The 138318-nt window shown below is 40.5% G+C and overlaps 15 protein-coding genes across 32 annotated transcripts; 4 read left to right on the forward strand and 11 right to left on the reverse strand.

Annotated features, from left to right (window-relative positions):
• Nucleotides 1-1638: 1638 nt before the first annotated feature.
• dnm1l (dynamin 1-like) lies at nucleotides 1639-11174 on the forward strand. 4 transcript variants are annotated; one of them, XM_019267757.2, is made up of 20 exons: nucleotides 1640-1936; nucleotides 3524-3668; nucleotides 4302-4331; nucleotides 5009-5055; nucleotides 5438-5509; nucleotides 5655-5741; nucleotides 5835-5997; nucleotides 6127-6247; nucleotides 6742-6873; nucleotides 7000-7206; nucleotides 7335-7455; nucleotides 7535-7690; nucleotides 7779-7868; nucleotides 7957-8049; nucleotides 8173-8226; nucleotides 8439-8510; nucleotides 9297-9473; nucleotides 9979-10088; nucleotides 10200-10359; nucleotides 10760-11174. In XM_019267757.2, exons 1-20 carry the CDS (start codon nucleotides 1835-1837, stop codon nucleotides 10814-10816), a joined length of 2196 nt encoding a protein of 731 aa, XP_019123302.2. In that variant the 5' UTR covers nucleotides 1640-1834; the 3' UTR covers nucleotides 10817-11174. The 4 variants fall into 4 exon arrangements, with proteins under 4 accessions (XP_010755618.3, XP_019123302.2, XP_019123397.2 ...); XM_010757316.3 differs by lacking the exon at nucleotides 4302-4331 and having other exon boundaries at nucleotides 1639-1936; nucleotides 10760-10816; XM_019267852.2 differs by lacking the exon at nucleotides 8439-8510 and having other exon boundaries at nucleotides 10760-10816.
• A 213-nt stretch (nucleotides 11175-11387) lies between these two features.
• tnnt2d (troponin T2d, cardiac) lies at nucleotides 11388-15677 on the reverse strand. The gene is made up of 13 exons (XM_019267984.2): nucleotides 15549-15677; nucleotides 14600-14683; nucleotides 14454-14464; nucleotides 14353-14370; nucleotides 14240-14261; nucleotides 14102-14159; nucleotides 13876-13992; nucleotides 13719-13796; nucleotides 13516-13626; nucleotides 12708-12820; nucleotides 12537-12627; nucleotides 12252-12289; nucleotides 11388-11580 (listed from the first exon to the last, which is right to left on the reverse strand). Exons 2-13 carry the CDS (start codon nucleotides 14635-14637, stop codon nucleotides 11535-11537), a joined length of 741 nt encoding a protein of 246 aa, XP_019123529.1. The 5' UTR covers nucleotides 14638-14683; nucleotides 15549-15677; the 3' UTR covers nucleotides 11388-11534.
• A 204-nt stretch (nucleotides 15678-15881) lies between these two features.
• cald1b (caldesmon 1b) lies at nucleotides 15882-43762 on the reverse strand. 8 transcript variants are annotated; one of them, XR_003461326.1, is made up of 18 exons: nucleotides 33757-33973; nucleotides 33353-33456; nucleotides 29855-29983; nucleotides 28345-28660; nucleotides 28231-28254; nucleotides 27506-28147; nucleotides 27040-27075; nucleotides 26882-26949; nucleotides 25991-26237; nucleotides 25788-25913; nucleotides 24525-24568; nucleotides 24365-24443; nucleotides 23134-23265; nucleotides 22562-22711; nucleotides 20896-20967; nucleotides 20759-20783; nucleotides 19247-19283; nucleotides 15882-17809 (listed from the first exon to the last, which is right to left on the reverse strand). XR_003461326.1 is itself a non-coding variant. In XM_027272632.1 (18 exons), the coding sequence occupies exons 2-16, from the start codon at nucleotides 33424-33426 to the stop codon at nucleotides 20775-20777; spliced, it is 2148 nt and encodes a 715-aa protein (XP_027128433.1). In that variant the 5' UTR covers nucleotides 33427-33456; nucleotides 33757-33973; the 3' UTR covers nucleotides 15882-17809; nucleotides 19247-19283; nucleotides 20768-20774. The 8 variants fall into 8 exon arrangements, 6 of the variants coding, with proteins under 6 accessions (XP_027128433.1, XP_027128432.1, XP_027128430.1 ...); XR_003461325.1 differs by having other exon boundaries at nucleotides 15882-17812; XM_027272632.1 differs by having other exon boundaries at nucleotides 20768-20783.
• Nucleotides 43763-45420: 1658 nt separating this feature from the next.
• Nucleotides 45421-48837, reverse strand: bpgm (2,3-bisphosphoglycerate mutase). Its single transcript, XM_010757315.3, has 3 exons — nucleotides 48709-48837; nucleotides 47661-48283; nucleotides 45421-47205 (listed from the first exon to the last, which is right to left on the reverse strand). The coding sequence occupies exons 2-3, from the start codon at nucleotides 48259-48261 to the stop codon at nucleotides 47027-47029; spliced, it is 780 nt and encodes a 259-aa protein (XP_010755617.2). The 5' UTR covers nucleotides 48262-48283; nucleotides 48709-48837; the 3' UTR covers nucleotides 45421-47026.
• Nucleotides 48838-49736: 899 nt separating this feature from the next.
• On the reverse strand, nucleotides 49737-56224 carry LOC104940661 (troponin I, slow skeletal muscle-like). 2 transcript variants are annotated; one of them, XM_027273032.1, is made up of 8 exons: nucleotides 56214-56224; nucleotides 52356-52399; nucleotides 52222-52228; nucleotides 51822-51866; nucleotides 51556-51687; nucleotides 51000-51089; nucleotides 50720-50893; nucleotides 49737-50304 (listed from the first exon to the last, which is right to left on the reverse strand). In XM_027273032.1, the coding sequence occupies exons 2-8, from the start codon at nucleotides 52364-52366 to the stop codon at nucleotides 50218-50220; spliced, it is 546 nt and encodes a 181-aa protein (XP_027128833.1). In that variant the 5' UTR covers nucleotides 52367-52399; nucleotides 56214-56224; the 3' UTR covers nucleotides 49737-50217. The 2 variants fall into 2 exon arrangements, with proteins under 2 accessions (XP_027128833.1, XP_010755616.1); XM_010757314.3 differs by lacking the exon at nucleotides 56214-56224 and adding an exon at nucleotides 53020-53269.
• On the reverse strand, nucleotides 53376-57043 carry LOC104940660 (troponin I, slow skeletal muscle). Of its 2 annotated transcripts, none has more exons than XM_027273034.1 (8): nucleotides 56949-57043; nucleotides 56126-56162; nucleotides 55992-55995; nucleotides 55546-55587; nucleotides 55198-55329; nucleotides 55013-55102; nucleotides 53977-54150; nucleotides 53376-53887 (listed from the first exon to the last, which is right to left on the reverse strand). In XM_027273034.1, the coding sequence occupies exons 2-8, from the start codon at nucleotides 56134-56136 to the stop codon at nucleotides 53798-53800; spliced, it is 543 nt and encodes a 180-aa protein (XP_027128835.1). In that variant the 5' UTR covers nucleotides 56137-56162; nucleotides 56949-57043; the 3' UTR covers nucleotides 53376-53797. The 2 variants fall into 2 exon arrangements, with proteins under 2 accessions (XP_027128835.1, XP_027128834.1); XM_027273033.1 differs by having other exon boundaries at nucleotides 56927-57033.
• Nucleotides 57044-58917: 1874 nt separating this feature from the next.
• Nucleotides 58918-61584, reverse strand: LOC104940659 (troponin I, slow skeletal muscle). Its single transcript, XM_019270283.2, has 8 exons — nucleotides 61502-61584; nucleotides 60825-60848; nucleotides 60701-60704; nucleotides 60547-60588; nucleotides 60301-60432; nucleotides 59854-59943; nucleotides 59498-59671; nucleotides 58918-59325 (listed from the first exon to the last, which is right to left on the reverse strand). The coding sequence occupies exons 2-8, from the start codon at nucleotides 60833-60835 to the stop codon at nucleotides 59239-59241; spliced, it is 540 nt and encodes a 179-aa protein (XP_019125828.1). The 5' UTR covers nucleotides 60836-60848; nucleotides 61502-61584; the 3' UTR covers nucleotides 58918-59238.
• A 228-nt stretch (nucleotides 61585-61812) lies between these two features.
• Nucleotides 61813-65041, reverse strand: LOC104940691 (troponin I, slow skeletal muscle). Its single transcript, XM_010757343.3, has 9 exons — nucleotides 64880-65041; nucleotides 63693-63721; nucleotides 63582-63585; nucleotides 63413-63454; nucleotides 62858-62989; nucleotides 62688-62777; nucleotides 62437-62607; nucleotides 62257-62347; nucleotides 61813-62161 (listed from the first exon to the last, which is right to left on the reverse strand). The coding sequence occupies exons 2-8, from the start codon at nucleotides 63701-63703 to the stop codon at nucleotides 62261-62263; spliced, it is 537 nt and encodes a 178-aa protein (XP_010755645.1). The 5' UTR covers nucleotides 63704-63721; nucleotides 64880-65041; the 3' UTR covers nucleotides 61813-62161; nucleotides 62257-62260.
• A 989-nt stretch (nucleotides 65042-66030) lies between these two features.
• Nucleotides 66031-71970, forward strand: LOC104940657 (interleukin-17 receptor A). Its single transcript, XM_019267177.2, has 11 exons — nucleotides 66031-67558; nucleotides 67643-67664; nucleotides 67790-67927; nucleotides 68081-68199; nucleotides 68288-68408; nucleotides 68787-68834; nucleotides 68933-69084; nucleotides 69294-69368; nucleotides 69465-69534; nucleotides 69869-69964; nucleotides 70039-71970. Exons 1-11 carry the CDS (start codon nucleotides 67460-67462, stop codon nucleotides 70911-70913), a joined length of 1815 nt encoding a protein of 604 aa, XP_019122722.1. The 5' UTR covers nucleotides 66031-67459; the 3' UTR covers nucleotides 70914-71970.
• On the forward strand, nucleotides 71637-77729 carry zgc:136858 (pseudouridine-metabolizing bifunctional protein C1861.05). Of its 2 annotated transcripts, XM_027273031.1 has the most exons (21): nucleotides 71637-71691; nucleotides 72210-72277; nucleotides 72618-72709; nucleotides 72789-72892; nucleotides 72980-73094; nucleotides 73171-73345; nucleotides 73438-73549; nucleotides 74278-74384; nucleotides 74587-74713; nucleotides 74820-74940; nucleotides 75040-75125; nucleotides 75296-75426; nucleotides 75510-75569; nucleotides 75645-75708; nucleotides 75797-75891; nucleotides 75985-76113; nucleotides 76383-76497; nucleotides 76595-76732; nucleotides 76875-77041; nucleotides 77131-77213; nucleotides 77332-77729. In XM_027273031.1, the coding sequence occupies exons 4-21, from the start codon at nucleotides 72814-72816 to the stop codon at nucleotides 77525-77527; spliced, it is 2100 nt and encodes a 699-aa protein (XP_027128832.1). In that variant the 5' UTR covers nucleotides 71637-71691; nucleotides 72210-72277; nucleotides 72618-72709; nucleotides 72789-72813; the 3' UTR covers nucleotides 77528-77729. The 2 variants fall into 2 exon arrangements, with proteins under 2 accessions (XP_027128832.1, XP_027128831.1); XM_027273030.1 differs by lacking the exon at nucleotides 71637-71691 and having other exon boundaries at nucleotides 72169-72277.
• Nucleotides 77730-78659: 930 nt separating this feature from the next.
• Nucleotides 78660-88141, forward strand: cnot4a (CCR4-NOT transcription complex, subunit 4a). Of its 3 annotated transcripts, none has more exons than XM_027272906.1 (13): nucleotides 78660-78960; nucleotides 80771-80994; nucleotides 81303-81500; nucleotides 81752-81838; nucleotides 82063-82164; nucleotides 82316-82441; nucleotides 82547-82671; nucleotides 82774-82980; nucleotides 83090-83147; nucleotides 83243-83498; nucleotides 84253-84750; nucleotides 84996-85232; nucleotides 86104-88141. In XM_027272906.1, the coding sequence occupies exons 2-13, from the start codon at nucleotides 80821-80823 to the stop codon at nucleotides 86430-86432; spliced, it is 2397 nt and encodes a 798-aa protein (XP_027128707.1). In that variant the 5' UTR covers nucleotides 78660-78960; nucleotides 80771-80820; the 3' UTR covers nucleotides 86433-88141. The 3 variants fall into 3 exon arrangements, with proteins under 3 accessions (XP_027128707.1, XP_027128709.1, XP_027128708.1); XM_027272907.1 differs by having other exon boundaries at nucleotides 78662-78960; nucleotides 84996-85229; XM_027272908.1 differs by lacking the exon at nucleotides 84996-85232.
• A 9917-nt stretch (nucleotides 88142-98058) lies between these two features.
• Nucleotides 98059-106496, reverse strand: kcna1a (potassium voltage-gated channel, shaker-related subfamily, member 1a). The gene is made up of 2 exons (XM_019270921.2): nucleotides 105524-106496; nucleotides 98059-104870 (listed from the first exon to the last, which is right to left on the reverse strand). Exon 2 carries the CDS (start codon nucleotides 104625-104627, stop codon nucleotides 103152-103154), a length of 1476 nt encoding a protein of 491 aa, XP_019126466.1. The 5' UTR covers nucleotides 104628-104870; nucleotides 105524-106496; the 3' UTR covers nucleotides 98059-103151.
• Nucleotides 106497-106776: 280 nt separating this feature from the next.
• Nucleotides 106777-111519, reverse strand: LOC104940655 (shaker-related potassium channel tsha2). Of its 2 annotated transcripts, none has more exons than XR_002042402.2 (2): nucleotides 108883-111519; nucleotides 106777-107763 (listed from the first exon to the last, which is right to left on the reverse strand). XR_002042402.2 is itself a non-coding variant. In XM_010757309.3 (2 exons), the coding sequence occupies exon 1, from the start codon at nucleotides 110469-110471 to the stop codon at nucleotides 109032-109034; it is 1440 nt and encodes a 479-aa protein (XP_010755611.1). In that variant the 5' UTR covers nucleotides 110472-111519; the 3' UTR covers nucleotides 106777-107763; nucleotides 109008-109031. The 2 variants fall into 2 exon arrangements, 1 of the variants encoding a protein (XP_010755611.1); XM_010757309.3 differs by having other exon boundaries at nucleotides 109008-111519.
• Nucleotides 111520-123533: 12014 nt separating this feature from the next.
• LOC104940688 (galanin receptor type 2) lies at nucleotides 123534-124457 on the reverse strand. Its single transcript, XM_010757339.2, has one exon. It carries the CDS (start codon nucleotides 124455-124457, stop codon nucleotides 123534-123536), a length of 924 nt encoding a protein of 307 aa, XP_010755641.1.
• Nucleotides 124458-127078: 2621 nt separating this feature from the next.
• Nucleotides 127079-129634, reverse strand: LOC104940654 (parathyroid hormone-related protein). 2 transcript variants are annotated; one of them, XM_010757308.3, is made up of 3 exons: nucleotides 129112-129634; nucleotides 128776-128894; nucleotides 127079-128274 (listed from the first exon to the last, which is right to left on the reverse strand). In XM_010757308.3, exons 2-3 carry the CDS (start codon nucleotides 128877-128879, stop codon nucleotides 127884-127886), a joined length of 495 nt encoding a protein of 164 aa, XP_010755610.1. In that variant the 5' UTR covers nucleotides 128880-128894; nucleotides 129112-129634; the 3' UTR covers nucleotides 127079-127883. The 2 variants fall into 2 exon arrangements, with proteins under 2 accessions (XP_010755610.1, XP_019122652.1); XM_019267107.2 differs by lacking the exon at nucleotides 129112-129634 and having other exon boundaries at nucleotides 128776-129103.
• Between the last annotated feature and the right edge of the window lie 8684 nt (nucleotides 129635-138318).

Here is a 138318-nt window from a genome sequence, read left to right on the forward strand (position 1 = left end):
AAAACCTTGCATGAATGCACAGTGAAAATGGCATGTGTTCAATATTACGACCCTCTTCCTTCAAGCATCCCAATTCCAAACTTACATTTCCAGAAAAATTGTAATCATGCCAGGTCGGCATCTGCCCTCAAAATTCCCCAGAGCAAACAGGTGCCACACTTCCATAAAGGTAACCTCAGGTAAACTGCCAGTTTTAACTTGTCAGTGACCACTTCACCACTCCCCCTACCTTACCATCCACCAGTCACAGTCCATCTGTGCTGTCTGATTGACTGATGAAGTGTACACATTTTTCTATCAGAAAACTAAAAACTCAGCTAAGCTGATTAAAGGTCCAGTGTGTAGGATTTAACTGCATCTAGTGGTGTAATCACTGAATTGCAAACTCCTCGTATTGTTTCTAGTGTAAAGGAGAAACACTTGAAAGGCCCTGTTTAGAGCAATGACAGTATAAAGAAGGGACAGAGTGACATCACCTGTAGGTTTCCAAAGCCTTAATATACCTTTTGTTTTTGCACATGCAAAGGAATTGATTGTTATGGTTGTTCCAATAGTAGTACCCCAATTATCTACTCCTTGTAGAGTTTTTCTTTGTGTGAATTTACAATATGCTGGGAATGTTTTTATTTATCTCTGTTTAAGTGAACTTCGTGTTGGACTTTCATTTAGTAGAGGGTGACCAATGTTTGTTTTGTTTTGTGGTTTTTCTCTTCTTTTTTTTATTATTTGTTATATCTGACACTGAATCGATACTCAGAATGTTACTTTTGATCCTGGTGCATCACTGAAAAATCAATCTTTGAAACAAATCTTAGAAGAAAAAAAAGGCAAATGTTTAAATAAAAACAAAGAGTTACTATTTTTCAGGTGATTATATATGCATAAAATCATAGTTATGAATATTATATTTTATGTTTTCAAGTCTACAATCTTTAAGTCCCTGCCTATAAATTATATTATTATATATTTAGCCTTTTTTCATCTAATTCAATTGCATTGTCCTATTTTAACCCGTTTTTAATGTTGTATTCTTGTAATTTGATTTGACTTTTATCGTTCTTTTTGTTTGTTTCTATTTTTTGCTGTCTACTCTCATTTCTTGTAAGGTGACAGAAAGGTGCCTATGAAATAAAATGTATTATTATTATTATATGCTGGGAATGTTTTTATTTATCTCTGTTTAAGTGAACTTCGTGTTGTACTTTCATTTAGTAGAGGGTGACCAATTTTTGTTTAGTTTTGTGAGGTTTTTTTAACTGTGTTGATACTCGAAATGTTACTTTTTGATCCTGGTGCATCACTGAAAAATCAATACACAATATTTTTAAATAAAACACAGAGTTTCTATTTTTCAGGTGATTATATATGCATAAATCAAGTTTTTAATATTATATTATATTTCATGTTTCAAGTCCACAATGTTTAATTCCTGTCTATAAAATAACAGGTCTCACTGGTTTTCATAATAAAATTCATACTTAGGCTTCTCGTCAAACAGGTTACCACCTAAATATTTGGGGACTCACCCCTAGTTACGGTTGCGAAGAGGAAAAATAAGTTATCTCTCTTTTCATTGGTGCAGCGTGATTACTGCGTCACTTATAGGGGATGTAGTCCATCTGAACACAAACCTCCGAACACTGAACGGTTAAAGCTTAGCGCAGCGAACTCCAACTCCCATGATTCAACACGGAGCAGTGCGCAGTTGTTGGCAGATCTCAACCGACGCCAGTAGCGTTTAGCCGAGGGACATTGAATGACTTTGTAGCCGTGTGCGGCGGCAGTAAGGAAAGTTCACTACTTGACAGGTCGTGTGGTTTTCGTATCGCAGCTCATGGAGGCCCTCATACCTGTCATAAACAAACTGCAGGATGTGTTCAACACGGTCGGCGCAGACATCATTCAGCTGCCGCAGATAGTTGTGGTGGGGACTCAGGTGAGGGACTTTGCTTTTAAAAAAAAAGGCCAGCGAGTTAGTTAGCCTGCGCCAACTTATTGTTTTGGCTGCTTCAGATAGCTGTCTCACTTTCTCTTTCAGTTTTAGGAATGTGTACGAGACAACACTGTGTGTGGACAAATCTGAGTCCACTACCTCAGCGGCTCAGTTAGCATTGGCTGCATGTGAGACTAAACTTAGCGGCGTTTTAGCTGACAGGGAACAAAACAGTTAGCCATTAGCTCACAGGAGTAACGTGAATTACTTTAATTAGATTAGATTGAATTACTAAACAGAAACATGTGAACACTACCAAGCCTCTGTCTTAGTTAGTTTTCTTAGTTATGTATGCACACGTTGAACACAGGCTAAATATATGACATTTCTTTGTTTATCTCTATAGATATATTATTGTTGTTGTTGTTGTTTTTATTATATACTGTTACCATTACCATCATCTTGCCCATTATCTACCTGTTTATCTTGTATTTTCTTTCTACCTCAGTATTTTATTCTATTGTATTTTTATTGTATTCAGATAAACTGGACTGCTGCTATGACAACCTAATTTCCCTATCATCTATCTATCTATCTGGTTGTAAGCAACACGAGGGTCACAACTGAACATTTCTGCATTAAATATGTCATTGTTCAATTTCTCTTTGAGATTTTTAATATGCTTTTTCTGATATTCAGCCTACTCTTGTATGAAACACAATAAACTACAATACTACAAACACCTCTCAGTGTTTAACACCGCACAATGTGACCACATCATAAATCCTAATGAGTGTTAACGTTGAATCAAAACGTTTCCTCTCTAACCTTGTCCACCCAGCTCTGTGTACATGTTGGAGGCTAATCGGTTTAAAGTGGTAGTTTTGGTCTAATGCGTTTTACTTTCACTTGCTGTCGGCTAATAGAAAGTGACTGTCTCTGTCTTTTGGCAGGCGTCTGAGGGTGTTAAAGGAAGACCAGGATGGTTTAAATGCCTCATTTGCTGTGTTTGTCCTTGCCAGTGCTCCGCAAAAGGCCCTCACTGACAAAGACCTTCAGCTGTAACCGAGACCTGATGCCAAGTATTAGTAACTGGTTATCACGACGAGGTCTATAAATAGGTCTACACATACCAGACAAAACAACATTTGGTTTTCTGCTACAGAGGAATTACTGAACACTTTTAGTCTCCTGCTGAAAAAGTCAGTACGAGTCCATTAAAGAGGAATCTGCTAACCAAGCGAGCTAAATGAGGTATTTCAGTTCACCAGATCTCATTAGGGGTTACTCTGTGTGTGAATTAGTATGTGGTTTGACCAGTGAATTACGTTCAGCACTGCCAAGTTTGTACCAGTAGTTCTTGGTCCATTGAGAAGGGCCCACACTTAGACCCTGTCTCTGTAAAAGTTCCTGCAGTGATAGCCTTGATAACACAGAGAGAAGTAGTGCCAAATCCAGTCAGCCTCAGGTTAGTGTGTGTTGTCTGGATCTGCACGATGAGAGGACTGATCTCTCTGCTCACTGAGTCATGCACGCTTAAATCTTCCCCACACCCAGTTTTGTTTATGATGTTGTTGTTCTTTTCTACAGAGCAGTGGGAAGAGTTCTGTTTTAGAGAGCCTGGTTGGCAGGGACATCCTACCACGTGGCACTGGCATCGTCACACGCCGGCCCCTTATCCTGCAGCTGGTACACATCGACTCAGAGGACCGCAGGAAAACCAGTGAAGAGAATGGTAACAGTCACCTCTGTTACTTCTGTATCTGTGGAGGCGTTGCATATTAACCTTCTCCTACAAACTAAACTCATCTCCCAAGATTTCTATATTTTTACATGTGCACTGGATTTTGGAAGGAGATACTGATTTTGATATCTAAGAGTTTAAAACAGAAGCATAATAATATGTCAGCCACTTTTTTAATATGCAATTGTGAAACCGTAAGAGGAAATGTAGCTTTAAGCAGAATAGTTTGTGTACTTCTCCAATAACGTTTGTGAAGTGAACATATGGGGGTGTCGTAGCTGAAAAGAGTGATTTAAATTCAGCTAATCTAAGACTTAAATCAAAGTAGAACTTTAATAGACACTTTTATGGTCGTGCGACTTCTCTGCTCTGTGTGCTATTTTTTTTTTTAAATTCAACTATTGAACATCTGAATAGCAGTGTAACTCTAACCAGCACTGATACAATCCACTTCTCAGTGAAAAGAACAGGGGTAGAGAAAATGTGCCAAGATCCTGCGTTTATTCACCGCTGGTCCTCTGGCGACGGCCTCAGAGTGACTCTGCATTGCTGCAGAGCGTCGCGCAGGAGCTGCAGATAACCGAGCTAACCCTTTTGTCTCCTGTCATCTCTCCCTAACCGCAGAGTCCAGGAAAAAAGGCAGCACTTACAGAGGTCTCCTTTTTTTTCCCTTGTTCTTTACTTTATTGTGTGTACATTACGTAACATCCCCAGGTTTCTTTCGCACATTCTGCCCCCTCCATGCTGCCTTGTATTTCTGTAGCGTTTCCAAAGCGACCAGATCATGTGGCTTGACTTAACGTGGCTCCAACCCTGCCCTCTATTTACACTTGTCTCTGTCAGATGAAGTTAGACAAAGAAAATTCATCATAATCATTTTGTGATTAGTTTTTTTAAAAGGCATTAGTCCACTGATTCCAACTTCCTCAAAGCTCACCTATAATTTCCTCACACACCAGCTTCCTCTGAGGTGACTAACAGACTCCACCCTTGTATTGTCGTTTTGCTTGCCGTTGTTGCAGTGTTGATTTTTTTGAAGCTGAAATATTTATTTAGTCTTTTTAAAGAAGTCTCACGTGCTTCTTTTGCTTCAGGCTTTTTATTTGCTTCCACAGCTGTTGTTTGACAACAACAGTTGCTCCACAGTGTTTTTTTTATGTTTTTAAACTTCAGCTGTGGATCTTTGCTCTGGGGACTTTTTTTCCATCCCATCCTCGCCAACAGAGAAATCCTCCCATGAGACATAGAGATAGTAATAATAGCAACACTGAAGGCCACATCTGTCACATCGCTAACTGAAACATCTGTCCTCGACTTTGTTATCTGCGCAGGCATCGAAGGAGAGGAATGGGGCAAATTCCTGCACACCAAAAACAAGGTAGAGTTGTCGCCCTCTTGTCTTGATTGATTCACTGACACGTAAGAGTTAGCTACTGGCTTTGTGGCACGTTTTAGAGCATCAACACCTGTAATCTGTAATGAGCTCATACACACACGCCCTCTCAGTAGCTGAAAATATTTATATGGCTGTGGGGTAAATGTCAGTTTAAAGTTTAAATGTGTCCATGTAGTTCCCTCGTGTTGGTACAAAGAATCTCTTGTGTTATGCTGATAACCTCGTGACACTAAACAGGAAGTCTCAGGAGATGTTGTTGTGAAAATGATCTCTGTGCTGTCCTGTTTCTGTCACTATAAATGAAGTCATTGTTGTTACTACTTGTTACCAGTCTTTACCTTTTACGGTTTAATTGTTTTTTCAGATCTACACAGACTTTGAGGAGATCAGACGAGAAATTGAAGCAGAAACGGAAAGAATGTCCGGCAACAACAAGGTATGATTATGATAATTACATTGCCAAACATTAAATGATATCCGCTGACACACTGGATGTTCTTTTAAATGTCAGGATCGAGCTCTCAAGTAACATCAGCCTGCGAGAGTAACTAGAGGAATTGTTTTTTTGTTTTTTTTCCCAGGGTATTTGTGATGAACCCATTCATCTGAAAGTCTTCTCACCACACGTTGTCAACCTGACGTTGGTGGACCTTCCTGGCATTACAAAGGTAAGATGAGTTCCTCTTCTGATTCCCCCGTGTTCACTTTAAAATGATCCTGCAGATAAATTCATGGTTTGAAGTCGATGTTTGTTATGACAGGTACCGGTGGGAGACCAGCCCAAAGACATTGAGATTCTGATCAGAGAACTGATCTTTAAATACATCTCCAACCCCAACTCCATCATCCTGGCTGTGACTGCTGCTAACACAGACATGGCGACCTCAGAGGCCCTTAAAGTGGCACGCGAAGTTGACACTGATGGTAAATAATCGTCGTTTTTTTGTTCCTCAGCTTCAGTTTTCCTCAACATATGTGCCTTCTTATCACTCTTTGCGTGTCCTGCTTCAGTGGTGTTGTTTTATAGCCACATGTGTGTGTCTTTGTCCTCAGGCAGGAGGACACTAGCAGTAGTGACCAAGCTGGATCTGATGGATGCTGGTACAGATGCCATGGATGTATTGATGGGCAGGGTCATTCCTGTCAAACTGGGTATTATTGGAGTAGTTAACAGGTAACACTGCACTTCTACGCCACATTAGCAAGCTGGTTAGTTAGTAAGGAAGTAAGAAATGAAAAAACCAACGGAACAAAGACGTTCAAAATACATAAATACAGTATAAAATAAAATAAGAGCAGGGTTACACCAAAGTTGGCTATGTATTCAGTATCGTAAGGCAAGCATTTGATGGCTCTTACTTGTCTATTGCGTCTCCCTGAAGGTAAAAGCTTGATTATGGCAATGATTATAATCTGGAAGGCTTCACTCTTTATATTTAATCTAAATGTCTTATTTGTCTGCATCTGGGACTACTTTACTGTTTATTTTTGCTGTTCTCTACAAGTTTCTTATGCAACATTTCCCCTAATATCACCTTGATCTGAGAGTTTGTGTAAATAAAACTCTAAATTATGGTTACATGATCGTTGGTGGTCATACAAGGGGACCATAAAAGCCAAGAATAACTAAGACAAGTATGTATTTTTGTTTGTGTATTCTTTTTTTAGGAGTCAGCTGGATATCAATCAAAAGAAGGCAGTGACAGATGCCATCCGTGATGAATATGCCTTCCTACAGAAGAAGTACCCGTCCCTTGCAAACAGAAATGGAACCAAATATCTGGCCAGAACGTTGAACAGGTACAAATTCACACTTTGTAGTTTGTAGTTCGAGGTTTAGTCAGACAAAGTGGAACATACGACTGTGACCTCTAAACTGTCCGATTGTTTTCCAATAAAGGTCTAAACTGGTCTTTAATCTTACAGGTTACTCATGCATCACATCCGAGACTGTCTTCCTGAGCTCAAGACGAGGATCAACGTGCTGGCAGCGCAGTACCAGTCTTTACTCAACAGTTACGGTGAACCCGTCGAGGACAAGAGCTCCACGTTGCTGCAGCTGATCACTAAGTTTGCCGCAGAGTACTGCCACACCATAGAGGGCACGGCCAAGTACATTGAGACAGCTGAACTGTGAGTTACACAACTCTGAAGTGCATGTACCTTCATACACCACTGAGGGGCGCTAGCATCAACCTAAACTAAATTCTGCCTCTATGTTAAATGAGGTTTGCTTTCTTCTTTTCTTCATTTTTTTCTAGATGTGGTGGAGCGAGAATCTGTTATATATTTCATGAAACGTTTGGTCGCACACTGGAGTCGGTCGATCCTCTGGGTGGTCTGACAACCATCGACGTGCTCACAGCAATCAGAAATGCAACGGTGGGTTTCTGCTGCCTCTTCTAGTTGTAATCTCTGTTTTATGACAACACTTTTATGACGTTTCATTTCGTATCAACAGGGCCCGAGGCCTGCTTTATTTGTGCCAGAGGTTTCCTTTGAGTTGCTGGTAAAGCGGCAAGTCAAGCGTCTGGAGGAGCCCAGTCTGCGCTGTGTGGAGCTGGTTCACGAGGAGATGCAGAGGATTATTCAGCACTGCAGCAACTACAGCACACAGGTGAGGAAACCAAAGCACAGAGTCACACTGTGCAGGAAACATACAAAACTGCAGTAAGTCTAATAATAACTATTGTTTGTCACTGTAGGAGCTACTGAGGTTTCCAAAGCTCCACGATGCCATAGTGGAAGTGGTCACTTCGTTACTCCGAAAACGACTCCCTGTCACCAATGAAATGGTCAGGACTGAACACCACCGAGCATTTTTATGTGTTAAGTTTACACACTCACTAGTCTGATGAATCCATTTTCTGAATTTCTCTTCAGGTTCACAACCTGGTTGCCATCGAGCTGGCCTACATCAACACTAAGCACCCTGACTTTGCAGACGCATGCGGACTCATGAACAATAACATAGAAGTAAGAGATGAGCATCTGTTTGTATGAAAGCCGAGAGCACAAAGAGTCAAAACAACTAATGAGACAGACAAACATTTTGTTCATCTCCTCGTCCCTCATTTGTCAAACTTTTTGTTTTTATAGGAGCAGAGACGCAACAGAATGAGAGACCTCCCTGCTGCCGTCCCCAGAGACAAGGTACAGTCAGCACCCCTGAGATTCCCTCACTTTTCTTGTAGCAGTTTAACTGATTCAGTCAGTTGACTATGACTAAAGGACAAACTAACCCTATAGTTCTTTTATATTTAATCTAACAGTTATTATCCACATCATGTTAAAGCTCATGCTCCTGTAGCTCCTCTCAGTTTTTCTGTCCACTTTTTTTCTTCCTCACTTTTGTCTCTCTCTAGTCCCTTAAAGGCCCAGGTGGGCAGTCTCTCTCCCCCTCAGAGCCTCCTGCGCCTGAGGGCGAGTTCGCCAAGGTGTGTCTCGTTCAGTCTGACCTCTGCCATGCCCCAAGCCCTTACTCCAGTACTCTAAAACCCCTGTTGCAGCAGGCGTCTGTGCCTTCGTTGTCCCACAAATGCAGTGGGTTGAAGAGGCAGTGATTGATCACTCTGTATTTACATCTAATCATTTTTTTTTCTGCATGCCGGTTGCTCTGACAGAAGAATGCAACAACTCCAGACTGACAATTGGCATGCACAGTAGAATTTTGTTCACATTGCCTGCCCCTACAAAAGTGTGTGCCTGTTTTAGTCTGTGTGAGTGACATGAACTAAATCTTCCTTCATGGTACATGTGATTTTATAACATGTTTTTGGCTAAAATATCAAAACCACCTATCGCATTTGTGATTCTATCAAATCCTGTGAATCCAAAATAATCAAGTGCACGGTGATTTATTTACTTTTTTTTTTTTTTGACTGTGGCTGAATCTAACTGGAAATATTAAGAGTGGCCATCTTTGTTGAGATTGTAAAGCAAAAATCTCAGTTCATTTAGAAATCCCTCTCATCCCCCCTCACCCACACGGTGATATAACCTCTACATACCGCTCGTCAGTGTTTTCTACCAGATCTTCTCCTTATTCTGGATGAACTTTGGAGTCAAAGAAGGCCTGTGGCATGCTCTACAACGCTTTTGTGACGTTTAAATAACCTTGTTAATAATGCACATTCACAGCCCCTCAGTAGCTGAGCATTAATCTTTAAGCGGGATACCGGACACATCCTCACTCCGTCTCTCTGTCTCTCTCCTCCCTGTAGGCAGCAAACAGTGGCTCTCAGAGCAGCTCTTCCGGCGAGCAGCCAGACGGTGGGACGGGGAACTGGAGGGGCATGTTGAGGAGGGGAGAGGACAGTACAGGTGGAGAACGGGCTATGCCTCAACCGCCCTACTCTTCAAGCCCACACAAGGGCCACGCTGTCAACCTGCTCGATGTGGTGGGTACTAAGAGAGACTTTAATGATCCCACACTGAAATTCACTACATATGATTTATATTTATATTCTGGAGGTTACACTACACGAGGAAGTACTACATACAGAGTACTACATACAGAGTACTGTCTGAAGGACCTGAAGTGTGAGACTCAGCTTCAGTCTGTAGAGTTTCAAACTCGTGGCTGTTTATGAGGCAGGCAGGGACTCTCCAGGTGCATTATGGGACATGTAGGCTGCAGTGTTTTGGTCTTAAGTTTCATTCCTGTCTATCCTCCTGTACTCGGGCTGGACCGGGCCAAACCTTTTACAGTAACTGTGTTACAACAGCACGTTAAATTAAGAAAGTGTAAAAACAGCCTTGTTACCCTCGCTGTAAACACACTGCGTGGGTGTGTCATTACACTGAATAGTTTTCTTGTTTCTTGTAGCGTTGGCATGTTGTGTGCATATTCCAGGCTACATCTTTCTGTTCATAACAAACTCTACAATGTGATACTTGTCACAGCCTGTTCCAGTATCCAGGAAGTTGTCCGCTCGGGAGCAGAGGGACTGCGAGGTCATCGAGAGACTCATCAAGTCGTACTTCCTCATCGTTCGGAAAAACATCCAGGACAGGTACACACACTCACACACACACACACACTCTTTAACCATTGTCATTTTTGAGATGTTGTACTTACTACTCTCCTCTTCCCCCACCTCTGTTGTTGTTGTTGTTTGCCTCAGTGTACCAAAGGCAGTGATGCACTTCCTGGTGAACCACGTGAAGGATTGCCTGCAGAGCGAGCTGGTCGGTCAGTTATACAAGACGGGCTTGCTGAACGACTTGCTGACAGAGTCCGAGGACATGGCTCAGAGACGCAACGAGGCTGCTGACATGCTGAAGGTAATAGATTCATCAGGTGTCACATAGATTGTAAAAAAATATATATATCGAGTCGACCATACACGGCTAAATAAAACATTTACTTTACTCACTTTATTAGAGACTCAGCGTTTTGGTCATGGACCTTCAGCAGGCACGTTTTTTTTAAACATTTCTTTACGTATACAGATAAAGGCCATCTTCCCTTATTGATTTCCCCAGTCTAAGGATTTAAAAAGCTGTAAGACAATTTAGAGGAGCTCAATAACAGGAAGATGTACATTCAGTGTATGAGTACTAGTTGATGTAGTGCCCCAATGTGTACCCAAAAAGAGTGTGTTTAGACACATAAACAGAATTATCAATTTATTTAATGTCTCCTAATTGAAACAAATCCTTATTTTTCATCTCTCGTCTCCAGGCCTTGCAGAAAGCCAGTCAGGTGATCGCAGAGATCAGAGAAACCCACATGTGGTGAGGGCGGCCTCTCTTCAGCGGGCTCTCTTCATCCTACATGTACCACCAACCTCCCTGAAAACCCCTCAAGTTGACTCTGCCAGCACTTCAGACAAACGACTTACAAATGCACTGGTGTTGATATGTTTATATCAAGACATGGTTTTAATGTACAGTAAGGACTTTGATTTAATGAAGGGCAGCGCATGTGGGCTCCTGACTATCGGAAGCACACATGCTTCTGCCCTAGATTATTATATTTTTCTTATGTAATTAAAACAACATATTGATAATGTTATACATCACCACTATGTGGAGCCTTGCTGAGGAACGTCTGTTCTTAATGTAGATTTGAATTAAAGCTATAAATAACAAACTCATGCTGCATGTTTGCTGTCTTTTATTGGATGTTGACAAAATGTTTGTGTTACCTGTAGCAGTGTTACTTTGTGGACATAAACGTCTACATCAGACCCAATATTTGTCTTTTCCTTCACGTTTATTCAACAAGATCTCTCACAATTTCAGGTTTTGGTACATTCAGTGTTACTGAGTCATTTGTATATGTATGTACGTGAAACATAATAGCAGAGTGGATGTAGTGGCATATTTATTGTTTTGATTCTTTTATTATGATAACTAACATGTAACCCAACACAACAGAACAATGAGCACACACATAACAGACTCTGCGGTACGATTGTCGCAGTCTGCCTCGTCCTTGTCCGGCTGTTGTTCCTTTACCTCAGCCGGCCGCCCATCTTGCCCTTGCCACGACCTTTGGCGCTGAAAGGGTGCAGGAAAAGCAGATTGCAACACTCAGCGGTGAACACAGTATATATTTTGGTTGATGGTACAAAACAATTTGAATCTTTCAGGCCAAGATCATGCAAAAATAATAAGATATGCAACCACCTTTTATATTTACTGCAAATATGTGAGGCTCCTTTTATGATTATGATGATACACAACAAAACGTTTGTGGAGATTGCATTATATTTCAGAATTGGAGTCATTTTTCTGACAAAATCCTTAATGACTGCAAATAGGACAGTTTCTTTAAAGCTGAAGCTGAGCTGTTCATGCTCAGTTACTCATCAAAGTATGTCATCATAAATATGCAACTTCTGTGGGGAAGTTTTTGCATTATGCTGTGTCACAATCCGTGCTTCAGTCATGTTACGCCACACAAATACAAATTTGAACAAAGTTTGTTGGAGCTAATCTACAGTTTGGGCATATTGTGTTTTTACTTTAAAGATTACAAAGATACTCTTATATATCCATGAGTAAAACAATGTGTGTAAATGGTATTTTGTATAAAGTGGCACAATGGAAAAATATATCTGTTAAATTCAGTGAATATTTAGACAACATGGTGAAGAATCTAAGAAGGACATTTAATTAAAATACAAGCCCACAATGTATTTTCGCCAACATGGGGTTTGGTTACTTACCTCTGGTGGTCCTGGACTCGGGCAAGAAGCTGGTTAATCTGCAAGGACACATAAATCTTGCTTAGTATTTTAAAAAACACAAGATACCTGACATGTTGTTAACAGGACCCTGAGAAATGTAAAACCCTCCGTGCATCCAACACAACACATCATGACTTTAAATAGTTTGTCTCCGTTTGGGGAACTGGCTTTGCTACACGCTGATGGAATCATTTCATAATCTCCATCTCAGTTGAGGAAGATCTTCTCATTGTAGATCTTCCAGCTATGTGTTGGATAACTTACATCATACTTCTGTCTTTTGAGCTTCTCACTGAGATCAAACTTCTCAGCCTCCAGCCCCATCAGCCATTGCCACAGCTCGCTGGCCTTCTCCCTAAACACCGAACAAGCAGAGGTCAAAACACGGTCATCAAGACAATGCTCAAACGGAAACCATCAACGGTGTTGTCATACTTCAGTTTATCCTCGTTCATGTGGTCCACATTGAGAGGCTTCCTGCGGTCGGCCAGGATCTTCTTCTTCTTCTCCCTCTCAGTTTGTTTTTTAGCTCCTCTTCTGTTGTCACTCTGTGTTGGTCAAATAAACAAAGATACATACGTCAGTGTGGCTGAAATGAGCAGGTGGATTTTTGAAATCACCCTTTTCTTCAACTGATTAATAAACCAAATGAAAGAAATGGGAAATATTACAGACACACTTTTTTTTAGGTTCTAGGGGTTCCAGTGTCAGTCAGACAGTCATTCATAGTACCCAGAGGATGAATCAGTTAGATAGTCAAGATCCTTGAGGATAAATTGTTTGGTGATTCCCTGTTTTTTTGTTCTTAACATTTACTTGATGGTTTGTCACCACATTCTGCACATATATTCATAGTTCCCAGAGGATATAATGGGCTTTACTTACTCTCTTATTTTTCCAGCACATCATATTGAAACTAATGAATTTAACATTGGCTGTAGATCTTTAAGTACATTTTAACAGCAGTACTTATTTTACCTGTGTATGTTTGATGATGATACTTGAATACTTTTGGAAAGGAAAAGTAGCTACAGCAATGCTGACATGGGACATTATGGGAGGATATTACACTGAAGCTTGACCCTGTTTTCCCTTTTTTAAAGGCAATCTGAAAGATAATCAACACTTCTAGAAGCCTCTCTGAGTTAAACAGAGGTCGTTTGGTTTTATTTTACATTTATACTTGAATCGTTAGTGACTGGACTCTTTTTGGACTTTGATCCACCATGAGGAGTTCAATGACCTTTTGTCCGGCACTGTACTGCTGGCTCATGTTTGAGAGGGCCTTCTTCTTCTTGGCGTCCTCATCGTGTTTCTTACGATGCTCCTCCTGCTCCTTCCGCTCTTTTTCCTCCTGTATGAAGCACAGGTCAATTATTTAGAGGAGGAAACTGGTGTTTGTTTATGTGGTGTGAAGATATGACTTAATGAACATTGAGACCATACCGCAAGTCTGGCCTGCCTCTCCTTCTCCCTCTCTGTCCGGACTCTTTGCTGCTCTGCTCTCTCTGCGCGACGTTTCTCCTGTGAAACAGACACACACAGTCATGGTGGTTTAAACCAAACAGAAACAACGCAATTATTCTTTTATTGACACACTTACAATCCTGTTAACAAGGGCGATGAGTTCCTCTTCCTCCTTCTTCCTCTGGATGAAGTGAGCCTCAATCAGAGACTGCAGCTCAGACAGATCCTTCTCCTGACGCTTCCTGTGGATGTCCTGCCGTCAGAAAAACGAAACAGGGTCAGACATGATGAGATTATTAATCTGTTGTTTGCTAAATCTGATCCAGATTATGTTTTGAGGCATTCTTTTTAGGTCGACTCACATCAAAATCCACTTTTTCACCATCGGGAATCTTTGGGGGGGTAATATTTGTCATGAACCTGAATTAAAAAAAACAGTTTATTATTGTAAAATCTGGCATGTTTTTATTGCTTAACCAAAAAAAAACTGAGAAACTTACTTGGGCCTGGGCTTTGACTCATCTGGGATGAAGAAAATAAAATAATTAAATTACAAATAAATTGAAAAGGAAGTAGGACGTATAAATTAAAAAGAAAATAAGAAAACCCTCACCTGTTGCCTCCTCTTGCGCTGATCATCAGGAAAATAAATCATTAGTAAAATTGGGGGAATTTAAATGATATATGAAAACAAAAAAGATGAAACATTCTTACCTTCTTCCTCCCTTCAGAAGAACAGCAGCATTGGCAAAAAGAAGAAGAATTTAAAAATAAATTAGCAATTGGAAAAAGTCCTATATGATATTAATATGTAAAAAATCTAAATATGATAATACAAAAGTATAAAAGCGAATACATACTGAACTTCATCCTCCATGACTTCTTCTGTGTCAGACATTTTGTTACGGATGGAGCTCTGCAAAATGGATCCCCTCCCTATTGATCTATTTTTAGAGCGGCAAATATATCTGATCATTAAAACATCATCACAGCAGAATAACAGTCACACAACTTTACAATGAGGCTCAGTACTGAGCCAAATATCTGTGGTCACTGTGGCAGTGGTGGAAAAAGTTTTCTGATCTTTTAATGGAGCAGCGACTACTCAGCCCTGGAAAGAAATAAAGAAATAGAAGCCCTGCATTCAAAAACGTATGAGCAAAAGTATAAAGTAACACAACATGGAAAGTAATCAAGTTGTAGTCTGTTTATTCCACCTCAGGTTATCACTCTATTTCATTTATTGTGTGTCAGAGACATTTAGTGTTCAGTGCATGGACACTGAGTAATATAAGTAACTAGTTACTACAGCTGCCAGATAATTTTGGTGAAATAAAAACAGAAATTTCCCCCTAAAATGTTGAAAATGGAAATACCCGAATGAAGTACAATGTCAAACTTAACTACAGTGTACAGTAAATGTACAGTAAATTTTCCATTTACGGTTACTACTACTGCAAATATTTGATTTATTTTCTGCCATTTAGGGTACATTTACTAGGTAATATACCACAAATACCAAATCCTTAATTAACATCAGTAACACCAGTGAGAATCAAGTAACTACAGTCTTTGCGTGAGAGGTTATAGATGCAGAACAATGAAGTACTCTGTTCTAGTGGGAAAAAATGACTGAAACAGGGACGTGAAGTCATTTCTGTTACATGATGAATGTGGCTTGAAGGCATAAACAGGCAGCGAACACAATTAAAAACTAGTTTAATGAGGAATCAGGAAATATTTACAAGATTTCTGACAAAAACAAGGCTTTAATTTAAAATAGCAGCACCGACATAAGAGAGTCCTTACCTGTGACCCAGACAGAGGGAGCGACAGACTTCAGCTTCTTGAAGTTCACCAACAGGTTGAGCATCAAGGATACATAGTCCAGCCCTTCTTACTCATGTGACTACAGCACCCTATGGCTGGTCAGTCTATTGTTAGACAGCTGGAGCTCTGACTCACACACACACACACACATGAAAACACACATTATGCAGGTACATTCCTGCCCTGGTAAAATGTCATATATCAATTCAAGCTTTCACCAGCCACTCAGGTTTCTCATAATTTCACAGGTAGTTAGGAAGGACAATGAGGCAACGTCTCCTCCTCACAGCTCAAATCAAAACAACAGAGCGCTTTTTCCTTTTTTTCTTCTTTTTTTTTATTGCTGAAGCAAAAACAAACAATTCACCGCAACAATACTGAAAGACTCACAATACATTTTGGCAGGATTCAACTCATGTGCACTGCTGACGGGAACACCAGGGTACAATTTAAAAGTTAATTACAGGCATCGCTAAAACAGAGTGCATATAAAGCCTTATTGCTGCTGCAATGCAAAGTCAGTGGCATGTAAACTGATGATAGATGAGCAAGACTGTTATCTGCTTATTAAAGGTCCAGTATATAGGATTTAGTTGCATCTCGTGGTGTAATCGCTGCATTGCAATCTCCTCACATCACCTACCCACATAATAATCCTTATTTCCTGGTGATTATACATGCATGAAAACATAGTTGTGAATATTATATTCCGTGTCTGCCTTATTCTGAAAACAGAGCTCCATCTTACACACTGCACCTTTAAGAAGAATTGCTTTTGGTCACTGAATAGTTGTTAGAGTGGATACTCGCTTACACACATAAAGAATAGACTTGGTTGGTGCTTATATAACATAATAATGTGCCACGAGTCAAAAAGGTAACAAACCCAAGTGTTGTTGACAGAAACGCTGAACTGCCTGCATACTGCGTTAGTCTGGCTGCAGTCCTGGGCACTGATATTATGATCTGGTGGACTTATGTGTACCACTTTATTATAAGGCACCTGTTATAAGGGGTTATAAACTCATAAGTTTGCATTTGTTAACAACAGGAGTTGTTGTTTCTGCAGTTGCGAATGTTAATAAGTTGTTGATAAAAGAACTTTGGTCCTGCAAAGCTTTTCCTGGTGTTAAGAGGTGAATCTGTCTTTCTAAATCATTAAAAGTAGAAGCAAGAAGCAAAGTCTACACTAAAGTATTATGCACATTTTTAAGCTGATGGTGACGCTAAATGAAAGGTTAGGGGATCGCCAAAGACATTACAGTTCATGCTGAGGGAGACATGCTTCATAACATTCGATAGTTGTCGAGATATTTCACTCAAATCCAGATGAACATTAGATGAAAAGTGACAGGATCACTAAAGTCATTAAGGCACCAACCTTCAGGGATCTTGGATGTCTGTACAGAGATTTATGCCAGTTTATATAGACAGAGAGATACCTCATTGGATAAGTCAAAAATGTGAGCTGCTGGTGGCACTAGACGAAAAGTCAGGGGAACACTAAAGTCATTAGGCTTCATCCTTTGGGGATCATGTATGCCTGTACCAAATTCCATAGCAATGCATCCAGTCGTTGATGAGATATTTCCCTCTAGACCAACAGGTGTTGCCATTACTAGAGCCTGCACTCATAACTGACTTATTATTTTTTTTAAAGAGAAAGTGGTACCGACTCCTTCATGTACAGGTTAATCACCCAACGTCATGGCAGTATGCTCTAACAACACAAATGCGACCTGTGACAGGGGCATTAAAACAGCCTTGTTTATCACATGGAGTCAAAATAGTGACCATCATCCCAAAAAAAGCAGTGAGTGTGTATGAAAATAAAACACAAAGGCTTATTATTGGGTGTAAGCTACATGGCAATACATCACCAGAAGAGCAGACATGTCAGTGTGGCTTGAAAGCAAAATATAACATTTAAGCGACCGGACAGCCAGATTGGATACTACACAATCCATTATTTATGAAGCATTTAACATGTGGTACTTTGTCCTGTAAACCCTTACTAAGTCTGACATACTCAGGGATTAGGTTACAGTGCAAAAGTTACTTGTAAAGATATCGCTGGAAGACTTCGATGCTGCTCATCGTTTCCTCATTCTGGAGTGAACTTCAACGCGGGAAATGGGAGTTTGTTGAAAGGAAATGGATGCACATACAGTAGCAGAGCCTTGTGATTGGTCAGGTAAGGCTTCATTTAAATAAGGATGTTAACGGTTAGGGTCTTGTGCCTGCTAATGGAGAAAGAGAGAGAGACAGAGAGAGAAGAGATCTATTAGTCAATGCATCCGTCATTTTAAAACAACATTATCAAAGTTTATTACACGTTAAACAAGAGTAATCTCAGGGCTGTTAATCAAAACTTTTATATCCATAATTCTCCATATATATATATACACCGTGTGTGTGTGTGTTGAACATCAGAGTGAGCTTGCTGACATTCACCCTGCAGTAAAAGTCAGGACACCTCCCTGTGTGATTGAAAGCTGTAACTTTGTCATTTGCCCTTTACTTCATTCCTCAGCAGTCTATTTCTGATGAAGAAGTGGGAAGGTTACAAACGAGGGCCGCTATTTAGGGTTGAAGCTGACACTCGACAAACAGTTTTCCATTCCTATTGTTGACGCACAAAGCGGAAAGACAGCTTCACTGCACCAACATCAGCAAAGGTTAAACGTCTTTTTTAAAACTGTCCCTACAGGCTGCAGGGGCATGTTAGGTCTTTATCATCAGCACTGAGTGAATAAGCCCGGCGATCGAGCACGATCTGTTGTTTAAACGGTTAGTAATCCTCCCCAGCAGTCTGTTGTAATGTGAAAATCAAGCAGCTGCACTCTGGTATGCCTAACAGCTCACCGACACCCTGCTTGGCATCGGACAGCCCAGGTGGCACTGGGTGAACACTGCACTGCAAAGATACGACAGCCATCCCAGGAGTCTGGAAGGTTCTTTATACTGGGAAACAAGGTCAGGGTGAGGGCTTTTTTTTTGTTTTTTAAATATAGAGCACAGTGTCACAGAGTTGAGCCTGTGCCCAAAAATCTCCAGCAGCAGATTTGATTTACAGTGAGCAGCTAGTCTGGCACAAAGGAAGGCTGGTGAGTTGTAGTGGTTATGAGTTCACAGACGGATATAAATCAAGATCTGCCAACCCCCCCTCATCCAGAAAATGTTTTGAAGGACAGACACATCTCATCTAAACTCTGCTTCCCACAGGACTGATCAAGATAAACCCTGGCTTAACATGTAGTATGTGCACATTGGTGTAAGTATTTAGGTCCTTAAGTAAAGGTGGGAAACCCCAATGTAATGATACTTTATTACAGGCAAAAGGAATATTGAATTTCTCATCTAGTTTTGGGCAGAAAAAAGCGTTTCCTAAAATGTCCTTCAAAGTATCAAAAGTCGATATCCACACCAGTGGCAGCCATCATTATATATGATTATTATTCTATTTTTATCACAAATGCATTAATATATGCAGGATTTTAATATTTTAGCTGGTCAAGGTTTACATTTTAGTTTAACATAATCTTTAAAAAAGTTCAATATAGAGTAGTTAAAAAATAAATACTCAAATACACAACCTCAGAATTGTTTTTGAGAGATTGAGAGTAAATGTACTTAGTTACACTTAACTGCTATATACAGATACTTAAAAAACTTACCATTAGTAGCAAACTTGCTCTTGGCTCCAAAAGTCACCTGTAAACAATTAGGAATGAAGGAAAACAAAATAAATAAAGGAAAGGGAAAATCATCATCTAATGAAATGTTATAGTGTTTAAACAATTATTCAGCTTATTATGAGATTATGTTTGAGCTTGGGTATGTGGTGAACCACAGGATGAATAACTTTCACTACATTGAAGCCAATGAGGATGCAGGAAATCATCTGAGGAAATCTTAGACCATGAGAGGTTGGTGTAAGAGTGATGGAGTGATGTAAAAAAAATATCATATTAAACACAATCAGAAGTGCTATTTTCCCTGTCATACACAAAAAACAAAAACAAATCAAAGATCATTTTAAAACACCCCTGACTCTTAGAAGATACATTATACACAACACTCAAATGTAACTGCATGCACAATCATCTCTGTAATTCAATGACTATCTTGGCATGAAGAAGCTGTGCACAGTGCAGCCAAACATCCTGTAGCAATAGATCACAATTATGTATGAAAGCAATCCATGTTTCAAATGACTAAAACATAAGAACCAAGTAATATTATTTATGATATAATATTTATATTCAAAGCCAGTGTAGGAACTACCCATAGCATCTTCTTCATCACACTGAAATCAGTCATTTAATTTCAGTTCAGGCAACTCAAAGAGACGTTTAATTTAATTTAAAATACATCCTACTTTTAACAAGAGACAATTATTGTATTTATACTAATGAGTTAGGGACTGTATGGAAATTATTAGGTGGAGAGCCAAAAACACAAATTATTTTTAAAAATAACACAACAGTTGGGATGAAAGTGCATAAAGGCCAACAAGGCAACAAGACAATTTTTAAAATTGGTGTTTTGAAAGAATGGTGTCATCTGCATATAGTCGAATATACCTTTTATGACCTGTTTTATGAGCTAAAGTTTTTTATGTAACTTTAATGAAACTATTATAAGAAATCTAACATGGAAAGAAAAAAATCAAAAAAATCTGGAATGTAAAATAAGAAAATGAAATATAAATAAACGCCTTTCCCTGCTCTTCCAATAAAACAAGACTGCGCTAACTTCGGAAAGAAAATAATACTAAACTCCTCAATAAAACAAGACTGCACTAACTTAAAAATAATACTAAACTCCTCCTTTTTTCCACCCCATCTCATAATTTTTGTACAGTCCATTGTTAAAGAATCACGTGTAAATACAGTAATTAGATTATTTGTTTACCATCTGATTTGACTGAACTGAGAAACAAAAACTCAACAGTGTTGCCAGATTGGATTCTTACATGACATTTATTGAAATATAGCCATTTACCTTTTAAATTAAAGAAAAAGTAGCCGGATTTTGTGTTTAAAAAAAAAGCCAGTCTAGCAACACTGACACCAATCAATCATATGCATGTTGAGACAGCATTAAAACGGTGTACACATCACAAAGATCAATCACTCGCTGGTGGAGCGTGCATTAAATGTCGTTGCCACAGATCTGCAAATTACCTCATTTACCTGTCTATTAGGTAGACTGAATGAAACAAACAAACAGAACCACGTCACTTATAAAGCCTTTAAACATAAAAATCTCCCTTTTTTCCAGTAGAATCGTATGCATGTGTGTGTGTGGGGGGGTGTGTTACCTTGGCAGGCGCAGGGCTCTTCTTGGTTTCCCACATGCCACGTTTGCTACCGATGTCACCTGGTTTCACGTCCTGTCACAAATAAGACCAACCATGATCCTTTTAGTCTTATGCATAAACTCGAAACTCTCTGCTACAAGTAAAAGACATGCATTAAAAGTAGAAAAGTATTACCAGAAATATCATGGTTAGAGTTAGAGTATGCTTAACATGTTTATATTTTTGTGCTTAACGTGTGATTTTTATGTAAAATTATTGTTTAACTAAAGCAACTAAAGCTCACATTACAAAACAACAACTGCTACACTACTACATGCAGTAAAAAGTACAAGATTTCTCTAATACTTGAGTTAAGTACCTAAAAATTGATATTACAATACTGGAGTACAGTATATGTTGGCATACTATCACTGCAATGCAATGCAATTATTTAGTATTTATTATGCTTCTCTTCTGATCATTAGTGGTAATAATGTTGAAATGTGTGCAAAATGGTACCTTTACCAGTTTGAAGAGTGGACAAATAACAGCAGGAAAGGTTTGAGTGAGGAAAGCTGAGAAAAACGAGTGCAAGGGGAAAGAAAGGCAGACAAGAATTAAACATACGGACCAAAGAGAGAGAGAGAGAGGGGGAGAGACAAACATGTATTAAACTGTACTGCCGTACAGCTTCTTCCCATCAGGGGGAGGTATTGCAGCATAAGTAAGGGTAATGTTATACCCACTACTCAGGCCAAGACGTTTGACACTAAAGATATGTCGCTCATAAATTTCACGTTAGAACAATGTTACACATCATTCAGCAATGCTACTGCATGTGGACAGAGTGCAATGTCTCCAGAAGACCTGGTAAGACGAGCAGCTGGTGTCCTACTTTAAGAAAAGGACACAGTGTTTAGCAAGTACTCGGTTACAAGTGAACCCCCCCACCTATCGACACCATATGGTAGTAAATGAACAAAATAAATCACTTAACATCTACTCACTTGTTGGTTGTTGTTGTCAGGGTTGAAATAGGATAATAATGTCTGTGTGTGACAAATCTGAGGGGACGCGACCTTTTACCCTTGCCCGAAGGAGACTTAAAATAAGGAGCCACAGTGATTGAAATATATAGTTCTTTGGCTTAAATACAAACCGGAAAAAAAGAAATCTATAACTGTCTGAAAGTGGCGTATGGTTTATGGGCTGTAATATAATCTTGAAATACCTATAGAGGCCCAAGTGACTGATGTAAAGAAGGGTGAGGAGGCGGCTGTGGAAGGAGGCACGTTGGCATTAAGCCAGCTGACACATAACTGCTGCTCGGTGCTTTGTGGTTTGACTGTTGTTAGCAACAATGGGAATAATATTCTTCCTGCGTCTAATTTCTCACAGGTTTCGGTTTTAAATGTTGCAAAACTGTCACATCGTGTAAAGAATAATACACAGCGGGGGTTTGGGGGAGCTTTGGTTGCAGATGTTGTTAAGTAAACCATCCATGTGGTGTCACTAGACTCCAGCTTAGATATAACGGCTGCAGCCAACAAAAGTCTGGCATGTTGATGTGCTAATGATCACATCACACATCATTAGCATGTACAGAATATCATGGGGATTACGCAGGTGCCTAATTTACAACGGTGTGCATTGTGTGTAAACGAGACTGGGATTTATCAGGCTTTACCGCTGGCTTTGCTGGTGCTGGTGCTGGTGCTGGTGCTGGTGCTGGTGATGCTGCTGCTGGTGCAGGTTCTGCTGCCTTCTCTGCCTCTGCGGGCTTTGCCATCCAACTGTTGACACGTCCCGCCACGCCTCCTTTGATACCAGCCAAGTCCTGGAAAAAAGAGACATCTCAAACACTCAGTCACACATCAGTAAATCTCTGCATCCTCCCCTGGGTGTTCAGACTTTGCTGTGCTGGCCTGGCTCTGTTTTCTTTCAGGCCTTTCCTACCTTGGTGATCGATCAATATCACCTGCTTGCTTGCCTTTATATAACAGATTATCTTCCTTGCTTATTCTCTTGGTGCCTCCTGGAAAGTTGGTTGGCTGTTGATTGTGTTTAGTGTAGCCTGATGTCATCTTACACAAGTTTAAGTTACTACTGACTACACAGTACGGTTTGCTTGAATTGAGTTGTGTTCAATAAATAATTCTGGTTCACTAAAACATTTGCCGTGTGGTCCTTCCTCTTTGTTACGCTCGTCAACTAGCCACACATAACACACTCTCACACTCCCTTCTCTCTTTCTCTCACCTTGTTGGCAGGGGCTGGGCGTTCAGAGGGGCTGCCGACGTTGCCTTTCTCCCACATGCTCTTGATGCTGCGCGTGCCTCCCGTGGGAATATCCGCCACTGTAGACTTGGGGGATTTGACTTCTTTGTTTCCCTGTGGAAAATTCAGGATGGATTTCACTACGTTTACATGGGAAAAAAAAAAAGCTCTGCATCGAGGATCAGTGGTGGAAAGTAACATAGTACTTTTAATGAGGATTTCCATTTTATGCCACTTCTATTTCACTGTTTCTGAGGCAAATATTAAATAATTTCTCCACAATATCCTTTTGACAGCTCAACATTAAAACATATTATACTGTTATAAAACAGAAATGAATTGTAAATGTTTCAACTTGTGATTTCTGGCTTGCAGCCCCTTACACAAACTCATTGTCTTGTCATGTTTCACAGTCATGTGTCAGAGGTGTCAAGACAGATTTAAACTCTAAACTTCTCAGACGATGCAATTTAAACAGGTGTGTGAGGCACAAAGAGGTAAAATGATTTAATACCAGACAAAAAAAAGAAGATTCAGTTCTTAATGTACTAAAAATATATATAATCTCAAAACTAGTAGTTAAATCTAACTCTACCTCGACCATCTACAAATGCCCTTTACACACTGAGGCATCAACAGTACTCTTACTAAAGTTAATGTGTTGTATTGGTACTTTTACTAAAGTTAAAGTGATGTATTGGTACTTTTACTTTAGTTAATGTGATGTATTGGTACTTTTACTTTAGTTAATGTGTTGTATTGGTACTTTTACATAAGTAAAGGTGTTGTATTGGTACTTTTACATAAGTAAAGGTGTTGTATTGGTACTTTTACTAAAGTTAAGATGTTGTATTGGTACTTTTACTTAAGTTAATGTGTTGTATTGGTACTTTTACTAAAGTTAGGGTGTTGTATTGGTACTTTTACTTTAGTTAAGGTGTTGTATTGGTACTTTTACATAAGTTAAGGTGTTGTATTGGTATTTTTACTTAAGTTAATGTGTTGTATTGGTACTTTTACTTAAGTTAAGGTGTTGTATTGGTACTTTTTCTTTTGTTAATGTGTTGTATTGGTACTTTTACTTTAGTGAAGGTGTTGTATTGGTACTTTTTCTTTAGTTAATGTGTTGTATTGGTACTTTTACTTTAGTTAATGTGTTGTATTGGTACTTTCACCACTGACGAGGATAGTGTATAACATTGTGGAGTCTCACCTGGATGGCAGAGGTGTACTGGTCCATTCTATTGCCTATCTTGGTGACAATTGGAGTGTGAGACACTCTGGCTCCGGTGCTATATGGGTGAACAACATATGGGACATTAGTGCAGCTCACCAATACAGGAATGTTTATTTTCATGTTACTATGAACTCACTTTTTCTGGGCTGATTTGCTCAAGAATTCTGCCTTCTCCCCGATCTGTACAAAACAGCATAGTTAAAGGTTATAAACCAGTCAAACTGTCCTGGCTTCCTTCATGTCTCCAAGGCGACCTCGCTCAGAGGCCGGACAGTCGGTCCCCAGGGAGGTCTCTCTGTACTCGGACACTGTGTTGGTTGCTGCCTGAGTGATTGAGCTGGAGAGTATGGTTGTCAGCGTGCCAGGATACACACACACACACACACACACACACGCACGCACACACACACACACACGCACACACACACACTGTGTACTGCTGTTCCAGATGAATTATACCTCCCATGTACAAGCCGAGCACACACAATTCTCAACATTCCTCCAAAAATACTCCTCCAACAAAATTACCCAGTCATGGTCTTGTTTGACGAGGGCCATATTTGAGGACAGCACAGATGCCAGCTTGAATCCTTTTTCTTGTTTTTTCTCGTCAACTAATAATATATGGGTAATATCAGAGGAATTATAAACAGAATCTAGCAAAACAAGCAACCACATTAGGCCACATGTTTGACTATAGAGGGAAACGGAGAATAATAAATGTAACGTCTCACAGCTCAAGATAACAAATACAAACAGGTCTGCAGTTGCATGGGGGTAAATGACAACATTTAACGCTTGTAGCAATGCTTAAAGAAATAGTTTGAGATTTGAGAAATATATTTTCTATCTGATATGAAGCTACAGACAGGAGCCAGTCTTCCACCTCCCAATGCCCATGATGAATATCACTAACAACAAATAAAGGGTAAAAACTACAATATGTTGAACTACTTATTGGTGCAGCGACTGTCTTGACTGACGGTGATAACAATGCTCAAATAGCTTCAGGGGGGCTGTTAGGTGGATTTTGTTATCTTTGGACAAAACCGCAGTCGTAGTTTTTTAGGCTTCAACTCTCAGCATGAACACGAATAAGTATGTTTCCCAAAATGTCAAACTAGACTTTACAAACGTGTGTCTCATATAAGTAAACTGTGTGGCTCTCTGTGTTTTGCCCTACATGAAAAACTTTCCACTACATGAACTTAAGAACTTAAAACCTTTGGTTTGTTTCATTAAACAACATGGCACTAACAGGTCTGAGGTGTTCAAAGTTGGAATAAATGAGCACCACCAAATATCTAATCTCTGTATAGCCAAATTCCTCTAGCGGTGAGTGAGAAACCCCTCTGGAAGAAGATTTCTAAGATGTCTGAACCTCTGCTCCAAAACTCACCTTTGAGGAGCCTTTGGGACTGATGGCAAAGGCAGGTTTTGTAGACTCTTCCTCCATCTGCTTCTTCTTCTCTGCAGCCTCCGCCCTCCTTTTCTCTATCTCCTCCCTCATCCTCTTCCTCTCCTCCTGTTACAAACACCACAATTGTCACACATTCAGATACAGATTCCATTCAAAAATATAGTCCTCCAGTCCATTCTCACCTGTTCCTTGGCTTTCTTGTCCTCCAGCTCCTGTTTCTTCTGCTTCTCCTCCTCCTCCATGATCTTCCTCCTCTCCTCTCTCTTCCTCTTCAGCTCCTCCAGCTCGGCCTCTGCGTCCTGCTGCTTCTGCTTCATCTTCTCAAACTCCTCGCTTTCTGCATTGTTTCGTCGACGCTTCAGCTCCTGCAGCTTGCGCTCGGCCTCCAGTCGCTCCTTGTCGTCGGCCGCAGTGGAGGGAGCATTGTCCCTGCTCACAAACACATGATTATGCGAACATGCTCATAGTGTTTTCCAGGTTTGTTACTTAGATACCAGCATTTGGTAAACACAAAGTAAAGCTGAGGCTGGTGGGAATGTCACTAGTTTTATAGATTTTTGGTCATAAATAAGTACACAGAAATGTGTATAAATGATATATTTCACTGTAAATTTTAAGGATTTTAATTCAGTTTTTAATTTAACTCAAAACTTTTACACTAGTTTTTCCAATTTAAAAAAAACAAACAGTAAAATTACGGACATTATCTGTAACTTAAGAACCCACCTGTTATTTTAAGTATGCCAATAATGACTAACTACAGTTATTTCCCATTTTTTTACAAAAAAACTCTGTATTAATTATACAATATCATATCTTTTCTGGTTTGCTATATAAAGGCTTATGTCGACACTGACAACTTAAGATTGTATTTCTGTAATTATAAGGTAAGTCTCATTCGTTTTATGTGCTTTTATATTCAAACTATGTAATTATTATTACTATAGATCATATTGATCCTACAGTACCTGCCTGACATCATTCACATTCTTTACACTGGACTCTGTATATTGATCTTCAGAGCATGTCTGAACCAAAAGTCATATAGAGATGGGAGGTCCGGTCAGTTTTACCTTGACGTCTTCTCTGTTTTCTTGAGTTTATTCTCAATGAAAGCTCCGTTCTGTTTGGTTGGTTCGTTCTTGCAAACAGAGGAAAACAAAAGTTAGACATCAAGACACTTTTCTGACGATATCGTCCATATTAGAAAATAATGCATCAGGTGTATTACCTTTTCCTTAAAGCCAAATCTCTTCGGCTTCTCCTCCTTTTACACAGAAATGGAAAATAATTATTAAAATCAAAAACAGGCGGCTCGGAAAACATAATATTGAAAGAAACCATCAAACACTGGTGCAATTCAAGGCCTGGCAGTGAATGCAACACAGATGTAAACTGAAGACACATGACACTGTGACATCCTCGACACCAGCACCAGCTCTTTTATCCATGTGACAAACAAAACACTGTGACCGCACCGCAGAACCCATATCATACATCCAATAACGACACAGTGAGAACAAAGCCTGGATAAATCAAATGTGGTCCTCACACTGCCCCTTAATCTTCAGGACTACAGACTTGTGTTACATGAATGTGTCTGTGTTCTGTTACTTTACAGATGGGGGACGTTAATTGAGTTTTCCAGGTTTTTGAAGTGGCTTTTGGTGAAAAGACGAATAAGTCACAATCAGTACCTCCTCTTTCTTCTTCTTCTCCTCCATCTCTCTCTTTTTGCGCTTGTCCTCCTCCTCTTTCTTCTTCTTCTCCTCAGCCTCCTTTTTCCGCTTCTCCTCCTCCTCTTTCTTCTTCTTCTCCTCCAGCTCTTTCTTCTTCTGCTTCTCCTCCTCCTCCTTCTTCTTCTTCTCTTCCATTTCTTTCCTCCGTTTGTCCTCCTCTTCTCTCTTCTTCTTCTCCTCCATCTCCTTCTTCTTTTTTTGCTCAGCCTCCTTCTTCTGTTTTTCCTCTTCCTCTTTTCTCAGCCTCAGCTCCTCCATTTCCTTTTGTTGTCTCTCCTCCTCTTCCCTCTTCTTTCGTTCCTCTTCCTCCTTTCTCAGCCTCTCTTCCATTTCCTTTTGTTGTTTTTCCTCCTCTTCCCTCTTCTTTCTTTCCTCCTCCTCCTTTAGCTGCCTTGCCTCTTCCTCTTTCTTGAGCTTCTCTTCCTCTTCTATCCTCAGCTTTTCTTCCATTTCCTTTTTCTGTCTTTCCTCTTCTTCTTCCTCTTTCCTCTTCCTTTCTTCTTCCTCTTTGTCAGCATCAGGGGCAGCTTCCTCTTCAGCATCTTTCTTTCCTGAATCCACCTCTACTTCTGTTTCTGCAGCCTTCTCCTCAATCTCCTCCTGTAAATGTAGGCACATGTTTTGTGTCAATATCTTGGACGTTAAGTTGGCAAAAAGGAAAAATAAGAGTTTGTGTTGCTCACCGTTCTTGATTCCTCGACAGCTTCCTATCATAAGAAAAAAAACCAACATAAGATCTAAGAATAATATCACTTCCGACTTAATTATTCTACACACAAAACCGTCTTTCACGTTACCTTCTCCTCTTCCTTCTTGTCCTCTTCCTCTTTCCCCCAGGAGTTCATGTCAGTGTCTGCCACCTCCTCCTGAGCTGGCTTCTCCTCCTCTTCGTCTGTCTGCCTCTGTCTGCTGCTGCTGATGGAGGACTGCTCTTCCAGTGTGCTGTCTGTACCATTGGTGGTGTTCACGGTGGGGTCAAACTCCTTCTGTCTCTCCATGGCCTCCTTCATTCTCCTCTGCCTGCGCTCCTCCCTCTTGGCCAGGCGGTCCAGCAAAGCCTGGTCGTCATCTACACCTTCGGTTCTGGTTTCGCTGGTGGAGGTCTCCGTCACACTGTAATCACATGAAATACACCTGATATTTAAGGCGGATCTCCAAATGAAACAGTTTTTTCAAAAAAATGTCTGAATGAACTTTTCAACCTTAATAACATAACAGCCTTTTGGTTTTGGTGAAACTGGATCATGTTTTATAGAGGAAATGTTTTCTGGATTTTCACTCTGATGTTCTCCAGCTGCTCTGCCACAACTCAACAGACTTTTTCTGATGGAGTAAGGCAAACTGCTTCAAACTACAGCTGCTGTTAGCTCAGTTTGTTAGCCGACAAGCCTCCACTGTAAGCTCAGTCTTAATGTTTGTACCACAGGTGTTTTGGACCACTGGTAAGGGGATGTTTTTAGCCCGAGGGGGGGGCACAGAGGAATGCTGATGGGGACTGGAGCTGATGTCATGCCAGAACTAGAGCTGGGAAAGAATGCAATGTAACTGGGATAGGCAGCCTCTATGGACACGAAAACAGAGACTGGAGTGGATGTTGATGGAAGAAGCTAAGTAGAGAAAATGAGAGCGTGACCAAGTGTAAGCTGCCGGACAAGAAGAAATCTGGGACGTACTTTTAGTCATTGGTGAGAGCTTGGTGAAATAAAAGGCTAAAAGACAGATGATGGGCTTTTTGCTGTTGGACTTGTAAGTAATATTAACTGGCTGGTTTGTCTTGTATTGTTGCACTTCATCATAAGTACTAAATTCATAACAAATACACGTGTACAGCTGTCTGGAGTTATAACAGTGGTGTTGCACTCTGAAACTGGGAACATTAAATCTCAAAAATATCAACTTCTATGCAACATTAAGTGTTATTTATAATCAAATAAGAACAAAGTATCAATGGTATTATACAGTCATTAAATGGCATGGCTTACTCAACCAACTCAACCAGCCAACAGTCAACAGCAATGGAAAACTTTCTGTATCTTTTTTTGTCCGGTACATCCTGAACATACCTGAGGATAATCAAGTACTGAGAGCAGCATACTGTAAATCCACTCAGCTCGCTGGTGAAATCCACCATGCAACACCTCTCTGCTGTCCAACAGCAGCTTAACTCTTAACTCTTCTTCTGCTTTGGTGTACAGCTGTCAGTGGCGAAGCTTTGCCATAGTTGGGAGGTTTTTGTTTCCTCTTCTCTTTTTGTCCCATTACACAACGTTAACACTACCTCGTATGTAGATCTCATCTACATTGTACCTGTTGGTGTCGATCACATCAGCGGATCCAGACTCCCCTGAGTCCGCCATCATCTTCTTCCTCTCCTCCCTCGCACGTCTCCTTCGCTCCCGAGCTTCCTCCTCCTCATCATCGTTGGTGTAACCCAAACTAAAATATAATATAGTACACATACAGATGCACACTATGTGTGTTTGTTTTTATACTCCAAAATGAGCAGTTAGTTATAGTTCTGTTAAAGTTTTGAGGGCATTATAATTAGTAGCTGTAGCTGAGATATATTGAGAATGTCAATTGTAAATAAAAATAAATAAGATCTGCTTGTGACCGGGTTCAGGTTATATAATCAGTTGTGATAGGTTCATAAATCTGAAGGATGTTTAGAGGCCTGAAGAGCTCAAAGTATCCAGTATGTCACAGGGAAAAAAGCACAAATATATCCATTATTTTATTTGACATTGATGTTGTGAACCCCTGATATAAGCCACACTCTCTGGAGCTAACCTCATAAGATATGATGGAGACGGGATATGCCACAACAGATGGAAAACAGACAAAGGAATAATAGGAAACACATCCAACATGTGTCTGAGATCTAAATGTCACAAGAAGAAATTGAGGTATAAGAAACCCAAAGGAATGACCCCCATGGCAACACATTTAATCAGAGACAGAGACGGTGTTGGCAAGACAAAGCGGAAGATAAAGTGATAAAGATGACTAGACAAAAACAACTTTTCCATCCTCTCCTGCCCATCTCGCTGACATCTTGCCATTGACCTTCATCAAACTGCGAGTACATCCACAGAGGGACTTTTTGAGCATGCCAAGCTCTATCTTTCCAAGCATTAGTCAGCTTTATGAGGCACAGAGAGAGAACTTGAAATGGCTCATTAATAGAGCATGGGTATTATTTCCCTCTGCTCTTCCTGAATCCGCAACACAATGATTCGCAGATGTTGTGAGAGGAAGATGTGATGGGAATCACAAGAATCTTTTCTGTCTTTGAAACACAAACAAAGACTCAAACATCGTGGAAATCCAACAAATCCTCAAGGCAAGGGTTGCTCTAAATGGCACGGGTCGCCCCGGGAAATCACTGAGGAAGTAATTCAATTCAATATTACTCCACCCAAACGTGGAGGCCTGCTGTGAGAGTGCTGTCAAAATGTCACAGTTACATTTCCAGACGAATAACCCAGAGGGACGTGAAACATATTAAATGGAGGGAAACATGATGAGAGTTTCTTGGCTAACGGAACAACCTGAGAGAGATGGAGGAAACGAGACTAGCTGAAACTGTCAGAAGCATTCAGAGAAAGCTATCTTGTGTTGAAATAAAAATGGCAGTCGGGACATTCCAGCGTCTGCAGCTTTTCCTCGGGCTGCAGAGAGAGGAGCTCGGGAGCTAAAGGGGGCAGTTAGGGGCAGAAAAGGAAAGGCAGGCTGGGCTGGCACCGCTGGCAAAGCTCTGTCTGCAAGACTGTGAGAAAATTGTTAGGAACGCCTTCGGCTCTGATACGACATCTGATATGATAGCAACTGACTTCTGAACTGCAAGAAAATAATGTGTTGAGCTGTGACTGTGTGGACATCTTGACTACTTTCTCATGGCCACCATTACTTTAAAAGATAAAACAGATGATATTCCAGTAAAAAGACAAAAATCTACATCAAATTAGTTACTAAAACAAGAGTAAAAAGAAAGTGTTGGGGACATTTTTCAAGCCTTAAAGGTGCAGTGTGTAGAATTTAGTTGTACATAGTGGTGTAATGGCTGCATTGCAATCTCCTCACATCTTCCTAGTGTGAAGGAGAAACAACACTTGAAAGTCTCTTAACAGAAATATAAATATTCTTATTTTCAGGTGATTATACATGCATGAAAACATAGTTATTGATATTTTATTCCATGTCTGCCTTATTCTGAAAATAAAGACCCCAAATCTTACACACTGCACCTTTAATATAATTTGAACTGTTGACTTATATCGAAATTTAGCCTCAGTTGGGACCCTACAGTTGTCACAAATGTGGAAATTAGCTATAGAGATTAAAACCATTATTTGAACCAGGCTGTAAACATGTTTATTTTTGCTGTGAAGTTGTGCGGTTTAAAATGGGGGCTTGTGGGGACTGACTGGTTCTGGAGCCAACCTCGAGTGGACGTTCAAGAAACTGCAGTTTCCGGCACTTCTGCACCATAGGCTTCGCCTCACAGACGACATTTTTATATAGCTCAAAAGTCGTCATTGGGATATGCTAAATGGGAAACGAACACAGCGAGTTCTCAGCTGTTTAATGTTCTCAGAGCACAAAGCGGTTGAGAAACTGCAGATTTTATGGCACTTCCACACTGGCTTCATTTTCACAGACAAGGAGTTTGCCACTTGTGTGGGACTGAATAAAAACAGTGGCCGTGTTCACTGTAATGAAGGAACATGCCCAGTGTAACAATGTGGTTTTAATATATTTTTGGAGAACAATGGACGTCTATGGAACCAAGGGAAAAAGTATAAAAACAGACAAATTTGTAGGTAATTTTCTGACCTCAAATCCAATTTATGTTTTTCTTTGGTTGATCTTGAGAGTTTGCTGTCTGTAGGCTCTGATAGGAGAAAAACCGTCCAATGTCTGATGTTTATTTTAAAGCAGCTTAGTAATTAAGTTATTATCTGCAATTGTGCTAATTACTCAATTTGAGGTCCATATGAGGAGCTTGTTTGGTTTTACTATGAAACTCCCGTGGCTCTTTTAGACAGTCGGCCTCTGAAGATCGTCTTCCTTTGGATACAGTCTAAAGAGTCAAACGTGCAAGTTGAATGAACATTTTAAGAACGTCAGCAAAACCTCTTTAACAGCATTGTAACATTTATCTGAGCACAAAGAGCAAGGGAGGGAGGGAGGGAGGGAGACGACAGAGAGCGAGAGACAAATCCAAACAGCAGCACAGTCGACTGACTCCCTAATGAGCGAAAAAGGCAGTGGAGATCATTAAGCCGTCATCGCCTGAGCACCATCCAAGTGCTGTCTTCTCTACTCTGCACACCACTCTCTCATGCAAACAACACACAAACCCCAAGACAGACACAAATACACACAGTAAGCCTTCATCACTGAGCATCTGTCTCCAAGACTAATGCGTCATTAAAAGACAATGAAAAAAGATTAAAGATCTCTGCAGTGGCGGTAACGTTTGTCCTGGCTGCATGGGGTTAAAAACAGAAAACCGGGACCTACGTGTGAGCAGCTAATGTCTAAGAAATCTGGCAACAACTGTTCATAACAGTTTATGAAAGCGATCAAATATGGTTTAGTGAAACTGAAAACGTATCAGGTTTGTTTTGTGAGTCAGAGAGCCAAGCACTGATAACAAATGAGGCTTTAATGGTGTGGTGTAGGATGACCTTTTATAGCATTTCACTGTTTCCCTACTAAATTTAGTGTGCATGTCTGCAAAAGTGTGCCTGTGTGTGTGTGTGGTTTTTTTTGCACATATTCTTGCATATTCTTACTCACTTGTCAGCATCCAGGCGCATCTGCTCTCTCCTCTGCCTCCTCAGCTCCATGCGACGGTCAAACTCATCATCCATGATGCCCCAAAGTTTCTCCTCACTTTCTCACTGGAAGACACACAGTTGTGATGTCAGATTGTGTGTGTGTTGAAATCAGTCCAATTAGTCAGCAGCTTGATCAACAATGTTTTAAACAGAGAAACAAATGCTTGGAAAATCCATCAATATGCTGCAGTGCATGGAACATTTTTTATAGTACAGTGGGATCCTAAAACAATCATCAGGTTTTAACAGACCCTCACAACAAACATTTTATAAAAGAATCAGTAATTTTATAAATGAGCTATAGTGGACCACCCAAAACAGCTTCATGTCATGGATAGAAACAGAAAGATCCTGTTGGTTTACCTTAGCAGTAGCTGAAGTTTAGTCCATGAACAGCAGTCTCTGCCCTCTCTTCATACATCAACTTCTACAGTCTGGTTTATATCTCAGCCCTTCTTGCAGCACAAAGAATTCCTGCTTGTTCTTACAGAGACTTTAACTACCAGAAAAGGCAAAGCCTGCCTCTCTGCTCCTCTCTCTTTCTCTCTCAGCCTCCCTCCTCCTCCTCAACCTGACTCCTGCTCTCTCCCTGTTTCTCGCTTTCCCCTCCCTGATCTCTGAGTTCAAACTCTCAAACGCTTTCCCTTGGTTTGCCTTGGTTATCCTGTTTTCTGTGCTGTAGCTCTTTCTTTTCTTTTTTTTTTTTTAAATGTGTCTGTTTTTAATTTATTCAGCATACCTTTCTGAATGAATGGACTCCTCTGAAGGTGCAACATCCTGCTCTGTTTAACTGTTCCCTCATAGGCCACCCTGAAGTTTGTCCTAATCGATCTTAAATCAGCTGATAAACCATTTAAGTAACCCATCATCTATCTTTTTCTGATAAGACATATATTCCTGTTGTCTCAAATTTTGTGTGTCTTTGAGGGTGCATCTCTACCACTGAAGAATTTTAAGTCATATCTGTCAAGATTTTAGTAAGCAGGGTTCATATTGATCTAGAGCAGACTGATGCTCTGAACTCTACTGTAACACTGATGATGAACACTGAAGTTTGTTCTGTGTTTTACACTCAAAACTCTAAAGAGATGCAGCCTGAAAGACACGGAAAATAATAATCTACAAAGAGTCTGGTTGAACTTGAGACTATATTTATTGGTCCCTTAAATTCTTTTTCACTCATAGATGATGGGCAGTCATGTAGCGGTGTCCTGGGGGCAGTTAGGGATTCGATATATTGCTCAACACCTCGGCAGTGTCCAGGAGGTAAACCGGCACCTCTCCAGCTACCATTCCACACTCCAAACTACTCTTCCCAAGCCAAGTCCCTATGAACTGAGCTTCTGCTTTGCCATAAACTACAGTCTGATAAATAAAATACTTAATCAAACTATACTAGTACGAGAACAAAACACTCCTGAGACACTGCACATCCTCTGGCTTTTAGGAAAATTATGTCAAAGCTACATCTCCATTGAAAAATCTGCCACAAGAAGAAAGTAGAAAGTATTTTTTGCCTCTGGTTTATTATTTTGAGTCTTAAGTGTATGTTCAAATTGTGTCTACTTTTGTTCATTGCAGATCTACTGAAACATCCCTCTGACATCAGACATGATGAGGTGTGAAGGTAATGTTCATTGCAGAAATTACCTAATTTGTGTATGGCCTTTAAAACAATTTGAGTTGCACCGTGTTAACACCTTCAACCTGGAGAGACAATTTCAAACCACTGCCAATAAAAACACTTTATCAAATGTTATTTCTTCTTACATTAAACACTTAACCAGCTGCACAATACACCATCAAACATCTCATGACCACCTTGTTTAAGTCTTTAAGAAAAATTTTGCCAGTACCTCCAGCCAACAGATACTTTTGACAGTGTGAAACTGCAGCGTGTCAGCAAGTCGGTCGCATTCAGAGGAGGAAGGAAAAATAAAGCAACGAACCAGCAGTTCCAGACACATTGGCTCAGTACATAAAGTACTTCTTTTTTTTAAATAAAATATTTTCCTGTGAAATCATCCAACGTGATGACAGTTTATGACGAGATATCTGTTTTAGACTGTGTGAAAATGTAGGATGTCCGTCAAACACAAACTCTTGTAACATCAGCGAGTACAAAACTTTTCTTTTTAGTTGGTGCTCAGTGAGACAAATGACAGAAAGTTGTTTTTCCACGTTTCTAAAGAAATAAAATATCCAGCGAACTCCCTCTTACTTTGTATGTACTCTCCCGAATTATTACAAATAGAAAGCTTCTTCAAGAACGGTTACATCTGGGGGAACTAGACTTGGTTATAGTGGAAACAATCCTACCTAGGCTATATACCACCAGCAAAGGAACTTGTAGAGGCTTCTTGGATGAGCAGTGAAATGTCTTCATCGATTTACAAACAAGTCCAGTTGTTCCAGATTGGAATCAACTGGATGACTGAGAAGCTTGTCTGTCGATGTGTTAAAGTTGAAATTTAAAGTCAAATTTTAATTGTAGGACAAAGATTTTGTATTTTTTGCAGCAAGATTTAAATAATAACTTATTATTTTAGATCAGATATTGATCACAGAATGTTTTATGTAAAGCTGCGCCAAACAAATTAGCCTCAGTGGGATTAATAAAGCTGTTTTGAATTTGAATTTGATGAGTATGGGGTTTGTTATAACTGTGACAAATGGAAAAACCAGCTTAGAGCAGAACTGCTACATCTATGCACTGAATGAAGATTGGCTGACTAAGCTCACATTTTCACATGAGACATAACAAGGCATCCAACAGACTGGAAAATAGTTTTTTAGGACCCCCTGTGGCAATTACAGCAGAAGGACAACACTAAATAAATGTTTGGTCAGCCTGAGTCAGCAAATGTTAGCTCAGCTTTTAGTCCAACTTTGATATTTCCTCTTCATGGCTCACTTAAGAAAGTGAAAATGAATCTTAAGACAGTGGTGAAAGAAACCAATTACATCCATCTAAGTACTAGGACAGAAACATCTGTTACAATATCTGGCATGCCCTGACATCTCCAACACAAACACACACACACACTTACACACACATTAATTTGTTTGACATTTGAGGACATGCTGAAAGAAAATGATATGTGGGAAATTTTTCTGGCCTGAAACCGTGCATCAATCGTCTTCTGTAACAACATACCAAAAGAATAGTGGGAACTGAGATAAAGTGAGCTCATAGTGTCAAATCAACAACACTTTATTCTCTCTCTCTCTCTTATCATGCATCTTCTCTTATCGTAGCACACTTAAATATATTTGAGGTCATGTAACATTGTGATAAAGAGGGCCACTTCAGTATCATCCCTTTATTTAGGACTCTATATCTTCAGATCTGAAGAGGAGCCCACCAACAGTCACCATATACAGTCACAAAGGCTTACAAACAGAGTGGGTCAAAAAAAAGGCCTTTTTCTAAAACATCCACTTCACCAATAACAAGACAGTCGAGAGCTTTCCTGGAAAAGAACGACAATCCTTCACACATCACTTCCCTGGAACATGAATTATCAAAACCTGTATTTTGGACAGAACATTTGTGGAGGTTTGGAGAGCTGGTTGTTGCTAATGTATAAAACATTATGATCTGTAGAGATCAGGGAGGAAGAGCTTGAAAAATAAAAAACAAGAGCATGGACTAAGTGAATTTTTTCGCCTCTCTGGTGGCGTAGCTCTGAACAGTTGATCCATCCAGAGTGATTTATCCCAACAACTATTGGATTAATTGTTGGGAAATTTGTTACAGATATTCATGTTGCCCAGATGATAAATAATAATGTTGGTGATCCACCTGGCTTTTTAAGTTTTCACTGTGAAATTCTCAATCTTCAATCAATGGTTCCAGACAATAAACATATTTGATGATCCCTTGACTTTTTCCTCTAGAGCAGTTGTTCCCAAACTTTTCCTGGCATGCCCCCACTTCAGAAAATCCCCATCACCCCACAATTTTTGTTAATCATTTTCAAAGTGAAGCAGGAAGCAGCTGATAAAAATCCAGGTCCAGGTTTAGTGAAATAAAAGAGGTCAACAGGATAGCATTAAAAAGAAGCTCCTGTCTGGATACTGCTATGAACTATTGGATGTACTGGTGTGAACTTTCAGGAACCACCTCGCCCTGAAGTTGAAGTGAAAAAATTCATCTAGCACCATCAAATCAAATATTAATTGTCCAGTAAACTGTCAAATAGCTGCAAACAAATTACATTTACATCAAGCCTCAGCTGTACTTTGTTAGCATTGTCATTGTAAGCATCCCCCACATAGCTACAAGAATAATTGTGGACTTCTTTGGAATTAATTAAGATTTGCTAAACACTGATGGGTTTGGCTCAGGACGTAGAGCGTGTCGTCCTCTAATCAGATGATTGGTGGTTCCCAAAGGCTGCACCATTGGCGTGTGAATGATTAGCTCCCAAACGGATGAGTAAGGCATCTTGCATGGTAGCTGTCAGTGTATTAATGAATGAATGAATGAATTTGAAGTATTAAGACATAAAAATAGGCAGTGTATGTTATTTTGTACAACCTGTACAGTATGTTACAACTTCTGTCAAGAACCGACAACTTTGTTGTCTACTGTAGAGACTGAAACTCATCATTGCAGCTTTGGAAACAGTTTTCACTACAGAAGTCTAGAAGTACATTTTCAATATTAGGTATTCTACAGGTGCAAGTCATGTGTTCATTCAACTTCAGCTCATATTTGCAGGATTACCACCAGATGCAGGTGTCCAAAACTGCCCTCAACCCTCCTCCCAACATCCTTCACATCGCTCATCATTACACAAAGTGTCCCTCACAGCGATGGTATAGGAGGTATTTCAGCTATGTGGTCTCTGGTCTCCTGTACAGTATGTGAGCCAACATCAATCAACTATCATGTCAAGGGCACCTTGTGTCCAGAAGACATCATGATCAACACAGCAGTTAATTTAGTGACGCCATTACGTCATTGAGATGTGAGATACACATCAATACATCTCAAATTAAAGGTTCTACTTTCCAGCTCCAGAGATAATTTTTCTCACTGTCAAACACGAGACAAACTGTTATCCATCACTCCCTCACAAGTGTTCTTATATGGGACCAATTATGGTCGGGAGGATGACAAAGGCTGGTCTGTTTCTAAGCCAGGAGCTGGAGCATTATGGACTCTATGGAGCTGACTGACCTGCAGACTAGCAGCTCACTGACATGTCAAGAGTTGTGATCCAGATCCTGTTTGGATTGGCCCAGATCCAGCACCAAACTCACCACTCTGGCAGCTTGAGGTGGATGCATGTCCACCCCCCCTACTTTGTTCACGAATGTGGATGCACACAGTGAGAGCACAGATGCTTACTTAAGTTGAGAGTTCCTCAGAACAGCTGTCCCATCAGTCACCTGACAGGTGATTTGTATGGATTAGAGGTGTGTTGTTGGCCTGCTATAATGCTGAAATAATCCAAGACTCTTAGTTTAGAAGGAAGACATTGTTGTGATCTCCTCATGTGGACTTGTTACAGGGCTGTTAGTCTTTCTGTCATGAGGCGGAATCAGGTTCACAAATTGTTCCCACATGACGGATACCCAGGACAAACTCATACATCTGTAACTGGTTTGTCTCATCTGGGCAAGCTCTCCCTTTTGTGGCCTGCTGATAGGATCAAAAGCTGGTGCGGCACCTCGTTCTCTTTACCTTCGCACGGATGGAAACTCATCATTGGCTTACCAGTGGCCATAGCACTCACCTTACCTGCTCATTCATATAGATGCTGCAATAAATCAGTTCTCACAAGGAAGCAAATCTGGCTTTCTGATAGCTGCATCTTTGCCTGGCAGCTATTCAGTTAAAGACAGTTTCCACTTCCAATGTTTGAGCTAATGATAGCTCTAGCTCCAAAGGTAGCACAGACCTGATCCTTATTTATGTTCCATAATGTTGAATTATTCCTTCAATGGACATGGATGACTCTAAAACAGCTGTTATGTTACAGAACTCTCTATTTCACCTCTACCAGGACATGTTGCTATCCTTAGTTAAAATGTATACATGCAGAAGAAGATAAAAACACATATAAACCTACTTATGAGAGATTTAACTACAATATGAGCTACAAAATGTAGACAGAGTATTCGGAGCCAGTGGAAATACCCTTTTTTTTACATATTCAAACATCAGCTGCAGCTGGTAGAACATATTTTTGAAACCTGACATTCAACTTGCTCTGTGTGTATTTTATCTACAAACCTTTCAGAGTCAAGTCTGCAGTTGTTTTACGTCTAGATTAGACTGGGATAACATTCAGGAGAAATACTGACCCCAGCTGCAAAGTAGAAGGTAAAAAAAAAGGCTTCCAACAGGTTTAAGGGAGTCTACTGAAAGCACGCAGATTTCTGGCATATTTAGGTGAAAAACTACATGATGTGAGTGAGTGATGAGTGATGTGAAAGAATAAATAGTTCAGTTCATACCTCAGTGACAAATATTGGAGCAGTGGACTCATAAAATATACTGACTGAAGTTATTAAATGTGATTCATGGATACAGTTATAAAACGTTGCAGTTGGAAGTCCAATGCCGGCATTGCCCATCAAAAGAAGTTGAAACCCACATTTGAGTCCTTTGAGGATTTATAAGCCTTATAAGACATTAGCGCTTAGTATCTAAAACAAAAGTTAAAGGCCATCCACTAAAAGCTCCATAATTGCATCAGTTGCATGGTCCTACTTATTCATCCCAGCCTTATGTACACACCATGTGCTATTTGTATATTGTCTGGCTGGATGACCAGTGTCTTTACAGAATGTTTGCCAATGTGTTAATCAGACATCAAAAGGGGGCAGAGGAAAGCATTATGTTCTATTAAAGGCTGTTTTTTAATGCATGATTTACATTTGGTTTGGCAAGTTGAAGTAGACCTCACATAGCACTTCAACCAGGAGAGACATGCAGGCAGCTGGATGTTAGAAACTGTACAGCTGTTTTCCCCTTGTAATCAGGTCTAACTACAAAAAGGGACACCGGGAAATAAACTGTGATAAGCTGGCACTGACGTTTTTTAGGTAGTCAGTTTACTGCTTACCAAGCTATCCTATCCAGCTACTAGATGCCTGAGGCTACCTGCCTGTGTTGTGCTAATATTATAGGTATAAATATATAACCTATATATAACTGTATTTTTCCCTTTTTTACTTTTATTCTTATGGAGTTGTAGGAAATTTAATCATTTCCATTTACTGGATGTCTTAAGCTGGTTTACCTGCACAGCTGTGCATGTTATAAACTGTGAGAGTATCATGAGTATTTATTTCATCATCATTGTAAGTTACACTGAAATAACAGCATCAGCTAAATATATATACATAATATATATACGTGTGTAACTCCACCGCCTAAAATCAGACGAGGTTCTTGTTAAACGATAAGGAAAGTGCTTCAACGCGCTTATAGAATAAACAGTTGCCTGAGAGGCGTTTGCAATCAATCAAAGACGCCGCAGCTGCTTACTCCACTTGACCAAACATGGTCACGTATGACCAGGATACAAATTCCACTCAAGTTTACAAGTCACAACATACTGTAGTGGTGACCTTTTCCGCTGCCTGTTAAAATGTTTGTGTACAGTTTGCTTGAAAAAGGGAGTGTGTTGTCTTGTGGACGATAACCATTGAGTGGTAAAGTGGAGATCTGTAAGCATCTTCAGCTGAGTGCTCTCTAGCTCAGCTTTAAAAGGACACGAGGAGTCCATCATCGACTGACAGGTGAGCCTTAAAGAAGTAAAAGTTGTACTTGCTTGTGCATGACAGCAACTTAGAATGATCGTTGAACGTGTAATGAAATATCTGGCCAACCCAAGAATTCAAAGCTGAGTTAAAGTTTCCTCCTCGGCTGGGCATTCATTGGAAATAGATGCAGCTACGTGCACTCCCTGCTCTGCATCCCATCAGCCGAGATGGTGTACTTGGCCTCCTTTTAAGGAAGCACACAGGCAGTGTTAGTTGTAGTGTCCCAGCTTGGCAAGGTGCAAGGGCCATGGACAGTGAGCATAGTTTATTGTAGGAAATACCTGCTGCTATCCAAGAATAACTTATTTCCATTGTGATTGGAAGAATACGCCTTCTGGGAGGTAGGAAGTATGTCTAGAAAGCTTATTGTCATTGTTTCTGTCAATAAAAGTAAACTAACTATGGCTGATAGAAGTGGATTTTACATTATTCAGGGACAATTGTACTTGAAAATAACTCTAGTATTTATGTTATTTATCCTTAAATCTAAGTAGGCCTGATGGCACACTGATTGCTCATGAATGACTCCGTTAATGTCAGAGCCACTAGCGCTCACCTCTGGCCCTCCTGTAATTTGCTCATGTGGAAAACCATTTCCTCTATTTAGAGTGTCCCACCTGCACAACCAGAGAGCCTCCTCCTGTGTGTAATCACAATGTTTTTAAGCTACAAAGACCCGTTTGTGCTCGGAGAACATTAGCAGCTGAGTCCTCGCTGTATTCGTTTTCTCATCTGGCAAATCTGAACCATTTAAAAATGTCGACCGTGCTCGTGTTCACAAGATGGCTCGTATCCAAGCGGGCAAACTCCTTGGCTCTGAAGTAAAGCCAATGCGGAAGTGCCCAAAACTGCAGTTCCTCCAACGGCCACATGGGGCTGGCTACAGAAGTGAGTCAGTCTCCATAAGCGTCCATGTTAAAATGTTCAACTTCACAGCAGAAATAAACATGTTTACAGCTTGGTACAAAAAACTGTTTTGGTCTCTGTAGCTAATTTACCAATTCAGCAGTGAGGTGGAGGCAATGACAGTATAAAAAATGGACAGAGCATGAGTGACATCACCCGTAGGTTTCTAAAGCGCTGTTTTGAAGTCAAAAATATGTGGTATAATGTCAGTGCCTAAAGCCTATGAAGACCACAGCAACCAAGTCATGATGGTACTGTTTAATACCAGACTGGCTAATTAGTCAAATTTCTGCTGACATGCAATAACAGCGCTTCAGAAACCAGACGCCTACACCGTCCATTCTTATATACACAGTTGGTGTTTGGGTCATAGGGAACATCCATCTACAGCTAAATATGTGATTAAATACAACTCTGTGAACTCTTTTTTTGTATTGAGGTAAAGCTGTGTGTTCAGCATCTATGGTGGAAGGTGTGCACAAACATGTGACCGTACATATGCAGCTGTTTCACTCTCATGACGTGAAATTATTTCAGTAAACAAACAGCGGAGGGGATGCTCGTGAAACCCAAACACACATATCCAACTCTCCAAAGCGAGATGAGTCCATGCTCATAAACTCACACACTCCAATCCATGCGCTTTATCTTCAATACCATCTAAGGAATAGGAGTCCGACTTGGCATGTCAACAACGGCAAACAGCTTTTCCACAGCTAGGCGTCTGCTCAGCGTACGAGCAACTGAAAGTCAAATTATGCATTCACTGCTGTGCTGGACACAGAACACATGCAAGTTGCTAAGCTGCAAGAGAAACCTGGGAGCTTGAAGACACTGATTTGTGGAAGTGTACAACGACAAAATGCATGTGCAGCTCACAATTACTTCAAGAAAGATGAATAAGAGATTTGCCACTTCATGTCCTGTCTTCTTAATACTATTTATTGTATGCAACTTGGACGCAGCACCTTTCAATTCAGATCCCCCCTGCAGAAATATACTCAATTATACAAGCGTTATATTTTCAGCTTTACAAGAATCTCTTGAGGAGTTAACTACTGAAATGAATTGTTGCTTATTGACTTTTTATTGCATTAAATCTAAACATTGCAATCAAAGTACAATCAAATTTGCCCTATGGGGGAGTATTCTGGATAAAATATACAACTATGATAAGAAAAGTATTGCTTCTGTCAGTATTTGCAGATTTCTTTCATCTTGTCCTGCTGTAACTTTGCCTGAGGATATCTGCCCTTAAAGGAGATTCATGATAGGTACTGTACGTAAATATATAAACATTTCAAAGGCATAGATCTACTCTGAGACACATATTTTCCGAGGAGGAGCAGATAAATGCAGTATCTGTAATATGTAACATAATTTAACAAGCAAGTTTTTGAATTTAGAGCATCTCTTCTTAATCTGAAGCAGCTGGTTAAGTTTTGTTGAGGAGCCACACACCTACTTTGTCCTGACATCAAATGATGACACAGCAGTCATTAGTGCTGCTAATTATCTGCTCGAGATTGTTACAAATGTCTAATTCAGTCGAGTAAAACAGATTTCATTATAAGACAGCATCACACATCATCATCATCAGACTTACCAGGCAGACAGACCAAAGTGACCGTTCCTGCTGGAAATCAGCAGAGCGAGAGCGACCAGAGGTTTATAAGCCCAGCATGCAGTGTACAGCCCCGCCTGCTCAGGCTGCAACTCACTGGTGTTCACACAGGACTGATGTTTGTGATTCATCTAGTTTATACACAGTTCAATAGTTCTGAGATTAATTAACACTAATTAATTTGATCATCTCATCTGATGCATGTACAGAAAATTGTGAGCCTCAAATCACTGTATGAATAAATAGATTTATTCATTTCTCTTGTGTGGGATCATTAAAGTCTATTTGATCTTTTTACACTCATTCCCTTGCTGGTGAGTCACTGACAGTATAAAGAATGGACCTTGTATGTGTAATGTCATGTATAAGTTTCTAAAAAGATGTTTTGAAGCTCTTGCATGCCACCATGTTGGCAGTCCTGCCTCTTCCACGTCCTGTCTGATCTAAAAAATCAGCAGGAACGCGGCTCATCAGCAGAACTGAGGCGGGTCGAACGACGCCTAGGTGATCTAACAAGGCATTTAAACACAAGGTCACGTGTGGGCCTTGTGGTCCTCGGCAGTATTAGTTGTTTGGCTTTGGTTGAGAACAGTAGGTGCTAATCTCAACATTGTGGTGGCCAGGGTCGAAGAGACCTATTGCTGCCTTCCTAGACATAATAGATAGCTTGCCGTTGACGGTCCAATCTGCGTAAACAGACATCTGTGTCTCCAGACTAGAATATGCTGACAATAACACAAACATTCTCTTTGACTAACTCTGGGCCTATAGTATTTGTGGTGTTATCTTTGGGTTTAAAGTCGATCCACCAGGATCAGTTGGGCAGAATGTGAGACCGACTCATGCACCCAAGATGAACTTTGAGAGTGTCTTTAATTCTCCTTGGCCAAGCGTCAATAAAAAATACAGCATAAGACATCAGAGGCTTCTGAACACTTTCTTCCTTCCTGACCTCAACATTGACCATCGACTTTGAGCAATTTCTCCACAACAACAAGGAAATTAGCTGCAGAGACCAAAACAGTTTTTTGTACCAGGCTGTAAACATGTTTATTTCTTCTGTGAAATTAGACATTTTAACATGGGGGCTTATGGAGATTGACTTGCTCTGTATCCAGCCTCAAGTGGCCGATTGAGGAGCTGCAGTTTTTGGCACTCCCACATTGGCTTCACTTCACAGCATCGAAGGTTGCCGCTTGGTGTGAACACAGGTTTGGTATCACAGGTGTAGTTCTGACACACCTGGATGATGCAGTTCCGCAATACAAAATGTGTTGTCTCTCATGCGAACTGTGTGGTCCCTATGTTATAATGTCTGTATCACCGCTGCCACATCGCTGGGAAAAAAGAATCACGTTAATCATTGTGTCCAGTTAAGAGCGTTTCCATCCAATTAGAGGGTTTCTCCCTGGTTCAGCCCCACTGGTTTGGCCTAATTACAGAAATAGTTGAGAAATGAAGAGCCACTCCTCTGGAACCATCTGTGGTAGCCAAACTGACTCAGTTGTTTATTGTTCCCAGCGGGCTAAAGGCAACCAAGAATCCAAATTACAGACATATCTGTACTTCCCCAAACTGTACTGTTGTTTGTTTTCTAATTTGTTTCTATTGCTTCATTGCAAAATTTACGACTAACTCTATGTAAGTGCGACATCTGACATGCCTTTGTGTTGTGAAATGAGGAACTATCTCATAAAAAAGAAGCTTAAAAGTGACAAAGAAAAGTCCCTTTTATTTTAATCATGCAGACTCTCACAGGGTAAGGTGTGAACAGCAGGGAAGACATTCAATCATCTTGCAGAAAATGACAAACATACCAGTGTTTTCTACTCTTCTATCCACAGATGCATGTTCTTAACTAAACTTACAAACCAGTGTACAAAATAGCAGTGACAGAAATACTGCACAGTGCTGCACATCAAACAAGAGACACATCACGACATACACCGACCGGCCATTTCACTTGAACAATCCAGTGTGATCCAATCCGACAACTCTGACATCAATTCAACTTTTGCAAAGTTTATAATGTTATTATAAACTTTATGTTATATATCAACTTCCTAAAAGTTGAATTTATGGCCGCGTGTCATCGTATTTGATCACCATGGATTGTTCAGGTGTACCTAATGAAGTGGCCGGTTGGAGTACAGTACAATAAAGTAGCCCGAGCCACACACAGTAGTAACATTACAAAGAAGTAAAATAAGTGCTACTAAGAGACATAATATGCAGACTCAAGAGCGGCTTGTAACAATTTTCACTTGCATCATTAAACAACATCAAATTGCACATGTATGATAATAATTTAGACTTTAAAACCCCCAAACCAAAATAGTGCTTGTATTTTAGAATCAAACTTTGTTATATGCATCAAAAAATAATGGTATTTACCATTCACAGCTGTTGCATTTAAAAAGTGCAAACCAGTTCATACCAAATGACCATGGTTGTTGGCCACAGTGTTTTAAACTCAACCTATTTCATGTCAGAGTTAATATACTGTACAAACCTCATAGAAAAACAACCTCAGCTGTCTTACTCAGCCATTCAAAAGTACGAGTGACTCATCAGGGACAGTCAAGGATTTCAGTGGTTTTGCATATTTACAGCATTTCTGTGGCTCACACTTACCCCATTCTTGGAATGAACAGCCTGGGCTATCAATTTATTTATATGAGGTAAGATTTGTTCGTGGAGTGCTTTTATTCTTAAATAAAATCACCGCAAGACCTCACTGATGATCTACGTAAAATAAGCTTTAAAAAAAAAAAGTAGCTGAGCACTACGTTAATACTGAAGGCACATGAGAATATTCATAAAGCTTATCAATGTAACAGAAAAGCATATTTTTTTTCTCTTTCTGGAGGTGATGTATTTCAAGATTTCACAGCTTCACTATAAGTAAATAAATAAATAACGACTTTAGGGCATACAGGCAGAAGTAGTAGGGACGAGCAGCTTAAAAAAAAAAAAAAAAAAAAAAAAAATCGCCTACAGACCGCACACTTCCTCAATGCTTACACATAACACAACTCAACACAGTGCTGAAACATTCACAGTACATCTCTGAACTTTCTCTTTCCCCCTGTCGGACCTGTCAGACCTGTGACACACACTCTGTATCCAGGCAACTATGACACATACACATATGAGACCTATACCTATCCTTTGAATCTTATTAACAATTGTTGTTATTGTTACTGGCGTTAATTAATGGGTTATTTGAGTCTTTTCAAGTTTTCACTGTACCTAATAAAAGTGCACATAGGCAGCCAGAACAGAGCTACGTTAAGTCTTACGGACAGCTTAGTGCATTCAAGTTGCTGTTTGTTTGGCTTTTCCCTGATCCTCCACCTTTTTGATAGCTGCCTGAATCTTCGCCTGGTCACCCAAGAGTTGTCGAGGCTTCACGGGCTTCAGGTTTTCATCCAGCTCAAGTAGGACAGGTATCCCTGTAGGTAAAGTCACGCTGGCTATGTCCACATCTGATATACCTGTTGAATTAAGCACAGCAACGATAAGATAACACCAGACAAACTTCATTTTCCTGTTGCTTAATGTATGAGAATATCCAGCCCGTGTGTGTGTGTGTGTGTATATCCTGTGCTGCATAATATTACGTAACAGCCAATATATCTAAAGTTACTGAGTGTCCTGTGGCATGGGGAGCCTACAAAGCTTACGAGTGTGTCGAAAGGTCAGAGTGGACTTCATCGCCACAGCCAAATGTAACATAAACTCACTGGCCTTTTTGCATAAGTTCAACCTTCCATTTCTGGAACTGAGATATGGCCTTTCGGATTCAAAGACTCTGATGAAATGGAAGGTTGAATTTAGAAACAGCAGCCTTTAGAGTCCGGCAGCTGAATTTCAGCTGAATGAGATCCTTTTACACAAAAGCAGAGAGCGAGAGAGAGCACTGTTTATAATAGCTTATGTTGTGGCATACCTTCCAGATGTTTCAGCAAAGCCCTGCAGCTGTTCCCATGAGCAGAAATGAGCACAGTCCTGCCATTCTTTATCTCTGGCACCACGGTGCTGTCCCAGTACGGCAGCAGCCTGTCCAGCACCTCCTTCAGGCTCTCTGCTCGTGGCAGGTTTTCCTTTGCCACGTCACAAGTGGTGTACCTGCGGTCATTGTAGATTTCCAGGAAGTAAGGGTGGGATTCATCGATCGGAGGTGGGGTGACGTCGTAGCTCCTTCTCCACAGCTTCACCTTTTCCTCCCCGTGCTGCAGAGCCATCTCCGCTCGGTTCAAGCCGATCAGTGAACCGTAGTGGCGCTCGTTCAGTCTCCACGACTTGACCACGGGCACCCACTCCTGACCCATGGCCTCTAGCACCAGCCACGCCGTCTGGATGGAGCGGCTGAGTATGGACGTGAACACTAAATCGAACTTGTAGCCCTGCTCCTTCAGGAGCCTGCCACAATCCTGGGCCTCCTTCACCCCATCCTCGCTCAGCTTCTGGTCGACCCAGCTGCAGAACCGGTTCTCTTTGTTCCAGGCCCCCTCGCCATGCCTCAGCAGGAAGAGTTTGTACTTGGACATCCGAAGCACGAGCAGCAGAAACCTGCAGTTGGTGATAAGAGAGGTGTAAAATGTTAACACAAAGTCAAATATCCAGCTTCTGGCTTCACTTGGTCACAAGGCTGTGTGTGTGATCTGGGATCAGGTACTTGGTGGAGGCAGTGCTTGCAAAAGGTTAGAGGTTGTCTTAAAAAAGTGGCAGGCCAAAGGCAGAGTAAGAGTATGTGGCCTCATTCAGAGCCTGATAACGTTAGTTATCTGCTATAAAGCAGCTTTGGATGCTGCTTATCTTTTTCAGCATGTATGAAAGGATGGATGGACGTGTTGCCATGTCAATAAACAACAGTACAGCGTGTGTTATGAGCGCTCACACCGAGGTAAAGAGAGGCCTAACGTTTAAAAAAAAAATACAGACATGTGGCAACCTAACCCATAAATAATTACAGAAAATGTGAAATGTCGTCTTACCCTGTGTGGGGTTATAAATCCGGCGTAGATGTATGCTAGTACAGTCGTGAGTGTTGACAGGCCATGTACAGTAGCGTTCCTGTGGACGCTGTTGATTGACGTTCGGCTCCTCCAATCAGAATGCCGCATATCGCATGTGGGCGGCTCCTTTGTTGAACGTTATGCCCATATTAGGAGTGGTAGTAACCCAGCAGCGGAGGGGTGTGACCGTTACTTCATGGATGTACTGATGGGAAGTTAGGTTCTTTTTAGTGAGCCGGATCATTTGACTCAGCTCGCCCAGAAGAGTCGGATCTTTCGGCTCCCAAACGACTTTATCACTTATGCCTTTAATGATTCAGTCAAATTTAGCGCTGTTTTGACCATCAGTCACGTAAAAGAGCCGGCTCGTTCGCGACTGACACATCACCACATGGATGTACTGAAGAGGTACAGTCTGCTGTCTAACTGTTGATGTTTTGGACTTTATGGCTCTTTCGGCTCCCAAACGACTTTTATACTTTTAATAATTCTGCTAAATTTAGCGCTGTTTTGACTATTGGACAGGAGCCAGCACTCATTAGTCATGTAAAAAAAAAAAAAAAAGAGCCGGCTCTTTGAACCGGCTCGTTCGAGACTGCTCATCACCACATGGATACTGAAGAGGTACAGTCTGCTGTCTAATGTTTTTGTCGTATGGACTTTGTGGCTCATAGTTTTCAGAGGATTTATGATTATGGAAAGAGTCTTTTGTTTACGGGGAAGAGGGAAGAGACAGTTTATGTTAAGCTTGTATAAAAATATATATAAAAATGATGCAGGAGTGTGGGAAGTGGAAAACAATTGGGGGAACATAATGGAGTGTTGTTTTGAATGTTTTACGAAGTCAGGTTTCATTGTTTAAACTTCAACACCATTTCACTCACATGCGCTCGCTCACTTAAATATTATATATATACATGATACTGATTTACAATCCTGTTTCCTAAAAAGTTGGGACAATAACATGTCAACACAAGTCAAAATCACAAAGGACCATTCTTCTCTGAGCAATTGCATTTACATTTTATTATTTGATACACAATTCATAGCACTGCTTCTTCTCAGTTTAATGCTACATTAATCTTCAAGGATGCTCACATTATGGGACTCCAACCTTTGCAAATGTTGTATAAATTGCACCAACTCAGACTTATAATTATTGTTGCATATGACAGCATAAGTACAGGTGAGCAGGACAGCCGGCAGTGGTGCTGTGTCCATGAATTCAAATAGATGCTAAAGCTACACAATAAATACAGTGCTCTAAGAGTACATATGTTTTTCATATTACACCGTACATTATGTAAAAAACAATATGTATGACATGAATTATGTTCACTATTGCCATTTACACAAACATGAACTGTGCCAGATTCTGCTTGTTAACCTGGTCTTCATGTTCACTGTCAATATAAAGTGAACAACAGGTCACATGATCCACCTGTTTTAGAGCAGCAAACACCTTCACAAAGAAATTCACCACGAAATCTACTGCCCGGCATTAAACAGCTTCTTCCTGCCCTCCATACCAGACATTGCGTCCACGTTCTTACGCCAGTCGGTCACTTCCTCTTTCTGTGGAGGAAAGATGATTCTGATTAAAACACAAGTACACGTAGTTATTTTGAACACCACAAATAAGCCCAGTACACATGGCTGCCTCAGATATCGTATCACTGTGTTTTTATTCTTCTCAGTTCAAGTTTCACATCAGTAGGTCTTATACTTTAATTAACCTGCCAATTCCCATTTCTGTATATGCAAATAGCCTGTGAATATCTTGAACTCAGACTGCTACTCCTACTAGGTCTAAGCTTTCTTATGAAAACAGTGCAGATGGGTCAACTGTTGTTTTATGTTTTTAATTGTTTGTCATTTGTTTAATATATGTACCCAGGAGTCCCATGAAAGCAGCACAGATACTGGGTGGGCTGTCCTAAAGTGACACCACAACATCTTATAAAGTGAAGTTAGATCCAGCAGCACTTACCTTCTCCTCCTCCTTCTTCACAGTCTTGAGGTTGGCCTTGAAGTCCACAGACTCTTTGACTTTAGCGCCCAGCAGAGCGCCCAGCATGGCATCAGCAGACACCCTCACCCTCTTCAGGTTCGGTCTCTTCATCTTGCCCTTCAACTCATAGATCTTCTGGGACAGGTCCTGTATCTTTTTCCAACACAAATAACAAACCCACCACCCACATTACCTTAAAATGTTGCACCTTGGTTACACACAGTATGCATGTATCGGTACATTTGTAAAATGTACTTACCTCCCCTTCATTTTTTGTCACTTTAGCATTAATGTCATACCGCTCCTCGTCCACCACATCAATTTTCTTGTGTAGCTCTTTGCAAAAATTCTGTGGACAGAAATCTTTAGCATGTTAGACTCATTTAAGCTCCAGTTGCCAATTTGTTTAAATGTAACTGACCTGGAAATATTGATACAGTCTGGAACAATGCACAGAGACGTACAATTTATATAAACACATGCAACATTTATTGAAGAATTTGTATGAGCCGCAGACTTAATCCAAGACATAGTTTTCATTGGACGAAATGAGACATTGTCCTTGGCAAGAGGCATTGCTGGTGAGGTTTGCAAATGTCATTTTTTTTCAATTCTTTGTGCACCTCAAACTCAGTTACGTTCACCTTGATTGTATTTGAATTTAAAAAATGACGGATACCTCAAAACCTCTGCAAATAAAAGTAATTGCTTGCGGCTCGGGGTACATTAGGTAGGAAAAGGTCATTTGGATGAAGAAGAAGTGAGTTAATGCTGACTTGAAAATGAGTGTTAAAATGCTTCAATGATAAATGTACCTGTAGGTCCTGCAAAGACAGGCCTGACATTTCAAGTGCTGGGACTCTTTCAGCGAGAGTTCTCTCCCGTTCGTCTTTTCGGATTTGTTTTTCGTTGTCCAGCATAGTCATCGCCTTTTTTAGCAGTTTGGTCTGGTACATATAAAAATGACATCTCAGTCAGCCAGACAATGTATAGTTTACAGCACTTAAAGAATGTAAATTCATGAACAGGATTTTTTACAGCATCACTATACAAGACTAGCACACAGTTGCACATAAAATACCTTCAAGAACAGTCTACGGGATGCAGAGATCTTTGGCTTTGGTTTCTGGAAAAAAAGACGGTGTATATGTCAGATTTCTGGCAAAACATTTCACATATACAACTAACTGACATGCAGCTATTGCATCTTAGTCATGTTATGATTCAATAAACACAGAAAATTACAAAATATACAGTTCAGACAGATCTAGTATATAGTTTATATGAGTCAAGTCAATTTTATTTCATGTATAGTCCAGGCGTTTATTTATATTTAGACTGCAGAACACGTAGGCTAATCTTCATAATCATAATTCAACAAAAGTGCAGTTCTTGGTCCCACAATGATGCAACAAATTAATAACTTAAAATAAATAAATTATATTTAATACATTTATTTTTTGACAGTAGAAATAACTCACCGAAGGCCTGTAAGGTTAGGAAAGCAGTGTCCATAATTTAAGAAGAGAAAGAGAAGTTTGTTACATTTCTGGAATTTCATGATTATAAATGTGAGTCATGGTGTGATGAAAGTAAATAAGACATGAGTACTTACGCTTCAGACATGGCTGCAGTTCTGTGTGTCTCCTCTTGTTAAATCTGTCAAAGAGAAAAAGAAAGAAGCTAATTATCAGTTTTTTTTTTACTGAAGAATACACTTCTGAACAGAAAAAAAGCTAAATTAAGCAAGGCTGACATTCAGTTGTCATCACTTCTGACTGAGAAATCCTACATATGATGAGGTCACAAAGCAGGGGTCACAAAAAATGTATGACATTGTCCAAAGGTCAACTTACTGTATGACTGTACGACTAAAACAAACCTTTTTCTTATTACCTGACAAGTAATCAACCAGGACCAAAAAAAGGCCAGAGTTCATGTTATTTATATAGATCTTTAACAACTTTTATTTAAATAAAGTAAATGCTACATCATTAAACTGAAATGACACAAAAAAATGACAAAGGATTGGTTGCAAAGAAGACAACACATGAATCAAATCCACAGTGTGATATGTTATATATAACTTCTCCTGGGACTTCTGTTGAAAATCTCAAACCTCAAACAATAAAACTCTCCCCCCTGACTGAGATGTAAGAAGATTTTAAATTTAGATTCAGTTATAGTAACTGTAACAAGAATTATAGTAGAAGACACTGAATTTAAAGTAGAATCTTCTTCTTATCTTCCTGTTATATTTCAAAATAAAAACTCCTTACCTTTAAAATAGGCGACAAATCTCTCAGGCGTCTTTTTCTGAGACGAGAAGGACAGAAAGAGGGTAGATATATAGATTCCAGCGCTCACGTGAGTGGCTCACTAAAATAGCCCCTCTGTCCTCACCATTTTTCACTGCGTCTCTCTCGCTCTCTCTCAGTCATGAGGTGTGAAAGACAGACTGTCCACCTGTGATGCTTTCTTAGTGCCTCTGTCTCTTTGCTAAAAGAGGAGACGGTGAAGCCTGAAAGAACTTTAATTCAACGTTATGTGTTTAAAATTTTAAAGTTGATCCCACATACAATCAACAATCTACAAAAGTGATTATTATATCACACAGTTGAGGGAAACAATGACAGAACTTTAGTTTTTTTATTGAGAGAATATTGCTGGATTCATGTTTGTATCAGGTACATAACCCAAATACAAAGATAGCATACTCCCACTGAACTCTAACAGAGGCTGCAATCATGCTACTTAACTTTTAGCATTGTATCTTTATTAGGCAATATATTTTGTTTTTACCAGTCTGAGAAAATCAATGGCCAGAACAGCAGATAGCACACAAGCAGAAGTTAATTTATGAGGGACTCCATAGTCAACCTACTATACTGTACTGTACGTCCACAAGTGTCTGAGCATCTTGTGAAAGAGCTATGCTGCCATCATAAGGCTGCAGAAGAGAACTACTGCAAACAGTCACTACAACACTAGTACAAAAATACTGACGTTAGTATAGTGTATTCAAATGTTAAGGAGATAACAAAAGTAAATGTTTCTTTAGTTGCCGGATGCATCAAACAGCTTCTTCCTGCCCTCCATGCCAGACATGGCCTCCACGTTCTTACGCCAGTCAGTCACCTCATCCTTCTGTTGGAAACAGACATACAGCCACGATTAAACAATTAGATCATTTGACCAGAATTATCCGCTCTCTGAAGGTTTCTAAAGAGGCTCACCTTGTCCTCTTCCTTCTTGACCGTTTTGAGGTTGGCCTTGAAGTCAAAGTTCTCCTTGTGTCTGGAGCCAAGCAGAACGCTCAGCATGGCTTCAGCTGAGATCTTCACTCTCCTCAGGGTTGGTTTCTTGAACTTACTCTGGATCTCAGTGATCTTCAGATTCATATCTTCAATCTGGCCGGAAAAACATGCGATAGAACAAGTTGTACCATTCTCTACCATTCGATTATACATAATGAACACAACGTGGAGGGCACCTCACAAGATTGCTACATCTTTCCTTGGCAGTTCACTTGAACATGAACTCTGAGATCTACCAATAGCTTAACCATGGAGATGGATATTTTAAAAAAAGTTAAGGTTGACTAATTTCTTCAACTTACTTATTTACTGTAGGTAAAACTATTTCTTCAAATGCTCAAATTATTTTAAAGTTAGCAGCTGTTTAAGGCTGGGCCAACCAGTACAAAGTAACAGAGAAGTAAAAGAAACTCTCAAAACACTAAACTATTTCCAATCGCTACTTTTACAGATATTTAGACATCTGTGGTTAGGGGAAAATATTCTAGTTTTACTGGCACTGAACCTCAGGATTGCTCCATACTCCATATTTGATATATTGCCAATTATTGCCCAGTTTATTATTACTCTAATCATAATATTGAATATAAATGTCATCTGAGGTTTTGTGTTTCATTATATCAGTGTAATTATCGGCTCCAAACAACTTACCAGTCCATAATTTACTGCCGTGGTTTAAGTCAGTTAATAGGACTCAGCCAAATCGCAATTTTACTCCCATCTTACTCAATCATGAACTGTTGAGTTCCCAAATAACTGGCAGTGTTTGGTACTATAACCACAGACTGTATCCATGAAGAAGAGCAGCAGGTTATCTGTTTAGATGTTTTGTTATTCTCAGTGTTGCCACACGGAGGCAGTGGTTGTTCATGTTTAGGCCTCTCATGTTCCTCGCAGTAAAGACACTGGATGCACTGATTCCAAAAACATCTCCATATTTTCTTTAGCAGCTCACCTCCTTGGCATTTTTGGACACCTTGAGGCTTATATCATACCGCTCCTCATCTACGACGTCAATCTTGTGGTGCAAGTCTTTGCAAAGATCCTGTAAAATAAGTAAAAGACACCCTCTAGTGGTATTAGAATATAGCATGAACTTGATAATAGTGATTTTTTTGTTGTTGTTATGAAATGAAGTACCAGCATCTCTTGCAAAGACAGACCAGAGAGTTTTAGAGGAGGAACTCTTTCTGCCAGAACAGCTTCTCTCTCCTGCATCTTCCTCTCTGTCTCCTCCTGCAGCATCTCAGCAGCGACTGCCAAGAGCCGAATCTGAGGAAAAGGTCCAAAATAAATATGTGAAACAGGATATATTTTTATTGTTAATCAGTTCATACAATACGACTTGACCATGATCTGTATAAAGCAATATTTAACACAGAATACTGAACACACATCATGCTGTATGCTGGCTAACATGTTATATACTGTATAAAAATCCAATCTATCACAATAAATAGAAATAGAAATACATGAATAGCAACTCACCTTCAACCCCAGCTTTCGTGAGGATGAGATCTTTGATTTTCTCTAGAATTTACACAGAAAAATATTTATTGTAGTCTCAACCTTCAATGTTATTTACTACTCATATAGTATAAAACTGTGTTTCATATTAAATTGGGCCTCACATGATTGCATGAGGATTCACGGGTAGTCTATAAACAATGGTGTAGGGCAATTTATCTAATAATATGTTGGATTTGTGTTAATGTGTATTGCCAGACATATTTTTGACAATTTGGGGGGGGCACCAATAACTTGGTGGGCCCCCTGCAGTGCCTCTAACGAGCCTGTAAGGGGCTCAGATTCCCTGTTGAAGACTTGGGGTCTAAACTCTATGTACAGTAGATTTGGGAGCACATCACACATTTACATAACCTCAGGTAGATTAATGATAAAAAAGGACATATTAAAGATAGGTAGATACTCACAGGTCTGTTGGAGCATTAAAAAGAGGGAGAAAATACGTATCAGCATATCTACACAATGAGTATTAATGCATAGTTTTACGTTATAGTTTGGTATCGTCAATGAACACATGAAAACCAAAAGAAATTAAACTCACCCATCGGTCATGATTGTTTTAAATTCCCACACCGGAACTGGAAAAGTAAAAAAAAAATAAAGGTAAAATCTGATCTTGTAATTTGAACCTTTTAAAATATTTTAACCCTCTCCTTCACCTTTAACAGCAATGTGCTGAAGATTGATCTTTTTAACCTCCCTGCTCAAAGCATTTCACTCACTCCAAATATTCATTTGCACATTAAAGCTGAATGCGCAAAGTTATTTACTCTTCAATCAGTTGTTCCTCTGGTGCCATTTAAGGCTGGATTGGCGTTTTGTACAGAACAATTCACAATTTGCTTTTATTAACTTGAGTTTTATGTAGATGTAAGTAGACTAGACTTTCTCCTCATTCACATGGAATTAAAAAGAAACCCATGAGAAATTAGATAAATGTACAAATTTAAATAAATAAGCTAAAAGGTTTCATATGTATGCATCCCTGCAGGATACATCTTTCAGAAATAATTTAAGCACAGTGGCTTTCAGAGTACTTGCGTGATCTGCAAAGCTCCAGAGTGCTGAGTCAGTGCATGTGTTAACATAACTGACAAGAGTCTCTGCATAGGTGGCAAAAAAGGTGAATAGCCTGATAATCCGCAGGCATGTAAAATGACAACATTCGTCTTGCTGTTAATATTAACACAATATCCAAATGAAACAACAGCGTGAAGATAAGACACTAACCTGCATTAGATTTTTTCAGATTCTAAACATGTTAGTAATTCATAGCATGCTGACAAGTTACTCCTAATTCAAGAAATTCAGACACAACAAATTGACTCTAAATCCCACGTACCAGAATATTAGCAGCTCTGTACCTTATTGAAGCTGAGCGGGTCCTTGAGTGGTACCTCAAAACTGAAGTGTGTGAGGGAGGGAGCAATCGACTTTCTGAGGGATGATGGAGAATAATCAATCAAATTTATAGCGGCTGTGTCAAATGCGAACAGCTCACTAAAATAGACTTCTGTCTCTGCTTCTGCTTCTCCTGTCAGTCCGCCAGCAGTGACATTCACATAGCATAACAATATTCAGACAGGAAAGGGGGGGGGGTAATAAAACTTTGTTTATGGGCTCCAGCATTTGGGTATCTTAGGTGGTTTCGACAACACCTGTTGGTCGAAGTGGCAGTGAATATTTAAAGAGGTGACCACATTATTGTTGGGTCAGTGTCACGCATTTACATTCGTCCAAAGCAAGTCTGTCAGTGTGAGGATCAAGTTGTCAAGGAGCCAGGAAGGGAAACAGAAGAAACAGAATCAGCCTAGATTGTTAGTTTTCATTTGTTTTGCACCTTCTATTTATAGAACAAACAACACGGTCCAAGTGTAAATCTGGACCATCACCACTTTTTTAACACCTGTTCCCATATCTGTGTTTCTAGTGGCCAAATCAACTGTATGTCTTGTATGTCTGTATTTGCAAATCCATCCTTACTCAAATTTCAAGAAACAAAATATAGGTTAGAAAACTTATAATTGATCTAACAATGAGATTTTTTGGATAATGCAAAACTGGTTTTTGGACGTCTTCTGCGGCTTTACAGATGATTTACTTTGTCTCCTTGCATGAATTCAGTCAGTGATTTTCTTACTTTCACAAAAACTATTAGTATGTAGTCTGTGTTCAGTGCTTTTCTTCCATTCACCTTACTCCATATTCATCACTATTTCTCTGCGTGTGTGCGATGACAGACTATTATAGCTTGATAATAACACATTACAGGACCTCCTTGGAGGTAGCCAAAGGTTATTTAGGGGGAGTAGAGGAGCAAGGACAGGTGCTGGTCGGTGGTGGCTTGATGGTTTCTAAACTGAGCCAGCCGGTTCAATCTGCGTCATTGTTGTAACCCTCAAGTAAGGATAGGAAGGCAGCGAACGATTAAACGAGAATAGTAGAGCACAGATTTGGGGTCAAATACTATTTTTAGATCACTTCTTCTTCTGCTTGCTTAAAAGGAGCATTGAAACGACTTCAGTTGAAGAGACAGACTATAGAAAAGATGATCAGAGACTGTGTTCACCCACAGTTGGAAACTTGACATCTCTCAAGGCCCAAAGTACTCAAAAGACATGAATAATATCCTTTTTTTTTTTACTTTTAACTATGTTTGTGTTAATTAGTGTATAATTACCTGAAAATAAGAATCGTTTTGTGTTTGTTATCTTACAATGAGTCCATCATGTTTCTACAGTAACCCAGAACGGACAAACTGAACATGATAGAGCATTTTGCACATTTTTCAAAGCCGCCGTAGTTTCTTATTCAAAGCTAATGTTACCTGCTTGAATCCTACACACTGCTCCTTTAACACTGGATGGAATTTAAATAAATAATAATTAGGTTTAGAAAATATCAAAAAACTGTGAAAAATCCCATCACAAGTTTTCTCTTCAAAATCCAAAGATATTTAGTTTCCTATCAGGAAACCAGCAAATCTGGAATCAACTCCAAAAATTGTTGCCAGTGAATCGTTTCAATCAGTTAATGAACTAATTGCACCTCTTCTAGTTTTTGCAGTAGCAGTAGTGTTGATCGTCGCTGTGTGCTCTGGCTGCTCCCTTGTTGTTTAACTGAGGGGTTTATTGCAGCCCTGAACCTGCGACCTCTCTTATTTTTGGATGTTCACAGTCCTTAATGTGAACGTTACAAAGATGATTTAACAACTTTGTTCTCAGCTGCTGCTGTTGACAACTGCAAAGTCCTGGAACACTACACTACACTACAATGTGGCTCACGTTGTGTCCCGATCTATAATCTCAAGAAGGTAATAAAGTCGGTACCGTAGTTAAAAAGGAAAGTGGAGCATCAGTTTTCTGTGTTGATCAGAAGTATTTATTATCATGACATAAACTGCTGTTTTTATTCCAGGCATTCAAGCAGCAGCAAGTGTAGACAATTAACAAATAACCCCAAAACGACTAATCTATATGCAAAATATATACAATTCCCATCCTCTGAATTTAGAATATTTTTGATTTTTGCAAAAGTCTAAATACACACACTCACACATAAACTGTTTAGTTACTTTTTTGTGCTCTGCTTTCCTCTCTATTCTTGTCAACTGTAAATCAGCATTCGTATTTCAAATGTCCATAAATATAAAGTCTACTGTCCGGCATCAAACAGCTTCTTCCTGCCCTCCATACCAGACATGGCCTCCACGTTTTTACGCCAGTCAGTCACCTCCTCTTTCTGTTCATGAGAAGAAAGCAGTTCTTAGTAACACTGTACTTTCACATAAATGACCCCAACACACAACACGTCGAGCCAAATCTGATCTGATCTCAAAACCAAAAGAGTCACCTGAACCTGACATAATTGTGAAAGTATAGTAAATTCAAAATAAATCTGCTATGGCTCTTACCTTCTCCTCCTCCTTCTTCACAGTCTTGAGGTTGGCCTTGAAGTCCACAGACTCTTTGACCTTAGCGCCCAGCAGAGCGCCCAGCATGGCGTCAGCAGAGATCTTCACCCTCTTGAGGGCAGGTCTCTTCATCTTCCCCTTCAGCTCAAAGATCTTTAGAGATAGATTTTCAATCTGCAGGAAACAATTGAACACGTGAGTAAAAAAACACATGCAGTTTAAACAAATCTTGCAGTGAAATTAAATTAAACTTCAGCACTTAGATAACAATCTATATAAATAAAGAGATTAAATCTGTGGTAGTTAATGTAAATATGTTTGTACATGTATTTATATTTCTATAAATAAACATGTACCTCCTTGTTATTTTTGGTCACTTTGGCATCAATGTCATAGCGCTCTTCATCGACCACATCGATCTTATGGTGCAGTTCTTTGCACATAGCCTGCAGACAGAGACAGGAACATATTTATTGAACCCAGCAGTCCTTTGGCTCGTCGCACAGCTGCACATCTCACACTCACAACACTTTAAGTGTTTAGCTTTCATGTATTTAATATGTGAATTAAGTATTTTTTAATAGTAAGAGTTAATGATGATTTAAAGTTTGCTCTACGTAATGGTGCCAATTAAATGCTAACTGTAGACAATGAGGCACTCATGGACTCAGGACCTCTAATGCACCGACTGCATGTGAACACGGTGCATGCATGGCATCTATAAGAGGGATGCTTGCGTGTGGGGCATGGGAACCATGCTGTGTGTAGTATGTTTGGGTGCTCATGGAGTGACCTGCACATACCTGAAGGTCCTGCATGGACAAACCAGACAGCTGAAGTGCAGGAACTTTGTCATTCAGAGTCGCTTCTCTCTCATGCTTCTTTTCCTCCTTCTCCTTCTCTAACATCACCGCCGCCATTTTCAGCAGCTTGGTCTAAATTTAATTAAAAAAGTGAGTTTGATTGACTTTGTGGCACAGATCACACCCTATTGTGTGTCATGACGTTTTACTTGCAGTGAAGTATCTTCACTTTTAGTACAAACAAACCTTGAGAGCCAGTCTGCGAGATGCAGAGATCTTTGATTTTCTCTGCAAAGAAGCAGTAAACAAAATGTTTATGTAGCAACAGTAAACACAAAACCATAAGGTATCTAAAGGGAGATTGTTTAGATACGCTACACAATTATTTTTAATGACCTACCGGTCTATGGTGGACATTACGATGAGTAAAAAGAAAAGAAATAAGATGCGAGTTAGTTTAAACATGATAAAGCCCCAAAGGTTTTACAAATACTGATTTATATGAAGACAAAAAAACAACTTACGCCTCAGACATGGTCGGCTTCGGTCTGTAAAAATAAAATAATTCATACTAAAGTCAGAAAAATGCTAAATAATTCTAAACAGTGTTGGCAGCATTATAAACTAAGCGTTTGTTGTGATGCATGAAGCAGAATCTTCTTCTTCTACTGTACATACTGCTTGTTCACATCTTGTTGAGTGAAGCCATCCAGACGTCGAGATGGTGACATACCAACATTAAGCCTTTACATTAACAACACTTCACAGTTAAGCACTGCAGATACTTTGAATGATGATAACCTGTTTTAATCCCAGTTGGAGTCGATCCACTTTCAAGGCAGCCAAATCAGTATCAGGGTCAGTGTTAGCCAGATAAGAAGAAATAAATGTAACAAATGTGGACTGTAAAACTATTTCCCAGGTGCTGAAAATGTAAATGTAAATGGCTCATTGTGAATTTAAACAAACAAAACACAATAAATTATAAATGAATGGTCTTAAAATCATGGATTTTATAACAAAATGAGTTTTCTTATTTTGGTCTTGTCATATATAACATTTACATTTACAGTAAATTTGCATATTTATGTTGTTCCAGCAGAATGTTGCTGCTTTTTAAATGATTCCCGATAAATAAATAAATAAACAGGTGGAATAGTTTTAAATATTCACAGTGTCATCATCAGAAAAATCAACGTACCTTTTGTTTTCTAATGTCTGCAGAAAACCTGTTGAGGTGAGCAAGAGACTGTCTTTAAATGACAAGAAGAAAACTTCAAGTCAACTTTAATGCCTCCTATTGCCTTCTGTGAGTGGCCAACTAAAAATAGTCTCCTTCGTCTGACAGCCTGTATACATACATACATATATATATATGTGTGTGTGTACACATCTACACTGCATCCCCCAACACCAGGTTAAAACTGCATCCATCCAAGGGTACGGCCTCATCACCTGCAGTGATTAACCCCAGTGAGTGAGATCAATTGGGAATCAGAACAAACCAAAGAAATGTCATTATGGTTGTTTAATCAGCATCACATGTATTACAGATAGTGAGACAGCGCCATCGTCTGTATAATGCAAAGACTGCACTTTAAAGGACAAACTCATGAGACTCACCAAGCCCTTTTCTTTAGCACAATACAGAGAGTACTGTATACCATACACTTTATATTATTACATTCATGGCATACAGAGGTATTTCTTTTTACATACAAGTTTACATAAATGCAAGATTAAAACTATTTTTAATACAGTATGATCAAAAATAAAAGTGCATTTATTTAATCTTTTACAAGTGTCTGTGGTTGACAACGTTCTTTACAAAGTCAGTTTTGTTTCATCCTGTAATGTGATTCTGAAATGGAGATGAACAAAGGGATTTAATTAATAAAATAAAAACTTGAATTTGCAGTTATGTCTGGCTAACAAAGTTTTGTTTTACAAAATCACCTTTTTATTGGCCGGCATCAAACAGCTTCTTCCTGCCCTCCATACCAGACATGGCCGCCACGTTCTTACGCCAGTCAGTCACTTCTTCCCTCTGCAAAAACACAGATACGTATTGTGATCGACCTTTTTTAACGCAGTGTGTTGTTTCGTGGACGGTTTCATCTCAGTCGCCGTCGTTACCTTTTCATCCTCTTTCTTCACTGTCTTAAGGTTGGCCTTGAAATCAGCCTTCATGAGCTTGGAGGTGTCTGTGTATGCACCCAGCATGTCGTCTGTGGTTTTCTTCACCCGCTTCAAGCTGGGCCTCTTTACGCCCTTCAGCTCAATAATCTTCTGATTCAGCGTCTGGATCTGTGCAGCAAACATCACAGTTTAAGACACAAACAATAACCGCACGGCTACAACTTCCTGACGAGTCAGTTTTACTGCACCTCTGTATCATTTTTGGCTACTTTAATCTGCATATCATAACGAGCTTCATCTACAACGTCGATCTTACGATGTAGGTCTTTGCAAAGGTCCTGTAGAAGAAAAAGAAAACCGTCAGGATGAAGTGGTATGATCATGACTGAATCAGCATGATGATTTGCTGTGTCAGTACCTGGAGCTCCTGGACTGACAGACCTGCCATCTTCAGTGGAGGGAAAGACGCATTCACAACTCTTTCCTTCTCGTGTTTCTTTTCTTCAGCTTCAGCCACCAGCATAGCCGCTGCCTTCTTCAGCAGTTTGGACTGTAACATAGTAAAAAGTTAATAAGCCGTGAAAGAACCTAAAGTTCTGCAAACAGGCATTTCAAGAAGCGTTCAAATATAAATGCCAATCTGTACAGGTGTGTTTGTTAAAAGATTTTTAAACTGAGGCACTGTTTGTTCCACAGCATTGGAGCTAAAACAGTAAAAGCATAACCTACCCGCGCTTTAAGACTTTTCACCTTTATTTGACAATTGAAAGCTGAAGGCAGACAGGAAAGGGGAACATAGAGCCAGGGGTGACATGAGGGTTGAAATCAAACCACAGTGGCTGCCGAAAGGATTTTCAGCTTTGGTGTACGTGGGGCCACAAACTCTACCAGGTCTACCAGCCTCTGGGGCGCCCCCCAAAAAAAGCACAATCCCCCCTTTGTCCTCTATGGCCTAAAGGGATGTAAGACCTACCTTCAAAAGCAGCCGGCGCGTTGCTGAATACTTTGGCTTTCTCTGTGAGAAAGATAAGAGACTTTATACATCAAATACTGTCATTAATAAATGTTGTTTTAAGCATGAAATGCATTAACTCTGTATCACTTTTGATGAATAATGAATGACGGAAAGAGTTTTGACTCACCGGTCTTCATGTGTGACAAGAAAGTAGACAAAAGATTTTAGATTTAGGTTGTTATAATTTAATATACAAATGTGTGTCTGTAATTATGTTTCTTTAGAGGTTAATACTCACCCCTCAGACATGTCTGCAGCTTACAGTACCTAAAAACAAAGTCCTCTTTACTCATTTAGATGTATTTTTAACACATGATGTACTCAGTGTAAACAGTTAATATGTCTGTTAACAGTTTATTAGTAGATTTATTTGGTCCAATTGTCCTCAGGGGCTCTCAGATACATTTCAGTACTCTACCAGCTAACCCTCCTATTGTTATAAAGTGCCTGTTGTGCGGCTATATTTGGCCACATTGTCCCCGTGGTTTGCTGTGTCCCAGCAGCTGCTGTGGCTTTTGTGATGCCAGAGAAAGCCAAGCAGCAGAAAGGTTTGGCAACCAGGAGATGAACCACCGAATGTGTAGAGGCTATGAGAGTTATTTGAAGGAAAAACTGATCCTTTATGAATCGCAGCACTCTTTTACTACTATTAGAGAGCACATGAGCTGTAAATCGATCACTTTTATCCTACCGTCTCCGCTGTCTCTGTCTCTCACTATGTCTGACCTTCTCTCTTTGACGTATTGGCTTTACAACATTACTTCCTATTTGTTAATGAATTGGCATCATATATTAATGAATAGTCATAGGTGTGAAAGCGTGCCAGTGCTTCTAACACATCACAGTAACATATCCAATTTGACTTAAGCCAGCCTGACAGGGTGCGAAAGTCAAGGTAAACAAGTAAAGCAGGAGACAATTTTAGGAAGCCTGCAGCCTTGCCCCTCTACCCAGGGGGTTGCCAGTTCATACGAGCAAACCATCATCACTTGTCACACCAGCTTTTCTGTCACGACGATGGGTCAACCAGTCACCAATGCTTTAGCTGGCAGTTTAAGTCTCGGGTTACATGTCCTCACCAAGAGGATCAAGAGATCGTCAAGAAGCTTGAGGCGTCGTAGAAGTCAAACCAGGGCCACGTTCGAAAAGTTTGCTTTAAGACCTGGACTAAAGTAACGACACGGCCGGGATTCTCTCACATAAATACCAGCTGTGTCATGAGCATGCTGTTATGCGGTCTTTACTACTTCCTATATTTAAGGCAGACTTGACCCAGACAAACTTTCAGAGAAAGATGCCTAGATATCCAGGAGGTCTCTGACTTGTACAGTGGTTAAAAAGGCGACTCCTTTAATGCCTCTAATAAATCTGACTGACTTCTGTTTTCTTCTGATAAATAGCTTGATTATTTGATATAGATCTTACCTTGGAGGTGAGAAGAAATCAGCGAGAGCAGCAACAATGGCGATGTAAGGGAAAGAAAAAGCACTTTATGGTTATTAGTGAAAGATTTATGTATTCAAAAGCCTCATGTGAATGGCTCACTAAAATACACCCCCTGTCCACCTGACAATCCCTGCATCACAATGGAACCCTCTTTGATTTGCCCTCAACCCGTGACCTATTTATTTCATGTGATTGCATTACATAAGACCTCACTTCACATGCCCCTCACCTAACTGACAGCTGAGTTATCCTCTGTGCAGATGACAGGTGCCCCCCGAGCGTGTTCGCTTTTTAAATTTGTGTCATGAGGTGTACTGGCAAAGTACGCCCAAAGACCAGTTGTTTGAAAAGGTGCCTTCTAAAGTCACTTTAAAAACAGGTTGATAGGTTGAAGTTGAAGTTTAAAGTCTTTTGAGCTGTTTAATTCAACTGGGAGTCTACTGCCACGTTTAGTACGAGGCTGTACTTGGGCACGTTGGTGCTTTGAGGTAAATGCTAAAATTAGCACGGTATGATGCCATCATAGTTTGCTGTGTGTGCCGTGCTCATTAGCATTAAACACAAAATAAATGTTTGAGGCTGATGGGAATGTTGGAAGGCGTTGGATGAATTAAAATTATAACAAGATGATGGAGACCATGAGCGTCTTTACAAATTCAGTTTATCCAGTAGCTGTTGAGATATTTCAGTCTCAGCTCGTGTAATTATTTAAATGTATTTAATATTATTTATTATTTTAACTTTAATGTCATATTGAAATTCTGTTGAAGCTGTTTTTTATTCCACCTAATTAGTTTTTTATGTGTTTAAACAATACTTCTGAAGCATCTGTACCTGGTGTCTAAACAGTTAATGAAAGCTTGATAATACATAAATATAATGGTGACATAAACACATGCATTAAGTTTATATGAATCATTCACAAGCGGTTTAAAACCCATGAAGATACTATCAGATATTTTCTTACAAATATGTTTTGTTTTATTTTATTTCAGTTTTATAAATTTATATTCAGTTTTTAAATTTAAGGCGTTTGCAAACAGAAATTACACAAAAACAATTAATTTATGCAGATAAAAAGATTCAGACAACAGCAGGGATCATGTACAGTACGTGCACCCACACATTCATGCAGTCACAAACACACTCACAGCAAGTTCCAGCCTCCTAGGCTGGAAACTGGCTCCCAAAATGTGGAGACATATTTGTCACCCGACCAACAGAGTGAGCAATACAGCTGTTGATCGCAGCTAAAGCTGTGATGCTGATATTAGAGTTGAAGTACATGGATTAATGGTACATTATTGTATGCTATAATGTGTTATAAATCATTAATAAGTTATTTATCTACTGATTATAAATACTAAATCCTGTTGGCCAGATCCTGAACCCACCACGCCACATCAGAACAGACAGTAGCCATACTGAATAAAAGAGTATTTATAGATTTAGATCAAAGTCATCATGGCTTCTGGGTTATAATATGCCATGACACCACTCACACACAGAGGAGAGATCAAATACAACCTCTACGGTCTATTCTAGTCGCACTCTAGTGGCACATGACTGTCTGTCTGTCTAAGTGATACAGATGAGCTCAATGTCCAGCAGGAGACACAGTAACACTGAGACAAAGCGACAGGAATTAACACGTAGCCACGGACGCATTTTTGTGCTATAGAGTATTTAATCCCCGGTGACCAAGCGATGAATAGATGAAGGTTTAGTGGTCATAGCCCTGGTCTTCATGTGCCGATCCTCTGAGCTGAGATGTTCTCTGTATTTCTGTATATTTAGGTGATGGTGCCTGGGGTTTATGTGAGGTCAGGCTGGATGTTAAAACTTTGTTTAAGCTGTGTCTTGTTGGACTTTGTTAAACTCAGGTTTAAGTCTGGCTTCTTATGTGTCTCTTTCTCCCTTAATTTCCTGTCAGCTTACTCATGCCTGCCCATTAAAGCCAAAAAGACTGTACTCAAATAGTAGTGAGCATGTGAAGAAATAGTTGTTGTTGTTTTTTTTTTTGCTCAACAGCTGCACTCTTCTTATTATGTAACTCATGTCCTAGACAGCACTTAACTGTAAACCCTGTTTCCAGCAACCAAAATGCAATTTAAACAGTTTGAATGGAAAGTTGACCTCTTGTATATTTAATCACTGCTGCCTCCTAGTGCCTATCTGATGTTTGGACACATTCTTTTGCAGTTGATATCAATCCATAGCATACATACATACATACATACATACCCACTCATGTTTCTAACATAATTCTGTAGAAAACTGCCAATTAAAATAGCAACACTTTCGGGCCTGTTCTCATGCGACTTCTACACGAGAATGGAAACTACCAACCACGTCTGATAAGAACATCCTTCCTGTGTACTCAGATGATGAACGCCTGATAAACATGGAACAAATCTCACTGGTTGTGATCAGATCTCAGTTAGTCTTCTTTTCGTCTATTCAAGCAACAATCACACCAAATTATTTTGTTCTGCTCTTATTAAGTTAATTATTATTGTTTGATCAGTGGTTGTTCTGCCTGTATTGAGAAAAATCAGAATGACCCATGTTCCTTTCTTCTGTTTTTGCCTCACTGCTGGACTCGCAGTGTCATCTGCTCTCAGGATTCTGGACAAACGTCTGAACTGCAATCAAAAGGTGAGGATTCAAACTAAGATGATGATAAATACATAAGCAGTCTTCTAAAAGTAAACTGACTCTCGTGTTTGTTTGATTTTTCAGGGTCTTGACAACTGTAAGATTAGTAAGTATCTTAGATTGAGGGCAGGGATATCTTTTTGAATTTGACTGTTTTACTTATACATAACACATATCTACATCACATAACTACACATAAGTTAAATATATACACCATTCCCTAAATGTCAGGTAACTGCTCAGAGAAACGTATGGTTGTAAAAGAAGCACCGTCTGGCCCAGAGTGGCATTCTGAGCAGATGGGAATCTGGATGGATGAACATGTGCCTGTTTCTGTTATGAATATCACATGGAGACTAAAGGCCAATGGTAAGTCATGCTAAAATCATCTCAAAATAGAGCATTGTTATAGCTCAGATTTTAAAATGCATAAAATACAAACTGTAAAACAGCAAATCTTTCATCAAAGGGGAAAATCAGAGAAGGAATTTGTTTAAAATACACACTATTTTCTGTTCACAGGAGGTATAGTCACAGTTCATGGATCAGAGATAAATATTCTGGATGAAAATACAAATCAAAGCATGTGTGTGAAGTTTTCTTACAAAATCAACAATCAACTGAATCCAGGATTTCAGAGGGTAAACATATTTATTTATCTAACTTGTGTTTTAACAGTGGCACAGAACAGATCAGACAACCTACAATTTGTTTTTCTTTATTTATTAGTGGACATTTTCCTTGGACGGAGTTGTGGTAGAGCCTCGACATACATACATGGTGTCCGTTTTGAATTTGCCACAGCCTGATGATACAGACGAGATGATCAGAAAGAAAATTACAATCCCAGGTGAGTTCCCTCCAGATCAAAATCCCTGAAATCTGCATTAAAAAGCAGAAATACATTTACTGTTAGACATGTATTAATTTATATGAATAATATAGATTTGCTGTGATTTTAGGATATATTTATTCTGTGTTGTGTTCGGGTAAAACTATATTGTGTTGACGTGTTGACCTAAACTATCAGTTTTGTTTAATATTTATCACATTTGGATGTGTTAACAATGAATTATTTCTTGCATCTGAAGTGACTCTCTGTGTCTTGTCAGACATTTTTCATTGTTATTGGATGATTACCACAATTCACTGAGTGATTCGATACTTCATGTAAATCCAAGACAAAACTGACAAAATCTTCTGATCACCTGTTTATTATTTATGGCAGGATGTGATGACAGGAGAATCCAGAAGTCCCAAATCTGTCGGCAAAATGGTAAATTTGAAAATTCTTTACATCTTATCTTTTTACAGACTACTGTAAGAGAGGCAGGGAGATTTCTGCGTTGTACTCTGCATGTTTTGTTATTTCAGGCAGTCTATGGAACCCTTACATGAACGTGTCTGTGGATAGGAAACATGGAAAGTTATGCATTGTCGTGGGGTTTGAGGCAGCGCAATATTCAGAGAGATACCAAGTCTCCATCCAGAGTCAAGGCTTACATTACTCAGAGAATGTCACAAAGGTAATTATACTGAATTTTCTGTGTTAGAAAGAGACAGACAGGTGGACTGTTATCCTGCTTCGTATATAACGTCATATGGCAAAACATCTTTTGATTAAAAAAACTTGTATTTATACGAAATCAACAGACCTAATATTGAATACACTGAGAAATCCTGTAGCTCTGTATCACGCCTGATATCATACTGCATTTACTCCTTAAACAAACAGGGGAACAAAACATCACTGGATGTGACGTTTGAGTTTGAGTTCGGTCAGCTCTCACAATGTGAACTGTTAGTAACCGTAAGTTACTTTTTTTTTTTTTAGCAATACCAATACCTAACAAAGAAATCTTACTTGCAGATGTATAACATAACCTTATTTTTGCTTGTTTTAAAGATTCATCCATTTTTTATTCGATGCAAGAATGACTGTTGGCGCCCCGAGAAAATTATCAATTACTGTTCATGTGAGTAAGATTTTTGACATATAATCAGTAACCAGTTTCCAAACAGTGTTCACTTCAGATTACTTGTTGCAGGTGTCAGTAGTGTTTCAATATTGACCTCTAGATTTCTCAAACAATCCCTTATTTCACAAAAACTAAAAATGTTTGCAAATTCATGCAACGAAACATTCGTTGTTTCTTCTCCTATCACATTAATCATCACCGAGGCCTGAACCACAGTTTGGAAATCTCTGGCATGTTGTGTATATATATTTGAGTTAATTTTTTGTATTTATTATGGGTATTTAGTTAATCATAAGTATGTTTGTCCTCATTTGGTTGTTTTCTTCTTCAGATTATCCACCACGGACTTTAATTATAAAGGCAACTGTAGGGCTGCTTGTCATTGGAAGTTGTCTTGCTTATTTCCTGTGGAGAGCATCTCATAAAGGTTTGCCTTCTCACTTTGTTGAATATAAAATACAGCTTGCATTGATTAATCAGCAGTCTTCTTTGTTCTCTTAGATCCTGTGAACACCTCCTCTTCTGCTGCCAAAGAACAACCAGAAGGTTTTCAAGTGCAAGAGAGAAAAAGAGTCCTCCTCATCTACTCCCTCGACCACCCTTTATACAAAAACATTGTTCTCAAGCTGTCTGCCTTCCTCACAAACAGATGTGGGACTGAAGTGGTCCTGGATCTGCTGGACTCTACAAGACTGGGAGTGTTGGGAAGCATCCAGTGGTTGGACTGGCACAGAGAGCAAATAGAAAACTCTTCAGATAAGATTTTAATCCTGTGCTCTCGAGGAGTACAAGCCAAATGGAGAGCCATGTGTGGTGACAGACAGGTTTTTCTGAGAGAGGACGCCTGCTCACCTGTAGGTGACATGCTCAGTCCAGCCCTCAGCCTCATGGTCCCCCATTTTATCCGATCTGCGTCATTTGAAAAGTACATCGTGGCTTACTTTGATGATGTCTGCTCTCAAGAAGACGTTCCTTCACCCTTTAACATCACAGTACGATACAGGCTGATGAAACAGTTTGAGGAGTTATTTTTCAGGATCCTGGACACTGAAAAGCACGAGCCAGGCAGAGTGAATCACATTGAAGGGCTTTCAGAGGACGAGTACTACCTGTGTCCCTCAGGTAGAGCCCTGCGGGACGCCATCGAGGCTTTTCATGCGTACCAGCTGGAGCATCCGCAGTGGTTTGAAGATGAATTACTGGAAAGCTCGGCGGTTAAGAGGACCTCAGCTGAGATCTATATGGAGACAAATGAAAGTGATTTCACTGTTGAAGAAATGGGACATTACATGACTGAAAAGTTTCAAATGTGCAACTCGTTTGAGCTCAACCGTCTTTTGTTTTGTCAAGAAAACTCAGTTTGCATCAATAATTAACGCCTCCTTTTCTGCTGCCAACCAGAAGAGTCCTCATCATCTACTCCCTCAACAGCAAGTATAAGTATTGTGTTTACTACAGTCACAGTTGTCAGACTCTTTCCTTCTGTAATCGTAAACTCAATTTTATGAGGGTAGATGCTCTTTATAATATTTTATAGTTATACTGTTCATTGGCTCAAGGTGGGGGGATCTCTGAGAAGCCAGCATCTAGTCATTTTTGCTTGCTGCCATGAGAATGGAGTAAATATTTGTCCATGTTATCTTTTTAAATGTTTCCCAAGTAGAAAGAGAGAAAAGTACTCAATATCGAAGCCTAGGATCCTCTTGGTGGTGGCTTGCGCTTGAGTCCAGAAGGGCTGTAAGATAGGGTAGCACCAAATATGAGTATGGCCTGTCCACGTTGTCTCCAGCATTGGTTCTGATGTCTGATTTGTTTTGATTTCAATTCAAACACCACTGGATACAAACATGTGATATCATACTGGACGTAAAACACAAACCATTAGCTGAAATTTGATCAGTGGATGTAGAAGACTGGGACCAGTGACTTTCAAAAAAGTGAATATGTGGACACATGACACACGTTCATGATGCATTTTTTTACCATGTATCTGCTTGTCTTTAATGTTAAATACCACATGCTTGACATGTATCACATGAGTACTTTTAGACCACAGAGATCTGTGGTTGATGCTTGTGGACTGTGTAAACAGTGTTTGGGTCAAAGTTCAGCCTTCTGGGCAAAGTTTCTAGCATTTTTGTTGCAGTAGAGAAGGTAAGCATTAAGCCCTGTCTGTGGGACACTTTATTTTTTACAATGAGCTGATTTAATGTAACATGCTATGCACTTTTTAATATCTCAAAGTGTGGATGTTTTGATTAAACAGTCAATATTTAAACCACAGGTCTCCTACTGCACAGAGCATGAGTTAATGTTGATAACTTCTTTAGCTAGATGCAGCTTTTTAGATGGCTTTTTATTGTAACTCGTATTTAAATTGATTCTCTGATTTACTCAGAGTCACTGATAAGAGATTAAAGAGTGTTAAACTTGCAATGCTGCCACAAGTTGTGAAATTTTGTGTCTCAGATAACATTTCACCTAACAGTCTTTGGGGAATACATGCAGTAAATTAGTTAAAACAGATACAAATGCAGCCCCCAGCTCAGGAATGTGGGTGTCAGTTTCTGAGAGTGGCCTCAAAAAAGTGGGGGAGGGCAATGGGAATTTGTCCCAACTAACTGGAGCAAAGAAAATCCTCACAATGGCTGAACTGGACTTGTGCCTTGCAGTGGCAGAAAACACACTGCAGGGTGTGATGCAACTGGGGAGCCTTTGATTTTTCCTTCAAGAAGCTGAGGTAATGTTCATTGTTTAGATTTCGACAAGCACAGCATGTGTAATGCATTTCAAAGATTGTTCTTCAGACCATTTAAGTTAGATGTAACCAATATTATGAAATGTTTTCTATCAAATAAAGACGTCTTCAGGAAGTAAACATAGGAACTAATCGACCTTACAGTCCCTTTAGTGTGATGTTGTTAAGCTTTCACTGAGACATTGTGATGTTCTTCTTGTAATTTAATGTTGTGACACCAATTTTTAAATGTATATTTCAAAGGAGTTGTATAAATATGAAGAAAGTAAATGTTATTATTGCTTGATGCCCTGTCTCTCTCCTAATCTCTTCAGATTTTTAGACTATCAAAGTCTGAAGTCACATTACTTCCAGTGCTTGCCTGAGGAGGAGGAACTCTGGGAGGGGAGACCACAGCCTTTAACAGATCAATTTGCAAGTATCACGAAAGAGATTTAAGTGGCATTAATTGTGAGAAAAGCATCAGCTGATTTTGAATTCTTCATATTTTCAGCCTTTGTCCACAAAATCTGAACAGAATGAGGATGCTGAAGAGAGCCTCTGCACTCATCCTAAGAAGAGGAATCACAACTTATCAGAGGAGATTGTGCAAAAATGGTGAATAGATCTTCTCATTGTACTGTATCTCTAAAAGTACATTGATCGATGATTACTTCATCATTAAACCATGACCTCTTCTCTTAGACTGCCACCTCAGAGTTCATCCATCTGTATCACAGGCGCTGGCAGAAAACAAACCTGTGGTCGCACTCGAGAGCACTATTATCACACATGGCATGCCCTATCCACACAACCTGAGGTGCTTATTACAACCTTCAAGTGTCAGTAGTTGTTTTAATCATTAATAATTGAGTGTCATTAATGTTTTAATGCAGCACAGCGAAGGAGGTGGAGGCCATTGTGAGAGCTGAAGGAGCCACTCCAGCCACAGTTGGAATAATTGAGGGTGAAGTCCACGTTGGTCTGTCGTCAGAAGAGCTCGACCACCTCGCTCGCTGCAAGAGCTCCCTGAAGGTCTCCCGTCGCGATCTGCCTTATGTCGTCAGCAAAGTGAGACATGCTCACACTCAAGATCAAAATAAGTAAGTAATGAGTCATTTATGGTGTTTTTGAATGCTGCAGTCTGTATTTTTCTTTCTTAGGGACTCTCCGGAGGAACCACAGTATCAGCCACTATGATAGCAGCACATCGAGCTGGTATCCCTGTGTTTGTCACTGGAGGCATCGGAGGAGTTCACAGAGACGGAGAGAACAGTAAGCAGACCTTGATGGGATATACTCAACTGACTTCTCTACATACTGACACTAACTTAGTATTATGCAAACTATTGAAATTGAAGATTCAATGACTGAATGCTTTGGCCTCCTTTCACACGAGAGTGCTTATGGAGTCAAAAATGTGCTCCATATAAAGGCCAGTCCACCTGGTGGAAGTTGCTGAAAACATGTTAAAAGACTTTGAACGATATATTACTGACATGTGGAGTTAGAGGTTAAGACAGTTTTTCACCAGTTTTCAGTCCAGGATTTGTGGGCGGTCCTTAAAGGGTGGCTCGATGACACGCTGAGGCCACCCTGAGCATACAACTGCACCCCTAGCAGAGAGATAGAGATTGTTTCATCTCACTCAGAGTGTTTCAAAGTTAGTCATGTAATTTTTTGAACTCATCTGACACGTTTCAGTCACTTCAAAATGGCTTTTTGAGCCCCCACAGTCCTGGCACTGAGAATTCTCATTTTTATCTGATTTTGACACTTAACTTCATAAACTTGTCAATATTTTTAATCATTTAAATTTGGCTGGGTGGTTGATAACACTTTTTTCTTTGGTCTGACAAACTCAGAACACATATGTATTCTGACTTTACACGGATTTTAAGAAGAAGAAGCTACTATCATGTTAACTCCTTGTTTGGTGAATGTCATAGCCCTTTGAAGATTTACTATTAGTCACTATCGTAAGCAATTGATTACTCCTTCAGGTCTGGACATCAGTGCAGATCTGACAGAGCTTGGCAGGACTCCCATTGCAGTGGTCTCCGCTGGTGTGAAGTCTATTCTGGACATCGGTCGCACCCTTGAATTCCTTGTAAGCATATTGAGATCATTTTAACTGATAAAGCCGAAACATAGCATGTGGTTTAACACAGATAAGAGGTGTTAAACATACACACACAACCATACGCTTTACATCACACAGTCTTAGACGTGGATATGGTGCACACTCATTTTGTACTTACAAAATTAGTTAGGTGTGTTATATTGCTTTATTGTCATGTATCTTTTATTAGGAGACGCAGGGTGTCTGTGTAGCCACTTATGGGGCGTTGAAGAATTTCCCAGCCTTCTTCTCTCCACAAAGCGGATTCACTTCTCCATACCAAGTCAGCAACCCTGAGGAGGCTGCAGAACTCATTGGTATATCAGCTTTTTATATCCTCAGCCTTGGTAGTTTCCATAATCATGAACACACAAAGGTTATGTACGTGGCTGTGTTTGTTTGGGGTGTTTTTGGTTCATGCAGCAAGCACTCTGTCACTGGGTCTCCAAAGTGGGATCCTGTTAGCGGTGCCCATCCCAGGTGAACACGCAGCAGTCGGACAGGAGATAGAAGAGGCCATACTGGCTGCAGTAACAGAAGCAAGGTACAGAGAGTCCATGTGGCTTATGTGTAAATCAAGTGGAACGTTGATCTTAACTGGAAAAAATGTTTACTTTTTGTTTTCTTTTTTTAAATTACTCAGTGCTAAAGGTATAACAGGAAGAGATGTAACACCATTTATTCTTCAAAAGGTGAATGATCTGACTAAAGGAAAGTCCCTTCAGGCCAGTATCCTGCTGAAAATCTGAAAAACTCAGACCAGTCATCATATCATTTCTTTGAAGCAAAATTTATACAAAGACTGATAAATGTGTCTTCTCATAGGCCAGACAATGTAACAGTACTGTGTCTACAAGGTGTATTACAACAAATTTGTCCTTAACCTGTGATGTTTTCAGACATTGCTCTGATTCATAACAATGCTAAGGTGGGCAGTCAGATAGCATGTGCACTGTCAAAACAAATGAATGGGGGAAAACACAGGGGCAACACTCGTCGTCATGGAAAATCAGACTCAGACTCAGATATTGTGAGTATAAACACACACGATGGACCAAATTTTTTAGTCAAATATGGGCAGAATACACTACCCACAATGCTGTTCTGTTACAGGTTGTCATAGGAGGAATAAACGTTGACTTTATTGCTAAAGGAAAAACAAAAACACTTCAGGTAAGTTTAATTTATAACATGTATTTATGCACACTACTCTAGAGCACATTATTTACGTTTTAACGTCTCTTTCAGTTTGGTCAGACCAACCCAGGAAGTGTCTGTCAATCATTTGGTGGTGTAGGTCGGAACATTGCTGGTGAGTTTTTATCTGATTATGTTAATTCACCTTTCCATTCGTAGTTTAAATTTGTCCCACGCTGACGACTTCGGTGCTTTCTCTGAAGACTCTCTGAGTCGATTAGGCCGTAGACCTCTGTTCATCTCAGCTACCGGAGCTGATTCACACAGTGATGCAGTGTTTAACTACTGTAAACACATGGTATGTCAACAACAAGCATGATTACAGTCTATTTCACTTAAATATTTAAATGTAAAATGTTTATTTGACTTTGTTTTTTCTTATTTCTGTAAGAACACAAGTGGTGTGGCCAGACTAGAAGAGCAAAGCACAGCTACTTACTGTGTTGTTATTGCTGAGAGTGGAGAAATGAGTCTTGGACTGGGAGACATGGACATTCATCAGCAAATCACAGAGCAATATGTAAGTCCCAGTGACAAATCAAACAACCCCACATTTAGACATAAGTTATACTATTTATTTTAATGTGGTTATACCCCTGATATAGTCATTTGCATTGTCAGTGTGGGCATTGATTGAGTGTAAGATCAATCAATGTAAACCATTTGTGTACATGCTTATATGTCATACATGACACTGACACTGATGAAAACATAGCTATGAATATTATATTCAATTTCTGGCACATTTTGTAAATCGTACACATTGGCTCTTTTAAATTTGTTTCAAAGGTCTCCCAGTTTGAGAAGCAGCTTTCAGCAGCCACTCTTGTATGTCTGGATGGAAACATTCCCGTCTCCACCATCGACTACGTTTGTTCCATCGCCTCTAGACACAACATCAATGGTAAACAGAGGAGGGGAGACGGTTACTAAATGATAATAAATAACAATGAACTGAAGCTCTCGTTGATTTTAATACAATTCATCAATGTATGTCACAGTTTGGTATGAGCCCACAGATCCAGAAAAGGCTTGTAAGCCTTTCCTTTCAGATTCCTGGAAGTCTCTGTCCTACTCATCCCCGAACCTGGCAGAGCTGTGCACTATGAATAAAACACTTGGTCTCCCAACACCTGAAGGTAAAACTATGTTCTTTAATGAGTATTTAATGGTGCAACAGTGGAGTCTCTTACATATCCTCCCTCACAGTTAGAGTTCATGTGAAAAATACAAATAGTGTGATAGTAGCTGAGGATGTGGTTTTGTTTTGTGGGCTTGCAGTGCTGCCGAGTTCTTTCGATGAGGTGCTGAGTGTTGCTGTGGCTCTCTCACGCCCCCTTCTGGAGCATCTACACTGTCTGGTGGTGACTCTGGGGGCTAATGGACTGCTGGTGTGCGGAGAGCATGATGCAGCCTCAGTCAACCTGCAGCCAAGGAAACAAAAGAGGGTAAGGGCAGCATATATTTAGACCGATAATGATGGTGATTATTATAGTGACAGTGAAAGTGGAGATGTTTACTGCACCTGTGTTTGCAGAGGAGGCAGCTCTGTGCTCTCCACTACCCAGCACTGACTGTGACAGCAGAGGAGACAATGAATGTATCAGGAGCAGGAGATAGGTGCTAAAAATTTACTTGACCTACTTTCCTTCCCCTGTGTTATTTTCCAAATTTCCTCTGCTTTCGTTTTCCATGACCTCTTTCTCAAAAGACGCTCATCTCCGCTCTGTTTCTGCAGTCTTGCAGGTGCCTTGATGGTTGGGATTCTCCAGCATCAAGACACAGACAGCTGTGTTCGGATGGGGCTCCTGGCTGCACGGCTGTCACTGGCGTCACCACACCCCATCGCCCCCACGCTCACCTTAGACTCCGTGGATCCCAACAAATTCCAGGCTGAGCATTGGCCCAAACCCAGCTTCATGTGGATAGATTGAAAACATTTTCAATTTTTAAACTATTCAAAATTAGGTTTGTTATACGTTGAAATGTAATTTATCAATTTTGGCCTTAAAATTTTGTGAAACCTGGGTGTGAAATAGTTATTGAATACATTAATAATCCACTTTCATTTTTAAATTTTTGATAAATAAATGAAACTGCAATAAATAAATTAACCACCTTTTCTCAAATTTTGCTTGAGTTCATGAACAGATCCTCGTGAATAAATGATGAAACATAATAACAAGGTACTCTGGAGTGTTGATTTCTGATCATAAAGAAAGCTAAATATTTATTATCAATGATGGAATCAGGTTTATTGCCAAGTAGATTTTCACATACAAGGAATTTGATGAACTAACAGGCCCTTTTGTAAAGTAAAATACTCAATTACAAGTAAAATGGGAAGGGAAAGTGCTCACTGTGCTGAATGTCCTCTTTTTGATGCATTATAATGAACAGAGAGCTAATTTAAACTACTTCATATACTCCTGTGTAATGTAACGTGTAACAGTCTGGCATATTTTAAAGTTAACCCCATGTTTTGTCACAAAATCAATCTACAATGTAACTAATAACTGAAGATGAATAAATATATTGCAGTAAAAAAAGTAAATATTTCCCTCTCATATGCAGTGGAGTTGAAGTATCACATGTAAATAAACATGTATGTAGTACTATAGTTTATAAGTACAGTACACTTAGAACAGAACAAAGTATAGGTACAGTATACTTAGAACAGAACAAAACTGTAGAGTATAAGTACAGCATACTTAGAACAGAACAAAACTATAGTGTATAAGTACAGTATACTAAGAACAGAACAAAACTGTAGAGTATAAGTACAGTATACTTAGAACAGAACAAAGTATAAGTACAGTATACTCAGAACATAACAAAACAATAGTGTATAAGTACAGTATACTTAGAACAGAACAAAGTATAGGTACAGTATACTTAGAACAGAACAGAGTATAAGTACAGTATACTCAGAATAGAACAGAGCATGTAGACTCCTCGCAGAAAGGTCTCAGCCGGGGCTCGAACCACCAACCTCCTCGCTGTGACGTCACAAATTATACGTGTTAGTAGGACACGCAGCGGCTTTCAAAGCCGAAAACTCAATTTCCCACAAGGCACCGGCGCATCTGCGCAGACTCAGACGCACTGAACACTTGCCCCATTCCCTCCTCCCTACTTTAATGCTAGCTAAGATGGTGGTTAGAGCGTAAATTGTCTCCACAATACCAAGAAAAGAAAGGGGCAAAACATCTTTACAGCATTTTAATTACAACAGAACAACACACCCACGGTTACCTTGTATGACCGCTCACGGAAAATCCTGACATTTCAGCGGTATTGGCTCGCAGTCCCCGCCCAATTTGGTGTGACTCCCTCGGAGTGGAATCCTAAGCTAAATACGGACAGGGTAAGTGACGCTAACGTTAGCCAGCTACCATTTCTCCTCTCAACGAAAAAAAGGACAGCTGTGTCTGCTACGATCCTACGGATTGACACCGAAAGTGTCCACCACCTCACTGGACAACTGTCCGGGTAATCCAAACCTCGTGAGAGCGATGTCAGTCGTTTTACAGTGCCCCAAAAACTTACCCCTAGCTCGGCGTTAGCTTTGTGTAGGCCGCGGTCCGTACGCTTGGCTCCAAAAGCCCCCGTACGTCCAGATGATAATGTAGCATATTGACTGTCAGTTACCGTGTTAACTGTCAGTTATATATGTAGGCGAAAGCCTAACAGTGTACTGTACGTGTTTATTTGTGTTTTTGGTGTTGTGGTTTAAGGACTAAATCGCTCCCGGTTTAGTTAGACCGGCTTCTTTTTTAACCAATCCGCGGCTAATGTTAGCTTTGCTTTAGCCCCTTAACGTTAGTCAAATAACATCTGTCATAATGTACGATCCATAAGACAGCAGCAGATAAAGTTACCAAGCCTGCCTTTTTTATTTTATTTTAACAAATCATCTGATATCTGTGAAGCGAAGCAGGAATAAAACCAAGTCACACTCTGTGATCATTTATTAGCAAATGCTGCCAAGTGTTTGAAACGTAGGCATTTCTCTGTTATCCTCCCCTCTGTGTGTTTTTTTTATTTTTTTTATTTAAACCAATCTGGGTTTGTCATTGAGTTAGTCATCTGGCAGGCAGTGTTGTCACGAAAAGAGCCAGGCTGGTGTTTTAAAGGGGGCTAACAACAGCCAGTCAAATATGTAAATAAACGCAGTTTGTTGTCTTTCTGTTTTCTCTTTTTCAGATAGATAGATAGACTTTATTTATTTATCCCAAGCTGGGAGATGACACAGTGACGATAGACAGCATAAGAATAAAAATATAAAGAACAAGCTATACATAATAACATATCAAAATAGTAAATAAAATCTATTATACACAGCAAATTGGCAGTGTTGGAGAAGGAGAAAATGTGCAGTGACTGTAAATTATGAGTTTTTAGCTGTTATTATTCAGTGTGATGGCATGTGGCAGGAAAGATTTCCTGTGTCCGTCCCTACGACAGATGCGTCCATCACGACGTTGTGTCTTAGTCCTGAGGAATCGTCATTTTAACGTTCAGGTTGTGTTTTCGTGTGGTTAAATCTAAAGTCATGCCATAACTTTTAACATGAATGGAGGTTTATAATGCTCAGACGGATTCAGAGAGATGTTTATTCAGCTTTTATTATCGTCCTGTAGGCAGCTTGAGACTCGATTGTTAAAATACAGGCTGTCAATAGAGTAAGCGTTACAGCTCTGAAATGTTAGAGACAAAACACAGCAGCACCCAAAAGAAACATAAAGATGAATCAAAACTGATTATTACTCAAAGGTGTGTAAGATTTAGAGGCCTTTTATTTACAGTGGGAATTAAATATAATATGCACAAGTATATTTAGTTAGAAAACACTGCTGTCTCTCTACAGTAGCCCAGAATGGACAAACTAAACATCGGCACCGTAGTTTCTCTTTTCCTCTAGGAAGGAGAAGTTGAGGCGACGGCGTTGCCATTAAATCCTCCACACTGGTAACTGAGTGTTGACTAAGTCAAACTCTGCGTTAACTACATCTTGGTGTGTGCTCAGTCTGATATTGTGACCTTGGTGGTCATAAAGTCAAGCTGTACCCATCCACGCTGTTGAGTGTGTGTGTGTGTGTGTGTGTGTGTGTGTGTGGCGACAACAACAATCACGATGGAGTTCTCATACTTGGCCTTTTTATATGTTTCATTAGCCCGCGTGCTCTGTGACCAGCCTCAACACTCACCCTCGCTGCGCCATAGGATGTCCCACAGCCCTGAAATGAAGGACGACCCCATGGAGTGCCCTCTGTGCATGGAGCCGCTGGAGATTGATGACGTCAACTTCTTCCCCTGCACCTGCGGCTATCAGATCTGCCGCTTCTGTTGGCACCGCATCCGCACAGACGAGAACGGCCTCTGCCCCGCCTGTAGAAAGGTGAGGATGTGATGAAGTGCACGCGATAAACGGAGAAGCTCATCGCAGTCATAACAGAGAGGATGTGTTTGGATGATGTTCGGTCTTCAACTGAGACTTTATCCCACTACTTGTTAGATAAATCATCAGTTCAGCATCATTTATTATTTAATTATTAATGAATTATTATTCATTTATGTAAGCTTTAGCAGTTTGACTGGTGATAGCTGCTTAGAATAACACATTAACATCTCCAGGCCTCACTTTATTTAAACTAGAAGAGTATTTTTTTTTTGTATCTCGGCTCATATCCTTGTGTTTTTGTGTAGCCGTACCCAGAGGACCCCGCTGTATACAAGCCTCTGTCACAGGAGGAGATCCAAAGGATAAAGAACGAGAAGAAGCAGAAACAGAACGAGAAGAAGCAGAAGGTGACAGAAAATCGCAAACATCTGGCCAGTGTCAGAGTGGTCCAGAGAAACCTGGTGTTCGTGGTGGGGCTCTCGCAGCGACTCGCCGACCCGGAGGTGAGCACGGCTTTGCCGTCAGACAACTCAATAGACTCGGATGAGGCTGTGACAAACTGATAGAAGTAGCTGGTTACAGATACAGTAAACATACATAAATACTTTAATAGGGAATGATTTTGTGTTTGAAACCTCCTACTGAAGCCTCTTGTGATAAATATTAGTGCTTAAATTGACCCAGTACTTACTGTGATATCACAATACTGTGATAAGTGTTAAGTATTTATCTTTTTTTTGTGTTGTGTCCACAGGTCCTAAAACGACCAGAGTATTTTGGGAGGTTTGGGAAAATCCATAAAGTGGTCATCAACAATAGCACGTCTTACGCCGGTTCACAGGTGAGAGGTTGAATCAAAGTGACAGGATGTTTATAAACCGTGTTGTTGTTAAGTTTTATAAAAATCAACATTAAACTGAGTAGAACTGATGTCAGCTGTCAGCGGGTATAGCTGTTTTTAATAATTCATTGTAATCTTGGAACATTGATGTTGTAAGTAAGTATAAATAGCTACAGTAGATCTGTTTGACTTGCGTGTTTACTTTGACTGATCTGGTTTTTCAGGGGCCTAGCGCCAGCGCTTATGTCACTTATATCCGCTCTGAAGACGCTCTAAGAGCAATACAGTGTGTGAACAATGTGGTTGTTGATGGCAGAACACTCAAGGTGAGATGTAACAACAATAATTTAGCTTAACGTGTAAATTTAGATGCTGATATGATAACTCTTGCTGTCTGTAATATATGAGCATCTTTATATTCATGGAAAAGGATTAAAGTAAAAGTCCTTAGCTCCTGTGTCTGTCTCTCTGTTACAGGCTTCTTTAGGCACAACAAAGTACTGCAGTTACTTTCTTAAAAGTATGCAGTGTCCCAAACCTGATTGTATGTATCTACATGAGCTGGGAGATGAAGCGGCTAGCTTTACTAAAGAGGAGATGCAGGTAAAGTCGTTGTTGCTCTTTCCTGTGTGTGGTGACTGTGCTTTACACTTTGTGTATTAACAAACAGGATTTGTGTTGTATCTTTTTGGGGTTGTTTTTTTTTAGGCGGGAAAACATCAAGAGTATGAGCAGAAACTCCTCCAAGACCTCTATAAAATTAACCCTAGCTTTCTACAACCACCGGCATGTGGAACAGAGAAGTCAAAGAGTAAATCCAACTCCACACAGAGGTTTGTGTTTTTTATTGACTTTCCTCATTCCTATGTTCGTCCTCTTCTTATTTCCAACTTGATGAACACGCTAAAGCTTTTTTTTCTCCTGCTTTGTAACAGAACCAACAGTAGCAATGGTAAAGATGGGTGGCCGACGCTGTCAGGACATAACAAACTGGCCAACGGGCTTTCAGAGGACCGCAAGTCTCCTCCGTTGCTAGACTATCTAGACCAAGAAGTTATTACTTCAGATGGGCTAGAAACAGAGCTGGGTCCTGGTCAGCGTACTGCCTTGTCCCCCTTCTCTTCTAACTGTGACAGTAACAGGTAATACAGGCTATTCCTCGACAAAAACACCAACCCAAAGAAAGAGTTTATCTTCCAATTGGCATTTTTAGTAGATGTGTGTCTAAGCTTGTCTCCTGTGTGTCTGCAGTCCCAGTGACAAACCTCCAGAGTCAATCGGAATGGTGAATGGCGAGACTTTACAACAGGTAAAAACACCTCAACTCCCTGTTTTCTTTCAAGGGACATCAGGTCTGAGTAAAGACGATCTCACAGCGTTTGTCTCCTCCCTCTCTTTGTCCAGATACCCACCAGTGACTCCCCTTCTCCTCCACCGGGTTTAACCAAACCCAGCTTGGTGGTGCCCATCAGCGTGTCAGACCTCACAGCCCGTTCGCCCTTCGAGGGTGCGGCAGCTGAGTCCCAGTCGCTCTTTTCAGACAACAGTAACTTCAGACATCCTAACCCTCTCCCCGCTGGCCTGCCACCCTTCCCCAGCTCCCCACGTGGCAGTTCTGACTGGCCCATGACCCCTGAACCACAGAGCCTCTTCACATCAGGTACAATGGAGATTTAATTAACATCTTGTGTGTGTGAAGTGTCTGATCTGTTGTGCGTTTTGTTTCATTTTCTAACAATTGGTTGACCTGCAGCTGCTTTATTAGTGACAGTCTCAATCATTTAATCATTAATCATTTCCAGCTCCTGCTGGTATTGTGATAATAATAAAACAGTGCAATGATAAGGCAGTTTTTCATTGTGTCCACATTAAGTCAATGAATCTTTTCTTATAGAAAATGAGCTGCAAGTCCTTGGTCATTACTTAATGACTCATCTTAAATATGTTTGTAAGTTTTAGGTTTTAAAAGATCGTTCTTTAAGACCATGTTCGTCTTAGAAAGAACAATATTGAAGAGACAGTTTGAGTCACTTGCATCAACAATGAGATTACCTTTATCTTTAAGGTACACGGTGCATTTGAAAAAAACAAACAATGAGAGAAAAGCCAGTACAAATAAAAAAAGAGAAGTATTAAATCCAAAACCACAAGAACAATTAAAAACGTGTGAATGTGAAGATAAATCCATAACAAACATTTTTAAACACCTTTTTATATCGAAGAATGTTTCTTTCTAATAAGAAGTGATTTGCAGTGACAAGCTGTGAGACTTCACAGCCGAGTGTTCCTCAGCAGCGCCCTTTGTCAACAGCCATCAGTTAATCACTTGGTCAAAGAAATCTTGTGGATGGTTGATGAAGAATTTCTCACATCAAGGACAGATACAGTAACTCGTCTCTCTTCTTTCTTCACAGACACAATACCAGTGTCTTCTTCCACAGACTGGCAGGCGGCCTTTGGCTTCGGCTCGTCCAGCAAACAGCAGGACGACGATCTGGGCTTCGATCCTTTCGACGTCACCCGCAAAGCCTTGGCCGACCTGATAGAGAAGGAGCTGTCGGTGCAGGATCAGAGCCCCTCGTCCCCAGGGCCATTCGCTCATGGGAGCAGCCACGGGCCCAGCCTGCTGCCCCCTAACCCCAGCGCCTCTCACCACTTCCCCAGCGGCCTGCCACGCCTCCCCCAGCTCCATCACAGAGCCATCTACAGCTCCTTCAGTTTCCCCGGCAGTCAGAACAGCCAGGCCAGTCAGCAGCAGCAGCCAGCCGCCAGACACCCCTGGATGGGCGTCCCCACACGGAATAACCTCACACACTTGAACCACTCAGCCAGTGCTGCCTCACACAGTAATTTCCTGGACCTGAATCTGCCTCCTCAGCACAACACAGGGCTGGGAGGGATCCCCATCTCAGGTACCAGACACCTGGGTCACTGTGGCACCTTTCTGTGTCCTGTTGAAGCTGTGCATGTGAAAACAGAGATCAGATGTGTTCCATAATTTAATATCACAACACATGTACACTAGCCACTAGATAGTGGCATTTTGTAACACTTGTTTTAGCGTCTATTGACCTCAGAGAGGAAAACAGTAGATGCAGTTCTGCAGATAGCCACTAGTCTGTGATCACGACACCTGTTCTCCTCTCCTCTCCTGCAGAAAACAGTGGCTCTATAGACGGCTTAAATGTGAAAGAGTGGCAGGACGGCCTGCGAGCTCTCCTGCCCAACATCAATATCAACTTCGGGGGTCTCCCAAATTCCTCTTCCTCTTCATCCTCCTCATCCTCCAACAGTGTTAACCACATTGGTGGGCCGGCGGGGCCAGCGGGCATCTCACACAGCCTGAGCTGGGACGGCACAGCCAGTTGGATGGACCCTGCTATCATCACAGGTAGAAAGTAACTGAAGTGATAGTAGAAAATCAACCAGCAATCATTTTGATATTGGATTGATAATGGTTCCAGTTACTGGTTTCAAACCATTTTAGATTGAATCAGGGAGCAGATAACTGTATGTAAGAAAATATTCAACAAAATCTGTCACAGCTTCCTAAAGGCCAATCAGGATAGTTGCATTTGGACATTCAGTAAATTTTAATGTCGACAAAGACAAACTGAAGTAGACCTGGTCTTGTCCAGGGTTTACCGTGACCCTGATGAGGACAAGCAGTCACAGAAAATGGATGGAGGAAGGGGATGGGGAAACTATTTAAAGTATTTCAGTTGAATAATCCTAAATTTAATTGTGTTTTGATCTGAAAAACAAAAACAAATGACACTTCAATTTTCTTCAGTGTTATATTGACTTTTATAGAGCGATACATAATTGTTAGGAGGAGGTGTTTAACCAGTAACGCGTACAAATGAACAGTAATCATTGTAGATGCTCTTCTCCCTGCTGCGTCACATCGTTTTGCAGTTTCTGCAAATAATGCACCTGGAAAAATCAACATTCAGCACAACTGAAAAGTCACCGTTCTGCAGCTATTTTCATTATCGATTGATTCAGCCAGTTATTTTCTTAATTAATGGATTTGTGGCTTTGTCTTTTTTCCCTCAACAACCCAGAAGATGTAAGACATTAAAGTATTAATTTATTTAACTTAAAAAGACACAAAACAAGTAACCTGTTTTGGTATTTTTGCTCGAGTTGATTCATTTCATTGATTAATTATCAGTCAACTATTTCAACCCTAAAGTTCTGAGAGTTTTATCACGTTACACATTGATTAATCATGTTCTTCATCTTCTTCCTCCTCTCCGCAGGAATCCCGGCCACAGCAGGGAACAGTTTAGACTGTCTCCAGGACGACAACCCGCCACACTGGCTCAAGTCCCTGCAGGCGCTCACAGAGATGGACGGCCCAGTCGGCTCAGCGGTGCCCACTCCCCAGCCCCTTCACACCGGCCTCCTCGACGGCCACCTCCCCCTCCACCACAGAGCCGCCGGCGGCTGGGCTCCCTACATGCCCCCTCCCACAGCCAACCCCGCCAGCCAGTTCCACTCCCCTCCACCCGGCTTCCAGACCGCCTTCAGACCCCCGGGACAGCCCGCCACAGAGCTGCTACAGAGTGCCGCTGTGGACCGCCACTGAACACAGACTACAGCAGACACCCCATCCATTCCCCCACTACCACTTTATACCCACTCATCCTGTACCCTGCTCCCGCCCCCTCCCTCCCAATGCAATACACACCAATCTGCAGAGTATGAAAAATTATTAACGAAGTAACAAACATGCTTTCTTCTTTTTCTCTTCCTCCTTCCTTTTTGTCTATTCTGAAGGCTGATTTGTTTTTGTTTTTTGTTTGTGGTACACGAGTTATCATTACCCTGTCTGCTGCCATCACCACTCCTTACATCCAGTTCTGGGCGTAACATGAAATTCATCGTGTAGCTCGCTGTTAACAGAGAGCACAAGAGCTCAACGGTATCGCATCGAGCGCCCAGTGGTGACACGAGATTTAACTCCACAAACCGGCGAAAAAGAAACAAATTAGCTGAAGTGAGGTCTTTTTTTAAATATAAAAAAAAAAGTAACTGATTACTCATGAACAACATTTGTGTTTTTTGAAAGTTGAAGTCTTGATAAAGTAAAGAATGAAGCAAGCTGTGAATCTGCTCTTGAAGCTTTGCCCCAAAGACCCTCATCCTCCCCACTCTAACAGGAGACTGTGAAACGGTTAACCCTTACAGCGAAGTCGTGAATTAGGCGAGAGGAGAGAGAGAGGGTTGGTACATAGCTTTTCAACTTTTTTTTTTTTTTTTTTTTTGCGTGGTTTTAGGGGAAAAAAAGAAGCTGAGATTTGGTTTAGTCGAGAGTGAATGATGCAGATGACGCAGATGACGCAGGGGGAGTTGAGGGCACAGGCTATGCATGGGCTCCCTGTTAGGTAGGGACACAGATGGCCTGCTTGAGAGGCCACTTGGCCCATATTCCCTTTAGTAGAGGGGGCTCCTACTGGCCCTGTTTTGCTGGAGGGAAAGTTTTGCTGAACCTCTGTATCAGAGGATAGAGCACTGCCTAACCGCAGGGAGCCAGGGCTTTTTTTCTTTCTTTTTTTGGGGGGAGATCGTGGCACACATCCTGAGCACTAGGGTTAGACTCTTACTCACAGTGCCACTGTGTGGTACCTACAGTAGCTAGCCCTAACATGGACAGCCACTGAGTAGATAGGACAAGGATGAATGAGGAAATAATCTTAATGACAGGGTTAACAGGTCCCTCTTTGTTTGACCCACGAGGGCTTAAACGAGGCCTTAAAAGCGGACAGATGAGAGAAAGGAGCTCAAATGATTGGAGCGGGGGGGCGGGGGGGGGAGGCTAGCGTCAATGATTTGCTGAAGAATATGCAATATTGTATGTGATTTCGGCAACTGTATGTGAGTGTGTGTCACAAAGGGAGGTGCTGCAAGACAAAAAAAACAAGTACTGTAGTTGTGATTTAAGGAGCTCTCAGCCTTGAGGATTTAAGATCGACCTCTCCAACCACCGCCTTTTTTTTCTTTTTTGAAGTCTTAATTCTGATCCGTGTTCGCTCTCTCTCTCTTTCTCCATCTCTTACCCACCACCCCGCCAAACCCACCCCCCACCCGACCCGCCTGATGTTCCCTATTTAACAGTATTGACAAAAATGAACAAACTCATCCTGGAGAAACCAACGCCGAGTCATACAATGGGTTTTAAACGTGATGTTGCGAGAAAAAAAAAACAAAAAAACAAAAATCGAGGCGCTTAAAGGACGTGAACTTGTCCTCTGCAGGTCTGGAAAAATGAACCTTAAATAAAACTGAAAACTCAGAGCTGGTGTTTGTCTGCTGTCTGATTCAAATACGTGCACTGATACATATTTAAAGTACACCGCATACAACTCCTCCACTCGAAGGTCACTGTGAAATCACTCCTGTTTCGTCGTTCCAATGTCTTCCACTAGGGGGCAGGTCACTTTCTGTCAGTGATGAAGCTCTGCAGTCAAACTTCAGTTGAGCACACACACAAGGTTACACAGAATAACTCCTAATACTACAGTCTGTGAGGCACACCACCTTTTTAAATGTTAAAATATTGATTTTTGGATGATTAAATGCGGCTGTAATGCAGATAAAAATGAGGCATTATCTCATTTCTCAGTGTCTTTTTTTTTTTTTTTTTGCACTGCTGGGAGCAGAGCATGCGTGCATATTGCAGCTCTGCACTCTCCCCGGCCAATGCAGCAGTAGATACCTGCAGCAGAGACTTGTTTTTTCTTTTTTCTTCCTGTAGGAAGTCCTGTAGGACTTCTGACAGACACAGGGAGGAGCACAGTCAATGCTCATACAGCGGCTTCACTATTTCTGCAGTTAGATATCTGAATCAGGTGCCCTTTGCATTGCCGGTCCAAAGTTATAGTCCTTGTTGAGGCTGCAGTTTATTTTCATTATCAATGAATCTGCAAGTTATTTTACGTAATCAACTGACTGATCATTTAGTGGAGGAGGTTTTCAAAGTCAAAGGGCTTCTCAGGGGGAATAGATCTTTTTCACAGCAGCTATCTGGACATGAAATAGTCGGGTAAACACAGGTTCAGTTCCATTCAGGTCAAACAGAGTCAGGGTGCTGCTGTGGTGCATGTTAACTCACTGGAAAGTTTCGGCTGCAATAAATGGAACAGGACCTTAATTAGTATCATTCGAAACACCTGCGTTGACCTGTTTAATGTCAAAATGGCTCCTGTGAAGAAAGGTCAGTTAGCTGGCTGTTTTGCCACATCTCCACTATAAAAAGAACAAACTATTAGTAGGTCCTGTTTGTAGCATGCTCATGGATATACACACAACTATCACTGTATCACTTTAATACTGAAGAAAACTTAAAAACAGGATCACATCCAGGCAACTACTGAAGAAATGAAGTCTTTTTTTTATGATTTATTGACATTTTTCTTCACAATAAACATTTATCGTCTGCATTTTCCATCCATCCATTTCTTGTATCCACTTATCAGGGTAGCAGGGAGCTGGAGCTCACCCCAGATGACATTAAAGAGGCGGGGTACGCCCTAGTCGATTTGCAGATTCATCAGAGGGCCCTGCATGTTCTCATTTCTGGTATTTATATGCAGTAAACATTACACACTAAACAGACTATAATGTAGTTATAAAAAGATATGAGGTGTTTATTAATGTGTAGTATTTGCTAACTATGATTTATTTAACTAGTATTTCCGCTATAAAGGTTATATTATTACAAATGTGTTGTTACTATATTGGGATTGGTGTATAACAAGATAATCTCTACTTCCACTTATAGGTGTTCACATGAGGTATAGCTACTGACAAATACACAAACATATATATATACATATAAAACATTATAGTGCATTTATTAACTGTTTACACTGTGTGCATGCTAAACAGTGCAGCTTCTTTACACTAGGAAAGGTGCAGTCAAAGAATTTTGCCTGTTAAATTATATGACATTAACCTTCCTGTCAACTGTTTTCAGTAGTTAATGGTTCCAGCTGTGAAACTGGTGTAACTGGACATGGGGCTGAAACAGAGCCCCTCCCCTCCGCCCCGTCCTCTGGTTTCAGGCTCCAGGTGCTGATCAGGCACTAGCAAGAGGAAGGTGAGTTTGTGAATAACGCAGGCAGGCAGCAGATTCAGGGGCTGTGACAATGAGTCAGCAGCAGCACAGAGAGGGGGTGAAAAGCCAACACACACTCATGCAGACACTGCACTGAAACATAATGGAGGTGTCTTTGTGATGATGCATACCTGACATATTCAAGAATAGCATATGTTTATTTTCAGGAAATAACTTAAGTGTTTTTGGGGGGGTGGGGGGGAGGTTCTGCTCCAGTGGGAAAACACTGGTGCAAAATCTGCCTGAAAGCACGTCCGACTTAATTATTAATTGCCCTGTGACGGACAGTGTTGCCTAAAACGAATGATTAGTTTATTGATTCGCATGTTTTGCTGAAACTGCATATTCATGCTCATTATCGTAAGAGACTGGAGAGTAGAGGATGAATGATGGAGCGAAAGAGGTCGGAGGTAATTCCTAGATAATATGAATTAACCTTTAGTTACATGTTTTAAAGACCTGAGTTAAATCAAAGTATAAAGAGACCACAGCTGTGATTTTAACAGCTCTGGGACAACTCTGCAACTTCAAATCCCTGTCCATAAACGTCTAACTGAAATATGCTGAGCATTTACAAATAAATGTCTGCAAACAGCATTTAAGTCTTGGTCAGGTGTTCGGGACAAGCAGAAAAAAATCCCTGATTTTTCACTCTTCTTTTCCTCAGAGCTGTCCTCTGCGGGGGTTCAGTCTGTTAAACTGCTGAAATCTCGCTTTCCTTGAGGACTGCAGCTATGAGGGCATGTGGAGAGGGCACAGTAGCTGCAGTGGCTGCCAGTAAGAGTAAGCTGTCTGTAACTGAGAGGCATGGACGGATTATGAGACAATAGAAAGCATTGTGAGCGCATTGTAAGAGCCTAGAGCGGTGCTAGAGGCTCTGCGAGGGTGTATGTAGGCACGACGGTGCTTTGAGTTGAATGCTAACATGCTGATGGCAAACATGTAGTGCTTAACAGTGTCATTTAGAGTGTGAGCATGCTGAAATCTAAAAAATCAGCAGCATATATATATCTCAGAATCACAAATGCATTTACAATCTGTCTGGCATATGACACCGTCTGTTCTTGGACCTCTACATGTTATTAGTTTTGCAGGTATTGGGTCATAAAACAAAGTGTTGTACAAACTAAGACAACATCACATGAACTCATTTTAAGAGATTCAGTGAGCCCTTATCTCCTCGGGCAGGTCATCCCACCTCTAGTTTTTAGCCTCGACCCCTGAACAACCAGTAGTGACCCGCCCGAGGTTCTAAGGCTGTGAAATGGCTGGCATGCTGGCAATATAGTTCTGGGCCAGACCCCGACTAATTATGCATAACTTTAACCCTTAATATAATTCTAACAGGTGAGTTCTCTAAAAATTCAGACTCAGTACAGTTGTCATGAACAGGGAAATTAGCGATAGAGACCAAACTGTTTTTTGTACCAGGCTGTAAACATGTTTATTTCTGCTGTGAAGTTGAACATTTGAACATGGGGACTTATGGAGATTGACTCACTCCTGGAGCTAGCCTCAAGTGGACGTTTGAGGAACTGCAGTTTTCGACACTTTGGCATTGGTTTCACTTCACAGCTACGGAGGTTTTAACTGTGAGTGTTCCTAACTTTACAACAATAAATGTTAGTGCTTTAAAACAAATAATTTAAGTATCTAAGTCAGGACGTGGTTATCACTTTAAACAGAAGCACAGGTCTACAGGCCTCCTGACTTCTTGTGGCTGAGATCTGCACAGATTTATCCAAACGTAGTTCATCTTTAATGCAATACGCAGTCCTTTAACTTCCACCCTTCTTCCACACTGTATGTCACTGAGCAGGACAATCTGAACTTACATTCTGAAGTTATGTAGTTTCCATGTGAGAACATAATGATGGTCAATGATATACTGTATATATACATATAAATATACTTCCTGGACCGAATATGCTGCCTGCATGGGAAACCTGTAGGGATGGCTCTCAGCACAAAGCACTCTCTCCATTTGTCAGCCTCTGACAGCCTCTCTCACCAGTGGAGCTGCCTGCACTGCAAAAAATTACAATTTTGACAACTTACTTGGTCTCATATTAAGCTGTTAAAAGTAAAGCTGAAACAATGAGTCAATTAATCGATTAGTTGATCAACAGAAAAGTGATCAGCAACCACTTTGACAACATTTAAAAATTTAATTATTCTCTTGTTTGTTTGTTTTTTGTGCCACAATTCCCTGTTGTATATCCTTGTAAATTGAATATCTATGGATTTTAGACTACTGAAACACATTCAAAGACATCCCCTTGATCTCTAGGACATTAATTAATTGATAAATTTAATAATTTAAAACATCAATATAATTGGAAAATGCCCACAGAGCTCCAAATAATTCTCTGCAGCTCTTTGTGTTAGTGTTAGTGTTAGTGTTTACATTTATCTTGAGACAAAGGTCGATATTAAGTTGTAATTTATTATTTTTTGGTTTTTCAATATTTAGAGCGGCTCAGTAAGGTGGATATTTTTTGCAGTGTACACAACTCTCAACTGACCCACACAAGCCTTTACAGTAAATTCCACCAGCAGTCCAGTTAATGTGTCCTGGGCAGGAAAACTGACATGCTCCTCCATCATCGTACAGTATGTAATGGCTCTGCTGTATGGGGTCTGTATGTAGTGCAACACGGACGGTGGTTTATGTCCAACAAAGTCTTGGTGTCCTCTCCTGTAAACCTCAGGGAAAAGACACATCCCATGCATGTTTTATTTTCCTCTTTTGGCTATTGACGAGTCATCAATATTTAACTTTAACATCAGTCTGTCATCTAAGGTTAAGATCTGGCACAGGTGATACCAAATCAACAGCTGTGTGTTGGAGAATACGTCCGATTTAATAATTGTGACGTAGCTAAAAGTATAGAGATGGTAGTGGAGGCGTGTTGGCTCGGAAAAAGGGAAACAGTTAGTCTGGTTTAGTCCAAAGGAAACAAAATCAGCCTCTCACTACCTCTAAAATGCTCTAATATATTGTACAGTATATATTTTTTAATTCGTACAAAACCAAGTGTAAAAATTCTGAGCTTTGGTTTGTTTTGATTAGTGTTAATGAGCTGTTTAGACAAAGCTAGGCTAACTGTTACCATTGACTTTATAAAGAATGAACATCGTATTCATCACATCACCCGAGTAGTCCTGCCACTTTCTTGTGCCTGGTTGCTCAAACAAGCCATCTGTAACAGCACCCATCTGTCAATCAAAGCAGCCACACTGTTGATTATGCATAACTTTAATCCTAAATATAATCTGAGCAGGGGAGTTCTTTGAAAATTCACCCTCAGTACATTCATCATTAATGTTGATATTAGCTATAGAGACCAAAACTGTTTTTTGTACCAGGCTGTAAACATGTTTATTCCTGCTGTGAAGTTGGACATTTAATATGGGAGCTTATGGAGACTGACTCGTTCTGTAGCCAGCCTCGAGTGGACGTTCGAGGAACTGCAGTTTTTGGCACTTTGGCATTGGTTTCACTTCACAGACGTGGACAGACTTTTTCCACTGCTTGTGCTAAGCTAAGCTGGCTCTAGCTTCATGTTTAACATACATGAGAATTAAGGCCAAGACTGGTTTGAAGCCCTTCTGAGGTCGCGTCTAGATAGTGAACCTACATTTGCAAAACTCTCATGAGATTTGTAGTTTGAAGCACTGCTGCAGTCTTACCCATAGATGGAGGTGGTCGTGGTGACTTTCACCCAAAAGCCTGATGTTTGTATCGTGATGCTGATGTTGACTTTTTACAAACTCTTTGGTTAGGTTTGGAAAAAGATTAGTTGGATGGTGTGGCTTAAAGTCAGCACTGAGTTTTGGTTTCACATCGGACACAGACAGCAGCTCTCTGGTAGAAATGTCACATGGTGGTTTACCAATAAATGCTCATAGATTATCTAGTGGACAGACACCATCTCACTGCTTTTACATGTACTTTGGTCCAACACCTAGTGTTTATGAGATGTGGATGTGCATGTTGACTAATAGAAACTATTCCTGTAATTCCTTTTCCCACCAGTAACCTTCTAACTATTAAACACCTTTTCCATTATTACAGTGACCCAGCGTGCAGAATCGAGGCTCAGGTTGTGTATATCTCAGCACGGCCCTTGTGCTTCATGGTGATATCTGTTTGTGGTTTTGTATTTGCCAGCCTCCTTGAGCGCTGTGCGGTGATGTAATTGAAGCGGGAAGGTCACAGCGCTGGGTTTCGTTGATGTTAAGTTTTGAATTTTCTCCCCCAGACAAGCTCGCTGACACTGCACACTGAGCAGGAGGAGCATGTAAACTGAGATCCACGTTGCCTGATACCACAAGGACATATCGAGACTGGGAGCATTGATAACAGATCCTACAATGGCTGGATAGATCGGATTGGAAAACAAAATGTCCATATTGACAAGAAATTAAGTGTCAGTATTTAAATCTTAAACCAGCTGAATACATATACGATTTCTGCTCTGAAGATGCCAATGTGGGTCATCCAGGCCGTCACTCTGGTCCAATATCTCAACAATTATTACCTGGATTGCTGTGAAATTTTGCAGAGATATTCATGTTTGCCTCAGGATGAAGTTAAGCTTTAATTTAGCTCCATCATCAGATTAAAAATGTTCAATTCGTCCAAACTTTTCATGAACAACTGTCTGCAAAGCTGAAGACATTCCCTTCAGCCTCAGCTGTTCTTTGCGATTAGTGCTAATTAGCATGCTAATTAATGTTTCTATGCATTTTAGCACAGCCTCACAGAGTCTCAGAGGATCTGTAGACTCTTGTTCAGCATTTTTCACAGATGAGTGGACGAACAGCTGGATTGATCAGTTTATAGATTGATTGTTTTATAGGTGCACGGTTGGGATGGTGGACAAACAAACGTATCGATGCTTGTTTATAGTCAATGTACTCTGTCGTGCTTTATTCCTAGAACATAGAGTGATGGTAGACGCTACACCGCATGATGTGTGAGTGTGTCTACGTCAATGTAAATTAGATAAACTGATAAAAAAAAAAAAAGATCTGATCCTACGACCACCACCTTCACTGGATTGTATCATCTTTTCCGTATCACTACAGTGATGTAGGGCTGTCAGAGGGAAAGAGGTACATTTAACTGGCCTGAGTTTCACAGAGACCATTTGTGGACTTCCACAAGGACGAAGAAATTATGGACGTGCCCTTAATTATTAAACAAGTGTGTCAGCAGCCTGGCCTGATGGAGGTAATGCAAAGAGGAAGTGGGCCAGAGAGAGGGCCTTTGGGATCAAGGGGATAGGAGAGGCTGGTGGGCTTGGACCTGGGGGTGGGGTGGTGTTAGGCCCAAGGGCTTTGGCTCAAGCATGGGAGATCCAATAATGCTGTCAAAGCTTTTTTTTGCACATTGTTAACATTCAGAACCTGCTGCAGACAAAGCTGTTAGAGGTGGACTACTGTGCACGGGCATCTCAGTGATTTGGTTTTTACAAAGCGATAAAACCAACGCCAGAGGACACTTGCGATTTGATATAGAGTAATCATACGATACTGTGCATGCACAGCTAATTGGGCCACAATGAAAAGGCCCTTGAGAAACTTTTTGGATGACGTCAACAGGAATGGCATGGCATTTTTGTACAAGGGAGATATGGGATGAGTGTCTGTCTTCAAAGAAATCGATCGGGGAATATCAAGTGAGCCAGAGGCCTGACTCAGGCAAATCAGCTACCCCTTATGTGTGTGTGTGTGTGTGTGTGTAAGAGTGTGTGTGAGTATGTGTGTGTGTGTGTGTGTGTGAGAAAACACAATGAAAGACTGAGGCGTTGAGCACATGCAGCAACATTACATTTGCTCACAGACGTGGCCGTGAGCACACATTTTCCAGTTTAGCAGCTGACGGATGACTTTTCATTCAAGGAAGGGCCGAGTGTAGAGGGTGGATGAGGAGGGATGGTGGAGGCGGTGTTAAGCTGGATGGAGGCCTACTGCACCACTGACCGACAGCACCTCAATTAGTCCAACATGCTGATCAGGGATTACCAAGACAGTGGCTTAAACCACAGTTTCAATTACTTGCTTCTCATTTGCATGCGGAGGTTGACACCTGGGCACACGTGTTGACCCGATAAATATCCAACAGTAAGTGAGTAAAGTCACCTTGTTTTTTTAAAGGAGGAGACAGGTGAAGGAACCAAAACCAACAATGACCTGATCCCACTAACAACTACTGTCTGGGTAGCCCTGATTTATCACATTCCTCTGCACCGTTGTCATCCAAAAAACGGTTAAAAACAAGTCAGCGAGCCACGTTGTTGCACATTTAGCTTTAAACATGGGTGCTGTAGTTCATTTTCCTGCGTGCGCCATCGTGCTGCTGCTGCTGCTGCAAAAAAAAAAAATCTCATCAAAAGCCTGAGCCGAAATTGCTGAATTTACTTTTGTTTAAATAAAACTACAGCTCATAGCTGTGCAGGAAATTATGAATTGGTGATATAGTTTTACATCTTCAGTAAGAATCGATTGACTTGAGGCTCGGTGCTTCATACGGGTTGGAGAAGTCAGAAAGTATTGAGAGACACATTTTTGGTTTTTGAATGAGCTGAGAGGAACTGCAGAGTCAGGTGACAACTCTCTGTGGGTTTGTTACTGCAATCTTTCACGTTACACATAGTCATTTATTCCATTGCTGATAAAATATTGATAAGTGCAGCTTTAAAAAAAATACAAATGGTCACAGAGGAAATGTGGGAAAAGTAAACATAAGCAGTCATGGTTGGATCTTTGAATCCTTGCGCGTGTGTGTGTCGGTAAAGATCAGTAACAACGGAGAGAGAGGGCTAATAAAGCAGGTGTGATATTGGCTACTATGACTGAGCTCTCTTCTGCATGATGCTCTGTGCTATTACAGTCCAGTGGAGCTTCACAGCACTCAGGAGAGGGAGAAGGATGGAGAGGGAGAGAGACAAAGACAGACAGAGAGAGTGAGAGAGTATGTGTGTGCAAGAAGAGTGGGACCGGCGCCAGCCCACCCCACCCTTACTGCTGCTGCCTGCAGAGTGAGGAGTGCTGCATTTCCTGAGGGCAATGCAGAGGACAAGGAAGAAGAGGCTCACTTCTGTTAAGGTCACCATACAGCAAACATTAGAGCCGGTCTGCAGGCGTATAGAGGAGAGCCTGCGGCGGACTGAGAAACTGAGAGGGAGACAGATGGACAGATAGGGAGAGAGAGACAGATGGACAGATGAGCTGCAGCATTCAGTGTGATGCCTCCAATGTTCTCCACAAATATTCAGCTTCACGCCATCAGAGGACAGAAGTGGGAATGAATCATTTTCACACCCCAAAAACTGCGCCCACGTACTCCACTTCTCATCGCTTGATTGTCCTTTGACTGCTTTATGATTGGTGGTTTGTTTGTTCGCCGCTTTAAGGTCACTGCACATATTTAATATAGAAAAGGCCTCTTCTTTATGAGGTGTGTTGTCAAAATCACACTCTTTGAAACAAGATGTTTTAGAGTATGCCTTAAATACTACGAAGAAATAATTAGTCGATTAACCTCTTCCAGCTTCTCAAACGTGTGCCTGACTTTACTTAGATGGATAAACAAGCAGTTTGAAGGTGGAAAACTGAGATGGACACTCACTACTCTCAAACATATTACAGATTGTTGATTAAAATAATTGTTAGTAACTTCAGCACATGCACAACAACTCAGATAATTTAAATCATGTGTCCGTGTGAAAGCAGAGTGAGAGGAAGGGCCCTGAGGTGTGTAACAACTCACAGGGAATGACAGAAGTAAGCGGTGCTCTCCTGGGACGGGAGGATTAGTGTGGAAGCATTACCTTAGCCCCGTGAATCACTGCTAATGGCCTGAGTGAGAGGGTACTGTAGTACAGAGGTAGGACACATTTAGATTGAGACCTCGAGCTGTGTAACAATGCACACTGCAGCATATTTCTCCCGTTAGCGCAATGCAGAAAGGGCTGTGACAACTTAGTGTACAAGATGGTTTTATTTATGCAGCTTTTCTTTTTTTTTTTTTTTGTGCAGATATAATACACCCCCATCCCCGAGCCAAAATGAGCGTACACCAGCAGATCCTTAAAAATTTATTGAAGTTAATGTAAGGTGAAATCATAAGTGATATAAGAAAAACAAAAAAACAAATAACCCTTGCATAGATCACAGACCATGCCTTTGTCATCATCTGACAAACTGAACACATTGTAGCATAATCCTTGGTAAAACACAACGTGACAATGACGGCTGGATTAGATAACACAATCAGAGTTTGGTTTGCTTGTGGATGAAAAGAAGAGCAGAAGAGTTCAACAGTCCTTTTTATGCGCTTTTGCTCCAAAACTTCCCTACTAGCGATTAAATGTGCATTCTTGACAGTAAAAGACCGTAGCCATCACACTCCTAACACAAAACAAGATCTTCTCATCCACAATCACCTTTGGCGTAAGTAAGATACACAACATCCCAACATTTGATCCTGTTCAGTGCCTCCTCAGCAGGCAGAAAGCAGTCCGACATCAAGATCTTTAGCAAACAAGAACACCAATGTAGTACAGAGGAGAGGGTGTGTGGCACAGGCCCTGCTTAGACATGACGGGCATGTTTCACACAACACAGTATCACTACAGTCTAGACTGAGATAAGAATGGGCAAAATGTCACTTTGAAAGAGCGTTTCAGTCCTAGAATAGAGATAAAGTTTGAGAAACTAGCCCTTAATGTCCTTGCTCACATTCGGAGCCTCACAAGCACAACCTGAAAATCACACACCGAGAACGCTGAGAAACGGCTCGGATAACCCGGACGCCATCTTTAGTGATGAGGTCAGCGCTAAGGTGCTTTATTATTATTATTTTTATTTTTTATTTTTTTTTGAAAGAAATCCAGCAGAGGACACGTTTCACGACAACTTCTGAACAGGGCCTTAAACAGGAAGCCTTGGTGCAGATGAAAGCAAGGGTTTCTTTTTTTTTTTTTTTAAATGATGCAACTGTATTATAGTTGATCCACAGTTTGAAAGGCAAAACTCATGCAGTCTTCCATCGACCATGCAGTTTTTTGCGATTAGTAGGTTTTCTGTAGAGATACATCGTAGCAGTAGGTTCAGCAGTGGAGACTGGAAAAAATGTGAACATGGTGTTTGAATGAATCAACCATATGTTGTTTTTTTTTTTTTAATAATAGTACACTTCTTGTCCATATCATTTAGTGTATAGCAATTGATCATAATACAGTAGTTTCATTATCATGGCTTGCCAGAGGAACATATTGTCTTTGATATTCCAGTATATGGCATGTTCTTCCTATATCAGTCATGTTACAGTGCCACCAAAAAAACAAAGAAAAACGAAGAAAAAAAAACCACACACTAAAACTGTTTCTCATAAGTAATTGCAGTATATAGTGGTTACTTTTCTCTATCTTATTGTAGCTAAATTGCATTTTGTTCTCATGACATTTCATGTTTTTTTCTTATAGTTTAATTCGGTTAATGTCGTAAATTTTTTTGTTTTTTCTTTTTAAAGATCTTCTCGCTCGTGTTTGTTTGCAGAAGCGTAACATCTAACAGTAAGCTAAACAAAGGAATATGTAAAACATTTTTAGGCACCTTCTCTGACTTTCTCTCACGTAGCTGATCAGTCCGGTGAACTGACGATAGATCCTCTCTAAGTGCATTATGGGCTCGTCCCTTTGGGACTGTGTTATAGGTTCGACTGAACCCTTCAGCAGCCTTTCTTCCTGACTGCAAAACAACTCCAGTCCAACCTGGGTGGTTAATGGGGACTGCCGCTATTACAAAGCCTATATTTGGATATTTCACAGGTTTCTCTCGAGAAAATGTCAGCCTCTATGTTTCACCCCAGTGACCTTACAAAATCACAGAACAGAGGGTAAGAGGTTGGTACATAAACAGCCCTGTTGTGAGTTATCTGTCAAGTGACCGCAGCTTCTCTGACATTCAAAATAGATTTTAGTATTTATTTTTATTACAAAAAGCATCTAAGAAACAGGCGATGTGTTATTCTATTGCTGTTAAGAATGCATGTTTCTGTTGGGTAATTGAATGCATAGCACCATCCATACATGCCCTCACAGCAAGAGGAGCAACAGCACTGCTAATGTGAGGGCTATCATTTGTATTTTTCTTCACCTCACGCTCCTGCAGAACATGTTACACACACATCACTACTTTCAAGCATGAGTCGTACGAGAAACTTGTGACCAAAGCTAACAATTTCCTGATAGCTGCATTGATGAGACTACTATGATTTTCTTATATCATTCTATATATAGTAATATAATGTATGTTACTGGGTATTATTTGTGTCCTTCTGTACGAGAAACCCTACACAAATTGGTAAACCCTGACCCAAATGTGTATCTTTTTTTTTTTTGCTCTCATGAATTACTGCAGACAGCAGTACAGTACGAAGATCAGGTCCAAATAAAATGACAAACAGTGCCCTAAACTAACCAACCAGCCACCAAAAAAAACAGAAATAAGGATTATAAAATGGATCTGATTAACGAAGGCTTGCTTCAGCTGATGCTTCACATGTGATGTAACAAGACAACAATAGTAGTCCTGTCCTAGCACCACAAAGGATAGCCATTGCACCAACAGAAACAACTATGACATTCAAGTAGCACTGCAGTGGAGTTCTTTTTTCTTTTTTTTACAGGACCTTGTCAGAAGAGTGCTAAATAATAATAAATAAATAAAGGCATACAGTACAAAATCTTACTATCATTTGGGTGAATTCATCTCAGTACTGAGCGTAGGTTGATGTACAGTAGCTGGAGATTTTCAAGTACAATTTGTCCAAATCTGTCTGCAGTTAGTCTGTCTGGAGCAATATGCTGAGAAACAATGCACAACGTGTGAGTGAGCTCAGTGAAAAAGAAAGACAAAAACAAATGGTTCAAGCAACAGAACAAAATGACTGTGCAAAAAAGACGGGCTGCACTTTGACTACAACAAACTATAACAAACGTCTCCACCGTCTTATACATGTGTGTGTCGAAACACATTCGGGTGCGTTTCTGTGACACAACAGTAACTTTACCGTCGTTTCAAAGAAACCGACATAGAAAACAGTCAATCTCATCCCGTTAGGAGAGTCAAGCAATCTCTGCAAACTCTCAAAAACAAATGAATATTCTGATTGTGCGCAGCTTTAAGTGGAAAAAACAAAAAACAAAGCAGCGGGATTGTGGTATACTATTTGCCCTAAGTGCTTGTGTAAAGGCTATGCTTTGGGACTCTCACATTCAATGTTGCATGACTGCAGTTTACACTTAAGGTTCCATTTTGCATTATGGTATAGGAAGCCCTGCATTGAAGCTTGCAGCTCTGCAGCAAGTTTGCAATGACCTCACTGAGGTAGAGACCCTGAAAAAGGATGCATGGTGCATGAACACAAACTAAATAAATAAAATATGGTTAAAACCTATGGATATTCCCTTTTGAATTGGATTGGTAAACATGCAGAGTACAATACATTGCTGCTTAAGGGCATAATTAAGTGCGTGACAGCATGAAAATCGGGTTGTGCATTAACAGCCATGGATCATCTTTTTCATGTTTTTTGTTTTTTTGACCACAATCACCTGCTGTTTCAAACCTTGCTCATCTGGCATCATTAACATCATAACCAACAGTGTATCAACACGAGAACAGAAGGTAAACCAGCTCTGCTCCACCTCACAAATCCCATTGTACACAGAGGCACTTTCACTGGTCCTGTTGGTGGGAGGGATAAAGGCACTAGCAACTAATGTCAGAATAATTCTCTGTAACATGAAGTGAAATTTGGTATTGATCCTCTTTTCTTTTTAGTGATTTCCAAACCAATATGTACTTAAATTTGACGTGGAAATGGAAGCATGACTAATGATATGTTAACATTTCTTGTTCAAAGAAGGTCCATGCACTGCACTATTGACGTAATACTGTAATTGGTGCTTATTATGCTTATATGCATTTTTGATAATATTTATTCAGTTTCTTTGACTACTTTTTAAATTAGAAACTCTGCATCCTCAAGATGGGTTTGGATATATTTGATCGCAATTCAGAAACATCCAGAATTTGATTTCCTTAGTTTCCCTGACAATAGGGCACTGCAGAGTGCCTGAATTGCAACAAGCTGTATACTCATGTCATGCATTAAATATACCAGGATACAAAAGTACCTTAGTCGATAGACCATAATGCAGGTTACTTTTTTCATGCTATGATCTCATTTATGTACTGTTCCCTTAAGATTTAACATTCAATTCTATGCTTCTAAATGATTAGCATTTCAAATTAAAAACTCATCCAGTGCACTCAAGTATGAAAACAGATGAGAAGGGGGTGGATGGAGGCAGGTATCCAAAAGAACATCCTTTCCATTATGTGAGATATGTCTCATGCATGCCGATATCAAAATGGAAAGTCTCTAATCATGCTCGTGTGAAGCTCACTTTATCATTGTGCTGTGTTGCATCTAAAGGGCATGGCATTGAATCACTTGGTGATATCACAATTACAGCATCTGCTGGAAAACAGCAGCATTGCGGATGTCCGTGAAGCGTGTAGATCACCATCTGTTTACATCCAAACAAGAGAGATCAGTCTTCCTCCTATAAGGTGCTTTGCTGAATAGTAGATCCTTTGTAGAGAGAGGAGGAGGAGAGAGGAGGAGAGAAAAGGAGGAGGGAGCAGGAGGAGGAGGAGGACGGAAGGAGCGAGGGGGTCACCTAACTAATTTCTTGGCGCTTACCACTTGGCTGCAGATGCTTGCATGTCTCTGCAGACTTTTCTGGTGCATTGTGCAACTTGCTGAAATGTTATCTGTACTCCATGCATAAGATTTTAATTATCACGCCGTCATCTGATAAGACAGTGTGTGCTCTGCGTCCTCCAGGGAGCCATGTATATGCGTAATAATTGATGTTTTCTTTTTGATGTACCTATATATTTGTAGGATCAGAAGAATTAATTATTCTATCTACCTGTCATATACTCTAAGAGCTTTGTTTTTTCTGTTTCCTTTCTATATAGCTGAGCATAGTTGTAGGCCTAATGCCAGAGTGCTTTGGGGAGGTAAATGAAGCATTCCTTACTGATGGTCTACTCCACATGTGAGAGTCCCATAGAGATCCCAAAGTTCCTAACTAGTGCCTAAACATCTGTAAGCAGCTTGCTTTTATTTACACAGTTTTGGTTGGCTATAGTGCAATTGCCAGTTCTGAGGTTTGCCTCCCTAAAGTTGTCGATGCTATTGTTTATGTCTCCATCAATCTCCATGTACTCTGACTTGCTGACGGTGGATGAACTACGGCGGCTGGAGTTGGTTTCAGAGGGGATGTTGGGATTGCTGACGTTGAGCAGCTGGGCCTGCTCTTCTCCCTCGGTCTCCCTGTGGTAGAAGTAGTTGAAGTTGGACACAATGACAGGCACTGGGAGCGCAATTGTTAACACTCCGGCGATGGCACACAGAGATCCCACAATCTTGCCTCCTATAGTGACTGGGACCATGTCCCCATAGCCCACAGTTGTCATAGACACAACAGCCCACCAAAATGCATCCGGGATGCTGCTAAAGTAGGATCCTTGCTCCTCTGCCTCGGCAAAGTACACAGCGCTGGAGAACAAGATGACTCCAATGAACAGAAAGAAGATCAGCAATCCGAGCTCTCGCATGCTGGCCTTGAGGGTTTGCCCCAAAATCTGCAGTCCTTTGGAGTGTCGTGACAGCTTGAAAATCCGAAACACCCTGACCAGACGGATCACCCTGAGTATGGCCAGAGATGTTGCCTGCTCCCCGACTCCCTCGTTTTCTGGGTCTTCAGCCAGCTCAGTGCCGAGTGTAATAAAGTAGGGGATGATAGCCACTATGTCGATCATGTTCATCATGTTCTTGAAGAAGGCCGGTTTGCTTGGGCAAGCCATAAAGCGTACTATCAACTCAAAGGAGAACCAGATTATACAGAGTGTCTCAATGACGAAGAAGGGGTCAGTGAGGATATTTGGCTTGTAATAAATAGTAGTGTTCCCAACTCTCACTATTCGACCTGCTGGGTCTTCTTTCAGCTGTGGTAAAGTCTCTAAACAAAATATGACTATTGAAATCAGGATTACCATCACAGACACTATGGCAATCCCTCTCGCAGTGCCTGAGCTTTCTGGGTGCTCGAAGAGGAGCCAAATCTGACGCTGGAACTCCTTCTCAGGTAAAGGACGCTCTTCCTCCCTGATGAAACCCTCATCCTCGCGAAACTTCTCCATCGCGTCCACTCCCAGCTCATAAAATTTGATTTCTTCTGAGAACATATCCAACGGGACATTCACTGGTCTTCTCAGACGACCCCCAGACTGGTAGTAATAGAGGATGGCGTCGAAGCTGGGGCGGTTTCTGTCGAAGAAGTACTCGTTTCTCAGAGGGTCAAAGTACCGCATCCGCTTTTTGGGGTTGCCCAGCAACGTTTCTGGAAACTGGGAGAGAGTTTTCAACTGTGTCTCAAACCGGAGACCGGCTATGTTGATGACCACCCTCTCGCAGCATTCGTGGTCATTGTGGTCTGGGGGGTAGGTGTCCTGAGGGTGGCCAGGGACAGCCGAGGTCTCGTCCATGTTATCTCCTGCTACCACGGTCATTTTGGAAGGAGGAGGAGGAGGAGATGTGTTGGGATGTTGGTTAATCTGACTGAGCAGGCATTCAGGTTCGGGAGGTAAATTTTTCCACTCCTCAGCTTCCCACACCCCTTAAATTCTTGGAGACGTCCCCTGATACGAGAGGGGCTGGTTGGCTGCTTTGCCTCAGTGCGGCTCCACTGCGGTTCTCGCTGACTTGACCATTGCTGCTCTCCGATGCATCTGCTGCTGTTGTTACTGCTGCCTCTGTCACCCAGAGAGAGAGAGAGAGAGAGAGAGAGGAGGAGAGAGGGAGAGGGAGAGAGAGAGAGGGGGAGAGAGAGAGAGAGAGAGAGAGAGGAGGAGGAAATAATGGGATCAAACAGCCAAGATATTTGCTGGCTCAGCATTTTCTGCAGTTTATTTATTTATTTACTTCTCTCAGCCTGCAATTAGTGCAGCCATCCTGTAGTAAGGGTTAAAGACTATTACCCTAATGAGGATTTTCTATGACTCTTAATATAATCCAGGCATTTACAATACTCATTAGTGAGTATGTGATGGCATTTTATATATTCTCTTAAAGATGTTGCACCATGTAAAGCTGTCCACTTTGGTTCAACACAGAAACGCTTGTGTCTCTTCTTAAAGCTGCATGACAGTGCTCCATCCTACGCCACTCTACACCAGCCTGAATTATGATGATGTGACGCATAACATTTCATACTGATATGATGTTTCTACATGCATACATCCCCTAGTGAAGATGCATCTGCGAAAACAGGTTGGGGGGAAAAAAATCATCCAACAACAACACAGTAGTTGTCTGTTACCTTCACATGAACATCAGCTGGTGATAGAGAAATAATGAAATAACTCGACAAATATCTGTTGTATAAGTCAGCAGTTTCGAGGCTTACCGTGGGTTGATCTTCAAAGGTCTTGAATGCGTCTTATCCTCGAGTAAAATCATCCAACGGCAGGGCACCAGTGAGTGTCATGTGGCAACTTTACATTGCACCTACCCCCCCACAAAAAAAAAAAAAGACCCCTAGAGCTTCAGTGTGCTCATCGCCATCCCAAAGAGTGTCCTCAAATAGGTCTTATGATGATGAGACAAAACAGGATGAAAATCAGGTGAGTCTAATGATGAAAGATGCGTGAGATGGAGAAGACAAAGCGTCGGTAGTTGCCTGCGCGGCGGCACAGTGGCGTGAGCAGCTTACAGTATACCGCAGGAGAAAATCTTGCGCTGCAATTCAGGGGGGGAGATACAGTAAGGGGCAATAAGCGAACCCTTGGCATTTCCAGACATCACTGCATCAGCGGGAATCTGCTGCCTTTTCTTTTTTTTGATGATGATGATGATGATGATGATGACGGGCAAGAATGTGTTTCAGCTCGGCTCGGAGAGCAAGAATAAAAGCATCAAAATGGAGAGTTGAGAGTGCAGCAGCAGCAGCAGCAGCAGCAGTAGCGATGGTCCAAATGTTTTCTCCACAATGTCAAGCAAGTTTTGCTGTGCATTTTTTACATGCAAGTGCAGGGGAGGTGAGGGGGGGTAAAAAAAAAAAAAGGAGAGAGGGAAGGGGTGGAGGGAGGGAGGACAGCAGGAGAAAGAGCAGGAGGAGGAGGAGGAGGAGTTGGAGGGTTTCGACGCAATGCAGACCGGCTCTACTAAAGCACGCCGCCAGAAGTTCTTCATACACCACAAAAACAAGAGCGCTTGTGTGTGCCAGCACTGGCGCAATCAGACTGCAAAGAAGGACAGCTGGTAACAGGAGCTCTAAATCCACGCACTGTGTAACATTTTGGGATCATTTATAGCGCAGGGAAAAGAAAAAAACTAGCGCATCATCAATTGAGTGAGAAATTAAAAAATCATTGTGTCACTCCAGGATTTAAGGACGATGTGTCAAGGCTCCATCATGTGAGCTCATTTCATCGTTTTACTATGCGAAACATCAAATCATTAGTGATTGCACCTCTGTGAAACAGCACATCAGAGGGACGAGGAGGAGGGGTGTGGGTGGGTGGGGGCTTGCATCCAGGTGTGCACGGCATCACACCCAAACATCTGACATATGACATGTGCTAAGTTATAACATCTTCTCGGTGTCCACTCGTTGCTGCACATTTGGAAGCAAATGCAGGTTTTTTTTTTTTTTTTTTGCTCTGCAGAGGGCGGAGGATCAGTTTCAGCACCACGGAGAGCGCAGATGATTGATCCACCTCAGAGAAAACTACAAATCCCAAAAACAAACAACCAGAGCAACTCATTACGGTAATCCATTAATAACCTATATGTGTCCACTGCTGACTTTGAAGGGCCTGTATGTAGGCGGGCCTAAAAAAACATACACACACACACAGTGAGAGGGCAGAACTAACTCAAAAACACACATTCAACACAAAATCAGGTGATCTGGACCCAATTTATTAAAAATCCGCCTCTAGCCAAACAAATCCCCCTTCTCTTTGTCACTATGACATTTTATTAAATTAATTGGTTTTGTGGCAAGACAACCCAATGTCTGCTTCTGCGCCTTTTTCCTATTATTCAGCACCAAACGTGATGAAGTGTATTAGACTAATTAAAGGGGCTTTCTCTGAGTCTCATCTGTGTCATATGTGACAAATAATGAGTGGTATATTTTCTGATTCACAATTTATTTATAAAAAAAACAATGATTAAGTTAAGTTCACATACATGTTTAAATTAGAAAAATAAATATTTTATTACATTTAAAAGTCACAATGAGTACTTCATGTCATGCAGACATTGCATCGTAATGTTCTGGGCTATATGTTGTTGCAATGCAATCTGAATGTTCGTAACAACACAGAGGTAAGTTGCAAGTCCAACTTTGCGTAATAAGCTGCACAAGAAAAGGAAAAAAATCAGAGTTACAAAAAAAAAAACGCAGTATACACAAGGCTTTTATACAAAGAAAGCGTGGTCATTTATAAAGCCTACACAAAAGAATGTTGTTTTCTTTCTACTGATGATACACACAATGTCCAAGACATTTTCCAAACACTGGCATTTCATGAATATCCATGAGAAAAATGATCCAACGTTTTGGCGAAGACAAATCCCACACTTCTTATTTTGTTGCGACTCTGATGGAGAAACGAGCTTCATTTAATCGCCTGCCTCCTGCAAGTAAGCAGAAAACAACACTCACTATGTTAACGTGAGGAGGTAAGAGAAAGCAGTCAGGCTTCTGGTGAGCTTAGCAAGAACCATCACAAGCATCCGGATGCATACTGAGTTAAAGAGCATGATCTCGGGGGCTTAAATCAGTCAAGGCCAGCTGCAAGAGTGCAGAGATACTCAATGCTGAAGTATTAATTTGGCACACAGGAGAGTCTGAGCAGGAGTGTTGTGTCTGCATGGACATCTATCATCCACAGAGTGGCGCTCAGAGCTCACTCGGTTTGGCATTTCTGATCAGATTCAAGCATGATGTCAAAAGCGCCAAAGAAAAATGAACTCGGAGATGTTTTCTCCTTTCACTGCGCATTTTCAGAACCGGGAGATGCGTTATTTTTTAGAGAATAATCCAATAATCATCAAAAAATATCTTGTGATTACGAGAGGCTGATCGTGTTGTTGTGTAAACTCTTGTGCCGTGAGGGAGAGTCTCTGTTAAACCAACAATCTTCCATGCAAACTAGCAGACACTAAGTTTAACACGCTGCACACATCCATCAAGTGTGTTACAAACAAACAGACGCTAGGACGCCATGGATTACTGCAACCAGTATCCATGGTGCAGCGCATGGCGCACTCCAAACAAACCCTGAGCACACCCAACTAACTTCAGTGTTATAGAGAAACTGATATCTTGGTTTATGTGTCTGTCTTGGTCTTTTGTCGTGCGCTTCTCTGTGCAGATCAAGACGCCTGGTGCGTTATGACGCACGGCTGAACTCTCCTCTCAGCTTTATTCAGAGCTTGCTTTGATAAAGCCAAAGTTTGACTCGTGCTTCTCATTTTCTTGTGCATAAACATGACTTAAGAGCTTTGAGAGACCAAAAAAACATCTCCAAATGCATTGTTCTTTGGTTTGGTTATCGTTTGGCTCAGTTACAGCTGATGCTATTGCAAATATTCCACGCGTTTTTATTGCACTTGACCCACAGGCATGCCCAACTATTTTCATGTGAGAAATCCCAAATATGTTAGCACACACTTTGTTTTCTAACGAGTAACTATATGAGAGAGTTAAAAGGGTTGCAACAGTGTGTGGAATGCTTTTTTTTTTTTAATTACACTGAAATGAAGCCAATCATCGTTTTGTTGGGGTTGTAGCGTGCACATCTGAGGCTCCACGCGTGCGTAAAACATCTGCAGCATCCGACATGATGGAGCCTGATTGTATGTTCACAGGAACTCACCAGAAATAAAACCGGCTGCCCTTTTTATACATCTGTCAGTTTCCCTGTGTATATCTCCACTGGATGTACGTTTTGTTGTATGTAAGTTTCAAAGTCGTCGCTTTCATGATAGGACTCAGTTTTGGAGAGTGACTGGGTACTTTTAGTTGAATCACATTCACCAAAGGAGGGCTGGTACTGCTGCTGTCCACAAGTCACGTGTACATACGTAAGGTTTTCCTCCTCCTCGTTCTCTCTGTGGTAGAAATAATTGAAATTTGACACTATCACAGGGACTGGTAAAGCTATGGTTAGCACTCCGGCGATGGCGCACAGAGATCCAACGAATTTCCCCCAGATGGTGGAGGGACACATGTCTCCGTACCCAACTGTGGTCATTGTCACCACAGCCCACCAAAACGCATCAGGAATACTTGTAAATCCAGACTCGGGGTCTTCTGCTTCTGCAAAATAAACAGAACTGGAGAATAAAACAACTCCAATAATCAGGAAGAATATGAGCAGTCCCAGCTCCCTGAGGCTTGCGTGAAGCGTTTGGCCGAGAATCTGGAGACCCTTGGAGTGTCTGGAAAGTTTAAAAATCCTGAAAACGCGCACCAGACGGATGACCCTCAGTATGGCCAAAGACGCAGCCTGCTGACTGCTGCCCTGATGCTCTGCGAGATCAAGGCCCAGGGTGATAAAATAAGGTGCTATGGCCACAACATCGATCAAGTTCATGATGTTTTTAAAGAAAGCTGGTTTGCTGGGACAGGAGAGGAACCTCATGGTGAATTCAAAAGAGAACCACACAATGCAAAGTGTCTCCACCATGAAAAAGGGATCTGTGAACGGACTGAGCGTTTTGCCAGAAGCAGTACCATTGGCGTTATTGTCGTGCACTGCGGGGGTATCTCTAAACTCAGGTAAAGTCTCCAAGCAGAATATAATGATGGATATTAAGATAACCATAACTGACACGATGGCAATTATCCGTGCAGGTCCTGAACTCTCTGGATACTCAAACAGGAGCCAAAACTGTCGCTGAAACTCGTTATTAGGCAACGGACGCTCCTCTTCCCTCGCCAGGCCTTCATCGTCTCGGAAAAGCTCAATGACTTCTTCCTCAAGTTCATAAAACCTGATTTCTTCCAGGAAAATATCCACAGGGACACTCACGGGCCTCCGAAGCCGCCCACCTGACTGGTAATAATAGAGGATGGCATCAAAGCTCGGCCTGTTCCTGTCAAAGAAGTACTCATTTCTCAGCGGGTCGAAAAAACGCATCCTTTTACGCGGATCACCCAAAAGCGTGGCCGGGAAGCGGGAGAGGGTCTTTAATTGGGTCTCAAAACGCAGACCTGAGATGTTGATGACCACCCTCTCGCTGCACTCCTGGTCCGCTGGTTCCAAGTCAGCAGCATCTTGCAGCAAAGGAGTTATGACCACAGTCTCGTCGTGGTTCTCCTGGGACACCACAGTCATCTTTTTACCCCTTCCGAGGGTAAATCCGTCACTCACCTCCTTGGTGTCTTCCTCTTGCCCTTTTGCCTGTGCGTCCTCCCAACTCTCTTTCTCATGCAGCCTCCAAAGACTCAGGCAAAGTCCCCTCTTTTTTTTTCAGCGCACCCAATAAGTCCCAATATCTGTTGATATCCAAAATCGTTGTGTTGTTGTTGATTTACACCGTCCCTTTGTCAGATTAGTGCCTCTGAACTGTCAACTTTTCAATGGTTGCAGACAGATCTCCACTTGCATACGCTATACCGATGGCTATCATATTCACACCATTTTAAACTCCAAAGCCCTCCCCAAGTTGGAAGACCAGATGACACTTGCTGCTGCTGCTGTCCCTCTCACACTCTCACTCACTTCACTGTAGCTGAGCAGTGGTTTCCAAGTACACCACAGCCTCACAAATTAAATCTTATAATTGCAAGTTAATGATTTTTTTTAAAAACATATCCCACATCAAAGTCCTCGGTCTTGTTTTTGTTCAAGTTCCAGTTAGTTTTCCAGATCCTTCTTTGACTCAGAAATAGAGTCTCTCACCCTGCAGGTCCCTCATTCATGAAATCATGGGGCTATTCTTGTCACAAGGGGAACCTCCAGGACCCGGCCATGTCTACAGTTTTAGAAAGCAGGCGAAGGTGACGGATAGATCCAGCTTGTAACGTGTAGTAAGGTTGTTTTTTTCCCCCTGCGGCTACATATTAAACATGTCTTGAAATAAATAAGATGAAATAACCTGAATGCCTTGGAGCACAGAGCCTCGTATAACCAGGGGCCCTCCTGGACCCGGCCAGTGGAAACTGCTGGCTTGACTGACACTTGAGTAGCCAGAGAGGATAGTGTCTTCGGGAAGCCACAGCCAAGATAATATTCACCGTTCATAGCACTTAAAGGTCTTAATTGTACAACTTTGGACGCAGAGACCTCCAGAAGTCAAGTGACCCATCCACGGTGTCGCTGAGATGTCCAAAAAAGAACACTTATAGCTCCCTTCCAGACGCTGCAAATCCCCTGAAGTGTTTCATCCAACACAAGGTCCTTCACCTCAGAGTTTAATAACTCTTTAGGATTGAAGTTTCAAAGATGTTCCCTGCGTGCACAGAGTGAAGTTATACGTGCAGTGCAGCATTGTGATCTATTTATAGCTGAGTTTTTTCCACTTTCACTGCCTTCATAAAGCTGTATCGGTTATGTCAGTTACAGCAGTTGCACACACAGGAGCACAACAATAATAGCACCGGGGTGCTAATCAGTGTTACTAAAACCAACCTGGACGGTTTGCATTATTACGTAGATGCGGGCAGACTTTGGCGTGTATAACATGCCATCACTAACTTTTATGTCACAGAGGAGGGTCTTTTTTTTTTTTTTGCAGGTTAACAAGTCTCATGACTTCCCAAGAGGAGCACAAGATTTATTTTTTTTTGGCCTTTCCATTACCGAACAAAGGGTTAGATTTCAGAGTCAAATGTCAGGACATGGTGCCGCCTGCTGCTAATGTGTTAGCATATAGTGTTCACCCAATGACTGTCTGGGTCAAGCCAAGGTGTCAAGGCCTTTACCATATCCAAGGAAACAAACAATAACAAACAAGCTGAGGAATGGACACGTGACTCTTATATATCGGTCAGACAAAAACAAAACTTGTGCGTCACATTCGTTTATCATTTCTCACAAGTTGTATTCGTGTCTCGTCTTTGTGAGATCAAACATTATTCGAGTGCATCATCTCTTGATGATTTAAGCACAGTGTAACATACCGTCTGCTCTGTTGCCATGTGTGTTTGTGGTGGTGCTTACAGGATGGAAAAAAAATCCATATGTTTTCATACGCACATAGATGCATAGAGCATGTGTCTGCATATTTAACAGTGACGTAATCCGGTACAGACATGCTGTAAAGCCTGTGGGGTGCATGAATGCTGACAGTGAGGAACCTCCCATCGTTATTAATGGCATGACCTATGAATGCAGGAGACACCCACATGGTAACAAGATACCGTGGTTTCACTCACACCAAGAAAACATCTGTTTTCTCATCATTTTAATGGAATACGATATTAATATTATGATTAATAACAACCAAAATTGTCCTCATGCTGCATCGTTTTAGCAACGCCAGATTATTTGAACCAGAGAAATTGAATTTCTTTAAAAGGAGATGATGTTTATTTGAATTTTGATTAATCACACTTCATCTTCTGAAGTTCATCTTTGTCTAAATATAGACAGAATGAGGTTCCTTACTAACTCATTACAGACGTGAGGTAACCACAGTAGCAATTTGTGTCAGTGACTCCCCTTGGCTTTCCTCCTCCTGAAACCCCAGGCCAAGTATTTACAAAGTGTGTGTGTGTGTGTGTGTGTGTGTGTGTGTGTGTGCATGTGTGTGTATTTCTGTAAGTGTGTATCCGGCGTTGCTGTTAGTACTATTGGTGAATGAACGCATGTGCAAATTATGTTTGTGTGCGTGTGTGTCTGTGAGTGAGAGTGTGTTATAAATTGAAAGAGGAGTTTTTAGAAGGTCAGCCGTGCTAGTCAACAGCTTCTCCGGATCACATCGTTCTAGTTCCAGCTACCCTCCTAGAAATGATATAGGGTGCAGATGACCCAGACTGACGTACGCGCTGTAGGAGTGGTGATGACAGCGTCTCAGACACTGGAATGAGTCTATAAAGGTGGACCTATATGTGGGAGGCTTTACCTTAAGTCTATAGACTTTGTAATAAAGGCTTTGCTGTACTGTTTACAGTGGTGGTAACAATCGTGTAAATATCTCTGTGTGTATTGCAACTCCTGTGCTGTCAGGAATTCAGATTTCTGGACATTTATATCTGCGTATTTTATCCATTAACTCCTACTTAAACCTGGGCTAAATTTCATTGATAAATGATTTGTGAACATTTTTAAGTTAAACCATATAATTGTTGTTTCAACAGACTTTTTAACACTATGTTTCAATTTGAAGCGTGTTGAAATAACTGAATTGCTCTTGAAGCAATGATCAGACCTTTAAGTAATCCAGGCATTTAAAAGGTATCAACTTCTCATTCAAAGTAGCCCAGTTTTAAGCAAGACACTACAGCCCAGCAAATAACTTAATTTACAGATATCACTGTTTATGTTTGAAACCCAATGCTGACATCAGAGAGCAGACAGCTGAAGACAGACAGGAAAAGCATGGACAGAGCGGCAAAGGAAACGGGAGCTTCCTAACCAGCTTGCTGCAGGAAGTACTAACATATGGTTTCTAAATATTTCTTTTCTGACATTTTGCATCACTTCTCAGCGGATACAATATGCCTGCAGTTGGCTAATAAAGGCCAGTACTGTTCTACTAGACATCTACTTGCTGGGGTTACATTGCTCGTCTCTTTATTGGACTGTGTATATTAAAAAAACATTGATTCATAAATGTTAAACTTATACTGTATGGTGAATTTCTTCTTCACTCATCAGCCTGTGTTTATATCAGAGATGTGAGGAGCATGTGCAGCTGCATCTAATTAACAGTGTGAAAGTTTTTGCCTAATAGAGTTTAAGCTGTGTTTATGCCGTCCACATTACCCACTCTGCAAATGAGTGGAGCACAAATGAGTCTCCTCACCCGGAGGTGTCTCAACACAGGGCTTCCACTCTAGAAAGCGGATACCAGAGCCAAGCTTGCCAGTTCAAGGGTTTTGATAGCCACCAATTTTAGCCTGCTGTCATCTGAAGTTGATGTTCATGTTTTTGCTGATAGGTAAGCAGGCATGCAGCGAGAGATGAAACTGGACACCTCAGATCCGGAGGGCAGGGTTCCTTGGAATTACCTCTGCACATCCCGCCCAACGCCTACCTCGGGTTATCATTTCACTCCTTGATCAAGCCTTTCCCTTTTTTAGTAGAGAGTGTCGTTCAAAATCCAAGACGGGGTCAACTGCAAGAGGATCAGTTCACAGGAGAGCCACATATGGGTTATTAATCAAGGATGGCCTCAAAGTTTAGCTTTTATTGGTAACTTTATGATTATATGTTTCTACTCTCAGACTGTCTCTCTTGGCATTTGATTGCACACCCATCATCAGGCTTATGTTGACAGTACAACACTCTTCATACTCAAACCAGAATACATCCACACAACATTTAACAACACACAGAGATTATATTATATATCTACAATATTAAACACTTAGTCGATTAACTGATTGGGTGTTATAAAGAAAAATAATCTCAAATAGTTTTTAATTTAATAATAATCAGGAACAAACTGTCAGTTTAGTAAGTTTGGGTTCAGGAGTGTAGCGTGGACGAAACAAGACATTTTAAAACATCGCTGTGGAGATTTGGAAAGTTGTGATGGATATTTAAACCATTGTTATAAAAACAGATAAATTAATTGATTTTATAAAATAACCACTCCTTCGTGTTGCTTTCGGTCCATGACAGTGATCAGAACTTTAGTCAAAAACATGAAGAAAGATAGATGCTGTAATTTGGTATTTTGTTACTTACACCAACGTTGAATGACACGATACTAAACCTTGTATGAAATTATTTCCAACTCCACTAGTGATCACAATCACAATGGTTGTAATTATGGCAGATTGCTGGATGAACTGTTCAGAATAAAAAAAAACAGTGACAGTATAAAGAATGGACAGAGCATGAGAATACCCAAGGCAGGTCGAATGATGTCAGGGTGCTCAAATAAGCCATCTTTAACGGCACTTACTGTACCTGTCAATCCAAGCGGCCATGCTGTTAATTATGTGCCACTGCAAGCCTTAATATCATTTGAACAGGCGCGAGTTAAAAGTTGTCAGCACTTCCCAGCTGCTTGGTTTTAGGTTAAGATCAAGCGGCAACCTCTGTGACTGTGAAGTGAATTCAATGTGGAAATGCCAAAAACTCCCCATGTTAAAATGTCCAACTTCACAGCAGAAATAAACATGTTTACAGCTTATTTCCACGTTCATGTTTACTGTACTGAGTCTGAAATTCTATACAACTCATATGTTCAAATTATATTAAGGCTTAAATGTATGTATATTATAACAGTGGCCACTTTGATTGACAGGTAAGTGTCGTTGCAAGTAGCGTGTCATTCGGGCTGCCTCAGGTCCACTGATCCACGTTTTTGGCGATATTTAGATTTGTCGGGAGGTGGAAGAAGCAGTACTACCAACATGGCGGCAGCCAGCGACGCATATTTTGAGCTTCAAAATGGCTCTTCAGAAACGTACGCGTGGCGTCACGGTTACGACGTCCATTCTTTATTCTGTCAGTGCCCTAAAACCTATGAAGACCACAGCAACCAGGTCATGTTGTTTAGTACCAGACTGGCTAATTAGTCAAATTTCTGCTGACATTTTCATGCCATCACTGTCAGATACAATAACTCCTCCTCTGCAGATGGATGAAATACATTCACAAGCCCTACTATACATTCTGGCTGGTTTCTTTTCTTGGCAAGCTGTTGAAGACTCTCCAGCCAGATCATCCAAAAAAACACTCTGCCTGTACAAATAATTTCAAGAATCATTTGAAGTGAGTGCAGGTTTCCCCCCCTTTTTTTCCTGATTATTTTCTTTATAGGAAGAACCATATTTACACTGGCACTTACAAGGCCTCTCTTGTTCAAAAGCTCAGAGGTTTAACCAGCGTTAACTCAAACATTTTCCTCCTTTGCACCTCACCTGCCATGTCCGTACATGTTACAGTGAGCTTTACAACGTCAACAGACCGCTGAACTGTGATATTAGGTCAGGCAGAGGCTGCTGCTGACCATCTGGACTGCTCAGTTGTTGCCATGCGTCCAATAATATTTCTCAATCCATAGCTTCCTGGAAATCCTCTAACTTGCGCTTGCTCATTAATAAATCTTTCATTACTTCCTTGTGCTCAGAGGCCAATTCAAAGCATGATGGCTGATTTCCACTTCCACTTTAATAACGTATTTCTGTTCATGAATCCTTAATTGCTATTTTTATTGTTGTTGTTGTGTTTGCATTGTGTATATAACTTACATTTTTAAAATGAGCTCAGGAGACTTCCTCATACAGCCACTGGTTAACTGGTTTTGATGACAGCATGAGTTAAACTGGTCATGCTGTTGCCATTATGGTTGTTCTATATTCATGCATTACTGTACATTTCTACATTCATAATCTATTTTATTGCAACAGAAAAGAAATAAGAAAGCTGTATAAATATTTGAAATGTGGCCTTAATTTTGTATCTGCAACCTATATTTCTCTGGAGAGAATATCGCCATTGTGAGCTTCAACAACTCTCTGTTAAAAATGTATACTAATGTTTGCGTCTGTATAGATGCTGTATTTTCTGCTTTCACCAGAGCTGTAATTGAATCCAGCTCAAAAAGCAACCCTCTGCCGTGGAACCTTAGAGACTCCTATAAATAAACAGGCAACACTCCTTCAACACTTGCCTATATGGCACATGGAATGATTAGCTCATGGCAAGAGCCCTCTGATCTTACAGTGTGTAGCCACAACTATTTTTTGTCAGCTATGTGCGTTGCTTAACTCGTGGAGTGTGTCAAGAATGTGGTCTCTTAGGAATTCACAAAATTTAGTCAGCCTGTCCTGTACATTGGCCTTACATACATTTGTTAATGGATGTTGCTGCATATTGTGGTTGTAATGGGCGGTATTTGTAAAGAGAAACAGCTGCGTGTAAAGGGAATATGTGGGCCATTATGGATGCAATAGGTTATAATAGGTTATTATTAGGTGGTGGTGTAGGTAACTAATATATATTTTTAAGTCTCTTTGTAAGTCTGTAATATCTTTGTAAGTCTAATATTTAAAAGGATTGCTGTGTAATTTCTACGGAATAAAATAAGCAACCTTCAACAGATACAGAGCAACATAACCATCACATTGGGTTCATATTATAATAATAATTTTAATTCACCTCCCTTCAACAACTCTTGATAAGAATATCTGTGTCTTTGAGGGTACAGCATGCTCGATTTTCTTCAATATCTTCTTGGGTCTTTCTTCATAGGTTTTTGTACTGGGAATGCAGCATAAGTTACAGTTAGCTTGCCTGAATTTGGATACTTAAAGATAATGGCAGGCTGAACTGAAGCAAGACGCTAAAAGTGGCTAACGCATGCCAAAAGAAGCCAGAGTTACAGCTTTCTTAATAATGTTGATCTGATTCAGAACGTTTGGTCAACTTTATATTGATGAACTTTAATGGTTAGACTAACTATTAACCTGTTCTTCCACTGTTTTAAATGTAGTGAAACGGCGCTTTGATCCATGTCTTTGCTGACAGAGAAGCAGTACATCCAGCATGGCGGCGGCAGACATTGCATATTTCCGTCTTCGAAAATCTTCTCAGGCTCTGTCCATGCTAGGGTTTTTACAATTCCGATTCCATTATCGATTCTCTTATCGATTCTCATTTGGGAAAAAGGAGAACAAACAGTTTGATCAGCATCAACTTTGTTTAGTTAGAAGTATCACGACCTTACAAAACCGACAGCGAGGTCAAAAGAGGCCCACAGTCTACTACTAATTGCACTGCACGTGCAAAACTTGCATAAGTTACGTGGCGTAATTAGTCGTGCTTGCTGGAATCGAGCGTGCGTAACTTCTTGCGGAAGTTACGTGACGTAATTCGTGCTTTCTGGAATCGATTCCAACGATTTCATGGAATTGAAACACACGGAACCGGTTCTCAACAAGAACCGGTTCTCGATTCCCATCCCTAGTCCATGCTCTGTCATTGGTTGAGATGTGTTTCTGATTCTGAACGCTTCATCCAGCTCGGCCATAATTATAACCGTTAGAATATTTGCAATGAGGTTGTGCGGTGAACAATGATAATTCCGCTGCAGTACAATTAAGTATAGCTAATCAAGTCTGTCAGGTGAGGACAGCGTCCTGTAATCAATTAGTAACTTCATGGAAAAGTGTTAATGGTTGACTCTGAAGCAAAAAATGTGAAGCTACAGTCTTTTGGCTTGACCATGGTGAACCTACTAATGGTTAACTAGCAGCTTAGCTCAACTTGGTGAACCTACTAATGGTTAACTAGCAGCTTAGCTCAACTGTTTTTCCGTTAGCTAATATTATACTAAGCTGATGTCACTAACTTAAGCTTGCAGTGATGATTGGACTTTTTACAATGCTACAATGAAAGGAGGTCTAGCCAAATACTTTCAAACTGTACCAGTGGGAAGAGGATGAGGTTTCTGGACATAAGAGAGAGATATTGGATGTCTGTGGAAGAAGACCTCAACCCTGGTGGGAAGGTGGTGAGTGATGACTTTGCCGCCATGATCGGGATCTTCAGATATTGGTAGGTAAACAAACACTCACACTGCCTGTCCTCTTTCTGGCTTTCCTGATGGTATAATATCTGGTCTACGTAAACATAAAGTACTAATCACAGTGTTAAAAAATACTAGTAAAAGTATTGCATTCAAAATTAAAAGTACAAAAGTATTTGAATCAAAATGTACCTACAAGTATAAGTAGTCATAATGCAGAATAAAATATTATATCACTGGATTACAAATGGAGCTAATTTTTAAATTTATATACTGCTAATTTATGTACTAATACTTTAAGTACATTTAAGTAATAAGGTGAATTTCCACAGTTTTTTTTTACCCTAGGAATGGCATAAAACATATTTTCTTATATCCGTGTTGTTGCAGGGAATTCCTCTTATTTTAAGGCTACTAATGTAGTCCTATCTATTTGTACAGTCAGGTGCACATACAAGAGAGAAGCAGTATTAGTAACAGATTCAGTTAAAATTTAGCAAATATAAACATGGTCATAATGTAGAGCCGGCATTAGGTCTATAAAAATATACCTTTTATATACCTTTATTTAAGCTGTACCAACATTTTTGAAGCCGACTAGGTTTTACACTACTGCCTATCTAATACATAATAATAAAGTAGTAGAAAGTGTTGAGGCTGCCGTCTTAATAAATTTAGATCTGTCCTGAAAGGTTGCTTCATGTAGGTGATGCAGGGCAGGGAGTTTTAAGTGACATTGTAATTGAATTACACTCTGGCAGCAGCTCTGGCGTAGATGTTCTGGAAAAAAGCCCTCCAACCATTACAGAAATTGTTTAATTGTGTGCTTTGCTGGATTTCCTGACTCAAAGGTATTACTGGCAAACACTGACGTAGTATCAACTTAATAAAACTCTCCCGAGGAACACGCTGACTCAAGAAACTGTGGATGTGCAGGCCCGGAGAACAAAAATCCTTTTGTATGTGATAGTTTTGACGTGAACACAAGGATGCTATATTAGCAGAACACATTCAGAGATAATACAAATGAGTCTGCCACCACCTTGAGATTACCTTCCACGTTAAACAGGACAAAATGTAAAATCAAAAGTCAGACATTAGATAAGATTTGAGAAGATTTAAGCTCATTCTTTTATTTTCATTGTTATGAAGTCACACATAAATCAAACATCAATTCATTACCAGTAAACCTTACCAAAATATCAGCTGGCCCAAAGCTAATACATGAATGTCACACATTGTATGTATTCAGACCAGTTGAAATAGAGGGTTAGAAAAACTACATGTACTCTTTTGACAAGCTAATGTTTTGAGTTCAGTGCCAACGACCATGGTGGGCTGTAGTTGACAGGCAGGAGATGCCTGCCATGCACTTCTTTTTTTAGTGTCAGATCAAGCTGGCAGAGCCCCTGACTCCGATTGATTTTCTAAGATAAGCATTAAATGCCTCATGGTGAGCATGATGGGATCACATGCAGTGAGGGAAGGGCGGGTAGCAATCGAATGTGGATCCAGTTCGTTTACTTTCAAGACGCCAAGAAAACACAAAAAATGGCATACCTATCTAGAAGTTAACAGTTTGTGACTGACTAATTTTAGCTCTTAAATAAATGAAAATGAAAGAATATTGTCTCAGTTATAACATGAAATTATCCATTATGAATTAAATGATCGTGCATCAGATCTAAAACAATAATTGAAGGAAACACGACACTTTATTTGGATTAACAAACACTGATTTGCGCATAAGCGCCTGTTTTCTAGGAGGCGCCCCTTAGCAACCTCTGGTGGCCTCATCACATTGGGTCTGCAGAAGAGCTGAAACAATCCATTGGTTAGTTTTAAGACAGCAAATTGCTTGTCAACTATTTTGATAATCATCAAATCATGTAAGTAATGTTTTCTAGCAAAAACGCCAAATAGTATTTGCTTCTTTTTTTATGTCGTATGTGATAGAAAAAAATATATATATTTAAGTTTAGTTGAAGAAAACAAGCAATTTGAAGGTGTCACCTTGCACTCTTGGAAATTGTGATGATCAAAAGCATGAAATTGAACTAAAGGTCTGCTGATAATTGACATTAAACTAGCCCCAATTAGGTGACAGAACAAATAAAGACAAGGTTTGTAAGAATGGAAACTAATTACTGGATTCATTTTGTCAAAATAAATAAAGTTAGGGTGGTATTTAGTGTAGTATAGTGGTTATGAGAATAATATTTGCTTGTATTGTTTATGAATCATCCTGCTTTGTTCATAGGCTACAGAGCAATCTCCGTGCTCTGAAGTACATTCACTAGTTTGACTTGAAGTGCCTGAGCACGTGTTCTTTATTGCTTCACCATATCCGACATGCTGATGGTCTACAGATGACGGTCTGTACGAGTCAGGCCAGCTGCCCTCGCTGTATGCTAAAGAGAAGGCCAAAAGTCAGGGGGTGAGCTGACGGAGGGAGGGGCAGCTTGTCTCCTATTACTGCAGCAGCCGCCAGAACTCAGCCGGAGTTGTTATTCCCTTTCCCAATCCCTTTGCTTTCCGTATAACTACAACACCTGCTGCACAGGCCTCTGCTCTCTCCTGCCACACTCTCCAAATGTTTAGGCCCGTATAGCTGCCTGAGAAAAAAGTGGGAACACAGGTGTGTGCTTTTATCTGAAGTGTGTGTGCAGCTATTGAGAAAAGAATGGCACGCTAAAGCTGGTGGTGTTACTGTTGATCCGCCCAGCGGACGCCCGTCAGCTCCTCGGGGATTAGGTTAATTTTTAAAGAAGCAGTCATCCCTAAAACACTTAGCAATAGTGATATGCCATTTGTGTGTTTTTTTCCTTATGTTTATTTGTGTAAGAAGCATGCGCTTAACACACTGACAATATCTGACTGGATGGTGTTATATGACAATATCCAGTGATGGCAGAAAATGTATTGAACAAAAGGATCGTAGCTGCAAATATGAGTAAAAGAAAGTATTAATACCTGTTTTTACAAGAGAAATACTGTATCTACGTAAAAAATATGCTTCAGTTCACCATTTTTATACTTTCCATACATGCATCTTCCTCCTGGATGGCACCCAGTCGCAGCAGTATTATAATCACACACATTATATAACTTACCACTTTGGTATTCACTTTTGTAGTAGATATTTAGCATTGTGAACAATACATAACACACTGAAACTTGAAACAATTTTAATCAAAGTGTTCTGGATCATAATCTTGTCCTTCTGTTCAGCTTCAGTTTTTCGTCTTTAAGTTGTTAAAATGTCACTTTTGATGGGTCAATTAAATTGCACGAGGCTGAAAGGTTGCAGCTTACCCCGCGGTTTTTAATTACTAGTTATGTGGTGGAATATTAGTGGATCCTATAGCTCATATTTAATGACTTCCTGGCTATCATCCCCCTGGCCAAGGTATCAAACCTCTGAATGATTTGTTGCTGCTTGGATAATAGCCACCCTGTGAAAGTTTATTTGTCATATGACCATTTACATTTTTAGAGCTTGTTGTGCTGAGACTTTGATGGAACGCTACGAAACAACTCTACGGAGTTTCTGAGTAATGCATCTATGTTTATACATGTATCATTGGCATGAAATGTAAGTGATATAGAGACCAGCTTTGCTCTGGAATATGTCGACCTGTGTCTTTATAAAGTGTAAATTAGCACAATGTCAGATAGACCTGCTATCTTGTCCTGACCTGTAAAATAAATGTCCAGGATTTTGGACAAACTGAGGAACACAAGAGGAACAAATACACCTGAACTTTACAGAATTTGTAAATATAAACACAGAAAAAAGGGAAAAGAAATGACACACCTTGTTGTGCACAACACAAAAACTAATCCTGAAGTTACAACATCAATTATTTCATTCAGATTACGTTAAGATCAGAAGACTGAAAACTGTTTTTTTTAAGAAAGAAGTTTGTAACTATGCATAGAAATAGAAGAAATGATCCTGTGACAAATTTGGTATACAACAGGTGGAAAAATACAACACCAAATGCAACATGTAAAAAAAAAAATCTCAAAGAAACAAAGCGATAAGACTCTCTTGATGATCAAGCTCAAACAACAAAAAACAAATTGCAGGAATATGAAGGAATCATCGTCATTCAGTTCTGCATTATTATGCAGTCCCAATGTGCTTACCTTGCAAAATAACTGCAGATTTTTACGGGGAAAAACTGCCAAACCATGACAGTAAAATGTTGCCCATAAAGTTGGAAAGTTGCTCCCAAAGACTGGGAGCCATCACTGTATGAATGTGTATGAATGGTTAGCTCCTGAAACTGATGAGCAGTTGGCACCTTGCATGTGTGAAGGAGATATGTAGTGTAAAGGAAGTCAGAAGACTGGAAAGGTGTTATATAAGTACAGTCCATTTACTGTTTAATTGTAGAGTAAAACACTGTAATATTTAATGGCATATTTTACAGTCATGGTTTTACAGTTTTTCACCGTAAAATTTTAAGATGTGGAATAAAACACCAACCTTAAACGGGAAATCAACAGTACTAATATCCTATTATCGTAATATTAAATATAGTTTATGAAGTCACACTGTATTTTTTTACTGTAAAAAAACAACATTTTTTTTTCTTTTTTACAGTGTACATAGTTAAAATAAATACAGATAACTAAACTTTGACTTTTGTGTTGATTTGTATAAGCATTAAATAAAAAAAAAAGTACTAAGAGTGCCCCTCACCAGCTCATTGTTTGATGCTTAAACAAATCATCTGTTTTTAAAGGCTGTCCGTGGTGACGCTGATGACCTGTGGCTGCACTCTGTTCCTGTTACAGCTGAAGAGCCAGGCTGCCCTCCTGTGGCGGTAACGCTTTGACAGCAGCACATACAGTACAGGGTTGATACAGGGGTGCAAGTACTGCAGTACAGTACAGATGAAGTAAAACATCTCCCAGGCCTGTCCATGCTGATACAGGCCCAGGTACAGACACAGTTCCAGCACATAACCAGGCAGCCAGCACACTGAAAACGTAGCAGCAGCCAAGAACACCATGACAGAGGCACGGCGGGTGTTCCTGGCACTGGACACCGACATTACAGGGCTCTTGTGGAGAAAGAGAGCCAGCCGGACATAGTTGAAGGCGATGACTAGCATTGGAACAAAGTAGTAAAGTACAAACTGGCTTAGGACCACTTGGTAGTGGTGCTCATGAATGGTTGGAAGGCAGAAGGTAAAGTTTGCCAAGCTTGGGCCCAGGCTGTCTTTGGTGGCAAACATACGCAGGGGCAGGCTGATGAAGAAGCTGAGGGCCCAGACGAGGACAAACATAAGGATGACCAGGTCCATGGTGGGTGGCTGGTATGGATTGGTGATGATCATGGCGCGGGCCATGGACACGGCACAGAGCGAGTAGGTGCTGGCGGCCAGGCTGAAGGCCAGTAAGAACTGGTAGACTTTGCAGGAGGTGTCGCTCAGAGGCCAGGAGTGGCTTACAGCGGAGTGCAAGGTAAAGGGGATGAGCAGGAGGGTGAGGAAGTCGGCTAGAGTCATGCTGAGTAAGAGGATGTCGAGACGGTTCTTACGCAATGTGTTGTACTTGGCAAACAGAGTGAAGACCAGCAGGTTGGCACAGAGTCCGATGCCCAGGATGACTCCACAGGTACAGGCAAAGATCACCCCATACGTGTTGGGAACAGCCATATTATCACAGACAGGACCTGATCACCTTTTAAATAAAAAAATAAAAATATATATACACATATATGTTAATTATTTAAGTTGAATGAATCATCTATTTTTATTATTTCAGGAAAGCTTTTCAGGATTTGATGTTTTTCTTCGATTAACTTAAAATCTTGAACAAAACAAGACATTTAAATACGTCACATCGGGCTCTGGAAAAAACATATTGCTCTTCTTTTTTTTCTGTTTTTTTTTTTTTTTGCAATTTGTGCTGACTTTTTCTTTTTGTAGTCAAAACAGTTTAACTGAAAAAACATCTAAGCAATGAAACTAAAAGTTCCAGTCCTGTTTACATTCATAGTGAAAGAGGAAAGAACATTTAATAAGGACTTGTTTTTAGCTTGGCCACACTGCATTTTTGAGTTAATAAGACATAAGAACATATTCTGTATATAGAACTTCACCTAAACACAAAGGTGCAAGGGTCTTACAATATATTCATCCACAATCAGACACAAAATGTCCCTTCAGTTCACATTGGAGGTACTCTTAACTCTCTATATTTCGCCTGATTGACAGCTGACAATTTACTGGTTTGTCTTTAGAATTCAGTTTTAAGTTTTAAAATGGTGTCACACGTAACATCGATGTACTCACCATCCTCGTTCCTCAAAGCGGTATCTCCGTCTTTGTGAGTGAACTATCCTCATCATGTAAACTGGTGAATTCTCTCCTTCTGTTGTCCATCGTTTCAAAATGCAGACAGGAGAGGTGGCAGCCTCTCAGGACTCGTTACAAAGTGCGATCGCCCGAATGTGCAGGGAAGAAAGGCAAACATCACTTGGGTCAGATTGATTCTGGCTGACTGGGTTTAAAGAGAACGACCTCTGACCAGCTGCTGTGAGGACAGTAATGCACTATACATGCCTGATTTGGTTGTTGTTAGAGAATTTATGTGGATTTCTTGGTTACTTTGAGATTTAGTAACAGCTGCACTGAAACTTTTGTTGGAATTTTGTTGATCTACTGTGTATACTTCTATTTGGGAGATGGTGTTGCTGCAAAAAACTTTCCTGACCTGTTAAAGTCTCCTCTTTCTATCGAGATGGAGTGTATGAATTATATTTAAAAAATCAGCTGTCTACAAAGAACAAAAGTCCAGTTCATTGATTACGTTCTCTGTTCCTCCCCCTTCTCTGGAGATATTAATGTCTCTCTACATTGTTTGATTGATTTCTTCGGTGTGGGCTGCAGGCTCCTGACGGCGGCTTTATCAGGCTTTCCACAGCATTTATGACTCTGTGTCAGCTAATGGCCTACGGTGTACACTGCTGCTCTTAGCACAGGATATAGCTGATGCTGATGCATTTGCTAACCCCTTCCATTACCCGCGTCTGTGCCGTACAGTCAGCGGCTGTTAAAAGTGCCACATGTTCTCAAGGGGGACATTAACAGCTTTGTTGTGTTCTGTCTGTGTCAAAAAGTCAACAAAAACATTGATGTGTTTTTTATAAACCTCATCGTATGCTCGGCAGAACAACCCTGCACCACCATCTCTATAGCAAAGGTCAAAGGTCAGGATAAAATGTACAAACCAGCACCACAAAAACCCGAAGAGATTCAGTGATTTATATTGACAGCTGATTGACCCTGCTGCCCTTTTTAGCTACTGATTCCTCACGAAGAGGCATGTAGTGTGCGTACAGATCTACCTCTTATCAGCATAAAAGGCTGCTTGATGTATTACATGGAGGAATATCACTTTATGCACAATAAAGCTGAAATAATTAATCGACTAATCACTCAACAGAAGAATTAATTATTAATTACATTGCTGGCTCCAGATTCTCAAATGTGAAGATTTTCTGCTTTTCTTTGTTTTATATGATCAAATTCTGAATATCTGGATATCTTTTAATATCTTTCAATCTGAAGTCGTCACATCGAGAAATTTTTCATCATTTTCTGACATTGTATAGACAAAAACAGTTAATGGAAAATAATTTGCAGATTAAACAAATCACTGTTGCAGCCCAACCCCACGTTTTACAAGTGAATTAGATAGCTGCAACTATGTTGCAGATTAATATGATTTCTTGTACATCATTTTATTCATATTACGTTAAGAAATAACAAAACTAGCTTTCAGTTTATTACCAAAATATCACTTGTTTGTCTAAAAAAGTAAAGCTTCTCACTTGAACCAAGCGCTACGACTCTACACTACTGCTACCAAAAACACCTATATGCAGTCATGGGACACTGAATAGTATCTCACTTATTATTAGTGCTACAATTAGCTAATTATTTTATTTTGTAAATATTTTATTTATGATTATTATCAGTTGATTAATTTGTCAATTATTTTCTCTATTTTGTCTATAAAATGTCAAAAGAGTGGAAATCATTTAAATTTTCAAAGTCCAAGGTGATGTTTTCTGAATGCCTTGTTTCATCCAACAAAACAAAATCCAGATATATTCAATTCAATATCAAAAATAGCTGCAAATCCTCATATTTGAGAAGCTGGAATGAGGTCATGTTTAGCATTTTTTCTTTGAAAATTGATGATCAAACATGTGATGTGGCCGGTGAACAAAGACACCATGAATCCAAAAAAAATATTTCTAATGGCTACACTTTTAATGTTTGATTAACTGAAAACATGTTACAGTGCAAGTGAAGAACATTAAATGAGAAGCCCCGTGTCCCGGGCTTTGTTCTATAAAAATAAACTATAATGTAAAACGGTGAGAGTGGGTTTGATGAAGCATCCAATAAGTTACAAGTCAATGAGGGATCTAAGGTGGAAAAAAAGGAAAGCAGGACCATCAAAAAGAAAACATCAAATTAAAACTCAACCACAAAAGAACATGTACAGGATGTAACTAAAGTGCATTATGGAATTTAGTCAGCAGCACCGTGATACATTCACAAAATAAATACACACTTTCAAAGTGAAATAAATTATGGCAGAACAGTTCCAACAGATGTACTCAGTGAACAGTTTGCATGTAACTGTAAGTCCATGACAAGTCAACACATATACAGCCAAACAAGCGTAAAACCACTCCAGCCTCCAAGTTTGATGAAGTTACATTATATTCAGGCAATAAATAGTTCCTCCTGTGATCTAACAGCCTGTTAGAGATGACAACATATGACGTTTCTTTAAATGTAAATCAGGGGTACAGAGGCCTACAGAGTTTCCAAATAAATATGGACCTAAGAAGATGTTATGATGATAGTTCACGAAATTTCAGGAAGTACGAAATTGAAAAATACAAACATAGAAAAATATTATCATACAAGCACAACCCCGGAGCCGTGATATGAACTGAGTCAGCAATGGGTTGAGTCTCTCAGATCCCAGTCGATGTCAGTGTCTTAGTGCAGTACCATATAAAGTCTACTGGGAGTCTCTAAGCTGAGGTACTGCGTCCTTCATGGCTCTTTAGTTGTGACAGACCGTGCCCGCCTCCGCTTCTTGTCGCTCTCTCTACGTCTGCCTAACCTCACTTTTTTTTTCCTCTTGGTTGCCACTTTTAGTGGCTGGTCCTTATAAGCTAGAGCCTTGTTGGTCTCCTGGGGCAGGTTAGGGCCCTCTCTGTCCAGTCTGAACCTGTCAGGGAGGTTCTTGGTAGCCCCCGGGGGCTTCTCATGCAGGGCATTCCCACTGAAGGTTTGGCTCTGCGTTCTGCTCTGCACAGGTGGAGTTCGTTCATCGGCCGTGTGCACCTCCCCGAGCAGCTCGCGCAGCCACATGCGACGCTTGTACTCCTGCAAGGAGCGGCCCTTGTCATGCATCAGCTGGGCATGGCTCACTGATCTCCTCCTTAGAGCATGAAAGTGAAGAGACAGAGTCAGGGCAACAAAGGAGCTGGTAGCATCTGAAAACAGCATCATGCATGAGAAGGGAGAAGATCTCTCTTAATTTACCAGATAGACAATTAAACCATTAAATCTCTGAATTGGCACCAACAAAATCAAAAAAATTTTTTATGACTTCATGATAATCTCAGTGTTGAGTTTTTGTGGACTCGTTTCACAAGTGGTGTCAGCTGAATTTAAGGTCAGGCACCAGGAAACCTCAGTACAGTAGGTGGCAGCATAAACAAGTTTCTGAGAGCCATCATAATGCTGAAAGTTGAAACAGAGAAAACCTTCTGCTCTTAACTAAATCTGTACAGGTACAACTGTAGTTTTATAAATCCAAACAGGAATCAAACAAATTTATTACCTTGTTGTGCTTAATAATTAATGAGTCCCTTATTTTTTCCATAAAAAGTTGAATTACTTTTCTTTGTTTGTCAAAATAAATATAAAAATAACTCACATTCTGCTACTAAGTGCATCAACTGGTCTCCCATCAAGAGTCACTGGGGTGCACAGCAAGAACACAGCCAGACTCCACTGATGAAGCATGACTATAGAGCACATCCTTGAGCCTAAGATCTGAAGAGCACAAGAAATATTACGTCACTTCATTAAATTAAGTAAAACTTAACTTTAAACTTCATTCTACTGAACTGTTTATGTACGACACGGTCATTTATATGAGTAGCAGCAGCAGCGTAAGCTGAAAAATGACACCGGTCCTGCGTATGTGAGATCTCCCAGGCTGGCATTACTTGCCAATAAACAGATTATTAAAGTAAAGAAGAAGACTTACATGGTGTGAATGTTTGCAGTGAAAATCCACAACAATAACAACAAAAAAAAGGTCTGTCTGCAAGCTCTGAAGTGACGATCTTGTTGTAAAAACTAATTTACAAAATAATAAGAAACATTATTCTGCCAAATACAATTTGGCCAGTACAAAACTTGTGTCCATGTCCATGGGTGTGAAGGCAGCCTGGGGAAATCCCCTGTCAGTCTGTTCCATTCATTTGCCTCCCAACAGCGTGCGCTGAGCTATTTATTTCTCCCCAGCGTCCCAATTAAAATAGAGATAAAGATGGAATGAGCAGCAGCAGCAGCCCATCAGCTGCAGAGCCGCCACTCCGTTCAGTCAGTCTTGGGTAATAATCTCACAGAGAGTAGCGGTGAAGCATCTTCTCCGGTGGCCGGAGCCTGAGAGGGTTTTTCAGTCCAGCACTGTGAGCGAGCTTGTGTGAGTCTGTCTGAGAGAGAGGCGCAGTCAAAAATGCTCTTTGCGTTAAGATGCAGGCACTACCTTAGCCCCTTCCCATTAAGTCCAGTCCTAACACCCTCCCCAACCTCGCCTCGCCTCTTCCACCCCCTCCGCCCCCCCAAACCCTTCACACACACACACACACACACACCACAAACACACACACACACACACACACACCTGCTGTGACAAGAAGGTGGCGCACATGTAGCATCCAAGCCACCAAACAACAAAGGGTATACCTAACGCAAACTTGGAAGAGACTTTTAATCAACTTTTAAGTGTTTTAGCTTCACTTTTTAAATAATATCTCGTCACACATTGGTCAGAAATGACAGGTGTGCACCAATGGAGGTAATCAGGGCTTACCAAGCAGAGAGTGTATAAGGGGAGGGGCAGGGTTACTCCAAAGTAAACAGCCAGGCCTAACCACTTTCCCAGGGGAGAATGACCATAACCTCAGAGAAACCCAACCCACAGCCTCTCACTGCAGACCATTCAATTCACCTCCACTCTGCCTCAGCAAACCAGCTCACCACCGAATGGTTACAGTGGGCTCTGAGGTATCTCTCATATTCAGCTAATAAGGAAATTGGAGCGCTTCATACGATCCCAGGTGCACCGTGTGTGTTTAAGTGATGAAACCGCTCTAAAAAAAATAAAAAATCCAGCCACATTTGTAATTTTTACAGAAACTGTAATTAATACAGCCATTAAAGGTCAGCAGTAAGTGATGTATTTTTAGGATCATATTGATTGACAGCGCTACATGGCCACGTGTAGTCATGTGTGCAACAAGGTTGGCTGAGTTTTTAAATAAATTGTAATGCTATACAGTCGAACATGATTCTTTCTTCTTCACTGTAATTACTCTATTTGTGGTTTTGCATACTAAAAGAGGTGTTGGATTTCTGACCAACAAGAATGAGTTTCCTTCTTCTTTCTATGTTCGGTAAGATGTACAGTAAGGAATATGATGATATGATAATTAGTCCAGCTCAGTAACACACTTTTCTGAATTGCCACTTGTTTATTGTCAGGGCTTGTGACTCTTTTGCGTCTGTGTGTTTACTGTAAAGAGAGAATAAACCAAGAAGATAATAAACATTTAAAATAGTAATTAACATAAGCAGCATTGCATAAAATAGACACGTCAGGATAATCCAAAATAAACAAAAATGCCATAACTATCACTAAACAGAAAGTATAGCTGAGACTGATGGGAGATTTGCAGGTATTTGTTCATAAACTAAAGTACTAGACAGATTTTAACCAAGTGGCAACCTCCAGTGTGGCCACTTGGGGCCGGCTCCAGAAGTGAATCAATCTCCATAAGTCCCCATGTTAAAATGTCCAACTTCACAGCAGAAATAAACATGTTTACAGCCTGGTACAAAAAACAGTTTTGGTCTCTGATCTCCACATTCATGACAACTGTAACTGAGGGGGAATTTATTTTAAACTCACCTGTTCAAATTATATTAAGGCTTAAAGTTACACATAATTAACAGCGTGGCCACTTTGATTGACAGGTACAGATGGTTTATTAGATCAATCAGGTGTCATTCGGCGCTTCGGAAACCGACAGCTTACGTCACTCATGCTCTGTCCATTCTTTATACTGTCATTGATTTTGACCTGATGGTGGCGCTAGATAAAAGGTGAAGGGATTGTTTTTGAGTTTTTACAACTCATCCTGCGGGTGAGGGTAAAATTTTGTGGCAGTGTGTTTAGTAGTTGTCTAAACCACAATGTGAACTTCATGGTGTTGATAGATGAAAAGTCAGAGGTTCACCATAATCGCTTGGACAAATCATCTCGGGACCATAAATCATGGGTGAGCTATTTCAGTCAGACAGAAATCAGAATGACATCTTTAGATGTCGTTTGTTGTCCTTTGATAAATTGTTTGCAGTCTTCTTTGTTTGATGTTGCTCCACCTATGAAACTTGGGTTGGGTCCGTCTGCACCATTCATGTTTGGTTACAATATGAACATGTCGTTCTAGGGTTTGTTCAAAGTGCGTAAAATGTAATTGGACTCCAATGAAATCTAACTATTAAGATGAACATGGATATTGCTGTATGTGGGATTGGAGTGCCTCAGTTGTGGTTACAGTCCGTTTAGGGCTGGCAGCCGATTGTTCTCAGCCCAGTTAAATGTTTCTGTGATTCATTTCTGGGTCATGACCCATGAGTTGAAGACAATAGTACAGTCTGTGCTGACACAATAAGTGCATAGAAATTCTGCCCATGTCCTCATTATTATACTTAACACCATTTTCATTTCTCATGATACATTAGTTTGTCAGTGTGGCTCTTGGGATGGCAGTGTTGGCCCAGACTGAGAGAACTATTTGATGGATAGTCATGAGATCTTGTGTCGACATTCATGGTCCTTAGAGGATGAATCCTAATGATTCTGTTTTTATTTTAACATTTTCACTTATCCATGAAAATTTGCTACATCTGCTAGATGGTTTGGCACAAAATTTGGTACAGATATCCACAGTTCCCAGAAATGAGGAATTGGAGGTTCCAAACTTCATACTTTCCCTCTAATGTCACCAATGAGATTTTTCCATATTTTCCATAATTTCAGATCAATAAACACATTTAATATTTGACCTGGATTTCTACCATTTGTCCTGGACATGTCAAATCTTCCATTTCACGTGGACTGGCTCTGTTGTGAGCATGTTAGCATTTAGCCTAACAGAGCACTACCATGGCTGTAGACTCTTGTTGTCTTCTTTCAATTAAATGACACTTAATTTTTAATTTTTAATTGATTTCCATCCTTCCATTCATCAAGTTTCTTCCACACTTCCACATGGCAGGATGGGTCTCCTACCATCAGATGCCTGGACCACTTTAGCCGGCTACTTTCAACGTGATGGAGCAGCGGCTCTACTCAGATCTCCCTGGATGTCTGAGCTCTTAACCCTTAGCCCCGCTAATGCTGAGCTGGCTGAGGAAGCTCACTTTGGCTGCTTGTATCTGCAATCTCATTATTTGGGTCACTTCCCAAAGTTCATAACAATAGGTCAGGGTTGGAACGTAGATGGACTGGAAAGTTGAGAGCTTCGCCTCAGAATATTAAACAATATAAAGTGAAACTTTCTTTATTATTTAATATTCTCACTCTCTATAATCATTTTAATTCTTTCATTAGACCTGGAAAACTCAGAGGCCACATATATATCTTTATTACCTGCAGTCTATTTTAGTTTATATTAATATAATCATTAACAGTACTGTATTTTGTTTGTTTTTTAGTCATCTGTTGTCATCGTTACACTGATTGCCTAAAATCTTAACCCTCAGATTTTAAAAATGCACCGTCAACTCTGCTGCAGCATAAATACATTGCATCCTTTATTTATTTAATTAATTGTTCTAATTGCAAGATGATTAAGATGAATACAGTCCATTTATGTGGTTGCTGTCCCTTCTTGCACTGTTTTACTGGATGGAATAACTTGCATTTCTCCTCATGAATAAAACCCATAAAGCAGTGATGATTAGTCGAATCACTTCAGGCTAGACTGTAGACCAGTTGGTGGTAAATTACTTAATAGAGGGCTCAGTATTTTACAAGCAGTCATGATTCAATTCGGCAAGGGGTCCAGAAGGGGTTTTTGGGGCTGGGACAAATATATGGCAGACCCCCCCTGCTGTCTCCAAAAACTCAGCTTTCTTCTGTTTCCAGCGAGTCGGCCCCAAACTTCCAACACTTTAACATTCGGTGGGGGAAAAAAATACCTCATTTGATTCCATTCTGCAAAGACTTTACCTGCAAAAAAATATGAAAAAAATCCCATTTCCTGGCAGACGGCAGCACATGGAACGGGAGCCAGGAAAGCTGCTTTTGATTCATGCTAAATTGCACTCTCAACACAGAGCAGTATTCCTGTCCGTTTTTCATCCTTTTCACGCTGCACCTACTCCACGTTCGCACATACAGTAAACGTATACACACCCACCCCAGTTTTAAAGAATTTGTACCCTCCTGTTCCAAACATCCAGCTCATGCACACTGCATCCAGAGAAACACCCTCACTTCATGTATAAATTCAGAGCTAAGCATCTATTTTTGGGTGTGCTGTACCATTTCCCTCTATCGGTCCACCCTATTATGTCATAAATCCTGGCTTTAGTTGCGGCAACAGTTCCTGCTTTTGTTGTGGGGTTACTTCCAGAATCACAATGTACTTGGCATGTCCGTTGCAACTCAATGTCCAAGCCAGTGAGTCAGTGTTAATTCACACACGTCACACTCTGGTGCTGTCAGCGTTCTCCTATTATTTTATTACTATTTTACAGCACCACTCCCCTTTTAACTCTGAACACTGTCTCTAAGCTTTAAGTGGAATTTGAACATTGTGGCAAAGTGAAAAGTGAAGACATATAAAGTTTAAAAAAAACAAAACATCTAATATCTGTTTAAAATAATAATTCAGTGTGGTTTCTGTTCAACATGACATTCAACAAATGTATACAACACCTCAAGTGTCATTTGTAACCATATATTTAGCTGCAAAGTACAGAATCAGAGGTTTTATAGTACATTTGATAATGGTCCCTTTATGATGCAGTCAGGACTTTGATCGCTTGGCCATTTGTTCACATGAGAACTTCAGGTTTGTTATCCTGGAAAACCTCACTTGAAAAATGACTTTTGCAGAGTTACTTTTCCCTCTTAATGGTTTTTTAACGGTGAGTTACTGTACGGGCCGTTTCAGTTAGTTGATTCAAGGCATGCATTATAATGTCGTATTGTGGGCTGTTGGAAGAGTTTTTCGTCGAATCATTCACACCTACCAATCATAACTGTCATCCCAGGAATGCTCTTTATTCCTCTTTTACTTCTTCTGGTTCAGCTATTTTCAACAGCTCTGCGACTGAGGCAGCGTTTTGCTGAGAAAAGCTTGGGAGATGAAATCGGCCTATGTGGTTTATTGGTGCTTAAAATGTGTCACTTTATAAGAGCAGAGCATTAAAACCTGGACGCTCTACAATGACGTGAAGCATCAGCAGCTCTTTATCATATTTACTTTGGGGCACAGCAAAATCATCCATTAAAATACGGAAGATAAACATTTGTGTGCACTTGAAATGTCTTTTAACTTTGTTAAATAGTGATTTATTTGGTTAAATATACGTGAAAGCAAACTAAAGTATGTGAAATATATATGATGATGATTATTATTATTATGAGGTTATGTTTTAGTGTTTTTTCATATTCTCAGACCACCTGCTAACTAAATTTCCACATTTACAGTTACATAATGACTTTATTCACTTATTATGACAACTGAACAAACTCCACCGAGATGTGGTTGAAAGCTTCAGAAAAAATGGTTAAATAAAGTCACATTCTTTATTTTTTATTGTGCCAATACTTAATTAAAATATTTACTGATCGGTGGAGCTGTGGTTGGTGCTCAATCCAAATAGATGTAGCATCCAGAATTATGTAAACATACACCGACCGGCCACTTTATTAGGTACACTTTAACAACTCTGCAATAATTTCTATGAAGTTTATAATGTTTCAGTTTTTGCTGACACTGTCAAAGAGGTATTATTTTAACTATTATGTTTACTATTGAGGTTGTAGTTTGCAGTTGTGTTGCATTATATTGAAGTGTTTCTAATATTTTGGCAATCCCGGTGTACATGAAAAGGCCATAATATTAGAAATACCTTAATAACAAAGTTTAATTAATACCTCTCTCACAGTGTGAACAAAAACTGAAACAGTATAAGCTTGGTCAAAGAGTTGTTGTTTTGGATCACACTGGATTTTTCAACTCGGTTTTGCCATCATATCAGTTCTTATATTAATAATGTTTTAGGGTTCAATGTAACTATTTTCATTATTAATCTGATGTTTTCTTTTTTTAAATTCATCATATAGAAATAACAGCAGAAAATCGTCACATTTGACCACATTTGACCAGCAGCTGAAGAAAAAATACTAAAGTTTGATGTGTTTATGGTCCATGAATATCCAAACCTGGATCCCACTGTGTCTTTGAGTGAACATATTCCCCTCTCTTAAAACAATAATGTTTAGCACAGCACTTTATATCTTCACGTCCATTATATTACATCCGCTTAAATTTACAGGCTTTGAGTCTATGTTTCCAGAAGCAAAAGCAGACTTTTTTAAGGTTTAGAGCCACAATGCACAATGGACAGTTTAGTCAGGATGTCAGAGAAGGGTCACTGCTCCACACTTTAAGAGGCATACATCCTGAACATTACCTAATTCCTGCTCAGGGTTACCCAAACATGCCCTCCTCTGTCACGCATTTACTTGATCTGAAAGTAGCCTGCAAGATTTGTCTGTTTCTGTTCCTGCTGCTTGATATATGATAATCCTCCTCAGGTAGCGCTTTGGGGCTGATTTCTTATTTACAACTAGATTTTTTTTTAATGTTATTCATAAATGTCAAGCTCTTGGAGACAGTAAGTCGGGGAGGTCCTGGTAGGACAAAAGCATGTTGTCCAGACTCAGTCTAGAGCACAGGTACATTAAATCATTATTTTTCAGACAGGAAATATCTGCCACTGGACATTTTGCCTGTAAAATGTATTTCTAAGATGAAATGATTCCTGCCTGGCACAGCTCTACTCTCATCTGAACTGCTGAGTGTTTTTACACTCATCTATTCAACGTAAGAGCTTGTTTCTAGTGAAAACCTTAAATGTTGTTCGTCTTGCGATTAAACCGTGCGTTTGATCGTGTCCAAGATGTGATTCAGAAAGCAGAAAAATAAGTCCAAAGTCTTTGACCTGGCCGTATGAGGTGCCCACCGCATTAGCATTTCTCTCTTGGCAGATGCTGATGGTAGGGTGTCTGACTGTGGCTGGCCTCTCTGCAGTGGCCCTGTGCTCCAGGCTCTGGGGAAAGAGGAGGGGAGGGCTCCTTACTCCTTACCTCCTCGCTGCCCCAAACCCAAACCACAAGCTGCCCTATGTCTGATGCCCCCCTCTCACTCTCCTGACCTCAGAAGCAGACCCCAGGCCAGCTGGACACAGCCTGAAACCCCACACAGTCACCACATAGCCACCACCAGTGGCCGCCACCCTCCTGCCCCTGACCTATCACCCAAAACATTACCATAAACTTCTGCCCATCTGCCAAGCAGCACACACAGCAGAGCTTACAGTCAGTCTGTGCACTGCTCGTCCATGTGAGATAGCTCTGTCTGAGGGGAGAAAGTGGAGTTTGGTAGTGGAGAGGGGTAAGCGCTCTCGGTTACGATGGCATTTTACACGCGACATAAAACCTACTGTGGTGTTTTATGTTTTGTGGCTTGTGGTGATGCCGTGGCATTGCCTGTGGAACAGACTCCTGCCCGCTGCAGCAACTACTGTGCAGTATTTGAGGCTGATGAAAAATGTGTCCGCCAGTGTGTGAACCGTTTTGAAACATGCCACAAGTCTGCATGCTCCATGTCTTTTTTTTTCTTCTTCTTCTTTTTTTTTTAACCCACTTGACAAATCGTGCCTTTTTTTTTTTTTTTTTGGCTTCGCCTCAGCCTCTGCGAAAATTGAAGAATCAATAGAGGTCTGATTGAGAAGACCACACACATATGGTGTTACGGTAATAACGGGCTGAGTCTGTTTGTTTGCATAAGTGAAGAGCAGGCTCAAATCGTTAATGAGTGCTTTGCGTCCAGCGTGCAACCACAGCTAAGCCAGTGGGTCAACAAGGTTGGCCAGACTAACCACTGTGTGTGTGTATGTGTGTGTATGAGAGAGGCTGTGTACATGTTTCTGCATGTCCTTGAAAAGTAAAACAAAGTTTACATGCAGAAACTGAAGTAACAGTATCAGGACTTGTCAGACTTGTGCTGCTCGCTTGTATTAATTTGCTCTTACATCATCTATAAGCACTCGCTGTAATGTTTCTATATTTAACATCATTCTATATTTACTTGTACTCTGACACACAGATACAGTTTTGTTTTCCCAGTGAAAAAAAAAACATCTATGAGACATTTCAGTGAATATTTAAACACTGAAAAAAAAAAAAAAAACTCCTTCACTTGAAATTTCCAAATCGTTATAATGCACGATGTGAGCCAAGTGCACTTCACCGACTCAAAGCTGATCCATTTACTGTAAATGAGCTTGTCTCTGTTGGTTTCCTGACCAATTACTGTACAGTGAACTTAGGTCCTGTATTTATTTATCCATAGGTTATTTTAAATGGACTGCACTCAATGCAGAGGCCTTGTTGAGCGGTCTTGTCCTCCCAGCCTACCCTGGGACATGCTAGCAGCGCTTGGCAGACAGACACGGATGCTGAAGGCAGCCTCTGGACAGCTTTATCCTGCATACAGCGAGGCCACCCGCTTCGTGCTCACCAGGGCACAGTGACTGGCACGGCATTCCCCGGCCTCAGTTTTTACCTCTCAATTTTCTGCTTCTCCGAGAGAACTGGAGAACACTGTACACTTTTTAAAGCTGTGTGACCATGAAAGGATATCAAGGCCAGCCAGAGAATAGGAAGTCTCGAACTCTAGTCTAAAACATTATTAAGCATGAAAAACTTTAAAAGAAAAACAGTCCAATGAGGGGGATTATTGAATTAATTATATGATATTATACATTTAATGTGAGTGGAGGCCAACATTAGTGGATGAAAAACTGCAGTTGTTTTGATCAAATATTTATATTTTAAGTCATTTTTCCAAGCTAAAATGTGAGACGTTTCTTTCTTTTGGTT

The sequence above is a fragment of the Larimichthys crocea genome, chromosome XXI (genome assembly GCF_000972845.2).
Source record: "Larimichthys crocea isolate SSNF chromosome XXI, L_crocea_2.0, whole genome shotgun sequence".
Lineage (NCBI taxonomy): Eukaryota > Metazoa > Chordata > Actinopteri > Sciaenidae > Larimichthys > Larimichthys crocea.

What these genes read in the sequence shown, in the direction of transcription:
- dnm1l (XM_019267757.2), top strand. Translation starts at nt 1,835, where the DNA reads ATGGAGGCCCTCATACCTGTCATAAACAAACTGCAGGATGTGTTCAAC. An exon ending in TAGTTGTGGTGGGGACTCAG is followed by an intron (nt 1,937 to 3,523) that starts GTGAGGGACTTT and finishes TCTTTTCTACAG; the next exon opens with AGCAGTGGGAAGAGTTCTGT. An exon ending in CTGGCCAGAACGTTGAACAG is followed by an intron (nt 6,874 to 6,999) that starts GTACAAATTCAC and finishes TTAATCTTACAG; the next exon opens with GTTACTCATGCATCACATCC.
- tnnt2d (XM_019267984.2), bottom strand. Translation starts at nt 14,637, where the DNA reads ATGTCTGACACAGAAGAAGTCATGGAGGATGAAGTTCA. An exon ending in GTGAAAAAGTGGATTTTGAT is followed by an intron (nt 13,993 to 14,101) that starts GTGAGTCGACCT and finishes TTCTGACGGCAG; the next exon opens with GACATCCACAGGAAGCGTCA. An exon ending in TCGCCCTTGTTAACAGGATT is followed by an intron (nt 13,797 to 13,875) that starts GTAAGTGTGTCA and finishes TCTGTTTCACAG; the next exon opens with GAGAAACGTCGCGCAGAGAG.
- cald1b (XM_027272629.1), bottom strand. Translation starts at nt 33,426, where the DNA reads ATGGATGATGAGTTTGACCGTCGCATGGAGCTGAGGAGGCAGAGGAGA. An exon ending in GATTTGGCTTTAAGGAAAAG is followed by an intron (nt 26,950 to 27,039) that starts GTAATACACCTG and finishes TCTGTTTGCAAG; the next exon opens with AACGAACCAACCAAACAGAA. An exon ending in ACAAGAAAGCCAAGGAACAG is followed by an intron (nt 25,914 to 25,990) that starts GTGAGAATGGAC and finishes TGTTTGTAACAG; the next exon opens with GAGGAGAGGAAGAGGATGAG.
- bpgm (XM_010757315.3), bottom strand. Translation starts at nt 48,261, where the DNA reads ATGTCCAAGTACAAACTCTTCCTGCTGAGGCATGGCGAGGGGGCCTGG. An exon ending in TTTGCTGAAACATCTGGAAG is followed by an intron (nt 47,206 to 47,660) that starts GTATGCCACAAC and finishes TTAATTCAACAG; the next exon opens with GTATATCAGATGTGGACATA.
- LOC104940661 (XM_027273032.1), bottom strand. An exon ending in CCCGTAGACTGTTCTTGAAG is followed by an intron (nt 51,688 to 51,821) that starts GTATTTTATGTG and finishes TATATGTACCAG; the next exon opens with ACCAAACTGCTAAAAAAGGC. An exon ending in TGACAAAAAATGAAGGGGAG is followed by an intron (nt 50,894 to 50,999) that starts GTAAGTACATTT and finishes TGTTGGAAAAAG; the next exon opens with ATACAGGACCTGTCCCAGAA.
- LOC104940660 (XM_027273034.1), bottom strand. An exon ending in TGTCTTTGCAAGAGATGCTG is followed by an intron (nt 55,103 to 55,197) that starts GTACTTCATTTC and finishes CTTATTTTACAG; the next exon opens with GATCTTTGCAAAGACTTGCA. An exon ending in TGTCCAAAAATGCCAAGGAG is followed by an intron (nt 54,151 to 55,012) that starts GTGAGCTGCTAA and finishes TTTTCCGGCCAG; the next exon opens with ATTGAAGATATGAATCTGAA.
- LOC104940659 (XM_019270283.2), bottom strand. An exon ending in TGTCCATGCAGGACCTTCAG is followed by an intron (nt 59,944 to 60,300) that starts GTATGTGCAGGT and finishes CTCTGTCTGCAG; the next exon opens with GCTATGTGCAAAGAACTGCA. An exon ending in TGAAGAAGGAGGAGGAGAAG is followed by an intron (nt 59,326 to 59,497) that starts GTAAGAGCCATA and finishes TCTCATGAACAG; the next exon opens with AAAGAGGAGGTGACTGACTG.
- LOC104940691 (XM_010757343.3), bottom strand. An exon ending in CGCGCCGGCTGCTTTTGAAG is followed by an intron (nt 62,990 to 63,412) that starts GTAGGTCTTACA and finishes ACTATGTTACAG; the next exon opens with TCCAAACTGCTGAAGAAGGC. An exon ending in TGAAGAAAGAGGATGAAAAG is followed by an intron (nt 62,348 to 62,436) that starts GTAACGACGGCG and finishes GTGTTTTTGCAG; the next exon opens with AGGGAAGAAGTGACTGACTG.
- LOC104940657 (XM_019267177.2), top strand. Translation starts at nt 67,460, where the DNA reads ATGACCCATGTTCCTTTCTTCTGTTTTTGCCTCACTGCTGGACTCGCA. An exon ending in CCAAATCTGTCGGCAAAATG is followed by an intron (nt 68,835 to 68,932) that starts GTAAATTTGAAA and finishes TTGTTATTTCAG; the next exon opens with GCAGTCTATGGAACCCTTAC. An exon ending in AATGTGAACTGTTAGTAACC is followed by an intron (nt 69,369 to 69,464) that starts GTAAGTTACTTT and finishes CTTGTTTTAAAG; the next exon opens with ATTCATCCATTTTTTATTCG.
- zgc:136858 (XM_027273031.1), top strand. Translation starts at nt 72,814, where the DNA reads ATGAGGATGCTGAAGAGAGCCTCTGCACTCATCCTAAGAAGAGGAATC. An exon ending in GTCGCACCCTTGAATTCCTT is followed by an intron (nt 74,385 to 74,586) that starts GTAAGCATATTG and finishes ATCTTTTATTAG; the next exon opens with GAGACGCAGGGTGTCTGTGT. An exon ending in TGTAGGTCGGAACATTGCTG is followed by an intron (nt 75,709 to 75,796) that starts GTGAGTTTTTAT and finishes CTTTCTCTGAAG; the next exon opens with ACTCTCTGAGTCGATTAGGC.
- cnot4a (XM_027272906.1), top strand. Translation starts at nt 80,821, where the DNA reads ATGTCCCACAGCCCTGAAATGAAGGACGACCCCATGGAGTGCCCTCTG. An exon ending in TCTAACTGTGACAGTAACAG is followed by an intron (nt 82,981 to 83,089) that starts GTAATACAGGCT and finishes GTGTGTCTGCAG; the next exon opens with TCCCAGTGACAAACCTCCAG. An exon ending in CCCTGCTATCATCACAGGTA is followed by an intron (nt 85,233 to 86,103) that starts GAAAGTAACTGA and finishes TCCTCTCCGCAG; the next exon opens with GAATCCCGGCCACAGCAGGG.
- kcna1a (XM_019270921.2), bottom strand. Translation starts at nt 104,627, where the DNA reads ATGACCGTGGTAGCAGGAGATAACATGGACGAGACCTCGGCTGTCCCT.
- LOC104940655 (XM_010757309.3), bottom strand. Translation starts at nt 110,471, where the DNA reads ATGACTGTGGTGTCCCAGGAGAACCACGACGAGACTGTGGTCATAACT.
- LOC104940688 (XM_010757339.2), bottom strand. Translation starts at nt 124,457, where the DNA reads ATGGCTGTTCCCAACACGTATGGGGTGATCTTTGCCTGTACCTGTGGA.
- LOC104940654 (XM_010757308.3), bottom strand. Translation starts at nt 128,879, where the DNA reads ATGTGCTCTATAGTCATGCTTCATCAGTGGAGTCTGGCTGTGTTCTTG. An exon ending in GATGCACTTAGTAGCAGAAT is followed by an intron (nt 128,275 to 128,775) that starts GTGAGTTATTTT and finishes TCATGCTCTAAG; the next exon opens with GAGGAGATCAGTGAGCCATG.